The sequence below is a fragment of the Mesoplodon densirostris genome, chromosome X (assembly GCF_025265405.1).
Source record: "Mesoplodon densirostris isolate mMesDen1 chromosome X, mMesDen1 primary haplotype, whole genome shotgun sequence".
Lineage (NCBI taxonomy): Eukaryota > Metazoa > Chordata > Mammalia > Artiodactyla > Ziphiidae > Mesoplodon > Mesoplodon densirostris.
The window spans coordinates 135,944,610-136,088,788 of NC_082681.1; the positions used below are offsets into that span (position 1 = coordinate 135,944,610).

At 46.1% G+C, this 144,179-nt stretch overlaps 1 protein-coding gene across 1 annotated transcript; it reads left to right on the forward strand.

The window, feature by feature from the left end:
- Positions 1-20,688: 20,688 nt before the first annotated feature.
- Positions 20,689-104,527, forward strand: PRKX (protein kinase cAMP-dependent X-linked catalytic subunit). Its single transcript, XM_060087809.1, has 9 exons — positions 20,689-21,116; positions 53,465-53,633; positions 70,412-70,675; positions 82,383-82,502; positions 89,892-89,987; positions 95,994-96,051; positions 99,889-99,966; positions 101,752-101,899; positions 104,395-104,527. The coding sequence occupies exons 1-8, from the start codon at positions 20,951-20,953 to the stop codon at positions 101,875-101,877; spliced, it is 1,077 nt and encodes a 358-aa protein (XP_059943792.1). The 5' UTR covers positions 20,689-20,950; the 3' UTR covers positions 101,878-101,899; positions 104,395-104,527.
- The last annotated feature ends 39,652 nt before the right edge of the window (positions 104,528-144,179 follow it).

Consider the following 144,179-nt stretch of genomic DNA (forward strand, 5'->3'; position numbering starts at 1 on the left):
GAGCCTGCTCTCTGGAGCCCATGAGCCGCAACTACTGAGCCCGCGTGCCACAACTACTGAAGCCCGTGCGCCTAGAGCCCGTGCTCCACAAGAGAAGCCACCGCAATGAGAAGCCCGCACACCGCAACGAAGAGTAGCCCCCACTTGCTGCAACTAGAGAAAGCCGGCACGCAGCAACGAAGACCCAACACAGCCAAAAAAAAATTAATTAATTAAAAAAATAAAAGACAAAACTCAGCCCAGTTCAAGCCTGACACCATCATGAGACATTTGCCCAGCTGTATTAGATCTTCTGTTTTTTACTTATTTCAACGCTTCATACTCTAATAACAATTCCATCTGATCATTGGTTGACAAAATGTTTTCACATATGTTGTTTAAGCCTCAAAGCATTTCTGTGAAAGACGTCTCATTCCTAATGTTTCCAAGGAATAAACAATTTAAACCCTTGAACTTGGAAAATGTAATTATTTTCCAATTTAGTATTCTCATCATACAACTTGGCTGACAGGAAATAATATTCATTTAATCATAAAGAAAAAGTTCGGATGACTCTTCACTTCTCTTTGTGACAAACACACCTCAGACTTTATTTAATAAAGTGTACCTAGAGTAAAACAAAGCAAAACCAAAGCCACTTTTTTTTCACACCACTGCGACAGCACTATAATTACTAATGCAAATACACACACACACACACACACACACACACACACACTCCTTTCCTTGCAAAGAATGTGCTCCTATTAGCTGGAAAACTTCTGATTATATATAATTATCTAGTAATTAGGCTTGTAATGGCACTTTTATCATGCGTTGGATTAGATGGTTAGCATTATTATGGCAACCGTTTCGATCTGTGTTAAAACCATGTAATTATTTGGCGAGGCTGGGTGACACAGAACAGAGCTGATGCTCCCTGGAAAACATAGATGCTAAATAAATCCTCCCCCCGTCCACTGAAAGCTCACTTAAAACATGGTTGTTTCAGGAAAAGCAACTGTTTAAAAAGCACCGAAAGGTAGCTCAGAGGCGCCTTTCCTGGTAAAGCATAGAATGAGAAAGAACCAAATCGGCAGATGCAAAAGAGTTTTGCGTATTTTTAATGTTTGGTTGGTTGGAAAAAGGCAAACTGTCAATATTTCAGAGGTTCGACTTGACTGAAGGCTATTTGAAGAACGTATTCATGTATTTTATTCTTTAACAGAAAGGGAATGTTTCAGCTACACTTTTGTGCTTCCTTGTTAGGAAATATATTGAAAATCGTGAGTGTGGTGGGTAGAATTCTAAGATGGGCCCAGTTGTGGGTTCAGTGGGTCCAAAATGTATGTCTACCCAGAACCTGCAAATAGGAATTTGTTTGGAAATAGGGTCTGTCTGCAGACGTGATGAAGTAAAGGGTCTGAGATGAGGTCCTCCTGGATGAGGGTGACCCTACATCCAATGACAGGGTCCTTCTAAGACACAGAAGAGGAGAGACCCAGACACAGAGGAGAAGCCCCGGGAAGACAGAGGCAGAGACGGGAGGGATGCAGCCAGGAGCCCAGGGACGCCTGGAGCCCCCAGAAGCTGGAAGAGCCAGGAAAGACCCTCCCCTGGAGCCTCTGGAGGGAGCGCGGCCCTGAGACACCTTGACCTCTGACGTCTGGTCCCCAGGAATGACAGAGGATACATTTCTGTTGTTTTAAGCCATCTGGTTTTGGTCATGTGTGAAGGCAGCCCTAGGATATCTCATACAGTGGTACCCCTGGCCTCTAATCATAACAATCAAAAACACCTGCAGACATTGCCAGTGGTCCCCCCAGGAGGCAGGATCACCCCTGGTTGAGAAGCCCGACTCTAAGCCTACAACAGTCCAGGTCTGTGTCCAACAGAAATGAGCTCCACCTTTTCTGCCAAGAAGCAGAAGCCTCACTGAGTCTCACTGGCCTGGACAGCGTCCCCTGCCCTCACGTGAGCTGACCCGAAGAAGGAATGAGATTCTGCATGACCCCAGGACTTGGTGTCCAGCCCACAGCCAACACCGGGGAGGGGTGGGTGCGCTCCAGCGTCTTCCAGACTGTCAGGTGTTTTGCCCATCCTATATCCAACCCCAGGATGCTGCTCCAGAGGAAGGGCCCCATCCTCCCCAGGGATTCAGGTGGTGAAGCTTGGGGGTCTCTGTGAAGAAGCAGCCTTCTCCTCTTAGCTTGGCGCGTGCTTGGGAATCTCCCAGAAGCCTCGTTCAACACAGCCACACCCCCAGAGCTTTCTGTTCATCCCATCTGGGATGGACCCCAGATTCTGCATGTCCAAAAAATCCTCAGGTGATGCAGCGCTCCTGGTCCAGGCTGCCTTTGAGGACCCCTGATTATCGGAAGAGGGAAGTTCTGTGTGGGATTCATCCCTGAAAGGAATGTGCAGTCTTTCCGCAAGAAACCAAAGCTGAAGCCAGGATATGGAAGCAACCTAAGTGTCCATCGAGAGATGAATGGATAAAGAAGATGTGTCACATATATACAATGGAATACTACTCAGCCATAAAAAGAAACGAAATTGAGTTATTTGGAGTGAAGTGGATGGACCTAGAGACTGTCATACAGAGTGAAGTAAGTCAGAAAGGGAAAGACAAATACCGTATGCTAACACATATGTATGGAATCTAAAGAAAAAAATGTCATGAAGAACCTAGGGGCAGGATGGGAATAAAGATGCAGACCTACTAGAAAATGGACTTGAGGACACAGGGAGGGGGAAGGGTAAGCTGGGACGAAGTGAGAGAGAGTCATGGACATAGATACACTACCAAATGTAAAATAGATAGCTAGTGGGAAGCAGCCGCATAGCACAGGGAGATCAGCTTGGTGCTTTGTGACCACCTAGAGGGGTGGGATAGGGAGGGTGGGAGGGAGCCGCAAGAGGGAGGAGATATGGGGATGTATGTGTACATTTCGCTGATTCGCTTTGTTATACAGCAGAAACTAACACCATTGTAAAGCAATTATACTCCAATAAAGATGTGAAAAAAAAAGCCGAAGGCAGCTTCCTGTAATTTTAGCACTAGGCTGCCCAGATATTAACGAAGATGGTAAAAGTCAGAAACAAGAGACTCAGAGACTCAGGGACTTTGTAGGGTCTCCCACAAAAGTAGGTGTGATATTGTGATTTATAAGAGATATGTCTTTGGTCCTCACCCCCCTTTGTCGCATGGAGCTCCCCAAACCCTTGGAATTTCCTAAGTGAGGAGAGAGATCAAGGGGTCTTTTGTTATGCTAATGAGGCGACTTTTGTTAACTCGCCTAAGGATGGGGGCCGGGGGAACCAACCCTGCCATTAGAGGGTTGGAACTTTCCGTCCCAACACCCTGATTTCCAGGGAGGGGAGAGGAGAAGGGCTGCAGGTTGAATCAATCATCGTTAAGTAATGAAGCCTCCCTAAAGACCCAGAAGGATGGAATTCAGAGAGCTTCCCAGTTGGGGAGCAAGGTCAGTTGTACGTGACATGGTGCCAGACCCCAAACTCCACAGGATCCGAAGCTCCTTTGTTTGGGACCTCTCCATCTGGCTGTGAATTTGCACCTTTTAATATCCTTTGTCACCAACCGGTAATCTAGAGAATACACGGGTTTCCTGGATTCTGTGAACCACTCTAGCAAATTAATAGAATCCCAGAAGGAGGTGGTGGGAAACTTCCATTTATAGGTGGTCGCTCAGAAACACAGGTGACACCCTGGATTTGGGATTCGCATCTGAAGTGAAGGAAGTCTTGCGGGACTTGAGCCCTTCACCTGTGGGGTCCGACCTTCTCTCCAGGTAGATGTGTCAGAATTGAGTTGAATTGTAGGACACCCCATGGGTGTGCAAGAATTGTTGTGGGGAACCCTCCCCACACACACCCATACACCTTGGAATTGGTACTAGAATCATTTTTATAGCACAGGAACTATTCCTACACCATCGTATTGGGTTCACACATGTTACTGGCCAATGCATCAGTAACAGGTGACCAAAGCGTGGGCTGTAAATGCAGCAGCCTCGTTTGTTTAACCTTCTTAGCTCCCATTCTCGGCCAGAAGAGTAGGACACCCCAAGTATCCGCTGCCCCTTGGCCTGCACCCCAGCATGAAGACCCATATGGGGAAGATAGTCACCCAACCAGAAACTTGGGATCCAGCCGAGCAGAACCCAAGTCAGTCCCGCTATGATCAGTGTTCACGATTTCCAGATCGTTTGTGTATCGTCCTCATGTCTCTTGAGTTGTGATTCACAACCCGGGGGTTATTTTGCCTCCCCAGGGGACACCTGGCAACAACTGGAGACATTTTGGCTGTGACAGCTATAGGGGAGGGGATGCTCCTGGCACGTGGTGGGTGGAGACCAGGGACGCTGCTCCACAGCCCACAGTGCCCAGGACGCCCCTCATCACAGACTCACGCAGCCTCAAAAGTCAGTGACACTGAGGCTAGAAGACAGTGATCTCCCACACAGTAAAATGAGTGTCCTTTGTGGGGAAGTGAACCACGTGCAATTTCTCTGTGCTCACGTCTCCTCCCTTGAGTAACTGCTGTGTTTTAGATCTTCTTGTCCAGAGGTAAAATGTTTGTGCAATTTTCTCCATCGCTTGCAAGAGGACAAAGACAACATTTGAAGCATAAAACGCCTTTCAAATGGACCGTACCAAAAAATACTTTAAATTTTTATTCTTAAGGATGTACACTTTAGACTTTTTTTTTTTTTTGGCTTGATTCGTTTGAAGCATTTTATTCCACTCCAATATCCAAACCGTATTTTAGGAAATGCATTTGGGTTTGCAAATGTGTTTTTGTAATATGGATAAGTGCCTCTGGAATAGAGCTCACGATTGTATTTCTCTAGGTAAAAAAAAAAAAAAACAGAAGATGAGACCTCTTATTAGAATCAGAGGATATTTCAGAAGCGATTGAAGGAACACGGCAGTCCCAGAAATCTTGGGAAAATTGAGAGGATGAAAGCTAAACTCAGCATTAAAACTACAACATGTTTCAATTCCATTTTAAATCAAGGAAGGAGTATTCATTCTAGCTGCTAATTCTATGCTTAGGAAAACACCCACCTCCCCCGTGTCTTCATAAAAGTCTACTTAAATAGTACAGACATAAAGATAGATTGTTTTATATTTTTAAAATCCTTTATTACAATAATCAACATAACTTATGTCTGAGTCTTCTTCCTTTTAAAAACTATGTTTAAACAAAACGTTAAATGAATATAGGCGGCGACATCTCTTTGTTCATAGAAGTTGGGGGTGATTTTTCCATTTGGTTTTTTTTTTTTTTTTTGGTCCGGGTGTTAAAAGAACCTCCAGGTCAATAAAAGACAGATGAGTGAGATTCCTGACCCCAGATTTTCCCTTCTGAGGCACTGAGATAAGCAGTAACCTTTGGAAGAGTGAGGTCTGTTGACGTAAACCCTGTCAACCCCCAGGAACTGGACAGACTCTCCCAGTGACATCTGATTAGACAGACAAGATCAAAATTCCACGGGATGAACACAGTTATCCCCCTCTAAGCCCAGATTGCTCAATTTTAAACAAACACACACGAGCAAAAGAATATGGACGTGTCCACAGATGCCTTAGGGGAGGTCAGCTCAAACATTTAAAAATACCTAAAATTTCTGCATCAGCGTCTAAATACTTTCTCAAGAGTAATCATTACCTGGCTTCAACCTAATTCTAAGCTGTTCTTTTATACAAAGTAATTTCACCACTGAGGCAAGGTTTCTTTGGAAGGAGTTGTTATTTCGGAAAGAGGACTTTTTACATTTTGAAGCTGCAATTTCCAGAGAAAAGCTGCATTTGGTTATGCTTTCTCAAAGATGCGTTCCAGTTTTTGCACTAGCCCAGTGACATTTTAGGGAATTAATGAAATGAGCTTCAGAGAGCTTTAGAAGTGTCAAGCTAATGTTTCTTCAACTTCTCTGAGAAAGCTTTGCAAACGCGAGTAATTCCCACATATGCAATGTTGGGATTATGCTACCCTACCAAGTAGGTGCAAACAAAAATAGGTCTAAAAAAAAAAAAAGCTCCTGGGCTTCCCTGGTGGCGCAGTGGTTGAGAGTCCACCTGCCGATGCAGGGGACGTGGGTTCATGCCCCGGTCCGGGAAGATGCCACATGCCGCGGAGCGGCTGGGCCCGTGAGCCATGGCCGCTGAGCCTGCGGGTCTGGAGCCTGTGCTCCGCAACGGGAGAGGCCACAATAGTGAGACGCCCGCAAAACAAACAAACAAACAAAAAAACAAAACAAAAAACTCTTTATGCTTATAGAGCCTTTACAACTTAAAAAAATACAAACGCAACAATTTGTTTGTTTTGGTCACTGTGATTTCCACATTGGATTTCTTGCTGCACTGTTTTCTATACAAATATCATTTCAGCTTCCCTGAATGGAGTTTCTTTCAAACTGGAGAGTTTCACAAAGCACATGAAACTTGCTTCCGTCTACGCTGTCATGATAAATTGGTTGAGTATTATTGTCATGGAACAGATCCCAGGAAAGTAGCTAAGTTTGTAGAATTATTATTTAAGATTAAATGGAGACTGGGCTTCCCTGGTGGTGCAGTGGTTAAGAATCCACCTGCCAAGGCAGGGGACACGGGGTCAAGCCCTGGTCCGGGAAGATCCCACATGCCATGGAGCAACTAAGCCCGTGCAACGCAACTACTGAGCCTGCGCTCTAGAGCCCGCGAGCCAGAACTGCTGAGCCCACATGCCACAACTACTGAAGCCCGCACGCCTAGAGCCCGTGTTCCACAACAAGAGAAGCCACGGCAATGAGAAGCTGCACACCGCAACGAAGGCCCAACACAACCCAAAATAAGAACAAATTAATTAATTAATTTAAAAAAAGATTAAATGGAGACAAATCAATTTTAGGGGTGTTTTCTTTTTTCTTTTCTTTTTTTTTTTTTTTTGTGGCACGCAGGCCTCTCACTGTTGTGGCCTCTCCCGTTGCGGAGCACAGGCTCCGGACGCGCAGGCTCAGCGGCCATGGCTCACGAGCCTAGCCGCTCCGTGGCATGTGGGATCTTCCCGGACCGGGGCAAGGACCCGTGTCCCCTGCATCAGAAGGCTTACTCTCAACCACTGCGCCACCAGGGAAACCCCAGGGGTGTTTTCTTTAAATGAAAATTGTAGCCAAATTAAAAAAGACAAATTTGGGCCTGTCTATCTATCTATCTATCTATCTATCTATCTATCTATCTATCTATCTATCTAATTTGTCTATTATATAAGAAATGTTTGGTACATAATTTCTATCTATCTGTCCACCTATCCTTCTAGCATCTATCTACCTATCTATCTATCTAAACCTATATATACACACCCACATACAAAAATTATATCTATCATCTGTGTTGAATAGCAACTATACATTGTGCTAAGACAGTGATTCTCAACCACAGACAATGCCCTCCTTCTGCAGAGAGGCAATGTCTGCAGTTATTTTTGGTTGTCACCACTGGGGAGAAGGACATGCTCCTGGCATGGGGTGGGTGGAGACCAGGGATGCTGCTCCACAGCCCGCAGTGCCCAGGACAGCTCCACTACAGCAAAGAAGTATCTGGTCCAAATATCCACAGTGCCAGGGAAGAAAAACCCTGGGCTATAGATTAGGAAATATTCAGCGGGACCCGTTAAATGTGCCCACCAGGGAAGGTACCCACAGAGTGATAGACAGAACAACACAAACGCTGTAGAAGGATCTGATTAGTGTACGTCTCATCTGGCATCTCTGGTCCTTGTACCCAGTGGCATGCCCTTTACATGGAGTTGAACATAACTCCAGGTACCACCTATTCTAGAAGAGAAATAGAATAGAAAGTCCTTAAACAATTTTTAATGAATTTTCCAATAAAGTATGTATTTTCTTTTACAGTGTCTTTTTTTTTTTGTGGGGGGATGGATGAGCCAGGGCTTTATGGGGTTTGTTTTTAAATTGAAATAGAGTTGATACACATAAACAATATTATATGTCTCAGGGGTACAACATGGTGATTCACAATTTTTCCAGATTAAACTCCATTATAGGTTATTACAAGATAAAATGGCTCTATTCCCTGTGCTGTACGATATACCCTTGTATCTTATTTATTTTATACGTAATATTTGGTGTCTTTTAATCCCCTCCCCCATCTTGCCCCTCCCCCCTGGTAACCACTAGTTTCTTCTCTGTATCTGTGAGTTTGCTTCTTTTTTTGCTATATTCACTAGTTTGCTTTGTTTTCTAGATTCCACATATAAGTGAGATCCTACAGTATCTGTCTTTCTCTGCCTGGCTTTTTTCGCTGAGCGTAATATCTTCCAGGTCCATCCACGTTGTTGCAAATGGCAAAAGTTTGTTGTTTTTTTATGGCGGCATAAAAATGTTAAAGAACCTCTCCGGAACCCCTCCAACCTCAGAGCATGCATTGTTTACACACCAAGGTTTAGTAAAACACTCAGATGGCTTTTGACTGCAAACTGAAGCAGGAAGTGTTATGGGTGGGGCTGGGGCTTGGTGGCCAAAGTGGTTTGAGAAGTCAAGAAGATGGTATTAAGAAAAGGGTATAAAAAAAGGGGGGGTATCAGATGAAGATTCTTGCTTCAGTGCTCTGTGGCAGCTGATCCGGTGCATGTCAGAGTGCAGTCACAGTACTTCAAACGAATGACATCACCTTTTTCCCACTGTCCCCGCAAAACAAGCACCTTAAAGATGGCGCAACTGATTGCATTCTCCAGAGGTGACCTGACATCTCCCATCCACAGGTCCTTATCTTGCCCCTCCCCCAAGAAATGGAGCCTAAATTCCTTCCCCTTGCATCTGAGATAAACTTACTATGTCTCACACGTCTTAGTTCCCTAGAGCTGCCAAAACAATGCACCACTGATTGGGTGATGCACTGGGGCTTCACCCAATCGTCATGCGATTGGGGCTTAAATGTCAGACATGTATCTCTCCTAGTCCTGGAGGCTGGAATCTGAGATCCAGGTGTGGGCAGGGCTGGTCCCTCCCGAGGCCTCTCTCCTGGGCGTGTAGACGGCCCTCTCCTCCCTGTGTCCTCACAGGGTTGTCCCTCTGTGTGTGTCTGTGTCCTGATCTCCTCTTCTTATAAGGATACCAGTCCTATGGCATCAGGACTCACCCTAATGACTACATTGTACCTTCATCCTCTCTTTAAAGACCCCATCTCCAAATACAGCCACATTCTGAGGTCCTGGGGGTTGGGACTTCAACATATGGATTTTGAAGGCACGTAATGCAGTCCATGTCACCACAGAATGGGGGTGGAAGGGACACTTCGAAGACGAGGTTAGGAAAGCCATTGTAGCTTCCTCCCATTTCTCCAGGGATGCTCCCTGGTGGAAATCAGCCCCAGGGCTGGGAGGAAACCCAAGCCCCATGGACGTGGTCCTGCGGACAGCCCCAGCGGAACCCAGCTTCAAGTCACCCCTCTTCAGCTCTCGATTTGATGACCTCTGCGTGCTTATTCCAAAATAGCACCCCATCCACCTAAATATGCAACTGACCTCATCCCATTTATGAAAACCATGAAGTAAACCTGAAAATTGGGAAGAGAGAGAAAGAGGCCAGAAGTTGTACTTTTTCATTCATATTTGTTATGCAGGAGGGGGTCAGAAATCCAGTTTGTTTCTGAAATAACTGCATTCAGCTCTTTCCGAGATTCCACTTCCCGGCAGCCTTTCTTTTACTTTTGACAAGCTGGGGTTGCACCAGGTGTAGCCTTGACAGAGACGGCTCCCTCTGGCCCCACAAAGCTCTGAAGCGTAGGCTCTACCTGCAAGCATCCCGGCTCACACGGCAGGAACTCAGAAGAACAAACACCCAGCCTGCAACCACAAAAGCCTGCGGCCATTTCACACCCCCAACTCAGGAAATAATAACACGCCCCTCATATGAACGCTGGCAGCTAGTATGAGGGATGCTGCTTCTGCCCTCTGTGTCTTGCTTTCACTGCTCCTTGCAAAATTCTGGAAAGGTCTTTGAGAGCAAGAAAATCGGGAGCAGTAGTTCCAAGAGAAGGTCAGAGTTTTGAAGCGGTCGTTCTTTTTTTTTTAATTTAAATTTAAATTTTTTTTATTGAAGTAGAGTTGCTGAAGTTACAGGTGTACAATATAGTGGTTCACAATTTTTATAGGTTGTACTCCATTTACAGGAATTATAAAATATTGGCTATGTTCCCTGTGCTGTATAATGTATCCTTGTAGCTTTTTTTTTTTTTAAACATCTTTACTGGAGTATAATTGCTTTACAATGGTGTGTTAGGTTCTGCTGTATAACAAAGTCAATCAGCTATACATATACATATATCCCCATATCCCCTCCCTCTTGCGTCTCCCTCCCACCCTCCCTATCCCACCCCTCTTTGTGGACACAAAGCGCAGAGCTGATCTCCCTGTGCTATGCGGCTGCTTCCCACTGGCTATCTATTTTCTTGTAGCTTATTTTATACCTAATAGTTTGTACCTCTTACTCCCCTCCCCCTATACTGCCCCTCCCCACTTCCCTCTCCCCACCGGTAACCACCACTGCATTCTCTATATCTGAGAGTCTGCTTCTTTTCTGTTATATTCACTACTTTGTTATGTTTTTTACATTCCACATATAAGTGATAACATACAGTATTTCTCTTTCTTTGTCTGACTGACTTCACTTAGTATGATCATCTCTAGGTCCATCCGTGTTGTTACAAATAGCATTATTTTATTCTTTTTTATGGATGAGTAATATTCCACTGTATATATGTACCACATCTTCTTTATCCATTCCTCTGTTTGATGGACATTTAGGTTGCTTCCATGTCCTGGCTATTGTAGATAGTGCTGCTGTGAACATTGGGGTGCATGTATCTTTTCCAATTAGTTTTTGTCTTTTCTGGATATATGCCCAGGAGTGGGATTGCTGGATCACATGGTAGCTCTATTTTCAGTTTTTTAAGGAACCTCCATACTGTTCTCCATAGTGGCTGTATCAATTTACGATCCCACCAACAGTGCACGAGGGTTCCCTTTTCTCCACATCCTCACCAATTGAAGCCATCATTCTGTGGCAAGTGCACAGTTTATCTTGGGTGGGCTGGACTGTGGAACATTCCTGCACCATCAGTCTGGGATGGGACACATTGACAGATCCCCCGCCGGTACAACCTTGTCATTTTGCAAAGAGGAAGGCAACCTGCCAACTGGCTAAAGGTAGACAGCTATATACATATTTTTAGAGTTTTTCTGTAAAAGGTTTATCCCATGCCCTTGTGGCAACAAATGGGAGTGTCTACAGAAACAGACCCTCCACAGTACGACCTCCAGTTCATCAAATTCTCATGGGGATCTAAAATAAGACAAGCTGATGTGTTGGATTTCTGGGGTTGCTGTAACAAATTACCCCAAACTGGGGTGACTTAGGACAACAGAAATGTATCCTCTCACAGTTCTGGAGAGCAGAAGTGTGAGATGAGGTGTGGGCATGGCTGGTTCCTTCTGGAGGCTCTGAGAGAGAAGCGGTCCCATCCCCTCTCCCAGCTTCTGGTGGTCCTGGGCTTGTAGATGCATTACCCCAATCTCTACCTCCTTCTAAACAATGCTTTCTCCTCTTTGTGTTTCCTTTTCATGTAGGGACATGTGTCCATGCATCACTGGATTTAAGGCTCACCTGGTTCATCCAGGCTGATCTCATTTCAAGATCCTCAGTCACATCCACAAACACTCTTCTTCCAAATAACATCCCATTGATGGATTGTAAGAGGACATATCATTTTGCGGGGGGGAGAGGGAGGGGGGCCACCATGGAACCCAGTACCTGGTTCCTGAAAGACAACCTCTAAGCTTCTTGGCCATTGGCTTTTTAAAAATATGGTGGAATCTCAACATTTTGGCCCAAGATTGTGGAATCCCCTACCAGGAATTCACATTTATCCAGATACCTTCAGATTCCTTAATGATCACACGGTAGAAATATTAGACTAATTGACATTTTCAAATCCTAAAATTTAGACCCACAGACTCCAGCCTAAATGGCTTCACGGTCTGTATTAAAATGCCCCACAGAAGGCTGGGCCCATTGAGGGATCAATTTTCCCCCAAACTATACAGTTTCATCCATTGAACACTCTGTTGTGAATCTTTTGGACATTTTTTTAAATTTATTTTTTTATTGAACTAACTATAGTTGATTTACAGTGCTGTGTTAATTTCTGCTATACAGCAAAGCGACTCAGTTATACATATATATATATACATTCTTTTTAATAGTCTTTTCCATTATGGTTTATCCCAGGATATTGAATATCATTTCTTCTGGAAATTTGAAACTCTTTGTACTGTCTCTAGACAAGCCCACACCTACTCCCCCCCTTTTAAAAGCTAAAGCACTCTGTCTGATATTCAGTGAACGCCAGTTCTGTGTGTGTCCACATAGCAGATTAAATTTGTTTCTGAATTGTTCTTAGTTCTGTGTCCCTCAAAGATTTCACACCACAGAACATTCCTATCCCCTGAAGGTCTTTTTGTATTTAACCTCAAGCTTATCTGTCACACTTGTATCATCTTTCTTTTTGCCTGAGAGGGCAGCCACGAATTCAGCAAAATTCAAAACAAATGATACCAAACCCTTGTTTTCTTATAAAGTTCCACTGTTCATTATACAAGCACATGGTTGTGTGGTTGTTCTTGGTGGTGGTAATAACCCCAAATATATACCCTATGTATGCGAGATGGATACTACCTGTTGTGCCTTTTATCCTGTGGACAGGTGTTTGATGTTAAGTCCAGGCATGAGGTGTTGGTGGCATCCTTGCTTTCTGGAGATGGGTGGAATCTCTCTGCTCGTTCAAGGTTATGGGATGGGATGTTTTAGGGCTCCTTTTGCATATGTCCAGTATTGCCTGTTTCTATTCAAGTCTATCCACATTTTCTAAGACTGTTCTGAACAGCACTTCTTTTTTCCCCCTTTACTTACGTACTTTTAAATTGAAGTATTGTTGATTTACAATGTTTTAGTTTCAGGTGGACAGCAAAGCAATTCAGTTATATATACATGTATGTGTATATATATATATATATTCTTTTTCAGATTCTTTTCCATTATAGATTATTACAAGATACTGAGTATAAAGCCCTGTGTTGTACAGTAGGTCCTTGTTGTTTATCTATTTTATATATCTGTTAATCCCAAACTCCTAATTTATCCCTCCCACCCCCTTTTCCCTAATTCAAAAAGATACATGCAGCCATGTAAATAAAAATAAATTAATTAATTAAAAAAAAAGATCTTAGGGAAAACCCTGAACAAACTTTTTGGCCAACCCAATATAAATTATATATACACTATGTAAAACATATACATTATACAGATTATACAAATGTATTTATTATGACTATCGTATTATAAAATCCACACTCTCATCTAATGCTCCAGGGCTTTATTGTTGCACATGCCTTTTGACATGTGAAGGATTTATTTCCGCGTGAAGAGTAGACAAAGAGGCCTGCTTTATTTACATTTAAGTCACCCTGCAGTTTTCTGAATAACGTTTACTGGGTGACCCATGTTCTTTGCCCTGTTAAAACGGCATGTGCATTCTGGAGTCCTGTGAAATGCGTTTCTCAATCTCTTTCTTTCCTCTGCAACAGGAAACTATTTTTTTAAATTCTGGCTTTATCATGAGAAAAGCTAGTTGCCACCTCATTCCCAGTCTTATTTTTCTGGATTTTAGAGCCCCGCCACAACGCCTTGGAGGCGATGATGCTGTGATGCTTTGTGATGCTGGCCTGAATCCTCCATTAAGGAAGAATTCCAGCCACAAATGCCTTCCTCCAAGATCAGGGGGTGTGTTTCTACTTATAGTCACATCCTCCTTACGTCCCTCACGAGTTTTCAGCTTTCCTCTTCCTACTGATAAGTACTGATGACCAGCTACAGCAATCTGTTTCTCCGATAAGAATTAATCAATGTTTTCTTACGTCCCTCCTGGAAGTTAAGATAAACTACAGAACCACAGTTTCTAGGCAAGCCCTAAGATAACTCTCAATCTGTATCTTCTGTGAAATCTTGTGTTCTGAGGTCTCTGTCCTTATGAAAAAAAAATCGGCACACAACATTAGAAAAATCTGTGTAAAGATTCTCCTAATCCAGACACAACCTTTAGGGACATTTTCTTCCCTTTATGGGGTGGGGGAGGCATCATCTTGTTATATAATGAAGATCAGAGTGTGTTACAAAATGTGGATGACTGCCTATGATACTTAAAATTTGGTCATAACGCTCCCATTCTGAAGAGTTTGAAAATCCCCTTACATAAACAGACCAGTATACATTCCCATATTTCTGGGTGTTGAAAGTACGTCTATTTATTTCTCTATAATAAAAACTGCCTTGAATCATTGCTGTCATTGTCAGATCATGTCACTAAAACAGAATATTACTGACGGGGCGGCTTAAACAGCAGACATTTATGGTCTCCAGTCCCGGAGGCTGGAATCTGAGATCCAGGTGTGGGCAGGGCTGGTCCCTCCCGAGGTCTCTCTCCTGGGCGTGTAGACGGCCGTCTCCTCCCTGTGTCCTCCCGTGGTCGTCCCTCTGTGTGTGTCTGGGTCCTGATCTCCTCTTCTTATCAGGACCCCAGTCCTATGGGATCAAGACTCACCCTTGTGAGCTCATTGTACTCTCATCCCCTCTTTAAAGACACCAGCTCCAAATCCAGCCTCATTTTTCTGAGGTCCTGGGGATTGGGACTACAACATTTGAATTTGTGTGAGATTGCTGAGCACATTTCATCCCATAATCATGGGTAACTCTGATCATGAGGCTTTTGATATTCTCCAAAGTTGAATTCTGAAAAGTACATTTCTAGACATAGAATGACTGCACCAAAACATATGATCATTTCGTAACATTACAACCAAAAGTGTATAAGAATTCCCTCATTAGCATGGAACATTTCACCGGTACGATGTCAGGTGGATTTAAAAACAAAAAGAAAAAAGCCGTCACATTTGCTCTCAGTCCAGTTTCTTTGATTATTAGTTATTTTAAAGATTTTTTTTTTCCTCCCTGTGTGAATGACCTGTAGCTATGCCCTTTTTTGGGTTAATTGTCTGTTAATGCCCATTGAACATATATCAGTTTGGCTCATGTACTTTTCTTAGGCACTTTGCATTCTTGTTGTAAATGTGTTTTTATTTTGTTTATAATTCCATAATATTCTTACATTTTTAGGTTGTCAGATCTAATTATCTGTTTACCCCTGTGATTCTGTCTCTCTCAAGTTTAGGAGGTCCTCCTATGACCATCCAGGGATTGGAAAACTGACCCCACTCCACTCTCATCTTCTAGTCCTGTTGTGTTATTTTATTTGGCCATGCCACACGGCTTGGGGGATCTTAGTTCCCCGACCAGGGATTGAACCTGTGCCCCCTGCAGTGGAAGTGCAGACTCCTAACCACTGGACCACCAGGGAAGTCCCTAGTCTTGTTGTTTTAAGTTTGTTTTCCCACTTCTTTATTTAAAATTTATTTATTTATTTAATTAAAAAATTTTTAATGTTTATACAATTTTTAAAGGTTACTTTCCACTTGCAGTTATTATAAAATACTAGCTATATTCCCTGTGTTGTACAATACAGCCTTGAGCCTGTCTTATACTTTTCCCCCGTCTTTAAATCTAGTCCTTCTGAAATGGATTTTAGTTTTCTTTTGTGGTAATGTCTTTGTGGTACTTTTTAATAGCATACAAGGTGAGAATCTAAAGGCGCTTTTAACCCAAAGTAGATAACAGTTGGTACTAGAATATTATTTATAATGTCTAGAGACATATACGACTTGATTTGATATAATTTTTCTCATGTTACTTTGTGGTACTTGGAATTCATGGAAAGTTCCAGACACTAGCACATGAGCTAAAAGGACAGTGATCACCGCCTGACCCAAGTGACAAGGTCTGGTTGGTGGATTCTAGGATGCAGGTCACCGTGGCTCATGGGGTCCACCCCACTCATTAATTTTCACAACTTGAGATTTTAGGTAGGGAAAGGAAGCTGCATTAACATATGATGGAGCAGAATGATGGATGCCCTTGGTGAAATCGCTCTTAAGTCATCATATTTACTTCCTAATCATCCTTACTTTCTAATCATCACTATGATTCCTTGGGTAAAATATGACTTTTAAAGTTCAAGTTCAGAAATCCAGTTAAACAGCAGCCACAGGGGCATAGAACGTTAACTTCTCTTTCGGATGAAGGATGCTTCTATCCACCATATGTATTCACGTTTCGGGCAGCATGACCCACTTGTGTTCCTCCAGCATCACAGCTTAGATTTTCCATGAATCTCTTCAGCATCTGACAAGTAAAAACTTTCCTGCATATCTTTGGTGATGAGTAAATGCACCATCTTCTAATTACAGGCTGGTCTATCCCAGGCAATGTGTCTATTCTCAACACGTTCCTCTACAGTTTCCTTTGAAATCTCTCAAGAAAAGCCTCTGAGGAAATAGACATGGATAAAAACATTATTCATAGACATTGGAGCTGCATACATGAATAAGAGCAGTGTGACAGTCAAACGTCCTTGTACTTTTTCAGATTTTTAAACTTCAGTTTGTAGAGAGGGTGGCTTAGGGTTTTGTTTTATTTTAGTGATGGTGGATTGCGTGACTTTACCCAAATGTGCACATATTTAACCATCCAGGATTCTACCTTGGATGAGTTCATTGCTCTCAGCCCATTTGGAGTTCATGACCTCCCTCACCAGGGCAGTGTGTGTGACATCTCCATGGTGAAAACTTCATTTCCATCAGCAGGAAGGCCATTGCTAGATCAAAAGTTATCCGCGTATGTTGGGTCAAGTTACTTATTCAGATATTTATATGTGTATAACAGATATAATATTAGATACTATTTATACCCCATATATTCTAATCTATTCTGAGATATATATTCTAATGTTTTATTATATGTTCTAATATATTTAATATCTGTTATTTAATCTGTTATTTAATCTGTTATTTAACAGATATTTAATATCTGTTATACACATATAAATTGTAAAGTCCGTGAAGGCTGGTAAACACTTTAGAATACATATCAGAACACATTGGAATGTAATATATATAATAATATAGAGAGATTGTAAACTTTGTGAAGGCAACTGTACACTTGACCCAACTTATTCAACAAATGAAGTTGAAGCTGTTTGAAAAGGGGGTCCGCTTTGCATAAAATATCTCTAGAGAGCCAGGTGCCAAAATACAGCCCTTGGGGTGCGTGGAGACGCCTTGTGAGTGGGGGGAATTCAGCTGGGCTCCCACCAGGGCAGGCCTCTGATGCCTGTGGGTGTACTGATCATAATGATAAAATAAGTACCATCATCTGTGACTCGTCATGACAGCAGAGGTCCATCCTCTGCTGAGGAAGTGCAGAGGCAGAAGTGCCCAGGATTGTAATAGAACGTAGCCAACTAACTAGGTTATCATGAATTCCTAGCGTGTTAAACCAACGCAAACCCACCACGGGGCCGTCCGGACAAGGGAAAAAGAAGAAGCGGAGGATTGCAAACCTACTAAAAGTGAGCGCTTATAAATACTTGAATCACTCCTTGCCAGGAAAACATTCACTGGTGCCGAATGAAAGCACAACCCCCCCCACCCCACATGGCTATGCAGCAGCTCACCTGAGAAATAGGAACAAAATCACTGAGCATGAGAAATGACCTAGGCTATTCCTAGTAAACCACGGCTTCATCGGAATGACAGTAAAGTCTAACCTCAGAAATCGGAAACCGTATTCCTGTAACGGAACACTTCTCTGAATCAGAATATATAATAAAATATATTAGAATGTATATTCCAGAATATATTAGAACGTAGTAATATCACATAAGTAATACCTAATATTATATATAAATTGTAGCATCTAAAGGCAGCTGAAAACTTCTTTTGGAATATATATTAGAACATATAATAAAACATTAGAATATATATCTCAGAATAGATTAGAATATATGGGGTATAAATAGTATCTAATATTATATACATAAAAAATGTAAAGTCTGTGAGGGCAGCTGAAAACCTCTTTTGGAATATATATATTAGAACATATAGTAAAACATTAGAATATATATCCAGAATAGAATATATGTGATAGAATAATATCTAATATATATAAAAATATAAAGTCTGTGAGGGCAGCTGAACACTTCTTTTGGAATATATATATATTAGAACATAATCAAATAGAATATATACTGTAAAACATGTATCACAGAATAGATTAGAATATAATATGTGATATTTAATATCTGTTATACACATATAAATTGTAAAGTCCGTGAAGGCTGGTAAACACTTTAGAATACATATCAGAACACATTGGAATGTAATATATATAATAATATAGAGAGATTGTAAACTTTGTGAAGGCAACTGTACACTTTTTATTTTAACTCAGTGTACACACGCACACAGATCTACATATCTACTTATAGACGTACACATTTACAAATTGCATACAATTCCAAAAGAAGTGTCCAGCTGCCCTCAGGGACCACCCTTTTTATCTCTCCCTCATCCAACACCGCCTACACCTGTTTCGGCGTTGACTTCAGAGCTCATTCTGCGTACGGGGAGCATTTAGTCCGCTGGGTTAGAGTTCGGTATTTCCCTGTCCCATCACCACCGAATGCGCATCACAAAGGCGGTACAAATGATCCTGTAATGCCTCGCTTGCAGGACTCTTTTTCTTTTTTGCCTTTCAAGAAATATGCTGTGGTTTCTGAAGAATTTTTATGAGCCTTCCACATGAAAGCGGCTTTGTTCATCAAGGTGTTGTGAAACCCGCCGGGATATTTATAGGAGCAGGTAGGTATGCGGTCAAGCTCCGGGCGGGCGAGGAAGGATCAGATCCACGCCGCCACCCAGAGTTTGACTCTGCGAGCGTCTCTGTTACTTTTTCCTCCCCGGCTGCCATTAGAAGGGCAGGGCGTGCCTTTCACTGGGCGTGAAACCCTAGCCTTGACCATGGACCTTAATTAGCCAGCCCGACCGCAGTCACAAGGTCGCGTCCGCGGGGAGCGGGCGCGCGCTCCGCGTGGAGTCGCGCCCTTGCCCGGCGTGGACCGACCCGGTCGCCCCTCCGCGGGCCACGGCCTGGTGGCCTGAGCGCAGGGGACCAGTCCTTGTCTGTCTAAGCAGCCGCTGGGGCGCACGCGGCCCGCTCCTGGAGCGCATTTTTCGTATTCCAGGTGAAGATCTGGCCACCAGCAGAGAGCAGGCGTCTCGCCCGGGGAAAAAGCCACCCACAATGTGCAGAGCAGGGCTGGGGCGCGGCTGGCAGCCGGGGGCCAGAACACCACACCCAGAGCCGGTTCTGATTTCCTGTCACCCCCTTCCAGTTGGCCAAGCGAGGCAGGCCTGGCCTGGTCCCCCGTAAAACTCCTCCTTTCTGAAGCTCTGTCCTCTGCGACAGACCGTCCCCACGCCGACCCGAGGCTAGGGCAGGCACGGTGCCCTCTCGCTGCTCAAACTGTGGTCCGCGGACCTGCGGCCCGCATAGCCCTGGGGGCTGCTCTGAAAGACCGATTCCAGGCGTTCCTTGCCCGGCCCGCTGTGGTCCAAGGAGCACTTTCACCAGATCCTCGGAAAAACAGTGGCCGCATCCGTCTAGTTACATTTGCATTTCAGATACAGCCCCGACATTTAGGGGTATCACTATAACCAAAGATGGCCTGGGACACACTTCCCGTTAGGAAAAACCTAACGCTACCGTTGTGTAGTTGTCTGTGACCGTCCTGCGTTTGTGTTCCGAAATCGTCCCTGGTGTGTTTACACCAGCTGCCCGTCGAGTTGCGTGCGCCGCATTTGGCAGTTGTCTGATTGTTAGCTGCCTCTTAGTATTTTAAAAAATGGTTCTTTGAAATAATTAAAGATTTATCGGAAGCTGTCAAGAAACGCTCCGGGAGCGCAGCTCCGCGCCTCCCCCATGGTGCGTCTCTTACATGACTGCAGTCCAGCAAGCCGGGGCTGGGAGCGGCCTCGGTCCCGGTGGTTCTTCGCCAGACGTGGCGGCCACCCGCCGGGACTCGAGGGCACCGCGCGGTCGGCGGAGCGCGCCCCATCCGCATCCAACTCCAGCTTTATTTTTTAACTTTACTTTTCTTTAAGCCACGCCCTCCCGCTCCCCAGCCGGTCCCGCCTCCCCGCAGCCTTCCGGGCTGGGGCGCAGCGGGCGCGGGGACAGGCCCCTGCGTCTCCCGGGGGAGCTCGGCCGAGACCCCATCCCTGGGGCGCCCCGGGGCGCGAAGGCCGCGCAGGCACCCCCCTGCCCGCGCCCGCACGCGCCCGCCCCAGAATGGCGGGAGAGGCCTCTGGCGCCCGGGCCCTGAGGTCCCAGGGCTGGGGCGCGGAGGGGGCGGGGCGCGGCGGCGGCGGGGCGCGGCGGCGCGGGCCACACCCCCAGCCGGGCGGGCGGAGTCCGGGCCGGCGCCCGGGCGGGCTGAGGGAGCGCGCGGCCCCGCCCAGGCCGCTTCCGCCCGGCCCCCCAGCAGCTTGCAGGCAGCACCCGCTCGGCGGCGGCGGCGGCGGGCGCGGGACGAGAGGAATGAACAGGCAGCCGGGCGGCCGCGGCCAGGACCCCGCCTCGCGCCCGCCCGCCCGGGCCGCGCCCCCCGCCCAGGCCGCGCCGCGCCCGCCCCCAGAGGCCGCTGGCTACTCCCATCGGCTGCCGCCGCCGCTCCTGCCCTGATCGCCGCCCCGCGTCCCGCCATTGTCCCCGCCGCGCCGCCAGCTGCGCCCGGCCGCCGACCGGGAGGCGGGGGCCGCGCATGGGTGGGCGCCGCTGATGCCGCCGCCGCCGCCGCGCCGCCCTCCGAGGCTGCGTCCCGGGAAGCCCGGCCCCCCGCGCCCCCCGGCCCGGCCCGGCGACCCGGACCTGAGCGCGCCCCCATGGAGGCGCCCGGGGTGGCCAAGGCGGCCGCGGCGGACGCCGCCTCCCGAGAGAGCTCGGGGGAGACCCCCGACGGCGCGCCGGCGCACTTCCCCGGCCCCGGGGCGCCCTCGCCGGAGCCGCCCGCCTACCGCCCGCAGGACTTCGACACGCTGGCCACCGTGGGTGAGTGCGACGCGCGGGGGCCCGGCGCCGCCCGGGAAGCCGGCATCAGACAAAAGGCTTGTGTGCCGTCGCCCGGCCGCCGCCCGGGGAGGGCCCTGCCTGGTCCCGCCTGCTCGGGGTCTCCGCGCGGGTTCCGCGTGCGCCCTGGGTCCCCCGAACGCCCCGAGACTTGGAGGGCTTTCTTCCGGCCCCCGATAGCCTCCCCACCTGCGGGCGCTCTGCCCCGCACCTCCAAAGTCTCCTGATTTAGACCTTCTCGCCCGCCCCCCAACAACCTCCCCGGTGTCTGGGCCCCCCCGACGTCCCAGAACTTGCTGGGGTCACGTCTCATTGAGGACGTCGCGTGCCCTCGCGGGCAGGGGCTCCCGGGGACGGAGGCGGCGGCGGCCGCGGAGACCCTTGCAGACCTCACCTTGGCCAGGCTCCCCCTCTGCCCCGCCTCAGGAGGCTCCCGCCTGGACTTGAGAACTGGGAGGTCAGGTGTCCCGTGGCGTTTTAGGGGCGCGGGGCGGCTGAATTACGCATATCCTTACCCTGCCGCATTTTCCGTCCGTGTATCCGGAACTGGGCATTTCTTTTATCCAGCACTGATTTCCTTTTTGTCGTCCTCCTATGAACCTGACCGCTCCTAGGCAGCTGGAAACGTGAAGTCTGCAGTCCCCTGAGTGCCTGGATCCCAAAACGTGTGGGTGTGTGGAGCCCGCCCTGAGTGGGTCAGAATATCCCAACTCCTCAAGGGTGCTGCCTTCAGGCTGTGGGCTCAAGCCAGCCTGTGGCTTCTCAGCAACTCTTTGTTGCTAAGGAAGTTGTCCCAACCTGTCAGGAAAGAATCCGTGGGGAAGGGGGCACATACCGTAAATGACCCTGGAGCAGGGGTACCCAAGTACTTCTTGGGGCCCTTCCCCACCCTCTCTTGGAAGGGAGGAGGAAGCATTGGCCTCAAGGGCATGGCTTGGGGCTTCATATGACCAAGGGGCACAGCCAGAGTGGCATGAAAACCACTCAGAGTGACCTTGAAACCTTCCCTTTTCCGTCAGTAGCCTTTTGCCCGTGTGTAGTTGGCTGTGAGGAAGGAGTGCCCAGGAAGCCTGGTTTGGGACGGAGGGGAAAGAAAGCACCCTCCCTCTCTCCTGTTTCTCTCCTCCTCTCCCTCTGAGCCTTCTTGTCCATCTCCTCTTTCATCTCTCTCTCTCTCTCTCCCTCTCCCTTTCCTGTTTTTCTCTCTGTGTCTCTCTGTCTTCATCTTCTCCACCTTCTCTCTCTCTCCCTCCCTCCCTCCCTCCCTCCCCCTGGGGCGCTCTGCAGGGCTGCTTTAAAAGCTGGCTGTGTTTTGCAGGGTAGGAGACCAGGATAGAGACCCAGACCGGTGCAGTCACACTGGTAGGTGGAAACACACTTCAACAATGGAAAGTTGCTGGAGGACCCGGCGGCCCTTGGCACGCAGCGCTGGCAACAGGATCTGTTCTGGGCACTTAAGCAAGTCTATTGTGAAAGGTGCCAGGGCATCAGGCGGGGCATGGGCTGGCGGGTGGGCTGCGGACGTGACGTAGCCTGGTGTCTGCAGCTGCCTGGGGGGGCTTTGGGCGCTGCCTAGTGGGCATAGGGTGCCCAGTGGGTCGTCTTGTCCTTAAAAATAGACTGTCACTGCCTCTGGGGACCGAACAGGGCCGGGTGGGGGGCGGGAAATGAGCTCTCCAGTTTTCTTTCCCTTTCTTAATGCAGAAGATACTTGGTCTTCAAGGATAACTTCCTGTGGGTTCCAAGGGTGTGAAGGGAGAGCCAGGTCACACAGTTCAGGATGTTGGACCAGCAGGGGTCTGGGACCCACGGTGTGTGTGTGTGTGTGTGTGTGTGTGTGTGTGTGGCTTTGTAGTTTTGGTGGCTTTTTAAAATCACCTTTTGCCAGAACTTTCTTTAATATTCCAGATTTATCTGCGCATGATTCATCTAAGAAACTAAGAATAAGCTTTTAAAAAGTCCCAAACCCATCAGAGGTGTTAGAGTTTCCAGTAAGTTTAGACCGTGAGGTGTCATGGACAAAACTGAGGGGCTACGCTGGGCTCTTTTCCCACAGTTAGAACGCAGTTGGGGCCAGCATGTTGCCTCTTCCTCCTAAGCTTCGGGCCCAGGAAACCTAAGTTCCCTTTTGACTCCTCCTGGACCCATTCCTAACTGTCCCCCATTGCAAACAGGCACCCCCAGTGGATCTGAATCGTCTGAGGCCATCTGTATGCATTTCTCCAGCTGAGCAAGGCTGTTTTCCACAACTTGAAACGAACCCACACACAAAACAGAAAACCACAAAACACCCTGACAAACTTCTCAGCCTTTCTTAACATAACCACAATCCCCACGCCCTTGGAACCTTCCAGAATGAGTCAGGGTGGAAGGACCAGGCTGGCTGGGCTTGTCCTCCACCCTGAAGTTCTGAAGTTCTGGCCTCTCACAGTGGTGCATTTTCACCTGGTCTGATCTCCACGCCGGTGTGTGAGCTCTTCTTTTTCTCACCAACAGGCGTTTTATTCATCCTTTTCTTTTGCCTGTGAGCTGGGCCCCGGGGGGAGGCGCCCGTGGGACAGAATTGCTGACTCACAATCCCCCAAGGACGGTTGTGATGATCAGCGCAGGTGGAACGCAGCAGGTGGGCACAGATGTGCTTCTGCATGATTTAGCAAAACCGGCAGCGGCTATTCAGATGGCAGGACCCCCCAGGAGGGTTGGCACTGGGATACCAAGACCCAGCTGGAAGCAGATGGCCCAGTTCACCGGGCGACCATGACACCTTGGAGATAGAATAAGCAGGAAAGTCAGTGACCAGTAAGGGCTCAGATGTGCTTATTCTGTGCTCCTGGATAAACCGTCTTTGGGAAGTTGTCCGTGTTCTAGGCTGATTAGCTCTCCGCAAATTCAGACAGCTTGGAAGAAAGCTCAGCTTGTGTCGGTGAAAAATCACATGGGCATTTTTTAAAGAGCGTGGAAGGGACCTTGGGTCCTGTCTTGGCCAAACTGATTTCGTAGATTGAAAAACAGGCTCAGTTACGGAAGGAATGGTGTGCAGCCCCTGGTCCACATGCCTGGTCCCGGTAACCAAGCTTGATTTCTTGCTATGAGCACGAACACTGGTGCTATTAAAGATAAATGTTTTGAAATAACGATAGGCGCGCGGGAGATTCCAAAACCTGCACCCTTCAGGAAGTTTCCCCCTGTGACGTCTTCTGTAGGTGTCACACAATATCAAAACCAGGACGCGCGCCGGCGTGGGGTCCGTCCTGCTGAGAGACCACAGACCTTAATCAGTGCTCCCACTTTTCATGGGCACTCGTTTGAGTTTGTGAGGAGGGGGCATGCGTGTAGTTTTGTGCAGTTTTATCCTGTACATCCATCTGGGCAGCCACCAGCACTGAGATTGAGGCACAGAGCTCGTTCCCTGACCACAGAGACGCGCTCACGCCTGACACTTGTATTTTTTTATTATCACGTCGCGCTGTCAGAAAGTGGTATTTTCTTTAGACTGAGGAGACCTTCCGTAGTGATTAATTAAACCTGCACTGTTTGTCTCTTATGTTCATTTTCCTCCCTGCTGATATGAGTGTCTCATGCACTCTTGGTTCCCCAGAACCGGCCCTAAGTTTTCTCCCTCCCACCTGGACTCCCAAACCATCACAGGAGCAGCACGCCCTGGAGGCGGGTGGAATCCGCCCTGGGGAGATTTCCCACTGCATGTGAATGACTTCTCTTGGGGCGATGTTGACAGAAGCCTTTAGCAGGGAGTGAATGACTTCTCTCGGGGCGATGTTGACAGAAGCCTTTAGCAGGGAATGTTGCTTATTGTGTAACGATACCCAGAAAATCGTGTTCACCTTTTAATCTGATTTACCTTGAGTGGGTGTGAATGGTAGTTTCAACTTAAGAGCATGAGAGGAACTTCGAAAGTTAGGTAAAATACGAGAGAAGAATATTTCTTTTTATAAAATTACGGAAAATACTAGAAAAGAATATTTCGTCTTACAGAAGTCCTGCAGGCTGTTCCTCCTCATTAAAAAAAGTTTACTTGTTTTTTGGCCACTCCAAGTGGCATGTGGGATCTTAGGTCCCTTTTTTGTTTTTTTGTTTTTTTTGCAGTGCGCGGACCTCTCACCGTTGTGGCCTCTCCCGTTGCGGAGCACAGGCTCCGGACGCGCAGGCTCAGCGGCCATGGCTCACGGGCCCAGCCGCTCCGTGGCATGTGGGATCTTCCCGGACCGGGGCACGAACCCGTGTCCCCTGCCTCTGCAGGCGGACTCTCATCCACTGCGCCACCAGGGAAGCCCGGGATCTTAGTTCCCTGATCAGGGATCGAACCCGAGCCGCCTGCAGTGGAAGCGCGGAGTCTTAACCACTGGACCGCCAGGGAAGTCCCTGTTCCTTCTCATTTTTAAAAAATGGCAGTGAAATTCACATAACACAAAAGGAACCATTTCAAAGGGAACCATGCCGTGGCGCTTCACACATTCACAAAGTCGCACGACCCTCATCTCTGTGAGGTTCCAGAACATTTTCGTCTGCTGCTCCCGCAGGGTGACCCGAAATCTGTGAGCAGTCACCCCCTGTTTCCTCCGGCTGCTGGGAACCCCCGTCTGCTCTCTGTCTCTGTGGATCCGCCTGTTCCATGTCCTCTTCCTCTTACACACTCAGCCTTCTTACTTTCCATCTCCAAGGGGACGGCGGGGCGGGGGGAGGGGTGGGACTTTGGGAAGAGAAGCTTAGGAGATGCAGAGCCCATAGGTCCCTGCTCGGGAGGAGAAAAGGAAAATGGGCCAGAGGATAGAAAGTATGGGATGGGGGGGGGGCGGTGTCAGATGAGGACCAGCCAGGAGGAGAAATGTGCAGTCAGTGAGAGAGGCAGGGATGAGCAAACGGGTCACAGACACGTGCACACAGAACCTGCTGTCCTGGGTCGGATAGAGTCCCCCTTCTCCCCCCAAACTCATGTCCTCTCAGAACCTGGGAACCGGGACCTTGTTTGGAAACGGGGTCTTTGCAGATGTGATGCAGTGAAGGGTCTGAGATGAGGTCCTCCTGGAGGAGGGTGGCCCTACATCCAGTGACAGGGTCCTTCTAAGACACAAGAGGAGAAGAGAGACACAGACACAGAGGAGAAGCCCTGGGAAGATGAAGGCAGAGACACGAGGGATGGGGCCACAAGCCCAGGGACGCCTGGAAACCCCAGAAGCTGGAAGAGGCAGGGATCCTCCCCAAGGAGCCTCTGGAGGGAGCTCAGCCCTGGGACACCTTGACCTCAGATGTCTGGTTTCCAGGACTGGGGGAGGATGGATGCCTGTGGCTTTAAGCTCACAGTTTGCGGGAGCCCCAGGAAACGAATACACCTGCCAGAGAGGATTGCAGAGCTGATTTCTACGTGGCTTTACAGCTTGGTCCATGAAGCAGTTTCCCCAAATCCTTGGAGGTGGAGGACACCAGCTTACATGTATTTTCCGAGGGCGTCCTCATCCCTCACAACCTGTGGGTGTGGCTAAAGCAGAGCTTACTGTTTGACAGAGGTCATCCCCTGAGCTGGATGGGGCAGGGTGAGTTCCCATGTGGTCAGGCCAAGGGGCGCCATCTTGAATCCATCCCGACCTTGTTTTCTTGATGGGCACCAGCTGCCATAATAGAATACCGTCCACTGGGTGTCTTATCAACAGCTCAGATTGATTTCTCCCGGTTCTGGAGGCTGGAAGTTCGAGATCAAGGTGCCAGCGTGGTTGGCTTTTGGTGAGAGTTCTCTCCTGGGTTGCACTGGCTGTCTTCCTGCTGGGTGCTCAGATGGTGGCGAGTACAAAGCTCTTATAAGGACACTCATCCCATCCTGGGAACCCCACTCGTGACCTCATCTCATCCTGATTACTTTGCAAAGACCCACCTCCGGATACCGTCCCATTGGTGTGGGGGGATAGGGCTTCAACATGGGAATTTGGGGGGGCACAGACATCCAGTCCATAACACTGGGTTGACTTCTCCTTCCATGTCGCCCTGCCTTCTTCCTCCTGAGCTTCTGCCTTTGGGGTGCAGGTGGCTGCCTGAGCAGCAGCCTCACCTTGTCGCATCCTGGATTCCTTACCGGAGGACACCTCTCTCCCTGGATCTGGGGACAACCCTCCTTGTCCCGACTTGGCTCATCCATGGGGACGAGGACATGGCGCCATGATGCTGGTCTCAGACCTGTTTCCGGGATGGGTCTCTCCGCAGTCGGGGACCACCAAGGAGGCCGTGTCTGTCACTGGAAGAAAAGGGCGGAAGCACCACGTGACACGGACACACGCTTCCCCTTTCCGGGGTCACTTGAAGCTTGTCAGCACGATGTTCTTCCCGAGAAACACGTGTTCACGATTCTCAGTCCATCTCTTTCAGTCTCAGGAGCAACTTCTTGGGGCTTTCTTGGTATTTTCCTCCAAGTTTGTTTGTTTGTCTTCAAACACCCACATGTCACCATCTTCACACCATTTAAAATGTTTCCCTTTTTCCTCTTTGCTTTGCAAACTACAAATGCTCCTTCTTGCTGGGAAGAACAGTAAAGAACTGAGAAAGGAAGGTTCACTTTTTCAAGATCATTCTTAGCGTTCTGGTCAGAGCACAGTCATCTCCTTTGATTTTTCACAGGGACCCCCGGGAGGAGTGAGGTAGGATGGGGTATTTGGGGGTCTTCTCCCCACATGGTCAGGGTGCTGGCTGATGGGGTGTCTGGTGAGAGCACAGGGGTCCTGCTTGGCAGGTGGCTGACTCCTTGCCATGTTCTCACACGTCCTCTCCTGGGTGCCTGTGCAGGGAGAAGGAAGTGCCCTCTTGGATCAGGACTCCACCCCTATGACTTCATTCTACCTCCTTAGAGGTTCCATGTCCAAATACGGTCCCACCAGGAGTTAGGGCTTCACCGTATGAATTTGGGGGAGACACAGACATGCAGAGTCCTTAACAGTGGTTGAGACAAGAATCAGGGGTAGCTCCAAGGTGTGGGGGTTACATGATTGGAAAGCTGTGCCACCACTTGGAGACATGGAGGGGGTTAGGGATGGAGCAGTGTTTGGGGGGAAAGACCAGGAGTACCGTTCGGGACGTGGTTAGTTTGATCCGCCTGGGGGACGTCTGTGTCGTTATCTACATCATCACCATCGCCTTCCGCCACATCCTGCCACCCTCCACCAGCATCCTCTGCATCACTTCTGACACTTGGGAAACTTTCGTTTAATTGAAATGCACAGAAGGGTGTTTTAAAGTGGACAATTCAGTGGCACAGTGTTATGCAACCACCGCCTCTATCTGGTTCTAAAACATTTTCATCAGCCCCCAAAGGACACTCTCTACCCATTAAGCAGTCCACTCCCCAGCCCCCCTGGCAAACACTAACCCGTGTCTCTATGGCTTTGCGTGTTCTGGACATTTCACATCAGTGGAATCATACACTGTCTGGCCTTTTGTGTCTGGCTTCTCTCACTGAGCTTCACATTCTTGAATTTTATCCTGGTAGCCTGTGTGAGTGCTTCATTCCTTTTTATGGCTGAGTCATATTTCACTATGTTGGATGGACCCCATTTTGTTTCTCCTGTTACATTCATTTGCTTAGAGAAACAATGCACCACAGCCTGGGCGGCTTAAACCATAGAAATTTATTTTCACACAGCTCTGGAGGCCGGAATCTGAGATCCAGGTGTGGGCAGGGCTGGGTTCCTCCCGAGGCCTCTCTCCTGGGCGTGTAGATGGCCGTCTCCTCCCTGTGTCCTCATGTGGTTGTCCCTCTGTGTGTGTCTATGTCCCGATCTCCTCTTCTTATAAGGACATCAGTCCTATGGGATCAGGACCCACCCTAGTGACCTCATTTTACCTTCATCCCCTCTGTAAAGACCCCATGTCCAAATACAGCCCCATCCCGAGGTGCTGGGGGTCAGGACTTCTAGATGAAATTCTTTGGGTGGAGGGACGCAATTCAGCCCATCACACCATGAACCTTTTAATGCATCATATGGTACCTCAGCCTCTTTGGAGTTCCCATAATGCACTAGTTGAGCCTCACCCCAGGTGGACTTGGCTGATTGCAGCCAAGGTAAGCACCATAATATCATCACCTTCATCATCACCAGCATCATCTTTTCCAAACACAGGCTCGTCTCGTTTTCCAGGACATACGATAGTGTCTTTGCATGGATTTGGCGCTCGCTTCTCTCAGCACACCTGTCGTGCATCCACCTCTCCGGTGCTCAGAGCACCTCCTTCTTCTGACTCCGGAGTCAGGGAGCCGGCAGGTGCGGGGGGTAGGGGGAGGGCAGGGCCCGCACAGGAAGCCCAGTGCAAGCTTCTCTTCCCTTGGTCTTCTGTTGTGATCTCTCTCGTGGCCTTTCCCACCTTTTGGCTACTGTAACAAATTACCTCAAACTCAGTGGCTTGAAACAACATGCATTGATTAACCTGCAGTTCCAAGGGTTAGGAGTCTGGAAATGGTATTACTGGTTTTTTTTTTTTTTCTTTCTTTCTTTCTTTTTTGGCCGTGCTGTGCAGCTCGCAGGATCTCAGTTCTCCGACCAGGGACGGAACCGTGCTCTCGGCAGTGAAAGCTCCCAGCCCTAACCACTGGACCGCCAGGGAATTCCCAGTATGGCTGGGTTAAAAACCAAGGTGTGGGCAAGGCTGTGTGCCTTTGGGAGGCTCCAGGGGAGAATTCGTTTCCTGGCCTTTTGCAGCTTGTAGAAGCCACCCGCATTCCTTTGTTTATGATAATCTTCCTTCATCACTGAAGACGGCATTGCCGGGTCAAACCCTTCTCATGCTGTTTCTCTCCTGTTTCTCTCGGATACTTCTAAGAACCTTGGTGACTCCACTGGATTCACCCAACTAACCCAGGGGCATCTCGCTATTAAGGCTCTGCTGATTCAAGTCTGTGGTTAGCACCCCTTTGCCATGTAAACGAACATGTCCCCAGGTTCTGGGGATTAGGACGAGGACATCTTATTCTGTGTATCGTGCACTGATTCTTCTAATCTACTGTGTACACCTCACCTGAGACACGGCACCGCTTTGGGGAACGTGACGGGTGGATGGCTGCACCCTGCCTGGCCTCAGCCCTGGTCTGATGGCACCGACTTCCACAGATGCAGGGACCAGAGTAACAATCAGAAGCTCTTCCGTTACTACCTGGGAGGAGAAATGGGAGATCCACTGACCAACAGATGGGTCTGGAAGTTGTGTGTGTGTGCGCGCGTGGCTGTGCACGCTGGGGAAGGGATTACTGCGTTACCTGAGGGTGTCACATCTTTGCCCTCTTTTGAGGGGCTGGAATGGTGTCACCACTAACTTCCACCTCCCCGGGCAAGCAGCACCAGTTCTCGTGTTGCAAGAGAAACCCCAGTGACGGGACTGCTCCAAGAGGAGATGACAAAGCCTTATACCTTCGAGGAGCTTCTGGCCCCAGGATGGACCTTTAGACGCACGGCTGTGACCCATGCGGAGGCAGGTGTGGTTAGCCACGTGGAATCCCAGAAACCAAGCTTGTGCCCACCCGGAGGCGGGAGGTAAAGGTGGCGGCGGGCGGATTGTTCTCGAGGAGGCTTGAGCATGTTGATCGATTGGACAACAGGGATACGTTTATTAATCTTTTGTTTTGAGGAACTTGGCAGGCTCTCCCCCCACCACCCTGAGGTTACCCTTGGAAGAATAATAAAAGCAACACGACGAACGCATCTAAGCAGCTCCTAATTCCAGCAGCGTCATTGCACCCCTGCGTTTCACGGGGAGGAGGGATCTCCGATACTACGCTGGGTTGGGTGCACAGGATGCTGTTTCTCTTGCTACATCCTTAGGGCACTTCAGTAAACGTCCGCTTGGCATCTGGGTTGCGTCCAAATAGGAGCATATGTTACAAAGAGTTATTCAGTGCCTTTGGAGTTAGCCATCGAGAACTCCAGGCAAGCATCCTGAGTGTCCCCAAGGCTCCTCCCACTGGAACGCCCTGTATCAGCCAAGGCTGCTGGTGGAGTGAGGGCGTGTGTTCTGGGATGCAGATCCTTTCCTCCTCGGGCATGGGCGGGTCCTGCTCCCCTGGGGCATAGGAACATGAAGGGGACATTCTCCATGTGGGTGGCTGTCACCCGTCCTGTGAGTCACCTTGTCCCCATGTAGGGGCTCCCGTCGGACCCCTCTGGGCCATCCTTGCAGCCTTTATTTCATGCCAGGTGCTGCCTTGGCCTCCCCAACACCTGCTTGGCCCATTGCCGCCCGCTTAGTCGAGGAGGACTGTCAAGACTAGACCCTGGGCGTCCGAGGTCCCCTCCCACTGGGTGATTCCACGCTTGAAAAAAAGATCCACCTTTGGCACCTTGCACATCTGTTCACCCCACTTACCATTTGGAAATTCACGCTGGCTTTTCCTCCAGGTACAGGAAAAACAAACCGTCTCCCAGAGTCCCTGCTCAAACGCATGAGTTCCTGAAAATCATTGCACCCAGCGCTCCCATGTCGTGAGCTGCTGTCTATGTGCATCCTCTGGACGTGGCTTCTTTGGACACGGTTTTGATGAGGCAGCTTATCGAAGGCGTTCAGAGGGCAGCCTCCCCAGGGTTCCTGTAAAACAGTTGACAGTTTATTCGGTTGATGATGTCACCCTGCTGGATCATTATCTCGGGAGCCACTTCACTGAACAAAAGACCAGACCGGGCAGATCTGAGGGTTGGGTGTGGCGGGCAGGGCTCCGCTGCTCAGAGGACGGCCTTTGTAATGCTGAGGGCACCTGGGGTCTGAGGTTGGAGGGGCAGACAGAAGCTTGTGCCTGGGCGTGTGCAGTCGGGGGGCGGGGGGCTAGCAGGGAGCGAGGAGAGGTGGATAGTTACCCAGCGTATGTTTGGGGACAATTCCAAAAAAAATCATTCAGCACAGATTGAACACTCCAGCTTGGAGTGTTCCCCCCCCCACCCCCGCCCCCCCAAATCGAATGGGCATCCAGAAGGCCAACTATCTAGAGTTTCCTCTTTTGGAAATTCTGCCTGGGTGCTGGTTTCCATTTATCCTTACACCTCAAGGGAAAAAAACATCTACCCAGAAAAAACCAAAACACCAGTGAGTCAGAGTATTGGATTCTTGAATATAAATAGTCATTGTTGGCAGTGATTTTACTCACCAAGACCTTCATTTAGTTGATCCTCCAAAAGATTAATTAGCATGTTCTTTTGGTAACAGATTCTGAGGTATCTGTTGTATTGATTTGGGTCAAAGCAGCAGCTTCTTGTTGCCTTGATTATTTTTTCTCTATTGATTTCTTGTTTTCTTTTTAAATTATTATTATTATTATTTATTTCACTGCGCTGCGTCTTAGTCGCGGCATGGGAGATCTAGTTCCTTGACCAGGGATCAAATCCGTGCCCCCCGCAGTGGAAGCGTGGAGTCTGAGCCACTGGACCACCAGGGAAGTCTCTTTTGTTTTCAATTTCATTGTTTTCTGCTTGTAAAGTTAGTAAGGACCTAACACAAAGACCCGGGTTAGGTCTTTATTTCTGCTTGTTTTTGGTTTATGTTACTCTTCTTTGTGTAGGGTTTTTTTTTTTTTTTCCTGTCTTTCTTTTTTTGGTCTTTATTTACTTTTCCTGGTAGTAAAGTATTGTATTTTGATTGAGATTCTGGGCTGCTCCTCTGAGCATCCCAGAGGGCCGTGGAAGAAATGGAATCGTGACCCAGGAGGACTGCTAAGCCGGCATCATCTTTTCCCAGCACCCCAGGGCAGCCCAAAGGCTCACCGCCTCATCTTGGTCGTTGGGGGAGTCTTGTGTTCTATGCACTGTGGCTGGTTGACCCTCTCACAGGTTTGTTTCCCTCTCCCAGCTGCTGCTGCTTTCGTTACAGTTCTCCCTTCACGAATGAAAAGCCCCAGCTGCTTCCCTGGGGAGAACAAGCCATAGAAATAAGCATGGAGAAAAACGAGTCAGCGGCCACCTGCTCCAGAAGCCTGTTTCTAAGTGCAGTGCATTTCAGGACAGCTGCTTGGCTTCCTTAAAAGCAAAAGTAAAACAAGGGTGCCGTCAGCTTTAGACATCAGCTTTACAATCCCTGTCTAGATGCCACTGGCAAAACCATCCGTGGGAAGGGTGTGGGGTGGGTGTGTGGACTGGTCTCTTTACCTCCTGGGTTATCGGTGGGAGATCTTCTACCTTTGTACAAGGGGAAACCGACTTCTTTATTTAGTTGTCCAGTGGTTTCCTGTGTTTCTGTTTGTCCCTGCACTACTGCATACACAGGTGTGCACACACCCATGTACACTGGGAAAGTTTTTGGCTGAGGGGGTGAGAACCCTTCTGGCTGTTGAAAACATTCCAGTTCTTCGGACGTTGACAAATACTCTGATGAAACCTGAGACCGGCCAACCTCTTTGGATGGGAAAAGCCATCTCCCATTGCCAGGCCCGCTGCCTGGCCTTCCTGTTAAGTCAGCAGGGCAGGTAGTTCCTAGGTAGACAGTCCCGAGTCTGCCCCAGAAGGTGGTTTCTGAATTGTCCCTTCAGAACGTTTTTGTTCTGGAAACAGTGCAACCTCTGACGGTCCGGGTTCCAGGCTGCTTCATTTGTAGCCCAGAAAAGAGTAATGAATCGTGACAGACATCACAGAGTGAAAGGAAAGTAGAAGGCAGGCTTAGTATAAAATGAGGTCGCCAGTCCAGTCCAGGAATCACTCAGTAGCACAGACAGCAGGAGTCTTGCATGTGGATTCTTGAAAGACCGCAGATTTGCAGGAGGGCCTTCAAGACAGAGTGAGCAGCTTTTCTCAAGGCCCTTGAGGCATGGAGACCTTGTCTTTCTATCGATTTTATTTGTTGCCAGCATTAAACTTGACTTCCCAAGTGGCTGGCATGCCCTGTGAAACAGGTCTCTGGCTGTCCTGACTCTGCAGGGACTGGCCGTGCCCGGGCTTGTAGAGCAGTGTACTTTGGGTTATGAACACGTCCTCTGGCTCCAGCTGGGCAAGACTGAGGCACGGGCATTGGGAGACACGCGTTTTTCTCTTCTTAGTAGATGTTTGGATTCCATGGGATTTCCCAGGATGTGGTTTGCGTGTATCGCACAAAGATGAAGGGTGCATGCTTACCCCAACCTGCGGCCACGGGGGACTTTTAAGATGACTCCTGGGGACCCTTAGGTCGCTCCCTCCCAGACCCCCTGGTCTCTGTCCTTCGTCTTTGGGGAATGAGGGTTATGCTGTGGGAATTGGATATCCTTGACAGGTAGGAAATCCTGGAGGAAGATTGTTGAGGGCAAGTGGGTCTTTGTCACATTCTCCAATGACACCTTTGATCTTGGTGAGAAGGTTGTGGTTTGAAGTGGGAATCATCAGAAAGACTTTGAATGGGAGGCAGTTATATTTGATCAGGTGTCGTTTGTTCAGGTTTTCAGAACGCCCGTATTTAGTGCCGTGAGCTCTTAAATGATCACAAAATAGATACTAAATGAGAATGTAGAGGGTGGATTGTAATACCTAACAGGCTCATTCGAAATATGTCTCCTTTGCAGAGCCTAAACTAAAAAGACTGTAAAAATATTTCTTTATCCTGTTTGGAAAATGCTGGGTCTTGAGAAATAGTCTATTTAAGAGGCAGAACGAAATGCCTCTTGAAAGACCGCGTCGGTTACGCGATGGGTTGCTACGGTCCGTCCATAGCTGAGATGAAAGTGGTTCTCAAAGTGGGGCCCTGGGGCCCATGGGAGTTCCTCATGGGACTGTGAGGTCGCTATGACTTTTGTAAGAATACGAAAGCATAATCTGCTTTTTTTTCCTCTCTCCTTCTCGCATGAGTGTTGGGTGGAATTTCCAGTAGCCACCTGACGTGTGATGATGATTGTCTCTTTGACCACCAGTGAAATGCATCCTCGAGGGCTCTTGTGTTTTCTGTATTTTTGTTTTACTTGTTACTATGGCTGCTATCGAGAGGCACCCCCAAGCCCCACACCAACAAACGCTCCTCGGGGATCTTGATAGATTTCTAGCGCATCCAGAAATCCTGAGATCAGAGAGTTTGAGAGGTGCTGCTTTGAGCGTGGGGGGCTCTGAAGTGGACATTGAGGGGCTTGAAGGCGGCCTGGGTCTATGTCTACCACACTGTGTATCACTCTGTACCCTGGGGCACAGTAGGGACCCCAGAATATTTGTCCAGCCAGACACTGGAAGAATGGATGTGTTGCTGGCTGTCGGTGACCCTGGCGAGAGTTCAAAGCGTGAGGTCAGTTTGAAGAATTGAAGGGTCACCTCTCAGGGATGTGATCAGCAAGAGAGAGAAGAGACAAGGATCGGGGTCAGGGGCTTTAGAAGAAGAAAGGTTCTTGTGCTCCGAGAACCCAGCGGTTGGTCAGCTGGGGGATATTTCAGCAGGATCCATGCTTTCCATTAACCATCACGTGAATGGTCTAAACATTGTAAAGACTATTATGCAACTTTAGTCCTGTTTTCTGTTACCAAGGATAAGTTTAGGGCTGAGCCCTGATCCTCCCCTATCAGGAAATAAGGGTGATTCTCAGTTTGGGAGCAATATGGCGGCCTCAGCCCTATTATGCAAATGAGCCAGGCTTCCGAGTAGACTCAACAAGACTAGTTGAGCGTGACTAGTTGAACATGTTTGTATGCCTAGTTCTTGAGTCATTTGCCTCTCCTGGATTCTCTCATAGCAAACTTCTTCTCCTGTTCTTGGATTCTTTAGAGCAGCATGTGGTCCAACAGAACTTGGTGCCATGAGGACCATGTCCTATAATATGTGTTGCTGTGATGACCAGCTGATGTACCAGCTTCTTTTTTTAAAATTTATTTTATTGAAGTATAGTTAATGTACAATATTGTGTTAGTTTCAGGTGTACAGCAAAGCAAAGTGATTCAGTTATACATATATAACATTTTTTTCCATAATGGTTTGTCACAGGATATTGAATAGAGTTCCCTGTGCTGTACAGTAGGACCTTGTTGTTTATCCATCCTATATATACTAGTTTGCATCTGCTAACCCCAAACTCCCACTCCATTCCTCCCCCACCTCTCCTCCTCCTTGGAAACCACAAGTCTGTTTTCTATGTCTGTGAGCCTATTTCTGTTATGTAAATAAGTTCATCTGTGTTGTATTTTAGATTCCACATATAAGTGGTATCATATGATATTTGTCTTTCTCTGTCTGACTTAACTCAGTATGATCATCTCTAGGTCCATCCATGTTGCTGCAAATGGCATGATTTCATTCTTTTTTTATGGCTGAGTAATATTCCATTGTATATATGTACCACATCTTCTTTATCTATTCCTCTGTCGATGGACATTTAGGTTGCTTCTATGTCTTGGCTATTGTAAATAGAGCTGCTATGAACATAGGGGTGCATGTGTCTTTTTGGATTACAGTTTTATCTGGATAGATGCCCAGGAGTGGGATTGCTGGGTCATCATCAACTTCCTTATTTGATTCAACCTCACTTCATTGGACTTTAAATAAGCCACATGTGTCTGGTAACTACTGCGTTGGACAGCACAGCTTACACACTTAAGAATCCCAGCAGTCGTATAGGTAAACAAAATCAGACATCAGAATGCCTTCCTTCTGGGGTGCCACTACCTCAGGATCGGTTTTGAGTGATTTCTCAGACACTGTTAGTGATACCAATGGAAACAGCTCTTTAATAAAATTCTCGGCCGTCCCCTGATTCATTTTGACACCTGAGCTAAATTACATGTCAAAAAGACCTTTTTTCCCTAGTATAAGTAAACGTCCAGAGGCATACGTATATTTTCCAAAAGTGATTGAATATCAGCTGCTATTTTCTAAACATCTCTGGTTGCGTGTTCCACACGGACCCCTTATAGCATGTCTTCTGTTTCTGTATGAACCACATTCTTATGGTTACTTGAGGATTTCATAACAAAACACTTTCAAACGGGCAAAACATCTTCACTGATGGGAACATTGAGTTTGTCAGCAGAAGACAAACTACATCTTCCTTGAGAAGATGTAGTGAAAGTTACAGTTTTAAATATATATACACACAGGCATAGCTTGCTTTATTGCACTTTGCAGATGCCGCATTTTTTTTTACAAACTGATGGTTTGTGGCAGCCCCGCCTCGAGCAAGCCTGTGGGTGCCATTTTTCCAACAGCACTTGCTCCCTTTGTGTCTCTGGGTCACATTGTGGTCATTCTCGCCATATTTCAAACGTTTTCATTGTGATTATATGGGTCATGGTATCTGGGACCAGGGAACTTGGATGTTACTACGACAAGTCCCTGAAGGCTCAGAGGATGGTTTGCAGTTTTTAGCAAGAAGCTATTTTAAAATGAAGGTCTGTACATTGTTTTTTAGACAGAATGCTATTGCACACTTAATAGACTACAGGGGAGTCTATCAACTGGGAAAGATCACTTTTATACGCCCTGGAAAACCAAAAATTTCCTGTGACTCGATTTATTGCCATATTGGCTTTATTGTGTTGGTCTGGAACCCAAGCTATGTCTCTGAGGTGTGCGTGTGTGTGTGTGTGTGTGTGTGTGTGTGTAATTTCCAGCCTCTCCCCATTGTAAATATTGCCAGAGACTTTTTTTATTAATTAATTTTTATTGGAGTACAGTTGCTTTACAATGTTGTGTTGGTTTCTGCTGTACAGCAAAGTGAATCAGTTATACACCTATCCCCTCTTTTTTGGATTTCCTTCCCATTTAAGTCACCACAGAGCACTGAGTAGAGTTCCCTGTGCTCTATAGTAGCTTCGCATTAGTTGTTTATTGTATACCTAGTATCAATAGTGCAGAGACCTCTGATGTCATGTGGCCACCTGACTGCCCACAGATGCCACCTGCTTGCTGGTACGTGCACGCACACACACACACACCCCCCTCATAGTCTCCCTCTCCCAAGTTTCCATTAAACTGATAATACAGTTTATTTTCAGGAACACAGCAATAACGTAGATACAGACAGTCGTCACAAAGGAGCTGCAGGTGTCATGCACAGGTTAGAAGTTGCATCAGACTTCTGGACAGCCAAGAGCAGGCGGCAGTGTGTAGGACGGTGTGGACGAAGCAGCGTGGGGAGGGCTGGACACGCCAGACCCCACACGAGCTCTAACAAGAGTGAGGATTGAGTGGGACTTCCCCAGCGGTCCAGTGGTTAGGACTTGGCGTTTTCACTGCCGAGGGCCCCGGGTTCGATCCTTGGTCCGGGAACTGGGATCCCCGCGAGCCGCATGGCGCGGCCAAAAAAAAAAAAAGTTAGGATTGAGTAACAAAGCACAGGGATCCCTGGAGAACTCCACAGCTCCCGTGATGAGCACGGTGCCCAGAAAACCATCAGCACTGTTGGAACAGCTTATTTAGTAAAGAGACGGAAGGCAGTGGTTGCTGTCTAAGGGTGACCTTCTCCTAATTCCCTCACGCCGAGGGTCCCAGCCTCGCTCACACGTGGAAACTTGAGTGGTCCTCTGTAGACCCTTGTTCTTAACAGGAAACAGCCACCAAACTCGCCTTGTTCGAGAGCTTTACACAGTCTGAGACATCAGGATAGCAGAAGACTTGAGATCCCAGAGAAAGCCAATAATTCAGGGAACCTAAGAGAAGGTGAAAACAAACAAGGGAACATAAGAGGAATTTTTTTGAAAGTCTCACTTTGAGTCATATTTTCAGAGAAGTTTGACAAGATACTGTATCCATCAGCAATAATAGGAAGTTCCAATAAAAGAGAAACAAAAGAGTTTTCACCAGGATGGCTGGATATCACAAAGGAGGATTTTCTCAAGTCCAAAGGGTGATCTGATCCACGCTTGTGACTTTAGTTACCATCCTGGAGCTGGTGGCTGCCAAGGGCACAGCTGTCACCTGCACCTTTCTCTTGCGAGCTTGCAGGCTGGTCTCCAAGGCAGTGCCTGTTGGGTGGGTTTGTCTCTCTCCCCCCAACATCCAGGGGCCCCTTATATTAATTTCCAGAGGCTCTTGTTCCAAATCGTTACAAACCAGGTGACCTACAGAAACAGGCATCCATCCTCCCCCAGTCCTGGAGACCAGACGTCTGAGGTCGAGGTGTCCCAGGGCTGCGCTCCCTCCAGAGGCTCCTGGGGAGGGTCCTTCCCGCCTCTTCCAGCTTCTGGGGGCTCCAGGCGTCCCTGGGCTTGGGGCCGCCTCCCTCCCGTCTCTGCCTCTGTCTTCCCGGGGCTTCTCCTCTGTGTCTGGGTCTCTCCTCTTCTGTGTCTTAGAAGGACCCTGTCATTGGATGTAGGGTCACCCTCATCCAGGAGGACCTCATCTCACACCCTTCACTTCATCACTTCTGCAAAGACCCTGTTTCCAAGTAACGTCCCATGCTAAGGTTCTGGGTGGGCATGAATCTTTGGGGGCTCGATTGAACCCAGTACATCCCTGCTCCTCCAGGCATCCGCAGGGTCCAACATGGAACTTGTCACCACCTTCCCCAAAACAGAACAACTCAGTGGGCCCTTTGGACACCTGCCAGGGTTTCCTGTTTCCTGTCTTTTTTTTTTCTTTCTTAGACCATACACTGTATACTTTTAGAGTGAATTATGCATAAAAGTCTGTGCAAACAATAACATATATTACAATAACATTCTCAAAAAATCCTACTATATTTTAGCGTTGTTAAGTTATATAAAATACATCTTCATAAAAGTACAGGATCTTTTTTCAAGTTTTAAATCACGACCTTCTCAGATGCCTCAGCGCTACCCTGTGGGCTTCTCCTCCCTCCCTCTCCTAGCCCGTCCCCTCCAGCCTCATGCAGGATTTTTTCTTTCACTCCACACTCCTCTTTCGTCCTTCCTACTGGCTTCTGCAACCGCAGGGAAATCTCTGAAACAAAACGGAAAACACGCCGAGCTCAGATCAGCCAGGCACTTCCCCCCTGCCCGCCGCGTGATTTCCTGTAATCCGTTGCCTAAAGAACGCAATGAAAGGATTTCAGAATCCCTGCCTTCTCTTGCCCTGTTTCCTCCATCCTCATGAATCTCCATTCTCTCTGTGGCCTTTGCCATCCTTAATTTCTTTTTTTTAAATTTTAAATTATTTTATTTTATGTTTTTGGCTGCGTTGGGTCTTCGTTGCTGCACATGGGCTTTCTCTAGTTGCGGCGAGCAGGGGCTACTCTGTGTTGCGGTGCACGGGCTTTTCATTGCAGTGGCTTCTCTTGTTGAGGAGCACGGGCTCTAGGCACGTGGACTCAGTAGTTGTGGCGCGTGGGCTCAGTAGTTGTGGTGCATGGGCTTAGTGGCTCCGCGGCATGTGGGATCTTCCCGGACCAGGGCTGGAACCCGTGTCCCCTGCATTGGTAGGTGGATTCTTAACCACTGAGCCACCAGGGAAGTCCCACCCGTCCTTAATTTCAATGAGCGTCTACTCTCCAGTCCACCCCACCCTCCAATTTCCACTGGAAACTTCCCTTCCTCAAAAATGAACGTCTTTCCCGACCTTCACCCCAAGGTGAGGTCCATCCACATGTTCCTCAACACACCTGTGTTCTGAAGTCCTGCAGCCTTAGAGGCCCATGAAACACAGATGAGCGCATCAGAGTCAGGATGGCTGTTGTCGTTAAGGTTTACTGCCAGCCTTTCCCGCACGATGGTAACCAAACAAGATACGAGGGACCAGCCTGGTGTGGACTGTGGCTGTTTCTGAATCGTGCACAGCGTCCAGCACACAGCAGTATATCAGTAGTGGTGGGATGGATGCCTCGCTTCATTAGATTGACCCAGTTGTTTTTTTTTTTTAATACTTATTTATCTGGTTGCGCTGGGTCTTCTTTTTTTTTTTTTTTTTTGTTTTGTTTTTTGTTTTTTTTTGCAGTACGCGGGCCTCTCACTGTTGTGGCCTCTCCCGTTGCGGAGCACAGGCTCTAGACGCGCAGGCTCAGCGGCCATGGCTCACGGGCCCAGCCGCTCCGCGGCATGTGGGATCTTCCCGGACCGGGGCACGAACCCGTGTCCCCTGCATCGGCAGGCGGACTCTCAACCACTGCGCCACCAGGGAAGCCCTGCACTGGGTCTTAGTTGCGGCTCGCGGGCTACTTGGTTGCAGCCTGTGAACTCTTAGTTGCGGCATGCGTGTGGCATCTAGTTTCCTGACCAGATATCGAACCCGGGCCCCCTGCACTGGGAGTGTGGAGTCTTAAGCACTGCGCCACCAGGGAAGTCCCTGACCCCGTTTTTGCTTAGAGGGCTAAGTGGTCTTCACAGCGTGGGCCACATAAACTCTACTGTCAGAGTCTCAGCGTTCTCTGCGTTTCCAGAGGGGCAAATTGACACTTGACGCAAGAGTTGAGCATGAGCTGAGGTGCGGCACCAGCTGCTGGCCACATGAAAGACGATCAAAGCCGGTCGCCCAGTCTCAGGAGCCGCTGTGAGCTCGTGGCCAGGAGTTGGACGGCACGGACGTAGACTGTTTGTTTCTGTCACCACAGAAAGTTCGACGGGGCTGTCTTGCTCCAAGTTGGTGCTTCCGAACGGGACACTTGGCAGCATCTGGAGACGTTACTGCTTGTTACACCTGGTGGGTGGAGACCAGAGAAGCTGCTCCACAGCCCACAGGGCCCAGCGCGCCCCGCAGCCGAGACGCATCCAGCCCCACTGTCAGAAGTGCTGAGGCAGGGAAACTCTGCGTTGACATGAGAGACCCTGTCTGTCTGTCTGTCTGTCAGTCATCTATCCATCCACCTATCATTAATCTATTATATCTATGTACCGTCTATCAAATCTATAACTCTTTCATCTCTCCATATCTATCCATCTCTCATCTACCAGTCTACCTATTATCCATTTACCCATCTATTATCTGTCTGTATTTCTCTTATCATCTATCTACCATCTCTATAATTCTCTATTATGTATGTATGTATCCATCTATACTTATATCTATCCATCCATCCATTTATCATCTATCTTCTATATCTATCTATCCATGTATCCATCCATCCATCCATCCGTTAATCACCTTTTTCTATCTAGCTATCATCTGTCACCACTCTTACTATCTACCACCTACCTATTATCTATCTTCTATGTGTCGTCCATCCATCATCCATCTGTCTACACCAGTGGTCTTCAACCAAGGGGATTCTGCTCCTTGGGGGAACACTTGACAATGTCTGGAGGCATTTGGGGTGTCACAAATGCGGGGGGGTGGCTACTGACATGTGGTGGGTGGAGACCAGGGATCATGCTCCACACCCCACGGTGCCCAGCACACACCCTCCCCCCCGACCCCCAAATTATCTAATCCAGAGTGTCAATTACACCGAGGTCAAGAAACGTCGCAGTGCATTCATTGTTCGTAACTTTGGGGGTTGCTAGGACATCATCCCATCCCACCCTGGATGCAGTACCGGGCTGTGACTTTTAACCTGCCGGGCTTGTGTTGTCAGAGGACCAAGACCAACCATTGTGCTCCTGGGTGAAGTGTCACCAAGCGTGGTTCAGAGTCCCTCATATCTCCTCTTAGGGAGCCCAGTGCAGGGCCAGGAATTCCAGGCGTTTCCTTGTGTCACATTCGCTAGCCTTGGGGTTGGTGGGAGGGACTTCTGTGTTTCTTTTTTCTTTCGTGATTATACACTTTGTATCTTTCTTAAGAGAGACTGTAACTTAGTAATTAATCTGTAAATAGAAGAATTGTGGTTCTGAAATATCTGTTCTACCGTCGGGCACTGGGAAATGGAATGTGGCTTGACTCAGCAACATTTTGAGGGAATTGCTTGTTTTTTGTTTTTTTTTAAATCTGTCTAGACTAGTGAACTCACAACTCTAACCTCCCACCCAGGCTCAGATGAATTGGGTCCAGTTTAATCAGCTGATCTTTGAAGTTAAAGATTCCAAGTTAAAAAAAAATCCTCATAACTTTATCCAAAGCACACATTTTTTGGGGGTAAATTTTGCTTATTAAGAGATAATTCACAAACCATAAAATTCACCCTTTCAAAGTGTACAGTTCCACAATTCTAATTTTAACCAGAGTTAGCACACATTCTTTAAAAAACACCTTCTAAAGGTTTTTTTTTCCCCCTGTAAAACAGAAGTTTGTACTAGTTTGCAGCCATAATTTCCACAAGTCAACTTTGAAAAGGAGAACTGCAGGCTTGGGACACATGATGTCATGTATTGTAGTTTATAAGCTTTTCTGATGTTACCTTAAGGGGGGAAACCTCAAGGAAAAGAACTGGGTTTTACAACGATACATTCTTTCATTATGGCGTAGTAATTATCTTGCAATAATTATATAATGTATGTTTATTGAATTGATCAACTTAACATAGATTTAACTATCATGTACCTAAAACATTTCTATAGCTCACAGATTTAAAAAATGAAAATTATACATGGAAATGCATCCCTGTTTTTGGCCCCCATCTGCCTCCATCACTGCATCCCTGGCTGACTCCAGGTACCCAGCCTTAGTATCTTGTATCTGTCTGCAGAAGCCCCTTTCAGGGACTTCCCTGGTGGTGCAATGGTTGGGAGTCCACCTGCCAGTGCAGGGGGACGCGGTTCGAGCCCTGGTCCTGGAAGATCCCACATGCCGTGGAGCAACTAAGCCCGTGCACCGCAACTATTGAGCCTGTGCTCTACAGCCCGTGAGCTGCAACTACTGAGCCTGTGGGCCACAACTACTGAAGCCCGCGCGCCTAGAGCCCGTGCTCCGCAACAAGAGAAGCCCCCTCAGTAAGAAGCCCGCGCACCACAACAAAGTGTAGTCCCCGCTCACCGCAACTAGACAAAGCCCGTGCGCAGCAACGAAGACCCAACGCAGCCATAAATAAATAAATAAATAAATAAATTTATTGTTTTTTTTTAAAGTCTTTTCAACATAGAGAAGCACATATCACTATCAAGAGTGGGCTGACATTTTCTTCACGTACTGCCTTCTTTCAGCCTCCTTAGAAATTATAGATCCTTTTTTCAATTGGTTTAAACATCTCCAAACTAATTTCACTTGTCTGAACAGTTAAGGAGATAAAACCTTTGCTCCTGTTGGATGGAGGAGACCAGTGATTTCTGACACCTTGCAGGCGGGGTTCCAGGCAAAGGGGGTGCCTGCTGATGGCACTTGGGGTCCACTGGTGGTGGAAGGGTGTTGGGAGGGACCCCGGGATCCCCCTGGGTGGCCAGGTGACGCTGCTGATGCTGAGGCTGCCTGCCGTATCCCAGGCTCACCTACGGGTCTGCTGACTTCTTCCCACCTCTGGGAACGCTAGCGAATTGGGGGTATGTCACCCTCTGTCTGGCCCCCGTCTTGCAGAATTGCTGCATCAGAGGCCACGGCACGACGAGGCCGGGGGTGTGTGATCCTCAGGCAGCCTCCGCTCCGAAGCGTGGTCCAGACCCCTCTGTAGCCCCTTGAGGGTCACTGGGTCGCTCAGGAGTCTCCCAGTTGCAACCCTTAATATTATATACATCCTGTGTTAACCTCTGTACCTTAACCTACTTGGACCATATATACGTGTGAGGAAGAAGAGCGTTCCCTCGAAACCCAACGCAGAGTTCAACCCACTGGCCCAGCAGGTGATACACGGGGTGTGGGGATTCTGCTCCCGCTGAGGGGACCTGGGTTGAAGCACATTATCTGCCGCATCCTCTTTCCCAGCGTCACAGGGAAGAGATGCCGTCCTTTCTTGGAAGCTGTGCTCCTGTGGCAGTTTTCCACCCACCACTGGCCTGTAGGCTGTCTTTTATCCTGCATTTCAGGGCAGGTTGGGTCTCTTCCACCCACACTCTCTCTCCCCTTGGCCGCGCCTGGTTCTGTTTTGTTAGCATCTGGGATGCCCCAGTGCAAGGCACACTGAGCATCCATCGTAACTTCAAGAGAGATCGCAGGTTACAAAGAAGTGGAGGGTGCAGGGGATGGGATGGCCAGTAAGGCAGGTCTTTCTTTAGAGATGGTTGGGGCACCTCTTTCTGAGCTTTAGCTCAGCTCCCTTCCTACCAGTAGAAACAGGTATTGAAAAATTGTCGTTATCATTCGGGTATGATTATGCTCAGTATACAAGGGGCGGGTGCAGACTGTTTCGGGATGGGGTGGATACGTACTAAGAACTCTTGCAGTTGGTGTCTTTGTGATCATGAGATGCTCCCCTGAAAAAGCTTTACCTCTAACAAACTTCTGGTTACCAAAGTGGGTAGTGGGTCTTGGGAGGGAGAGATAAATTAGGAGTTTGGGATTAACAGGTACACACTGCTATATATAAAATAGATAAACAACAAGGACTTACTGTAGAGCACAGGGAACTGTACTCAATATCTTGTAATAACCTATAATGGAAAAGAATCTGAAAAAGAATATATATATATATATGTAAAGAACTGAATCACTTGCTGTAAACTGAAACTAACACAACATTGTAAATTACCTATAGTTCCATTAAAAAAAATAGTTTTCTCTGGACTTCCCTGGTGGTCCAGTGGTTAAGAATCCGTCTTCCAATGCAGGGGACGTGGGTTCGATCCTGGTTGGGGAACTAAGATCCTCCATGCCGCGGAGCAACTAAGCCCGTGTGCCACAACTACTGAGCCCTCGCGCCGCAACTAGAGAGAGGCCCGCACGCCGCCCACCGCATACCGCAACTAAGACCCGACGCAGCCAAAAATAAAATAAGTAAAATAAATATTAAACAAAAAATGGTTTCTTTCCATCAGACGGCTGTGGGAAGTGAGTTGAAATTAGTTGGCATCCGGATCCCGGGAGTCTTCAGGAGTGAGGTTTCTTGACGTCAGAAACCGGGTGACGGGTGTATTTAATCCTCTTCCCAGCTCTCTGTGCTTTAAGGTTTGACGGAGTGGTTTCGACTGTCCTAAAGTTGCGTCGGCTGTTACTAAATGAAGATGGAGATTACAGGTAATTGTCAGGTGGATTGTGATGAGGTTTTATCTCCTCTTTGGGAAACAGGCTTACAAAGCCCATATCTGTCTGTCATCTGTCTATCGTTCATCCATCTCTCCATTCTTTCTATCTGTCCACGTATCTGTGTATCCGTTCCTTCCTGTTTTTGACAGGGGTCGGGGGGATACAGTCAGGTTAAGAAAAAGAAGGCAGGTGAGCTGGTACAATCGGTCCTTCTCTACCGATGCCTTTAGCAAAGTGTCTCTGGTCGAATCTGGAATCTATGGATTTCGGACACAGGGCTTCTTGAAGATGGTCACGTGGGGCATAGGATCCTCTAGGGTGTACGACAGACGCGATTTTTTACAAGAACTTTTTATTATGACATAGTTTAAGACGATTAACTCAGTAGTTGAAGACGCAGGAGAAGTTGTAGAAGAGTCCACAGAGGGGAGTCCCCACGTGCCCTCCTCCGGGACCCCCAGTGATAACATCTTCCGTAAACAAAGGACGAAGTTAAAACCAAGAGCTGGCTTTATAGGATCTCCCGAGTGGGCCTTCTTTGGGTAACAGTGGAGGTCACTGAAAGGCTTTCTGCACGAAATCTGAGCTTGGATTCTGGGTCCAGAAGGTGCTTTTATCCCTTGTAAGAAGGTAACACCCGGGAGGCCACCCTGGGATCTTTGGGTAAAGAATGGACTAGAAGGATGAAGCTGATGTTTTTCATTGCTGGATTAGGCCCACAGATGTGAAAGACAGGTCTTGACACCTCAGACCCCCGAATCCATCCCCACAGCCGTGGCACCTCCTGTTCAGAATTGTTTCATCCCCAGCGTGGACCCAGAATGGAAAATGTGTGTGTGTGTGTGTGTTTAAGAATTGTTTGCATAATCAAATAACTGCCCCTCCCTTGCTGTGTGGACGAGACTTCATCCTATTTATTGATTTATTGTTTGAACTTTTTATGGGAGTATAGTTGATTTACAACGTTGTGTTAGTTTCAGGTGTACAGCAAAGTGATTCAGTAATACATATATCTTTTTTAGATTCTTTTCTAAAAGAATAGAATTCTTTTCTAAAATATAGAAAAATAGAATTCTTTTCTAAAATATGGGTCATTACAGAGTATTGAGTAGAGTTCCCTGTGCTCTACAGTAGGTCCTTATTAGTTATCTGTTTTATATTCAGTAGTGTGTATATGTCAATCCCAATCTCGCAATTCATCCCTCCCCCCCAGACTTCACCTTATTTAGAGCAGACCCTTCAAAGCACGAACTCAGTCATTTTTAGGGAACCAATACTATTTCTGAATCTCTGAAACAGGAAGAAAAGAAAAGGTGATTTCTCGTCAGGTTAAAAAATGGTTCAGTTCCCTAATTTTCAACAGAACACAGGAAATACGTTTTTTACGTACAGGACTCCCTTTGCACGTTTAACCAGTCTTTGCTAATTTCTACCTTGGTGGAATTTCTATCTTGATTCTGCTCCACGGGTTGTTATCATGATCCTGTTATTTCAAGTTGTCTTTTCCTGTATTTGTGAAATAAATGTTCTCCTTAAACATGTCCTCAAAGGGTTTGTTTCTCCCCCTTTCATCATCAAAGAGTGGATACGTCCTTTCTTGGGGAGTCTTTTTTCCTTAAAGCACAAGACAGAAGTGTGTAAGGTAACGTCACTGCCGATGGTCTCCACGATGTAAAGTAATAAAAAAGCAGTGTGTTTCTTCAAGGTTAAATTTTGTCAGAGGTATCTAGAAATAGGTAGAGGGGCATTGCATATTTCATTTGATTGCTGCAGTCTGAAGGATAAAAAAAAATAGTCATTGGGAAGCCAGACTTCTATGTCATAACAGTAAGCTTAATTAAGTCCATTTTTCGCAGGAGACATTATGCGTATACACTTTTACAAAAACCTTTGTAAGAGGAGGAATCTTCTCACTTCCCAGTAATTAAAACATGAAATGCAAATGCAATTCATAAAAGGGAATGTGGAATTTGGCTGTCTTTCTGGTGAAACTTCCTGTTTCAGAGTCTCCAAGAGAAATTCCCTTCTCTGGCGGGGGCGTGCTCCTGGTGAGGACAGGCCAGGGGCTTACCCCACCGGAGCAGAAACCCAGCAATGTTTCCTTTGCCCAGAAAATGTTGCTATTGTTAGCTATCATCCTGTTCTCTCTTGGAGCAGACTCATGGTTTGCATGCTTCTTTTGATAAGCTTTTGGAAAGTTCATCACTTTTCCAGAACAGAGCGGCTTTTCTTTTTATGAATTCTGATTGTTTTCCTTGACTATCTCCTCATCAACTATCTGGCCAAAGACAATGGAGTGTAGTGTCCTCCGTGTTGGCCTTTAAATTTCCCCGGATTTCCCAAACCACATCAGTGTATCAAAAGACTTGAGCAGATCCCTGCTGGGGTATTTGAAAAATGTAAATTTTCATTTCCAAACGTGTTCTAAAACAGGAGGAAGACAAGTAAAAATCCTGTTAGGTTCTGTATGCGAAAACATGAACACATAGTATTAGGTGATTAAATAAGAAGGGTGCTAGAAGAATCCTTGCATCGCGTGGTTGAATTTGTACCCCTGGAACTGCCATAACAGATTACCGCCAAACTGGGAAGCTTAAAACCATAGGCATTCATCCTCTCCGAATCCTGGGGACCACATGCCGGAGGTCAAGGTGCCCCAGGGCCATGCTCCCTCCAGAGGCTCCAGGGGAGGGTCCTTCCCTTCTCTTCCAGCTTCTGGGGTTCCACACGTCCCTGGGCTTGCAACCACATCCCTCCCATCTCTGCCTCTGTCTTCACGTGGCTTCTCCTCTGTGTCTGTGTCTCTCCTCTTCTGTCTCTTAGAAGGACCCTGTCATTGGATGTAGGGCCACCGTCCTCCAGGAGGACCTCATCTCAGACCTTTCACTTCATCACCTCTACAAAGACCTTTTTCCAAATAAGGTCCCGTTCCCAGGTTCCAGGGTTAGAAATTGAATCTATCTCTTGGGGGACACAATTCCACCCTCAACTGGTGGGAGGAGCGTTAGAAAAACTGTGTGTAGGTGACCCAGACAGGACCAGGCCCACCGTGGGTCCCCTCCCAGCACAGAGGTTGAGTAGGGTCCAGGTGGGCGATGTCGGTTTTCTGGCGTGTTGGTCCATTAGTGGATTTTTTCTATAGAACATGCTGCGGGAAAAGGTGGGGAGACCAGAGGGGGAAGAAGGGTGAAATCAGAGGGAGTGGCCTCCCTGTCATTTCTTTCATTACCCCTCTGATCCCCATACCCCCAAATAAAACCCAGAGTGGTTTCCATTTTCTCCTTTTGTAATTACCTGGCATTCCACGGTACTCTTCCCGTGCTCATTCTGTATGGATTTTCCCCAAGTGTTTTCAGGTCCAGCAAACTTAAAATGACCCCCACAGACTTAAATCCTAGTTTCTTTGATTTTCCATCTGCTTCATTTACATTATGGGCTTTCAAAGACAAAATAAGGCGGTCGCGTTTTTTACCTGGAGTCTCTGCAGGGCAAAGGCTTTCCCATGGTCCCTGTGTGACCTCCCTCCTCTCGGGACAGTTTGTGGGTTTGGGGCTGAGGAAGAGGGCCGGTCAGTCCCTTCTGACCATGCGAAATGCGTTTTCTGCACTTGCCCACACCTCACTCTGCAGTTCTTTTTCTTTTCTCCCCTCTGTTGTGACTTCACAGTAAAGAGATACCTTGTGTTCAAGGTGACCCCTTTCTTTATTTTTTAAATTTTTATTGGAGTGTAGTTGAGAAATAGTTTTTTTTTTCCCCCGTTGTTTCGAGATGTGTTTGACGTATAACACTGTATTCGTTCTGGGTGTGCAGCACAATGATTGGATATTCGTGTATATTGCAAAGTGATCACCACAGTCTATCTAGTTAACATCCATCACCTCACATAGTTACACATTTTTTTCTTGTGATGAGAACTTTTTTAACAGGAGCACAGGCTCCGGACGTGCAGGCTCAGCGGCCATGGCTCACGGGCCCAGCCACTCCGCGGCTGTGGGATCTTCCCGGACCGGGGCACGAACCCGTGTCCCCTGCATCGGCAGGCGGACTCTCAACCACTGCGCCACCAGGGAAGCCCTGTGATGAGAACTTTTAAGATCTACTCTCTTAGCGGCTTTCAAGTAAACAATACAGTGTTACCAGCTGTAGTCACCATGCCCTACTTGACATCCCCAGGACTTATTTATTTTGTAATTGTAACCTTCGACCTTTTAACCCCCATCATCCATTCCCCCCATCGCTCTCCCCTCACCTCTGGCGACCACCGTCGACTCTGTTTCTGTGAGTTTGCCTTTTTTTAGATTCCTCATATATGTGAGATCATACAGTGTGTGTTTCTCTGTTGGACTTATTTCACTTAGCATAATGCTCTCAGGGCTCCTCCGTGATGTCCCAAGTGGCAGGATTTCCTTCGTTGTTTCATTTTATTGGAGTATAGTTGATTGTCACGCTAAGTGAAGTAAGTTAGACAAAGATCACATGCTGTCACTCATCTGTGGCATCTAATTAAAAATGATATAAATGAACTTACTTACAAAACAGAAACAGACTCACAGATTTCGAAAACCAAACTTATGTTTACCAAAGGGGAAACATGACGGGGAGGGCTCAGTCAGGAGCCTGGGATTAACATACACATACTAGTGTATATAAAATAGATAATCAACAAGGCTTTCCTTCATTTTTACACTGAATAATATTCCATTTCGTCTCTTATTGGGCAGAGGTGGGTCACGTAACCATCCTTACCTGCAGCAAAGCTAAAAGGTGGGCTTCTCTACTTTCTAATGGGAGGTGTTGAGAGCTGGGGATGTATGTTGGAGAGCCTGCCAGCACCGAGCAGGAAAAGATATTTGTCCTTTTTCTTTCTACTGCAATAACAGCTTCATACCAGCACCACTGAATGTTGTTTTTGTCTTCAGTGCACTAAAGCCAGTCAGCTTAAAAATTACAGCATGCTGGTTTCATCTGCCTTCAACAAGATGGTTTCCCTATATCATCCTGTAATCTGATTGTGGTGCTGAGGGACTTCCCCCATGTCTGCACTGCAGGCACTCTGCTTTGAGTTCTCAGTGTTTACAGCACACACAGCTCAGAGCAAGCTTAAAAGATGTTGCAGGCAGAAAGGTAAAAAGAAAAAAGAAATCTGTTGAGTCATAGCTGTGCTGTCTTTCTTTTCATCATTAGAATTTAAGCGTGTGGCGAGACAATTGATAACGTTTATATAGTGATCTACCTGTTCTATCAGAGAGATTAAAACAGTATGAGTCCAAACCAGTTAATTTGTTTGCCTTGGGTGCATAGAACAAATCAAAGGCAAAACTTGCACTAGATGCTATGCCAGTGTCCTCGGTTCCCATTCATCCACCCTTTACCAAACGGAAACACCAGCGTTCTCATGAAAACACCTAAACTGTATCAATTCACTCTCCTCAGAGCCCTTTCCCTACGTGCCTCTCTGTGTTGATCTGATTCCACAGAACTTTGTCAACACTGCCTAACTGTGATACAATTCTATTTTTACTTCTGAATTATCTTTTGATGAGGATGTACTTTTAAAAAACGTATTGGGGCTCATCATTTGCTTCTTCTGGCACAACTTCTTTCCTTCACGTTTGTACATCACTTTCTACTTCCGCAATAATAAAATATTCACGATTGGGAACTTCCTTTAAAAGCCAAGGTGACGGGCTTCCCTGGTGGTGCAGTGGTTGAGAGTCCGCCTGCTGATGCAGGGGACACGGGTTTGTGCCCCGGTCCGGGAAGATCCCACGTGCTTTGGGGCAGCTGGGCCCGTGAGCCATGGCTGCTGAGCCTGCGTGTCCGGAGCCTGTGCTCCGCAACGGGAGAGGCCACAAGAGTGAGAGGCCCGCGTACCGCAAAAAAAAAAAAAAAAAAAGCCAAGGTGACTTATCAGTGTCCCTCACCCCAGCTGCGTTAAGCCAGTAGATGTACTGACTTATTTTGCAGCTTTAGAATTTTAATTTGTAGAAAATGCCCTCCCCCCAAACCTATGGCATAGGTATAACTTTCTTTTCCTCTCCATCTTACCATGTGCCGTAAATGGCATTCCCAACTCTATGAAAGAGGAGAAGGTGGCTGTATGGTCGTGTTGAAGGTCTTTTTCCTCTTCGAGCCATCCTTGAATTCCTTTTTTCCTGCTTTCTCATCATGTTGATTACCATTCTTCCAGCCAGGGAGCCCCAATTCGTTGGCTTTTTCCACACCTTCTTCCCCTGGAAGAGCCTGTCCTCTGCGTTATTTCTTCGATAGACAGGGGCAGGAAGGACAGCCGTCTTGGATAAGCTTCCAGAGGCTCACACATACAGATGGCATTTTTCTGCCCAACTTTACCTTTTCTCTGGACGTAGATAAAATTCCTTTGGATCTTTCATCTCAGAGGCGCCTTAAGTGATTGCTGGCTGGAGGGAGACCAAAGAGGAGGAGACATTGGGTTGACCGTGTCACAGCATGGTACACGAGAGGGTTTGATTTCCTTTTGCATGTATACTGTGGATTTCCTTTCATGTTTGCAGTGGTTGCACTTTTTAAATTCTTCTCTCTGTTAGTATCTGCATCACTTGATGCTAACCCTTGACAAGTTTTCACAGAAACACTGAGTGCGTTTAGCTGGCATTAATGGGTTCAAGGAAGAAGCTTGTGAGGAGGGCTGTGTTACACTTAGCCTTTTTTGGGTTGTTTTGTTTTGTTTTAACAGGACAGTGGCAATCACCAACACGTGTACTACAGTTTTGAGTTTATTAGCCTCTCGTACAGTGCTTCGTGGGATAAATAGGAACCTGGCAAGGATACTCACAAGTTTTTCATGGAAAGAGTTATCTTCTGATTTTTTTTTAATCCAATTTTTTAAACTGAAGTATTGTTAATTCACAATGTTGTGTTAGCTTCAGGTGCACAGCAAAGTGATTGGGTTATATATATGCATATCTATTCTTTTTCAGATTCTTTCCTATTATAGGTTATTATAAGATGTTGAGTCGAGTTCCCTGTGCTCTACAGTAGGTCCTTGTTGTTCACCTGTTTTATGTATACTAGTGTGTATCTGCTAATCCCAAACTCCTAATTTATCTCTCCCCACCCCCTGCTATCCCCCCTGGCAACCGTACGTTTATTTTCTCTTCTTGTCTTGATTTAGAAAACCTAAAGAAAAAGACACATTGAAGGAATGTATTTAGCATCCTTTTCCATTCTGCCTTTCCCTGTGTGTGTGTTTGTGTGTGTGTTTCCTCTGGGATGACTCATTTGCAGAAAGGATGGCCAGTCGCCCCTATTAAAGAACAATTCGGGGGCAAGTGATCCTGTGTGTGTATCAGTTCAACTGACCGTTCCAGACAGGTGCCTGGCACCCAGCCCTCGCACCAGGTGTATCGCCCGGTACTGAGTTGTCTGAGCCTCCAGGTTCTCTTGAGGTCGGGGCGCTGGTCTCCCGTCACGGGGACCGTGGCTGCTGACACCGCCTGTCCCCACTGCAGGTACAGGGACGTTCGGCCGCGTGCAGCTGGTCCGCGAGAAGCAGGGCACACACTTCTTCGCCCTGAAGGTGATGAGCATCCCAGACGTCATCCGCCTGAAGCAGGAACAGCACGTGCACAACGAGAAATCCGTGCTGAAGGAAGTCAGCCACCCGTTCCTGGTCAAGCTGTGAGTCTCCCTTCTCCGGGTCCCCACCCTGCCGGGCCCCAGGTGCATTTTCCCGCGGGAGGTGGAAGGGAGCCGCGGTCACAGCGGGTCACACTTCGCTGAGACATCTCAGCTCCCGGTCGCGCGGAGAAAGGCGCCGTTCCCACACGTGCCTGCCCAGGGTGGCCCGCCTGGTGCCGCGCCCCCTGCACGAGCTGCGTGTCCACAGGGGCACCTGGGGCCCCGCCAGAGGCTCTGTCCCCTACTGCCACCCCCAGCTCCCTGGACACCCCGTCCAGCCGCTCCTCCTGGGACCTCAGTCACCTGCTCACCTCTGCTCACTCACATCCTTTCTTGGGTTTCTAGTTGACCGTTCAGTATCCCCATGTCGATGCCTCATAGAACCTTCCAGTTGAAGGTGCCCAATAGGGACCAAACGGATCGCTCTTTCTGCCACGCTCTTTGCTGGCGGAGGGTAAGGCCATACCCCACTCAGGGGCCAGAGGTGTGGGCGTCCACAGAGGGCTCCCCGTCCCCATCCCCGGGGGCCTTCCACTGCTTCCCACCCGTTCCGCCGCCTTCCTCACGCCCCTTTCAGCCCCTGACCCCTCCCCGCCCAGCCTGGCGTGGGCCCCCCTCTCTGGCCCGAGTGCCCAGCTGTTCTTGGCCTCCCAGACGTGCCTCTTTCAAGGCGTTCTTTGCTTTAACTACAGCCGTAGTGATCCCTTCACCCGCACGGCCCTCCGATGATCTGCGACTCTGCTGACAAATCCGCAGGGAATGACCCCAGGGGCTCAGTGTCCTAGAAACAGCCCATCCCGGGCTCTGGCTTTGCCCCTGGCTCTGGCTTTGCCTCTGGCTCTGGCTCTTTTCAGATGCTCTTCCCCGCATCGTCCCAGGAAAGTGACCTGCAGTAGAAGGTGGGAGGTGCCATCCATGTTGTCACCCCAGGGCCACCCGCCCCCCTCTGGTGCCTCTCCCCACCCCCTGCCTCTCCCACCTCACCCTCACCTGCCTTTCTTCTGCGATACACCTGCCTGTACACAGAGACAGGCGCCTCCACCCTGCTCTTGGAGCATCTTGCATGTGCCCCCTGTGCAGGGAGATAACACCTGTCAACTCACAGCCACCAGAGCAACGTCCCCAGGGCCTGAAACAGTGTGTCACTCGGAGCAGGGACGGGTGGCATGTTGGGTGGGTGACAGAGGGAAGGAGCTGACTTCGTGTCTTACTTTCCTTTTATGAAGCCCAGTGGCCGTGTTGGGCCCGTGTGGACGGGTCAGTAGAGTCTCATGCTGGTGAGTCATTAAAATCAAAACAAACCAAAAAACTAGCCAATGCAGCAGAGTCACCACCCCTCCCTGTTCAGGTCTGAGTCTCCTCCTCGCTGGGAAGTGGTGGGAAGATGGGTAGAAAATCTCACGCGTGTAGATCTTCTTCTGGAAAGAAGAAAAGCTTCTACTTCTGGTGTCTCTTCTAGAAACTGAAAGAGTGGTTCTGGGTAAAGACTTCAGTGGGCTAGGGTTTTCAGGACACACGTTATAAAGGAGATGTGGACGCCTTTATCTGTTGCCATGTCATTCTCACGTGATTTCGGAGAACGGTCTTGGGCTTTTACCAGATACAGGAAGTCTCAAGCCAGAACCCCAGGGTGTGTCCCCGAGGGTGCTTTGTGGCTGAGTTTTCCCAGGAAGACGGGGCACCTGGCCGCTGGCTTCCGGTTTGCTCAGGAAACCAAGTGGCGTGATCTGTTATGTGTCTGCAGTGAAATTAGGAGAACACGGAAGAGAAGCAGGTGGAATTGATGGTGACAACGAAAAGTCTGAGACATTGGTGTTGAGAAGACACAAGTTTGGAGAAGGGGGAAGAAGCCAGTGGGAGGAGCGCTTTCCAGGGCTGTGCGTGGGCGGTGGGTATGCCGCCCAGCGGGGTTGCTGAGGTCACCTCAACGCATATTTTCTGGGATCAGGCACGTCCCCCTGGAAACATTAGGGTGATGCTCTAGGGAATCTTGGGGGATGGCTTCCATTCTGGGAACTCCACCTTGTTGTGTGTTGAATTGTGTGTCGTGTCCCCCCCCCCGCCACCGCAAAAGATACGTTGATGTCCTGACCCCCAGTACCCGTGAATGTGACTTATTTGGAAGTTGGGTCTTCTTTGTAGGTGTAAAATCAAGATGTAGGTCGAGGCCCTATAGGAGTAAGCTGGGTTCTCCATCCGATGTGATGGGTGTCCTTGTAACAAGCGGAGAAGACACACAAAGACACACAGAGAGGAGAAGGCCACGTGAAGACAGAGGTGGAGATTGGGGGTGATGTGGCCACAAGCTGAGGAACCCCAGGGATTGCTGGCAACCACCAGAAGCTATAGAAGAAGCTAGGATGGATCCTTCCCTGGAGATTCTAGAAGGAACCACGCCCACCAACACCCCGATCTTGGGCTTCTGGCCTCCAGAACTATGAGAGGATGCATTTCTGTTGTTTAAGCTACCCAGTTTGTGGTCTTTTGTTACAGCAGCCCCAGCAAAGTAACACACACCCCGTCGTCTCCTGGAGTGGGGACCAGCCTAGGTGATGGGCTCTGGAGATGCTTTCTAACTACGTCAGAGGAGTCCCCAGGATAGAATCCTTGAGCTTTGGGAAGTTAAAAGGGAATAGGGAAAAGGAGGACCATGATAAACAGAGCTGTAGTCAGATAACTCTGCGTCCTTTACTCCTGGACAGCTAATCAGGCGGTTTCCTCATCAGGTAGGGTAGACTGCTGGATCCAGAGGGACACGGATTCTGTATTCCGATGTTCCTTGCTTTTGGATAAGTACCTAAATTGTTTCCATCACAAAGGCTGTAAGCCCTAGTTTCAGTGGGATGGAATTTGACCCCAGGTTATCTAAATCGGGTTTTCTCTTTTAAAGAGTGTGATCGCTCTGCACTGTGGTAGCTCTATAATCTGGCAGTCTCTTTGCTACCTTGATATTCCTGTTGCCATACAGCTCACTGGGTGCAGGCACACCTCAATGTGGTCTTTTTCTATGTCAGGTCCAACTGTCCTATGGCCAACAGGCAGGAATTTTTCCTGGTCCTTTAGTCCACAAGGCTGTCCCTCTGCGTGTCTGTGTCCTGGCCTCATCTTCCTATAAGGACCCCAGTCCTACGGGATCAGGACCCACCCTAGTGACCTCATTTCACCTTCATCCCCTTTTTAAAGACCCCGTCTCTAAATCCAGCCACATGCTGAGGTCCTGGGGGTTAGGACTTCAGCATATAGATTTTGGGGTGGACACTACTACTTAGTGACTTGCTAAGTGCAGGTCTTTCAGTGCACGGGGGTCTTATTATAAAGTACTTGTAGCCTTTGGAAGTTTTCTGTGCATTATCACTTGAGGGACCCGGCGGTGTTTGAAAACTGGGATTAAATTGATCTAGGGTCAGCAGACTCCAGAGGTGCCCCACACGTAACAGGGGGAGAGCGCTGTATCTGACCAGCCCCGCGAACGGGGGGAGTAGGGTGCCCGGGGCCACTGGATGGAGCACCAGATTTAGTGGGAAGAGACTGCGAGGGAAGCAGGTATCGAATCCCCCCAGCGGTGCAGTTTCTCTTGGAAATCAGTTGCTTCTCCCAACATCTGCCTTTCATACTCTCCAGAAGTGTTGAGTGAGCCTTACTTGCATTCACATGAAGCCACAGGGAATACCAATGATTCCGGGTATCACACCGAACAAAGACTCAAGTTTCAACTTCCACTTGAACGATTTGGCAAGTTCGCCCACAGTGTTATTAGCGTCCGATATTTGAAGTGCTACTGTGGTTGCGTTGTTGAACGTCGGCCAGGACGTTCGTTACACACACATCAGAGAATGCATTCTGTTCTGGGATAAAGCCATCCTGAAGGCCAGTTCAGCCAGCGTAGACATAATTTTACAAGAGCTGACAAACTCAGTGTAGAAGGATTGTGACACAGTCAAGATGTCCCGGGGAGGAAGGCTTGTGTCCTGCCCCTAGACCATGACCCGGGGTCTGCTCCCCCCGCTTTGTGCGTATAGAAATCGCTGGCATCTTAGAGTTGCTGGGATCCAGGACAGGCGTTCTCACCTGGGCACCGCTGACCTTGGGGACAGGAAATTCTTTGTGGTGGCGGCGCTTCTGTGCAGTAGAGGTTTAACAGCACCACTGGTGTGTACCCACTCAATGCCAGGAGCACTCCCTCCCTGGTGTGATGACAAAACATGTCTTTAGACGTTGACAGAAAATGTCCCAGGGAGTGAAATAGTCCTGATTACAGACCACTGCCAGGATGGATGGATGGATGGATGGATGGATAGATAGATAGATAGAAAGAATGCATGGATGGATGGATGGAAGGAAGAAAGGAAGACAGGATGAATAGGCAGGTGATATAGAAATAGTGAGATAAATAGATTGATAGGTAGATATTTGGGTAGATGGGTGGGTGGCTGGCTGGCTGGCTGGATACACAGATGGTAGACAAATAGATTAGATAGGTTGACAGATGGATGGATGGTTGGTTGATAACGCCTGTGATAGGGGCACACACAGAGATGAGGTGGGTGTGGGTGCATTCTCACTTTCCTGGCCCAGCCCCTGCCCGTGGAGTTCCATCATTTCGTCTTGGTGATGAACCTGTGGACCCAGTGAGAGTCCCAGTGCCGTGTCACTCATCGTGCAGTAGAAGACGCAGCTAGCCAGCCATGTTGCACTGGCTTTCCCCTACAGATCTGGGTATGAAAGAACTCAGAGGTCCATCACCCGTGGGGCACATCCTTCTCATTATTGGCGAACTGACAGCTTGGATCTCCACGTAGAGGAACTTGGGTCTTAGTCTGGAGAGGACGAGCCCTAAAGGACCTAAAGGAAAGGTCTTTCTTCCTGCCCACAGACTTGAGTCTGGTCTGCATCTCCATTGGCACACGGACAGGGAGTTAGTAAACCTGTTCCTTGGCTTTTCTGATAGTTAAGGAGGAAAGAACACCCTGTTCTGACTTCCCTTGACCCCTCTGCACTTGAGTTTCAGAAGCCAAAGTCCAGAAATAGCTCTCCTTCCTCTTTCACCGTCGCCTGCAAGGGAAAGCTGCGACAGAAGGAACACAGCCACTTCCCAGTTCCTTGTTCTGTTCTTTGTCCAAACATCATGAAATGTCCATTTTGAATTTTGGGGGGTGTGGCCAGATGGATGCTTATACAAGGGAGGTTTGAATTCCCCTGATGGAGGGAAACTGTGAAGTTCCCGATGAGGCTCTGGTAGATCCCAGCGTGGTTGGTAAGGATGGAATCGTCAGCCCTTTGGGGCGGGAGATCCTAAGCCGCTGAGGATGCTGCAGCGGAATCGCGCAGAAGGAGAAGGCATTTGTTGGCTGACAGGTGCGGGGGAGTTCTTGGTGCAGGGGCCACGGGTCAGCCAAGAGGCTGGGACGTGGGGAGGAATCTGAGTCCACCTTGGATGCAAGACTGGGTTTGTGGGGGAGCTCCAGCGTTGATGCTGGTGTGTAACTCAGGAAGAAGGGGAGGAGATGGGAACAGGCCCCCAGGGCACCTCTGGGGAGGTTAGATGGACACACTTTGCGCCCGGGTACCTCGGAGGGTGCGCTTCCCTGTGCATTCAGCTGGGGACTGGGGTGCGAGGACAGAGCACGAGGTCACCCCGTCCCTGCCTTGCACAGCGGTGTACTGGCCTGGCACACTCCTGGGAAGTTGGATGGGAGAGAGAGGTTTCCAGGTGGGGCAATTTCCAGGGAGCCGTCTCGGAAGAGAGAGAGAGCGAGCGGTCGTCCTTGGGAAGACATCAGATGGAGCCACTGAGCGTTGGGACCCCTGGGGACCGCAACAGGGGGACCCTGGGTTTGGGGACGGCGAAACAAGTTCAGGTCACCTCGGCGGGGCGGGCAGGGGGCACTGGTTACCATGGAGCCGGTTCAGAAACTGGAAGGGATGTTCCAGAACCTCAGATCGCGCCGGGCGATGAGGCTCAAGAAAGGGTGACGTGAGTGACTTTCCATTTTCTCCTTTTAATGGCAGAAGTCCAGCTTTACGGCAGCATCTGGAGAAATTGTGACCAACTTAAAGTTAGGTGTCTCCAGCTAAATGAGGCTGACTTTTAAGTTAATTAAAATGCCATAGGGGAGGTGCTCACTGCAGACTTTGCAAATAAAAGACAATAATCAAAGGTGGAAAGTGCTTCTTTGAGCTCAGAGCTGACGTCTCTGCCGGTGTGTTCTGTAGTCACTGTCAACGACGGCCACTTTTTTTTTTTTTTTTGCTGTTTATGGAATAATTGATTAATACGTTCTCTCGAATGCATTTTTTCAATTTTAATTTTTTAATCGTGGTAAAATGTATATCACATAAAATTTACCATCTTCACCTTTTTTTTTAACATCTTTATTGGAATAGAATTGCTTTACAATGGTGTGTTAGTTTCTGCTGTATAACAAAGTGAATCAGCTATACATACACATATATCCCCATATCTCTTCCCTCTTGCGTCTCCCTCCCTCCCACCCTCCCTATCCCACCCCTCTAGGTGGTCATAAAGCACCGAGCTGATCTCCCTGTGCTATGTGGCTGCTTCCCACTAGCTGTCTGTTTTACGTTTGGTAGTGTATATATGTCCATGCCTCTCTCTCACTTCGTCCCAGCTTACCCTTCCCCCTCCCCGTGTCCTCAAGTCCATGCTCGATGTCTGCATCTTTATTCCTGTCCTGCCCCTAGGTTGTTCATAACCATTTTTTTTCATTTTAGATTCCATATATATGTGTCAGCATATGGTATTTGTTTTTGTCTTTCTGACTTACTTCACTCTGTATGACAGACTCTAGGTCCGTCCACCTCACTACAAGTAACTTAACTTCGTTTCTTCTTATGGCCGAGTAATATTCCATTGTATACACGTGCCACATCTTCTTTATCCATTCATCTGCCCTCTTGACCATTTTTAAGTGTATAATTGAGTGACATTAAGTCCATCCACATCGTGCAGCCATCCCAACCATCATCTCCAGAACCTTTTCATCTTGCAAAACTGGAACTCATGGTGTCTGTGGAACACTGCGTCCCCCTCCCCCAGCCCCACCATCTACTTTCTGATGAGTGTGACAACTCTAGGTACCTCCTCTGAGTGGAATCACACACCGTGTATCCTTTTAGGTCTGGCTTCTCTCACTGAGCATCATGTTCTCAGGGTGCATCCACATTGTAGCCTGTATCACAATTTCCTTCCTTTTTCATGGCTGAGTAATATTCCATCGTGTGACTGGAACACATTTGTTTATATCCATCATCCATCCATGGACACTTAGTTTGCTTCCACCTCTTGGCTGTTGTAATGCTGCTGTGAACACAGGTGTACAGACGTCTGAGTCCCTGCTTCAACTCCTTGAGTGCATTTTCGACATCTCATTCTCTTTCCTGCCCGTGGAGAGTGCTTAAGCATTTTCTCTTCTCTTCTCTGCTTTTCTTTTCTTTTTTTATTTTTTTTCTCAGCTTGCCTCATTCCCTTTTCTTTCTTCCTTTGTCCCTCCACCATCACCAGGTCACCACGTGGACAGTTTGGTATGATGCCTTGTGTCCTTCTCCCCGTACTTAAAGAGCTCTGTGCACACATGCATGCACACGCAGAGTGTGGCATCCTTACAGCATATTATACACATTTTTTTTTGCCTCTCCCTGTTTTTAACTCTGTTTCATAGAGGTCCCTCCTGGGCATTTTGGGTGGACGCGTTCCAGGAAGCAGGGCAGGGGTGAGGGCATACAGAGAGGGAGGGAGGGAGGTCTCTTAGCTTTTCCTTGGAGAGAAGCCGGGCCATGGGCCATGCAAGGTAGAGGTGGGAGGACCAGGGAGTGGACGTGGTCTAGGGGACGGACGTGCGTGAACGTGTGCGCGTGCTCCCAAAATCATGTGCTGTGGTTGCGCTTGCTGCACACTAGACACGCTAGACTCCTCAGCTCAGCTTCTCACTCACACCTGCTCCTTCCAAGCTAGACTCATCCGCCCACCTGGCACCTGGTCCCTTCTGCTCAGATGTCTCTGCAAGCAGTTCAGGGTCCTCATGTTGGAAAGGAATTCTTGACCTTCCTCTTTGCCCCACACCTCCAATCAGTTCCTCCTTTGGACTCCCCCCAAATGGCCCTTCCGGCTCCTGGGTCTCCCCGCCCCCCACCCCCGGGCACTGTTGTTGATTTCCTTTTCTTCTGTGTTCACTCTAACCAGGGCTTCTGACCTTTCCTCTTCCTTTTTTTTTTTTTAATTCTTTGAACTATAGTTGATTTACAATATTGTGCTCATTTCATGTGTACAGCAAAGTGATTCAGTTTTATCTATTTATATAAAACTTTTTTCCTATTCTTTTCCATTATAGATTATGATAAGATATTGAGTACAGTTCCCTGTGCTGTACAGTAGGTCCTTGTTGGTTATTGTATATATAGTGGTGTGTATATGTTAACCCCAAACCCCTAGTTTTTAACCCCTCCCCCCGCTTCCCCTTTGGTAACCATAAGTTTGTTTTCTGTGTCTGTGAGTCTATTTCTGTTGTGTAAGTAAGTTTGTTTGTGTCATATTTTAGATTCCGCATATAAGCGATATCACATGGTATTTGTCTTTCTCTTTCTGGCTTACTTCACTCAATATGATAATCTCTAGGTCCATCCATGCTTCTGTGTCTGTGAGTCTGTTTCTGTTTTGTATATAGATTCATTTCTATTACTTTTTAGATTTCACATATGAGTGATATTGTATAGCATTTGTCTTTCTCTGTCTGACTGACTTCACGTAGTATGATCATCTCCAGGTCCATCCATGCTGCTGCAAGTGGCATTATTTCATTCTTTTTCATGGCTGAGTAGTATTCCATTGTGTATATATGTACCACATCTTCTTTATCCATTCCTCTGTCGATGGACACTTCTGTTGCTTCCACGTCTTGGCTGTAGTGAATACTGCTGCTGTGCACACAGGGGTGCATGTATCTTTTCGAGTTAGAGTTTTCATCTTTTCCAGACCTGCCCTTTCCACTTCTAAATCACATCTCCAAAGTCCGTCCAACTTTGTTCATCTGGGTCCCCTCTTTCTTCTCAGTCATCTCTCCAGGGCTCATCCCCTCTTGATTGGAGACTGGGGCTTCGTTCTGACACGAAAACCCAGCTGTCCTCCTTTGCTTTCCAATCCCATCAGTGACTTTCCTTCCTGCCTTCGGCAACATGCAGACTCTCTACAGCACGTCCACAGCTCCAGGGTTTGACTGGTGCCTCCGTTTCCAACTTCCCCGTGTGTCTGTCCCCAGCCTCCTTCAACCACAGATACACCTGGCCAACCCTTCCCATCTTGCTGGGATACACCCCCCTTTTGTGTTTGGTGTTTAGAGGCAGTTCCCCTGCTTCCCACAAGGCTCATGACAGGCCAAACGGGAGATGCCCTTTCCAATGTGTCCAAGATAGGACATTGCCAGGTATGAAGTGGGTCCTTTGTTTTTTTTTTGTTTTTAACATTTTTTTTTTGATGTGGACCATTTTTTAAGTCTTTATTGAATTTGTGACAGTATTGCTTCTGCTTTATGTGTTTTGGTGTTTGGGCTGTGAGGCATGTGGGATCTTAGTTCCCCGACCAGAGCTCGAACCCGCACCCCCTGCACTGGAAGGCGAAGTCTCAACCACCGGACCGCCAGGGAAGTCCCCGAAGTGGGTCCTTGTCCAGATGTATCCACTAAACAAAGAGAAAACCAGTGGGTGGTGAGGTCAATAAAGACGGGTGATCGTGAGTTATTGGAGATGTTGCTCAGTGATGCTAACCATGGGTCCCACGCCTTTTAGATCCACTACGTGCGTGCTTTTCTCGCAGCGATGTGATAAACCTTGCTTTTTGCCCTCAAACTTTTATTTTTCTTATAGACTCAGTGCAAAAGACAGTGAGTGTCCTGCAGTTGATGAGAATGACTGGATGAACAGATTGGCTGATGCGGTTTATCCTGTTTCCGATTTTCTAAACTCAAGGGCTTAATTCCTCTGTGGTCACATGGACCGCCTCCTGTCAGCCACAAGCACCAAGTGATGACTGTAACTTTTTGGAATCGTGGTGTCAGGAACTGTTTGGATATTTGTTTAGCTCTGATCATTAATAATACCCAGCTCTTTACAAATTCTTTCCATATAAGCAACCTCTGAACTGGTGGAGCTTTGAAACAAAGATGTATCGGAGGAATTTTTTTCTTCCTTTCGATAATTTATTTGATTTTCGTGATTTGGAGAAGGAAAGTGGCATCAGGGCCCTCAGGGTTTTTGTTTGTTTTCTAGCCATAATTTCTATTTGTTATGGGTGCCTTTATTTGAAAACTGTTGCTTCTTAAGCAAGCTGATGACGGATCACTTCTGCATGTGATCTACATAGGTGAAAATGACTTATCCGCTTAATATACAGTGGCTTTCTTAGGTATGATGGTTGGTTGAAGTTTTGTTTGATTTCATTAGATATTTGTGGAACAAACATTTTCATCCGTCTTTATCGGTCGATATAGTTCTCACCACTCTATCCCTTGTTTGTGACATTTGAGATTGTGATACAGTGATTTATCGTAAGAAATATTGATTTGGTCGTCTTCTCAGTTCCTGGCACGGAGTTCCTAAAACCCTTGAAATTTCCTAAGTGTCCAGAGCCATAAAGGTGTCTTTTGTTAGGTTAAAGTGGTGGCTCTTGGAAAGCCCCCGGGTCACCTGTGGCTGGGGGCTGGTTACCAGGGGAACCAACCATTAGCGGGTTGGAACTGTCAGTCCCACCCTGACCTTGGGAAGTGGAGGGGGGCTGGAGGTTGAGTTCACTTCCCAATGGCCAGCGAGTTCATCAGACCTATGTAATGAAGACTCTATAAAACCCCAAAAAGGTAGCGTTCTGAGAGCTTCTGTGTTGGTGAACAGGTAGAGATTTGGGGAGAGTGCAGCCTGGAGAGGGTGTCGGGGTCCCCTGCCCCCTCCCCACATCTCACCGTCTGCATCGGTCCCATCTGGCTGTTCCTGAGTTAGTTCCTCTTAAAATAAACGGGTGATCTAGTGCGTAAATGTTCCTCCGACTTCTGTGAGCCGTTCTAGCAGATGAAACCCAAGGAGAGGTCGTGGCAACCTTCCACCTGCAGCCGGTCGGTCAGAAGCACAGGTGACCCCCTGGACTGGCCGTTGGGGTCTTGTGGGACGGAGCCCTTACCCTGTGGGGTCTGATGCTAACTCTGGGGGCATAGTACCAGAGCTGAGTTGAATTCTAGGACACCCAGCTGGTATCCGAGAACGGCTTGACCTGTGAGGAATTGAGCCGGATAATAGACACGTCACCCTCATTTGCTTCCTGTATCGGTCGACCTACCCGTGGATGAAGTTGCAATTCCCCTGGAGCCCAGGTGACGAAAAGAGAGACTGTGACCCCGGCCTCCGTCCCGAATCACCTGGTGTCCAGCCACGCTGTTTTTCGGGACTGACGCACTCCACTCACTTGCTCAGCCCTGACAGTTACCTCATTCCTCGCTGCTAACCCCACCTGGGTCCTGTGCTCACCTCCCCGCATTGTTCATTATCTGATGCTCCTGAGACTTGAGATGAGTTTGCCTTGGAACCTCGTGACGCATTGTTTTCCAGGTTGAGAATACGTCAGGGCAGTTTCTTATCCTGATGGTGGGTCTGTGGGAGCAGTTACAGAAGATACGCAAAGAATGAGTTGCCTAGCAGCTCACTGATGACTTCCAGGTGTGTGTGTGTGTGTGTGTGTGTGTGTGTGTGTGTGTGTACACGCACGTGTTTGTGCATTGGATCAGAGGAGAGATAGGCTTATATATATTTCTCCTACCTTTTCAACCCAATTCACAGCTGTAGAAGACAGTGCCCTTGCTTAGATATTATTGACTGTTTCACGTCTTCTTAAGGGCTCAGTTTGGCCTCGAAATCCCAGAATACCAGGGTTTTCCACATGGGTTCTAGCTAGATTGGCCACCCGCCTTGCCCCAGAGAAATTCAGCAAGTCACCAGTTTACGTAGAGGTTCAGTGTACAAGTTCACCGGTCAGGTATCAGGATCCTAGAGCAGCGGTCCCCAAGCTTTTGGGCCCTGGGGACCGGTTTTGTGGAAGACAGTTTTTCCGCGGAAGGTGTGTGTGTATGGTGGGCTTCAGGTGGTAATGCGAGCGATGGGGAGTGGTGGGGAGCGGCAGCTCATCTCCTGCTGTGCGGCCCGGTTCCTAACAGGACGCGGACCAGTACCGTGGCCTGGGGGCTGGGGACCCCTGCCCTAGAACACATTTCCCCATCAGAACCGCAAAGCCCTTGCTGGGTTCTAAGCTCGCCCACAAAACACAGCAAGGCTGTCGTGCGTTTGGGATACCGTGCGCTTCTATTCAAGCATCACGGCACGGAACGTCCGTGCCATACACGTTGGTATGTGGACCGGAGAAGGAGGGCGGGTGGCCCAAAGATAACGACTCATCTCGATTTTAAATGATGGAAGGAAGATGGGCGTCTGTTCAGACAATTTCTCCAGAAAGCCCTGTCGGGGAGGAAGACATTTTCCTTATCCTTCTAGGCTCTTCTGGCTGGTCTAAGAATGAAATGGACGTGAGACAGGTGAACAGGAGAAAGTTACACAAAAGTTGAATCCCCTGGACACACGGGAGAGACCCGAGAAAACAGAGTCACTCACAAAAATGGTCCAAACCCTCATCTGAAACGCTATCCTCTTCAGCTAAAGACGAAAGAGCCTGTTGGGGTAGTGGCTTGGGACTTCAAAGGGGAGGAGGGCCATTGACATGGAAACGGAAAAGAAAAAGGTTGGTAAACAAGTGTTTGCTGAGCCTGCAGAGACAATGGGACACAGGGTGGACCCTGATCTCCAGGCCCTGCTGTTTCCCCACCACGGGTGGCCCATACCACGGGCAGACATCTCTGGTGAGGATAGCGGTCCCAGGAACAGCTCCTCCGTCTAAATTCTTTTAGGCTATTAGCGAGAAGGTCAAAGTTTCTTTTTTGAGTCTTTGGGCCTTGATTGTTTTCAGCTCGAAATAATCCGCGTGCCAAAGAGATACTTTGGGGGGGCAAAGTTGTGTTTCACTCCAGTAGCAATAGCCACAGCCCACAACCCCAAAGCTCTCTTTCTGCGTCCTGTGTTCCCTCAAGTCTCAACACTGCAAATCTTGAGCCTTTGAGCTGTCAGATGTGAGAAGGGGAACAGGACAGAGATGCACGGCTCGCAGGAACTGGGGGAAAAGCAACGCCTAGACGTGGCTGCCACCGTGCTTCTTACAGACAGAATCCCGGGCCGTCTCTGACTCCGAGAGACAGATATCAACGAGCAACACCGAGAAAGAATGGCACGTATAGCAACCCTATCGGAGGGTAGCCGTCATCCCCCACCTGCACCTGTCGTGCAAAGAGTCTGCATGTGTAAACGCGCATGTAGAGAAACCCTTTTGTAACGCATGCCCCATATTGTGCGAAGACATATAAACCATACTGCTTAACAAAACAGCCATTCATTTGAACATCAGAAGAGTGTGTTGTCCTTTTTTGTTTTTAAAAGGCTTCCCTTGGGCATAGAAAAGTTCTTCACGTCTACCACGGGGGGCATTTTTCCTCTCTGCAGCCCATCGTTTTGTTTTTTTTTCAAATTTGACCCCAGGCACCGCAAGGCTTATGGGGATCTTAGTTCCCCAACCAGGAATTGAATCTGTGCCCTCGGCAGTGAAAGCACCAAGTCCTGACCACTGGACCGCCTGGGAAGTCCCCCATCTTTTTATTTATTGCATAAACTTACACCTTCCTGACCACTGCCACACTTGGTTATTGCTTTGTGGTTTTCCTTCCAGCTAGTTTTTGGGTCATTGCAAACTATCTCCTCCAATGCTTTGTGTATATATTGATACGGTTTATTACAGGCAGATCTCAGAGATAACGGTGGGTTCTGTTCCAGAGCACAACAGTAAAGCAAATATCTCCGTAAAGCGAGTCACACGAAGTTTTTGGTTTCCCAGCGCATCTAAAAGTTATGTTTACTCTGGACTGTAGTTTGTTAAGTGTGCAGTACCATTATGTCTAAAAAAAGCAATGTGGGTGCCATAGTGAAAAATACTTTATTGGTAAAAAATTGCTTACCATCCTCTGAGCCTTCCATGACTTGCTTTTTTGCAATAGAAACATCCAAAATCACAGATCGCCACAATAACGAAAAGGTTTGAAGTATCACGAGAATTACCAAAAAGGGGACCCAGACACCCAAAGTGAGCAAATGCTGTTGCAAAAATGGTGCCCATAGAGTTGCTCGTGGAACAGGGTTGTCACAGACCTTGCATTTGTTAAAAAGGCGGTGTGTGCAAAGCACACTGTAACGAGGTGTGCCTGTATTTTTCTTTATTTTATTGGAACAGCCTATCCCAGCAGGCAGACCATCTGGTGGCTGATGCCCTGAGCATCCTCCCCCAGGGATGCCGGGTGCTCCGAGCATCCTTTGTTTTCGTGGAAGCCCAGATGGACACAGCTCTTTGGGGTCAGCCTTGGAGGGGAGCACAGTGTCCTGAGCAGAGAAGACGCCCGGGCTGGGGGCTCGGGGATCAAGCACCGTTGGCACGTTGTTTCACATCATCCTCTGTGTGTCCCGATCCTGCAGGGGGACCTTTATATGCTTGTGCATCAGTCACGCTTCTGTGTCCGAAATCCGCTCAAAAACAGAGCCCTTACTTCCAAAGAGCGTTTCACTTTTTTTCTACATCTTTTTTTTTTTAAACATCTTTATTGGAGTATAATTGCTTTACAGTGGTGTGTGAGTTTCTGCTATATCACAAAGTGAATCAGCCATACATAGCTACGTCTCCTTTACAGGCAAACTTTCTTCTCCATCAGTGCTTATCTCCCCCGGATGTAGTTGTTGCTTTTCCTCTTTGCCATGACCTCTAAAATTCATTCAGGACTCTGTCTTCTTCTTGCATCCATATTCTTCTTTTCTCCTCAGTTTCTCGCTGCTGCCTTTTCTTCCATTAATAGAGCCGATCAGCGCCTTTCTAAGGATGATGCGTCTCTCCTGACTCTCTGGGGACATCTCCTACCCGTCGTTGCTTAGAAATCTCTTACTTTGGGGTTTTGTTCATGGCCACCTTTCCCAGCAGGTGTCTGGGAGGCCATCGTGAATGGACTGGAAATTTGCAGCCTTGATGACAACCCTGGGGGCACTGAACCAGGTGTGATCCCTGAGGTGTGCCCACCCCGTGTGAGTCTGCACGGGCTGTGAGACAAACGCCCCAGATGGCACGGCTGGAGCAGCAGATTTATTAGCGCATGTTTGGGGAGGTTGGAAGTCTGAGGTCAGGATGTTGGTCTTGTGGGTGCCCTTTGAGACCGTGTAGACGGCCGTCTCCTCCCTGTGTCCTCCGAGGGTCATCCCTTTCTGTGTGTCTGTGTCCTGATCTCCTCTTCTTATGGGGACACCTGTCCTATGGGATCAGGGCCCACCCTAGTGACCTCACTGTACCTTCATCCCCTCTTTAAAGACCATATTTCCTAATCGAATCACCTCCTGAGGTCCTGGGGTGAGGACCTAACATATGAATTTGGGGGTTGGGGACACATTTCAGCCCATAACAAGCTGTTCACCAGTTTATCATCAGAAGTTGGTATTTACTCTTGGCCCTTCTGAGACCTTTGCACATCGACAGGATAGCCATCCGTCAGCATTGTGTCTCCCTGTATCCTAACATCTGTGTGTACCTGAATCTTAACGTCTACCTATACGTGTCTAAGCGTGTGTCTGTACACGTAACATAACATCATCTGTGCCACATCTTAGCACATCGAATGAGTACCTGTACCCATAACATGGATCTCTGCCAAACCTTAACATGGGTCCACACACATATCTCGACATCTGTTCACCTATATGAGTATCTTAACGTGTATGTATACACATGACGTGACATGTCTATGCCATGTCTTAACATGTATCTGTACCAATAACATAGCTCTCTACCAAATCTTAGCATCGCCCCACACACAGATGTGGGCATCAGTCCATCTGTATGAGTATCTTAACATCTACCTAGGGATCTTTTCTGACAAAGTAATCTTTGTAAGATGACTTACAAAGTAATCATCTGTGTATGTGTTGGTTTTTCTGTTCTAATACCTATAGACATATCTTAACATCGATCTCTACCAAATCTTAATATGTGTCCACACATGTCTTGCATCTGTTCATGTATCTGAGTATCCTAACATGGACCTAGAGATATATCTTTTTTTTTTAGAGATTTAATTGAAGTATAGTTGATTTACAATGTCGTGTTAATTTCTGCTGCACAGCAAAGTGATTCCCTTATACGTATGAATGCATTCTTTATCATATTCTTTTCCATATGGTTTATCGCAGGAGAGTGAATAGAGTTCCCTGTGCTCTACAGTAGGACCTTGTTGTTTATCCATTCTCTATATACTAGTTTGCATCTGCTGACCCCAAACTCCCAATTCCTCCCTCCCCCACCCTCCTCCCCCTTGGCAACCACCAGTCTGTTCTCTGTGTCTGTGAGTCTGTTTCTGTTTCGTAGGTAGGTTCATTTGTGTCCTATTTTAGATTCCACATGTAAGTGATATCATATGGTATTTGTCTTTCTCTGTCTTACTTACTTCACTTAGTATGATCATGTCTTACCTAGAGATATATCTTAACATGACCCGTTCATGTAACACGACCTCCATCTAAGGGCCATCTCAGCATCCGTCCGTCCCCGTCCCTTTCTGTCCATCCGAGGCACAGCCCTCACTCCCCCTCTGGTCCCGCAGGTTCTGGACGGGGCACGATGACCGCTTCCTGTACATGCTGATGGAGTTTGTGCCGGGTGGTGAGCTCTTCAGCTACCTGCGCAACCAGGGCCGCTTCTCCAGCTCCACTGGGCTCTTCTATGCCGCGGAGATCGTCTGTGCCCTCGAGTACCTGCACTCCAAAGAGATCGTTTACAGGGACCTGAAGCCAGAGAACATCCTGCTGGATAGAGACGGTCACATCAAGCTCACTGATTTCGGGTTCGCCAAGAAACTGGTGGACAAGTAAGTGCACATTTCCCACGTTTTCCCATCTTCCCGCCCCCTGCCTCTGGCAGCATGCTCTGTGTCCTCTGCGCTGTGACTTCCTTTTACTTTAGATTCCACATAGAAGTGACATCGTATGGTATTTGTCTTTCTCTGTCTGACTCACTTCACTCAGTATGACAATCTCCAGGTCCATCCATGGTGCTGCAGATGGCATGATTTCATTCATGTTTATGGCTGAGTAATATTCCATTGTATATATGTGCCACGTCTTCTTTATCCATTCATCTGTCGATGGACACTGAGGTGGCTTCCATGTCCTGGCTATTGTAAACAGTGCTGCAGTGAACATTGAGGTGCTTGTACCTTTTCGAATTAGAATTTTCTCCAGATATATACCTAGGAGTGGGATTGCTGGATCACAGGGTAGCTCTATGTTTAGTTTTTTGAGGAACCTCCATCCTGTTCTCCATAGTGGCTGCACCTGTTCACATTCCTACCAGCAGCGCACGAGGGTTCCCTTCTCTCCACACCCTCACCAACTCATGTTACGGCTTGTCTTTCTGATAAGAGCCATTCGACAGGTGTGAGGGCATAGCTCTCAAGTTAGCTTTCCTTTTTATCGAATGTTCCATGCACATACGTGGAGTCCAGGAGCTTTCTCCCCGCACTCTCCCTTCCATTTTCCCCTCAGCTCTGCTCAGACAGAGCTTCATCTCCTGGGTACCTTCCAAGCTGCTGCTGCTCTTGTCACCTGGTTCCTTCTTAGTCCTGGTGGATCACGTGTTGTACAGTTTCCTCCCATCATTCTTCATTGTCTTTTCGGGAGAGCGCAGAGCTGAATTCCTTTAATCCACCACCTTTGAGCAGGAAGGATTATGCCTTTAAACATGTTGACATCGTCTTTATGTCGGATCTTTTTTTAAACATATCTTTTCAGTTCTTACAACAGCAAAACACCATAAGAGTCCTTTGGCTGAGCACATGCCTGATGAGTGTGACTGTTCTCCTGTGTCCATACAGGTGCACTCCATGCACTCTTTATAAATACGTGCTTGAGATGAATGCTATAGTATAGATTTCCAAAAGTGGGATTACTGGGGCAAATATTCTGAGAAACATTGTTAGCACCGAAAAGTTGATGTCATGAAGAAGAATAAAATAAAATAAAATCTTAAATAATTCAATATAAAATACCTTTTGGATGAATTCGCCCCAAGGATCCTGAATGCTCGGTTTACCTGGGGAGAAGTGTTGATAATGAATGTGTATCGTCCTATAATTTAGAGCTTAGGAAAGGACAGCATGCAGGATAAGTAAGGCTGATGTACTTGCAAAGCCGTATGTGTTGCGTTTTCACGACTCTTTTAGTATATAAACAGCACGCTCTTTCTACGGGGAACAATGCTGCCTATGATGTAGAGAATAAAAGCGTTAACCGTTAGTATTTTAAATCCCATGCAATTAAGTGAGGAGCACCCCTTACATGAAGCACTGGGGGCTTCTCTCGGGGTCTAAAGGTATGGTTTTGAGTTCAATTCTAGATTTTTATTCCAAAGAAAGGAGTAAGACCCCAAGTGGCTAAAGCTGGGGCCAGGGGCAGGGTTACGGGGGAAATAGAACTTTCTTATTGTCTATGTTGGCAGTCTCTCATCCTTTACATCACACATTTGTTTTCTAGGTTTTTGGTTTGTTTTGGTTTTGGGTGATTTTGCTGTGGTTTTTGTTCTATTGTTGTTTTGTAATCCTCTAATAAAACGTAAGCTTTTTTCCCTGTGTCCCCAGCTGCCCACCCCATCAGCTGATACAATTAGGCATTGAGTAGAGACACCCAGACAGAGGGGGAGATACAATGGACTCTACTTTTTCTTTCTTTTATCAAAAATTTGTTTTATGGAAGTATAGTTGATGTACAATGTTGTGTTTATTTCTGCTGTGCAGCAAAGTGATTCCAGTTCTACATATATATGCATTCTTTTTCATATTCTTTTCCATGATGGTTTATCACAGGAGATTGAATAGAGTTCCCTGTGCTCTGCAGTAGGACCTTGTTGTCTATCCATCCTATATATACGAGGCTGCATCTGCTAATCCCAACCTCCCAATCCATCCCTCCCCCACCCCCCTCCCGCTTGGCAACCACCAGTCTGTTCTTTATGCCTGTGTGGACTCTACTTTTTCTGATACCGTCACAGCTGCTGATAATACCTGCTGTCATTACAGCACTTCATTTCCAGGGACAAAGACGTATGTTTTGTTCCTCCGGACAATTTTAGTAATTTAAGTTCCTAAAATTTCTGTCTAGAGCAGTGCTATCCAATACAAGTCCAACGCAGACCTCGTGTATTATTTCACATTTTTAAGTAGCCATGTTTTTAAAGGTAAAACAGGTATAGATTATTTTGTTCATAAAGTCGATTTAATTCAGTATCTCCCAAATAGGATCGCTTCAACGTATCATAAGTATCAGCACTGAGAGACTTTACGATGAATTTTTGCTACTGAGGTTTTGAAATTCCACGTGCCTTTTGTCGTTTGGTGCGTGCATCTCAAGAAGGGTGCTAAATGTTCATCAGAAACACTTGATTTGTATTTAGCATCCGTAACACTTAACAGCTGGAAAGGAAGTAGATTCACGTGACCAAGCTCTCCAGAAATAGTTAAAAAGTTTTTCAGTCGCTGCCTCGAGTATGGGTTGTTAAATTGAATGTTCCAGTTAATTAAAATTAGATTAGGATTTCAGTTCCTCTGTACTTTTAAAAGTGCTCAGATGCCACATGCAGCCAGTAACTCCCATCTTGGGAAGCAGACCTGGAAAATACACCCATAGCGTCCTGTTCCATGATGAGATAGGGTTGGTTCACATGATACCTGTGTCCCTCACATCGTAGAAACAGCCCCATTTGTGGGAAACGATTTGGAAGCTGTTTTACACTAAATGATTAGTCTCTGATGGTTTTTAGAGAGGGGCTATCCTAGGATCGCTTTTATCATGCAGTTATTTTTTAAATTAATTTTTATTGCAGTATGGTTGCTGCTTTAAAGTGTTGTGTTAGCTTCTGCTGTACAGCAAAATGTATCAGCTATACATACACCTATATCCCCTCATTTTTGGATTTCCTCCCCATTTAGGTCACCACAGTGCTGAGTAGAGCTCCCTGTGCTATACAGCAGGTTCTCATTAGTTATCTATTTTATACATGGTATCAATAGTGTATATATGTCAATCCCAATCTCCCAATTCATCCCACCCACCCCCTTTTCCCGCCTTGGTATCCATACATTTGTTCTCTACGTCTGTGTCTCTATTTCTGCTTTGCGGGTAAGTTCATCTGTACCAGTTTTCTAGGTTCCACATACATGCATTAATATACGATATTTGTTTTTCTGACTTCCTTCACCCTGTATGACAGTCTCTAGGTCCATCCATGTCTCTACAAATGACCCAATTTCGTTCTAGGATGCTGTTAAATGCAATCTGATTTTCCCCTATAGAATTTCATTTATTGCATGACTAAGAATAAAACGGGATGGTTTTACGTAGAAGAGTGTGAAGACTTTATATAGTTTTAAAAATTGGTTTTATGGCATTGATGCTGCCCCCTACTGGTAACATGTGGTATATAGTCCACCTGGTAGTTTTTTTTGGTTTTTTTAATCATTTTATTTGGAAGCCCTGATGCAAACAAACCACCACTAAAATGTTTCACAGATTAACTCGGTGATAAGTTTCACCAACCGTCATCATTTTACAGCTGAGAAATCTGAGGCCCTGAGAGGTAAGGTGGTTTGTGTGCATCCCCACAATAGCCAAGCGGTAGTACCTTAGGGCTTCCAGGTTAAATTTATTTCCCTTACCAAGAGCCTCTGTTAACGGAAGCACCTCAGAGGGACAGTTAGGAATGAAGAGTGGATATGGGGACCACTTGCCTCTGCTGGACCCCTGTGTCTGCCACTCTCCAGCTGGCAAGATTGAGTACGTTGTATGTTGTTACCACCCGTGTGCCTTGGGTTTGCTCCTCTGTGGAGTGAGAATTGTTCGTACCCTGTAGGGTGATTGGTCACGATGGATGGGTCTGCTCACTGGAAAGTATTGGAAAGAACGGAAAGAACGGTTCCTCTCATGTAGTAATCATTGAGTAGACAAGAGGTGGTTCTGACTTTATCATGCCCACCCTCACCTCATCATCGTCACCAACATCGCTACCACTGTCATCACCATCCTCATCTCCATAGTTATCACCTTCATCACCACCACCATCCTCATCACCGTCATCACCATCATCATCACCATCATTATCACCATTATCACAATCGCCATCGTCAACATCAACGTTGTAATGACCATCATCATCATCTCCATAATTATCACCTTCATCACCACCATCACCATCATCACCATCACCTTCATGATCACCACCATTGCTCTGGACTGAACTTGTGTTCCTCCAAAATTCATGTCTTGAAGCTCCAACCCCCACTGTGGCTGTATTTGGAGATCACGTTGTTAAGAAGTAATTAAGGTCAAATGATGTCATGACAGTGGGGTCCTAATCCCATAGGATTGGTGACCTTATAAGAAATGTATTTCTCCCAGTTCTGGAAGTCCATGACCAGGATGCTGGCTGATTTGGTTCCTGGTGAGGCTGTCTTCCTGGCTTGTAGATGGCCTCCTTCTAATACAGTAGAGAGATCTCTCTCTCTTCCTCTTCTTTTAAGGACACGAGTCATTGGATTAGTCCCAGTCTTAACCGGATTACATCTGCAAGACCCTATTTCCAAATACATTCACAGGTACCGGAGTCTAGGACTTTTGGGAGGGGAACACAATTCAACTCAGTGGGGATGCCATGGAAGGCAGTGGGGGAGTCGGAACACATGAGCAATTGGACGTGTATTTTACAGAGCATACTTGGATAACGGTCTTCCACCCCCAATTGTGGTGAACCTGATAACAGTGAGAAAACTGAGAGTGGCGGGTGTCACTTTGCCCTCTCTTCAAGAGCCAAGTGAGCAGAAATGATAAGACCAGGGGCATCGATAATTCACAGCCTGGACCAGCACTCTCCCAATAACATCCCCCACTGTCTGTCTTGTCTTAGCATATTTACTGCAGTATGAAGTTCTTTCTAGTAGTTTATGACTCTCTACATCCAAGAAGCATGGGAGCTTTTTGCAGGAAGCTTTTTTAAATATAAAGAGAATTCTCTTAAAAGGAGAAGACTGCTTCCTTCTTGCAGTAATCGTCTGCTATGAACCTGGGTGTATAAATGTTTGTTAGAGCTCCTGCTTTCAATTCTTTGGGGGCATTAACCAAGGACTGAAGTTTCTGGGACTTAGGGAAATTCTCTTTAACTTTTTAGGGAACTGCAGTACTGTTTGAAACTAAGGCTTTAAGAATGTTTACTGCAGTCTGAAGCTCTTTCTAGCAGTTTTTGCCTCTCTACATCCAAGAAGCCTGGGGGCTTTTTGGAGAAAGCTTTTACTTGAATGAGGGGGTCAGGCTACCTGAGTTTACTGAGAAACTGGAAAGTCATACGGCCTTCGATCTGTGCCCCATACCCCCAGGATGAAGCCAGGAAGAGACTCACCTTTCCACATGTAAGCGGAGACACCACACCTAACACAGATACAATTATCTGCACCCACCTCCACCTGGTGAGGACATCAGCTAAGCGCCAGGCTTCCAGCTAGATTCAGGCAACCGTGGATGTGCCCCACCTGGGAATGCAGCATTAACGGGCCAGTACCTAGATCGTTCAGCAGAATTAAAGAATTTCATGAGCCAAAGCAACGAGGGTTGACTTTGAGTTGACTCAGCTGGCTGTGGCGGGAAGGAAGATGCTCCTAAGCTTAAGGCTTGGGGACAAGAAACTCCTAGCTGGACCGCCAGGTGGTTCTGGGCACCCTGACGGGACGTCACTTGAAAAAGCCCAGCAGGGAGTGTGAGCCCCTTCCCGCTCGACTCCGTGTGGGAAGAACCCACGTCTCCCATCTCCTTTCCTTCCTTGAACTTACGGCCACCTGTTGCACCCGAATTCCTGGCTGGTTACCAGACCATACAGTCTCTGTCTGCGCCAGTGTAATGTGACCCTCCGTTCCTTCCATAGGATTTGAAATTGGAATGGTACTTTGTATCACCAGGGGTTCTAGGGAAATGGGAAAGAGTCTGTCGTGTGAAAAAAGAATCAGAGATCGGGAATGGAGAGGTGTCATGGAGGAGGGAAGCAGGGACCCAAGAGCACCTTTGGGTGGGTTCCTGTAGAGAGCCCAAGACCCCCAACACTCCAGCGGACCTGGGGAGGGCTCGGACCAGATGCACTGCTTACACAGCAGGGTCAGCGTGAGCTCGATGATGGGCAGAGAAACAGAGAGAGTGGACATACATATCAGTGAGCAGATACTGTTACTTTCTTTACATTAAACGTGCAAGATAGGGGTTTCTTCTGTCGATGCTTCATCATTGCATCTCTTGTTGGAGGAGTTCTTTGCAAAGGATATTTTCTCCCTCCTAAGATGCCGTTCCTTTCTACCCGTCTACGGACAGGTGCCAGACACAACGGCAGCACTAGGCAACCCGGGCACACGTGGTCTGGACCTGGGCTGCAGCCCGGAGTTTTTAAGTGGCTGCCCCAGCGACATGCTCCTTGGCGGAAGCGTGCCAGCTGGACGTGGCTCCCACACGGCTCTGTCTGGACTTACTGGTCCCGGATCCTTTCCAAACCCGCCCTTGGTCCAGCTTCTGCCGAGGTCCTGGCTACCTTACCTTGACTCTGGGTATCAGACACCTGTTCCTGGATCTCCTGCCCACGGGGACACCCTCCTTTCTTAACCTTCGGTCTTTGCACTTTATAAAATTTTAATTGGGGCAAAATATAGATAGCATCCAAGATACCATCTTAACCCATTTTAAGCATAAAATTCAGTGTATTAATTACATTCAGTACGTGGTACAGCCGTCCCCGCCATCCATCTCCAGAACTCTTTTCTTCTTGCAGAACTGAAACTCTGTCCCCGTTAAAATGGGCCAGTTCCCCTGCTTCCTCACCCTCAGCCCCTGGACCCACCATCTACCTTCTGTCTCTATGAGTATGACTCCTCTGGGGCCTCATGTAAGTGGCATCATTAGGTGTTTTTCCTTTTCACTGAGCATAACGTCTTCAGGGTTCTTCCATGTTGTAGCAGGTGTCAGGGTTCCCTTATCAAGGCTGAATAATATTCCACAGTCTGGATATATTACATTTTGTTTATTCATCCATGAGGGACACTTGGGTTGCTTCTCCCTTGTGGCTGTTGTGAACAGTGCTGTTACGAACCCACGTGTACAAATATCTCTTCAAGACCCTGCTTTCATGTCTCGTGGGTGTATGCCCAGGAGTGGGATTGCTGGGTCATAACAGTGATTCTATTTTTAGCTTTTTGAGGACCCTCCATCCTGTTCTTCGTAGTGGCTGCAGCATTTTACATTCCCACCTACAGTGCAGGAGTGTTCCCTTCTCTCCACATCCCCGTCACCACTTGTTTTCTGGTTTTTTGATAGTAGCCATCTGCACGGGGTGAAGTGGTCACCTCTGCACTTTTGACTCTTTCCTCTCGCCGATCCCAGGGCAAAGTCACAAGGAGAACCTGAAGTTCTTCCTCACGGAAACCCCATCGCACCCCCTTTCTGAGCTGTAGCTGCTTGTCTACGTGACATGATGTCATCTCTCCAAGCCTGAGGGGGCAACTGGGTGGTCAGCCTGTTTAAAGAGATAAACATGGACATCATTATGACAATGTTCTGGACCTCCAAAGCTGTGTTTCCAAATGTTGTGTTTCCCTGGCCATCATTTAGCTTGTAGCCCGTCACATAGCACAAGTTATAAAACCCGGTGTGCAGTGTGAAAACCCCAGGTGCTTTAGAAGCGGAGGTGAACTGGGTGAGGGCTGATGTGATATGGCCCACATGGGGTGGGTGTTTGGCTTCTGGGACCACCATAACAAAGTACCACAAACTAAGGGGTTTAACCCAACAGAATGTTACAGCCTCACAGTTCTGGGGGCCAGCGTAGGAAATCAAGGTGTTGCCAGGGCAATGTTCCTTGTAAAGGCTCTAGAAAACCATCTGTTCTGTGCCCCTCTCCTAGCTTTTGGTAGCCTCACGTGTTTCTTGGCTTGTAGATAAAGAAGATAGGAGATGTGTATAAAATGGAATATTATTCAGCCATAAAAAAGAAGGAAATCTTGCCATTTGGGACAACATGGTTGGACCTTGGGGGCATGAAAGTGAGATAAGTCAGTCACCGAAGGACGCATACTGTAGCATCTCACTTACGTGTGGAATCTAAAAAAGCTGAATTCGAGATCCCACTCCTGGGCATATATCCAGAAAAGACGAAAACTCTAATTTGAGAAGATACATGCGCCCCTGTGTTAATAGCAGCACTGTTTACAATAGCCAAGACATGGAAGCAACCTAAGTGTCCATTGACAGATGAATGGATAAAGAAGATGTGGTACATATATACAATGGAATATTACTCAGCCATGAAAAAGAATGAAATAATGCCATTAGCAGCAACATGGGTGGACCTAGAGATGATCATACTGGGTGAAGTAAGTTGGACAGAGAAAGACAAATAACATATCATATCACTTATATGTAGAATCTAAATAAATAATACAAATGATCTTATTTACAAAACAGAAATGGACTCACAGACTTAGAAAACAAACTTATGATTACCAAAGGGGAAAGGGCTGGGGAGGGATAAATTAGGAGTTTGGGATTAACAGATACATACTACTATATATAAAACAAATAACCAACAAGGACCTACTGTATAGCACAGGGAACTATATCCAATATCCTATGATAAACCATAATGGAAAAGAATCTGAAAAAAAATATGTGTTTAATTGAATCACTTTGCTGTACACCTGAAAGTAACACAACATTGTGAATCAACTATACTTTAATTGTTTTAAAAAACAGCTGAACTCATAGAACCAGAGGTAGAATGGTGGTTGCCAGGAGCAGGGGATGAGCAGAAGGGGAAATGGGTGAAGGTACCAACTTCCAGTTATATGATAAATATGTTCTGGGGATTTAGTGTATATCATGATGACACACACACACCAAAACCACAAAACAGGCCGATGACATTGATTGCCATGGACTTTTACCCAATGTAAGAACATGGGATGGAACCAAGCGGTTTCCAGATCTTCTTTGTGGTTTAACAGCCCAGCTGTCTAAATTGCACTTTTGGGACGAGAAAGTCACCATTCAGACTTTGGCTAAAGGCTCTGATGGAGCTCATAGCTCATCTGTCACAGCAGCATGTTCCCTGGCATCTCCTTTGGTTGCCCACCCCCCCTTTTTTTTTAAGATTTTCTTGATGTGGACCTTTTTGAAGTCTTCATTGAATTTGTTACAATATTGTTTGTTTTATGTTTTGGTTTTTTTTGGCCACCAGGCATGTGGGATCTTAGCTCCCTGACCGGGGATGGAACCTGCACCCCCTGCCTTGGAAGGCAAAGCCTTAACCACTGGACCGCCAGGGAAGTCTATGGTTGCCCTTTTGGTTGTTAATCACTGTTACTGATCTGTCATATAAAATGTGAACATGACCTTAGTGTGTTATTTTCCTATGCTTTGGACACAGGTTTTTTTTTTTTTTTTTGCAGTACACGGGCCTCTCACTGTTGTGGCCTCTCCCGTTGCGGAGCACAGGCTCCGGATGCACAGGCTCAGTGGCCATGGCTCACGGGTCCAGCCGCTCTGCGGCATGTGGGATCTTCCCAGACCGGGACATGAACCCGCGTCCCCTGCATCAGCAGGCGGACTCTCAACCACTGCACCACCAGGGAAGCTCTGGACACAGGGTTTTTAAAAGTTTAATTTTCCCTCTTCTAGCCGACGGGCTGGAGCACACAGGGACCTGAGAGGTTGCAGACCTCAAGCAGAGTCTGTTGAACGGGACCCTGAGGTGATCAGAGCTGCCTTAAATGCAACAGGAGGTGTAAGGGACCGGGTTACCCAATATGTGATCCTTGGGGTGTGGCAGAGAGAAACTATGTGGCTTTAAAAAATTCCGTTAAGATTCGTATAACACAAAATCCACTGTGTTAGCCATTTTAAAGTGAAGAATGCAGTGGCATTTAGCACATTCACAGGGTTGTACAACCATCACACCTGTTTAGTTCCACAACATTCTCATCCCCCCCCCCAAAGGAAGCCCCCTATGCATTACCAGTCACTACCCCGCCCCTGACAACTGCTAATCTCCTTTCTTTCTCAGTGGATTTGCCGATTCTGGATATGTCATATAAATAGAATAATAAAATACACGTCCTCCTGGGTCTGGCTTCTCTCACTGAGCATCCTGTGTTCAAGGTCCATCCACGTGGTAGCCTGTGTCAGAGTTTCACTCCTTTTCATGGCTGAGTCATATTCCACTGTGTGCATGGACCCCATGCTGTGTATCCATCATCCACTGATGGCTCTTTATCTTTTTTTTTCTAAATTGAGGTATAATTGGCGTATAACATTGTATTAGTTTCAGGTGTACAACATAGTGATTGGATATATGTATCTAGTATAAAATGATTTTCCCCCGTAACTCTATAATTAACATCCAACACCACACCACACAGCTACCATTTTTTACTCTTGATGAGAACTTTAAACATCTATTCTCTTAGCAACTTTCAAATGTACAATACAGTATTATTAACTATATAGTCACCACGCCATATGTTACAACCCCAGGACTTAATCTTTCAACTGGAAGTCTGTACCTTTTTTATCTTTTCACGGGTGAATTTTTGTTAGCAAAATCCTCCATACTGAGATATACAAATAAAGAGAAAATTAGGAAAATCGGTATTTTCCATAGGGCATAAAAATTTAGATATTTCAGCAGAAATGTTACAAATTATAAGTTTTAATTAAACGTTGGGGCTTTTTAAAGTACAAATAGAATTCTCTTAAAAGGAGAAGACTGCTTCTCCTATCTGTTGTGAAAAAGACAGGTCTAAGGCAGCACAGGGAAGGGATGACCCAAATAAAAAACAACCACCCAGACGATCCGGCTTGGCTGGTTGGAATCTCTTGCTTTCAGCCAGCTGTCCTCTAGGTGGGGCTAAAAGCTAATTTTTTTTACAAGTCTCAACTCCTGGGGAGAAAATCCTTTCCAAAGCTGTCCACCCCGTTTAAACCCCAAACATCCCCAGAGCCCCTTAACCTGAGGATTTCCAAAAGCCACCACGGATACTAAAATGACCACGAACCCACAAAAACACTTCAGACCTTTTGCAGAGCAGGTGGAAAAGACACTTAGCTGTCGCTTTGTGTTTCCTCTGGGGGAAGAGAACCAGCTCATTTATTCATAAAGCAGACGTGTGGGTTCCTGAGGGTCGTTCCCTTGAGTCAATCCTTGAATCCTTTTTCCCATTGTTTTATGGGAAAACAGGGACTGGGGGGTTTTGCTTCTGAGCAGCAAAGGTAAGCACCACGAACAAGACACAGCCGTGATAACAGGGCCGTTACTCAGATTCTTTTTCGGTTACAGAGTGTTTATAAAGGCCAGAAGTCAGGGGAGACAAGGTTACTGTCTTTATCCACCGGGCGAGGGTTTAAGGCATCTTGTTGATCCATTCAGTGACTAACCTTCAGTGCTTCTGAGACGCATGCACTGGCCAAGCATAGCTGAGTTTTGTGGACCCCCTTCTCTGCCCACAGGACGTGGACCCTTTGCGGGACGCCCGAGTACCTGGCCCCCGAAGTCATCCAGAGCAAGGGCCACGGGAGAGCCGTGGACTGGTGGGCGCTCGGCATCCTGATATTTGAGATGCTCTCGGGGTGAGTTGGCTTTCCATGGAGAAGTCTGCAGCGAGTCCCTGCCCCACTCGCTGGCCCTGGGGTGCTCAGCCCGCCCCTAGGATGGGGCACTGGGGGTCGGGGGCAGATTCTCGGGGTCGGGTCGCACGGCAGTTTCCCGCTGCTGGTGATGGTGATATATGAACTGACCATTCAGCTTGATTTCCTAAGAGTAAAAGCGCAGGCTTGAAGGACCCACAGGGCACAGCTGTCGAGGTCTTCTATCCTGTCTCTAAGTGTCCCTGTCTCCCAAGAAAATGCTGTTCATCTCCTGCACGGACACTCTGGGGTGATTTCCAGAGCTGGGTAACGTACATGTTGGATAACGCAACTGAGTACGTTATGCACGGATAGTGTGCCAGAACGGAAAAGGGGTGTTCTTCCCTGAAATGCGAAATGTGCCTCGGGGGAGGTTAGGAATCACGTTGCCCCTGGTCCAGATAGCCGAGAGTCGGACTGTTTCTCAAGGGGTTGGCATGATTAAATATTGAAGTGTGGCTTCTGCATGAGACGTGCAGGATGGACACACAAAGCAGGCATCCCCCTCGTAGAAACTGGGGACCTGGGGATTCCTCCTCGTCCTGTGAGCGCGAGGCTCTTCTGTCTGACGTGCAGACAGAAGTATTCCGTCCACACTCCCGCCCCTTCCCTTTCTCCTGCCTTCTTTGGCGGCTGTGCTTTTTGCTGGTAAGTTTTGCAGACACTGAGTTTACTCTGGTTTTAGTAAAAGCCGGAGCCTGTTCCATGCCTGTCTGGTTCCCTGCAGGGCTGGTCCACAGCTTTCAGTTGGAGAGAAAGATGGAAAGCGGCCTTCTCCTGCCTTGAGTGTGGGAGCAGCCGGCGGGGAATCTGTGCAAACCTGTCCGTATTCGTCTATCAGTCATCCCATCTCTTCATCACCTATCTATGGTCTATCTGGCGTTTGTATCTAGTTATCGTCTGTTTATCTATCATCTGTATCTGTCGTCTTTGTATATCTTCTCTATTGTATCTGTTGTCAACTCTGTCATCTATTTACATAATATACCTATCTCCCCACTCTTGTCACCTGTTTGTCATATTTACCTGTCATCTAGTTTGTCATTTATATCCATCATCTATCTACCTATTTGTCTGTCTTACTATCTGTACCTATTTACCTCTGACTGTATATCTGCTATCTATCATCTATATGTCATCTATTCTATGTATCTATCATCTGTCATCTATCTATTCTATCATCGACCTGTATCAATCTCTCTCTATATATTTATTTTTATCTACCTATCACCTATTTATATCTATCTCTAACTGTATATCTATTAATTTTTAGCTGTCTGCCTTTCTATCAATCATAGATCAATATCTATCAATCATAGATCAATATCTGTCTATCATAGATCAATATCTACCAATCATAGATCAATATCTATCATAGATCAATATCTATCATAGATCAATATCTATCAATCAGATCAATATCTATCAATCAGATCAATATCTATCATAGATCAATATCAATCATAGATCAATATCTATCAATCTATCTAATCTTTTCCATTTTCCATTGCTCTTTAGTCAAACACCTCTAGCAAATCACATAGACCCAAATTTCTTCATAGGCACCCTAGCCCAGGAAGTCCTAATCAAAGCAGAACGCTGAAATAAATAGCATGTATGGTCAATCCACCAAGAAGGTAGAGAAATTGTACATCTCTCTGCACCTGTACTTGATCAGCTTCCACACTCGGGCCAGCAGCATACCTTCCTTCCTGTACATTGCCGACCACGAGAGGGCAGCCTTGCCCGAGGAGAATTAAATCCCGGCACCTAGTCAACGTTTAGCAGAATGGGGTCCATGTGTCCTCTGTTTTGTCTTTATTGTTAGGATGGAGTATAATAGTACAGAATATAATAATGCGGAATAGCATTAGGAAAGGCAACGTTGGAATGTAATATACTATTAGAACACAGTATTGATAGACTATAACAGAAAATTATTAAAATAGAGTAGAATAAAGTAAGTTAGGGTAGAATTAGAATATAATATTAGGATATACTAGAATTATTATAAGGGTTATTATATAAACATAAATATTAGAATTCTAATAATATGCTATTTTAACAGTAACTAAGATACTCTTAAGATATATTAAAATAATATTCTAATTACTATTGGGATGTAGTATATTAAAATATTAGAATATTAGAAAATAGAAAATATTCTATTCCAGTAGAATGTTAGCCATACAGTTCTAGTATTCTCAGAGAATATTGGGAATTCAGTAGAAAATAATGTAATTAGAATCTATTACTAGGTCCTATTATTAGAATATTTGGAGATTAATAATTAAAACCCTCTCCTAACCTAGAACACCGTAAGCTGAACTTTGCATTTCATAAAAGGGAACTGTTTGTTCACATTCAGCATATTTTTGTTTTCCACATCTCCAGTTAGTCAGGCTTGTCTGGGTGGTATTCTCAGAGACATCCGTCCCTGCCCACACTGCACGCCTGGCTGACCCTGGGCTGTCCCTGAAGTCTGGCCAGCCTCTGCTCTCGCCTGGACCAGCCCCGAGTGTCCTCATGTCTCCTCCAGCTGCCCCCTGCCCATGACACCTCCCCCTGGCAGCCACTGGAGGGGTCCCTCACCGACACCCGCCAGGCCACGTCCTTCTCCCTAGCAGCCCTCGAGGGGAAGGACCCAGAGCTCCTCATTATACGAGGCTCTGAGTCGGTCTGTACAAGACCTGCCCACCTTAGACGGAGGCCTGGTCCCTCTCCTGGGATCGCAGGCCTTCCTGCTGTGCCTCCAGCACCCCATGAGGCATTGCTGTCCCTCTCTCTGCCAGCCTCCTGAGGGCATCCCCCCGGCTGGTCCCTTCTCTTCTGGTCCTCACGATTCAGGCTCACCTGTAACCTGCCCTCAGAGCCCTCCTCCGCTGCTCCCAGCCACGCTCCGCCCTAGCACTCCTTTCTGTTCTCTCTGGAGCACTCAGTGGATCTGAAACTATCTGGTTCTGTGTGTTGATTGCCCACGAGATCACTGGATGGTGCAAGCTGCTCTTCTCACCCCCTTGAACCCAGACGTCTTTGGTGGCCAGTGGGAGGGAGTTATCATATAGATGGTGGAGATGGCCTTTTCTTCCAAGTCCCCATCTCCCGCGTGCTTGTTGGATTTCCATTTCCTGTTTTGGCACCTTTAGCAAGATCAGGCTAGACTCTGTCTTGTCTCTTTGCTTATTGCTTTCATTGGCGGGCGAAATGTTTCATGAAGTACAAGAAGTACATTTGTTGGGTACAACCAGCTACATGATTAGGTATGAGAGCATGTCGTAACTGGGATTTTATTTTCATCGAGTAAGAAATGTTTCGGTTGGATTGAAAATAGGTGGCCCATTCATGGGCTTTCCCAGGAGCACCCAGCTCAGCCCTGATGTCTTTCATCATCGGCTCCTTTCATATCCACCCATGTGGAGCGTTTCAGTCACACGCCTGTTTTTCAGGAAGATGGAACTAGTCTGCATTTGGAGCTGCATCCATGTGGAACATTAGCTGCAGTGCAGTGGTTCTCAAAACATTTCAGCCTCAGGGCCCTAAAAATTTCCAGTAACCATCTGCCCTAAAAGTTACTCCCTTCCTAAAAGTTATGAAAATGCCCCTAAATATTAGTATCGACCCCAAAGAGCTCTCATGGATGCAGGTTATATCTGTCAACGTTCACCACATTTGAAAATTAAACTGAGATTATATATATAAGTATATAAGTTTATATGTAAAAGCATATCTTATACATAAGGTGATAAAATAATGGTTAACATAAATCAAATTTTTAATGAAAAAATAACTATGTCCTAGTATTAAAAATATTTAGAGAAAAGAGTGACGTTGTTTCCCATGTGCATTAGTTTCTTTTATGTCCAGCTTAACTGCGGGCCACTGCGTTCTTCCCTTCTCTCATACTCTGTCTGGTGTGATTCGTTGTTTTGGTTGAGGTATATGACGAAAATGCAGCCATATTCAGATTTATAGTCAGAGAAAGGGAGTCACAAGTCTCCTGAAAAGGCCTCGAGGAACCCGACTCTTGGTTGTGGTGCGCGGGCTTCTCATTGCGGTGGCTTCTCTTGGGAGCACGGGCTCTAGGCGCACAGGCTCAGTAGTTGTGGCTCACGGGCTCTAGAGCGCAGGCTCAGTAGTTGTGGTGCATGGGCTTAGTGGCTCCGCGGCATGAGGGATCTTCCCGGACCAGGGCTCGAACCCGTGTCCCCTACATTGGCAGGTGAATTCTTAACTACTGCGCCACCAGGGAAGTCCAAAGCATGGAGTCTTAAGCACTGGACCACGGGGGACGTCCCAGGACCAGCATTTTGTAACAGGGGTCTCTGGGTGTCTGATGAAGAACACGAGGTCACAACAACGATGGTGCCTGTTTCTGGACAATCCATTTTTTTTTACTGGAAGATTTAGGTAGGTTGAAGGTATCTATAAAAAGAATCCAGAAAGATGATGGAGAAAATGGCAAATTGGCATGAATTTTTCAGACGAAAGTCTTGAGCCTGCCTTCATGGGGCTGAGCAGGTTGTCCTTCTGACTACATCTCACCACGGACAGTGCAAGGTGCATATAATGCCGACTTCTGTATGGTGAGCACCCGTTTATTAAGAATTGGAAGGATTCGGGCTTCCCTGGTGGCGCTGTGGTTGAGAATCTGCCTGCCAATACAGGGGACACGGGTTCGAGCCCTGGTCGGGGAGGATCGCACATGCCGCGGAGCACCTGGGCCCGTGAGCCACAACTACTGAGCCTGCGCGTCTGGAGCCTGTGCTCCGCAACAAGAGAGGCCGCGATAGTGAGAGGCCCGTGCACTGGGATGAAGAGTGGCTCCCGCTTGCCACAACTAGAGAAAGCCCTCGCACAGAAACGAAGACCCAACACAGCCAAAAAATAATGAAAGAAAGAAAGAAAGAAATAATTTTTTAAAAAAGCCAAGCATTTGAAGCCCTTAAAAAAAATAATTGGAAGAATTCTGTTGGATTAAAGGCAGAGATTTGAGGGCACTTTCTCTGGCTACTTTCCACATGCCGAGTTCTCTGATAACGCCTTCTGCGTGCTTTTTCCTTCAGGCAGGATCTGTTCGTGCTCACTTAGTATTGTTTTTCCCGCTTGTTCAACTTCTGCTAACGTACCTTTCCCACGATAGTGTCTTGTAATGCCAGCTCCCCCAGAGCACTGTGTGCCACATTCTCCATGCACGTGGGTAGGTATGTGTGACACATTTTCTCGTGGCCCCATTTCTGAATGTGTATCTGTTTCCCCCAGTGAAATCATACAGCTGCCTGTACTCAGACAGGGCCGCCCCCCAAGATAGGAATATGACTCCCCCAACCACTGTTAGAGGAAATGCCTGACACACGCAAAGGGCTAGCTTGGGATTGATGAGCTTCAAGGCGTTCACGGTTGGCGAGGGTTGGGTGTCTCCCGGCCTGGCTAGTTTCTCAATCCGTGGAAGCTGGTAACTCTGGAAGCACAACTGGCCAGAGTAGTTGTAGTTATGAGACCGTAACAGCCAGTGACCCCAAGAGGTACAGCTGTGGTCTTACGGACCCTGTGCTCCTATTCACGCCCAAGTGTAAAGCTGAGGGACGAAAGTATCACATAAGGAAAGAAGGCTATTTTATGCTACACGCAGCTGCATTTCTACATTTATTTAGAATCTTCCATTTTTCTGAGGAACCTACCTATTTTCCTTCCACTTTCCCATTCATTTCTGTTTTTGTACTTCATATTTCTGTTCTTTATTTTTTAAATATTTTTCGACTCTCTTCTCTGTAATATATTTGTGTATTGGTTTCCTGGGGCAGCTGTAACAAATTTCCACAAACTGGGGGGTTTAAAACAGGAATTCATCCATCCTCCCAGTCCTGGAGACCAGACGTTTGAGGTTGAGGTGTCCCAGGGCTGAGCTTCCCCCGGAGGCTCCAGGGAAGGCTCCTTCCCGCCTCTTCCAGCTTCTGGGGGCTCCAGGCGTCCCTGGGCTTGTGACCACATCCCTCCCGTCTCTGCCTCCGTCTTCACAGGGCTTCTCCTCTGTGTCTGGGTCTCTCCTCTTCTGTGTCTTATAAGGACCCTGTCATTGGATGTAGGGTCACCCTCATCCAGGAGGACCTCATCTCAGACCCTTCACTTCATCACATCTGCAAAAACTCTGTTTCCGTATAAGGTCCCATTTAAGGTAGTCGGGGTGAGGACATGGATGTAACTTTCGAGGCCACCATTCCACCCATGATACCCTGTTTCTCTTTAAAAAAAAAAAACACGAGTTGATTTGGAATCAACACAAGAATTATTTTTGATCATTGAGATCTGCCATCATCAGTCAGACCATCATTTGAAAACTCCCCTTTATATTTCAGTTGCTTATTCTACTGAATTAGAAGACCTCCTTCTAAAGAAAGTAAATAGAGGTTATGCTTTCGAGTTGAAGGTCTTTGCCTTGAGCACTCTGAGGAAGTAACAAAAGTATACTTTGTGCCCAGGGACATGTGGCTATCTAGTATATATTTAGTGGTTTACTTCTAGAGTTTCTTGGATTTTTCTTGGTCTTCGCAGTTGTTAGTATATTTCTTCTTTAGCTTATGTCATGTTTTTTTGTTTTTCCATTTCCAGATTTTAGAAAGGCTAGGTCTGTTAGTTTCTATAACTGGACTATAGTCTTTAATTGTGGTAACAGTGCTGCAGATGATACATAAGTGTATGGCATGGCCCTGTGCCAGTACAACTTTATTGACCAAAAGAGGCTGTGGGCCATCATTGGCCAACCCCTAGTGTAGATTTTTGTGCCTAAAATCATAAACTGGAAACCAGCCTTGCTGTCACTCACCTCTCAAAGTAGGATGGAGGTGAATTCATCGACTGTGGAGATTCACATACTGGCTTCTATAAAGTTAGGAAGTACCTGAGCCAAAGAAATATGATACAGTGTAACCTATCCTCTTACATTTGGCCTGTGTACACTTAATTGAGCACCTACTGTGTGCTACACACTCCCGTATGCAGCAAGGATACAAAGAGGTCCACTCATGGTCTAGTTGGGGAAACATTTTTAATGGCACCCTAGTGACCTCATAGTTGGTCAGATGGCCTCATGGTCATTGCCTTTTCTTTGCTGGCCCATCCTCTGTACTTGGGCTGCAGTGCTTCACGCTTGGCCTCTTGGAACCATCTCTTCGAAGCTGGTCTGGAGCCATCCATGGACTCCAGGATGCGAGGAGAGAGCTGCCGTGAAATAAATTCTGTTCTGCCTGGGTCAGGCGGAAAGAGTCATCCTTAACAAAGCAGGGATGTTTTCCACACTTGCTCGCCACTAAAAATAGATGTTTATGTTTCTAACAGGTTTCCTCCGTTTTTTGATGACAACGCATTTGGCATTTACCAAAAAATTCTTGCAGGCAAGATAGATTTCCCCAGGCATTTAGACTTCAGTGTCAAGTAAGTAAACCGTTTCCCTCCTCATTGGGTGTGTTTATTTTGAAAGCATCTAAGAAACCCCAGTTATGGCATCTGCCGAGCAGGGTACCATCCTGTGTTATTCCCTATGCTGGGCTGAAGCTGTTTTGACCGGTAATTTTTTCCACCAAAAGGGAAAAGGTTTTCATGACTCTGCTGGGATGAGACTTCACCTTTTAACGACTCTCAGCCCTATTTTATACCGTTTAAAATAAAGGACACTTACAATTAGCAAATAAAGGCATTTGTTATCGTATTTAATAAGAGAGCTGTTTTGTTATTTGACAAGAAGGGTGTCCTTCCTCCTAGCTAGAGTTGCGGTTGGCCCAAGTGTTGATGGCTTTAGCAGAGTTTATCTTTTCTCTCCTGCTTAAATTATTTTCATTCTTAAAGTCCTTTTCTCCTGCTAGAATTTTGAGTTACGCCCTCGTTGTTTCAAGAACTTTTGCATTGCTTCTGTGTTAAACTTTGGGTGTGCATTTTTGTGGCAATGGGGGGGGGGAAGCCAAATTTTTTAAAAGATAAGAATGCTTTAGGTTTTCCAACGATTTTTCCAACGACCTCACTCTGTGTGTCAGCTTTTAGCCATTTACACTGTTGTGAGTCCTAATTTATAGCTGTTTTACTGTATTTCCCAGATATGTTGATAGGTGCTTCAAACTTCTGCTGATCCCCAAATGGGGTTAATTGTGTTTAGTTGAGACCTAAATTTTTCTCTCTTTTTTGCTACATATTTTTAAAGTAACCTGTGGAAATTAAGTTCAGAGAAAACTTATTTCATGACAGTGATCAGCTGTGATCCTGGGGCCACTGGCTACATCTAGTTTTCTGGATGCATCTAGTTTTCTAGATCCTGGGGCCACTGGCTGCATCTAGTTTCTTAGTGATCAATGTACTTACCTTAAATAGAGATTCTCAGTATGAGTCAAGGATGGTGTTCTTCTTGGTTCGTGTGGGCTGGAGCTTGTGTCGTGTTTGACCCACCAGGTAGGTTTTAAAAGATTTTAGCCAGAAAAGGAGGCTCCAGTTAGACATAAATTATCCGGAAGGGAGACTTCTGTGTCATGAATGGTCCGACAGTAAGGTGACAAGGGGAATACAGCACTCAAAAGTCTATTGCTCTAGAAAGAAATGAAGAAATGTGGTCTAGGATTTCTCTCCCAGGCTTCAAATCCCATCATTGTTGAGTGACATTGTTTCGAATGGATGGCAAAACACTTTAAAAATTGAGTTATTGGTGGGGGTGAGGAAGGGCAGGGGGAGGGTATTAAGAGAAGACAAAATAAAGAGAAAAAAATAAAGTTGAGTTATAAATGTATCAACGATTGACCAATGATTTGATCCGATTAGCGCCTACTCACACCCATGGGCACTGCTAGGTGATGGCCCCTGTAGACTCCCTGGAATTCTCCTGGGTACACCTGGGGCTTGTAAATACCCGCTGCATGTTGGCGGGACCTGCCCGCGATGGGTATGACTTCGCTGTTGCCGTGGGTGCACGTGCTCCAAGCAAGATAAATATGAACTACCTCCTGTGTCCTCATAGTCTGCTTCTTTCTTTTGTAAACGTGTGATGGTCTTAGGCAACACAGAAGATCATCAGACTGCATCCCCTTGCTCTTTCAAGGAAGGACTTAAATTCTTCCAGGAGATGTTTCCCCAAGAGAAGGGAAGGTCCATAAATCTTAGGTCAGGGCTTCCCTGGTGGCGCAGTGGTTGAGAGTCCGCCTGCCGATACAGGTGACGCGGGTTCACGCCCCAGTCCGGGAAGATCCCACATGCCGTGGAGTGGCTGGGCCCGTGAGCCATGGCCATTGAGCCTGCGCGTCCGGAGCCTGTGCTCCGCAACGGGAGAGGCCACAACAGTGAGAGGCCCACATACCGCAAAAAAAAAAAAAAAACTTAGGTCATTTATTTGCTTATGTTACTATATGTATTTTTTTTTTTTTTTTTTGCGGTATGCGGGCCTCTCACTGTTGTGGCCTCTCCCGTAGTGGAGCACAGGCTCCGGACGCGCAGGCTCAGCAGCCATGGCTCACGGGCCTGGCCGCTCCACGGCATGTGGGATCTTCCCAGACCGGGGCACGAACCCGTATCCCCAGCATCAGCAGGCGGACTCTCAACCACTGCGCCACCAGGGAAGCCCCTATATGTATTTTTAATGGTTAAAATAGTAAATTTTATTTCTATTTTACCACAATTTTTAAAATCCATTTTGTTTTATTGAAGTATAGTTGATTCACAATATTGTGTTAGTTTCAAGTGTACAGCAAAGTGATTTGGTTATACATATACACATATATGTATATACATATGAATTCTTCTTCAGATTCTTTTCCATTATAGGTTATTACAAGATATTGAATATAATTCCCTGTGCTATATAGTAGGTCCCTGTTTATCTATTTAATATATAGTAGTGTGTATCTGTTAATCCCAAACTCCTAATTTATCTCCCCCCACCCCCTTTCCCAATAAGTCTGTTTTCTATGTCTGTGAGTCTGTTTCTGTTTCATAGATAAGTTCACTTGTATCTTTTTTTTTTTTTCCTGGCCATGAGTGCAGCATGTAGGATCTTAGTTCCCTGACCAGGGATTGAACCCATGCCCCCTGCATTGGAAGTGCAGAGCCCTCACCACTGGAAGGGAAGTCCCTGTATCATTTTTTAGATGCCACATACAAATGACATCATATGATATTTGTCTTTCTCTTCTGACTGACTTCACTTAGTATGATCACCTCTAGGTCCATCCACATTACTGCAAATGGCACAATTTCATTCTTTTTTATGCTCATGTTCATATATTGAGTACGTTTCCAACGTTTTGTGAACAAGAAGATGTCATAGAAAGAGAACACACCTAAGCATAATCTCCGTCTGGTCTCCTGCCAACTCCCCGTCTTTTTCTCATAGTTTACTTTCAAGAGAGAAGCAGCAGAGACTGTTCTGGAATCCTTAGGGTTAGGGTTAGGGTTAGGAAATGGGTACAGTTTAGGGTACAGGATAGGGTATGACAACGGGTTAGGGTTAGGGTATGTGTTAGGGTACGGGTTAGTGTTAGTGTACGGGTTAGGGTACGGGTTAGGGTTAGGGAACGGGTACGGTTTAGGGTACAGGTTAGGGTATGACAACGGGTTAGGGTTAGGGTACGTGTTAGGGTACAGGTTAGTGTTAGTGCATGGGTTAGGATTTAGGGTATAGGTTAGGGTAAGGGTTAGGGTTAGGGGACAGGTATGGTTTAGGGTACTGGATAGGGTACAACAATGGGTTAGGGTTAGGGTATGTGTTAGGGTATGTGTTAGTGTTAGGGTAAGGGTTAGGGTTAGGATTAGGGTACAGGTTAGGGTTAGGGTTAGGGACGGGTACGGTTTAGGGTACAGGATAGGGTACGACTATGGGTTAGGCTTAGGGTACGTGTTAGGGTACGGGTTAGTGTTAGTGTACGGGTTAGGATTAGGGTACGGGTTAAGGTAAGGGTTAGGGCTCATGTACGCAGCTCCAGGCACTTCCTCTCACATCCCCAATGAGGGGACTCAGCAAGGGCAGGAACCTGGGACCCTTTGCTGCCCTTGATGATGACAGATCGTAGTTGAGTAAAATTTTGCTTCTTCACGTTTTTGCCTGGATCTTCATGAGCTGGCTGAGAAGCAGAGCCCGAAGGAGTGATTTCTTACCAAAATGATTGTCACCAGGTAACCCTGAGGGTAGAATTTTGACTGAAGTTTTTCAGGTCCTTTGTGGGTTCCTACAACCTCGGCATTGGACCGTGTCAGCGTGTTGGCCTGGGCAAATGTCTCTTTGGATGAAGCTTAAGATTCCTTGCAGGAATATATATAATTGAAAAGGAAGTAAAAGCTTTGGGGCTTGGTGCCAACTTGGTAGAACTCATATTTATTTACAAGTGTTTCTCTGTGTCTGAAAGTGGCCGAGGAGAAGCCAGCTGGCACCCGGGGAGTCAGTAGGATTCAGAATTTCAGCCACGGTGAATCAAGGGCTTGCCAGTGGACTCACGGCCATTCCAGGATGGAGGTGCCCACCTGTCACATCTTGGATGCTTGCAGAGTTCCTGTGTGGCTTTGCCATATCGGGTGGCCCCTTTTCCTTTGCACCTTTTGCCTTCAGGATGGAGCTGTTTCGCAAGCATCTAATTTTATATATTAAATAAATCTTTGATTTTCTTGTGATCCTGGGACAGGCAGCTTTAAGGATATGTACTCCTAGGGCTGAGGGTGCTGTACATAATAGGGAAAAAGAAGAAAAAACACATGGATTTGGGGGATGTTTTGGGAGTGTGGTGTTTGGATGTTTTGGGAGTGTGGTGTTTGGTGACCTTGTTTTTTTTTTTTTGGTATGTCAAAATAATGAAGGGGTGACTCACTAAGTATGGGAAAGTTACCTTCATTTCTCAGCGCTCTTGTATCCCTCTGCCTTGCACAGGAGTAAATTTCCTCTGTTTTCGATGGACACATCAAAATCCTAGCCTTAAGGCTAAATCCTAGCCTTAGGTGAGCCAGTGTTCTTGGGTTTTCTCTTTGAGATGGATTTGGGAAAACGTCTAGAAGGACTCCAGTTCTACTTAAGGATACACAGTGTTGGGAAACTCTGTGTTACAGTGATGCCTTGACAGAGTTGGACATCAGTAGGAACCTGGGAGATTTCACAGTCCACATGTGAGGAACCCTGGGTCCCTGGTCCCTCATATTTATCACCTGACGCATCTGAGCCTCCTTAGCTGGTCCCACAGTGCCCAGGGCGTAGCTGGAGCCTGGGTTTGTGCTGTTCACCCCAGGGCATCGTTGGATTCAGGAAAGCTGAGATGCTTAAAGCTGAGTCGGGAGTTTTTGATTGTCCTGGAAAACATCCTTATATGCTTGAAGTCCCTGGATATTATTATACACAACGTACTCAGCGTATTAGATACTTAAACACACAGAATATACTTTTTACTTCCTTAACTGTTACTCTGAGAAGGTAGCCCATCTTCTGGAAGTCTTGAAAACCATTTCCAGTTTCCCATCATAATTGACCGTCCTGCTGTATTCGGATACTGCCTGCTATTTATTTATTTATTTTTAAACAAGATTATTTATTTAGTTAGTTAGTTATTTAATTTATTTTTGGTTGTGTTGGGTCTTAGTTGCGTCACGCAGGATCTTTGTCGAGGCATGAGGGACCTTTTGTTGCAGTGCACGGGCTCTTCGTTGCAGCGTGCAGGCTTCTCTCTAGTTGTGGTGTGTGGATTTTCTCTTCTCTAGTTGTGGTGTGCAGGCTCCAGGGCACGTGGGCTCTGTAGTTGTAGCGCGCGCGGGTTCCAAAGTGCGTAGGCTCTCTAGTTGAGGCGTGCGAGCTCAGTAGTTGTGGCATGCAAGCTTAGTTGCTCTGCGGCATGTGGGATCTTAGTTCCCTGATCAGGGATCAAACCCATGTCCCCTGCACTGGAAGGGGGATTCTTTACCACTGGACCACCAGGGAAGTCCCCCGTCTGCTCTTTAGAGGGAGGATCTAAGTGAACCAGCACACACGAAAGGGATCCAATGAGTTTACATGCTTACGGGAAGGCAAGGATGGCCAGACAAGAATCCCACAAATAAGCAGACCCACAGGGCAAAGCGAGACCATCGATTTTGGTAAAAGCACATGTCGTGTAGTCGGCGGCGGTAGCCTGACTCGTATGTTTGAAATGAAGCCTCACCATCCCCAGGGCAGGCGCATTTTCTCTTGCTCCAGCTCTGGTTCAAAGGCTATTCTTCTCTATGATGATTTAATCAACCTCTTCCCCTTAGCTAGGTCCCTCTCGCACCTCTGCGCCGCAGAAATTCTTTAGAAACAGATAATCGTTAGAAAGAAGCGTCAGAAAGCGTTCAGCCAGTGTGAACCATCGCGCCAGTGTCCACGTTGCACGGTGTGGATTTTACTGCTGTTGACCTGCTGTGTTTGCATGGGTCCGTATCAACATGGCTGTGTTTTTGTCTCCGTCTCCCACACAGAGACCTCATTAAGAAATTGCTTGTTGTCGACAGAACAAGGAGACTGGGAAACATGAAGGTGAGCGTTTCCGTCCGTATGTGTTAAGTGGTGTTCGTTATAAGTGCCTGTCATCTGACGTCACACACTTCAACAAAGGCAGACCATTCATGTTCAGTCCTTGGTCCAATTCCACATCTGGGTTTCTGGGGCATGCAGAATCAACGTGGGTCTACACCCCATCTCCTTGTCTTTCCAAAGGAGCCAGTGACTCAACAGTGATCTGTAGGTTACGAATCATGACTTTACTTACTTTTATATATATATATATATTTTTTTTTTTCTGTACGCGGGCCTCTCACTGCTGTGGCCTCTCCCGTTGCGGAGCACAGGCTCCGGACACACAGGCTCCGCGGCCATGGCTCGCGGGCCCAGCCGCTCCGCGGCATGTGGGATCTTCCGGGATCGGGGCACGAACCCGTGTCCCCTGCATCGGCAGGCGGACTCTCAACCACTGCGCCACCAGGGAAGCCCCCTATATTTTTAAACAACATTGTTGAGGTATAATTCACATACCATCCGGTTTACCCGTTTAAAGTGGACAGTCCAATGGCTTGTAATGTCTTTGCAAAATTGTGCAACCATCACCACAGTTTTAAAGAACAGGCTTACCCCTTCCAAAAGAAACCCATACCCTGTATCCTGTAGCTATCACCTCTCTATCCTTCTATCCGTCCTGGTGGTAGGCAACCACTAGGCTACTTTCTGTGTCTGTAGATTGCCCTATTCTGAACTTTCATGGAAATGGAATCATACAAAACATGACCTTTTGTGTCTGGCTTCTCTCACTGAGCATCCTGTGTTCAGGGTCCATCCACGTGGTAGCCTGTGTCAGAGCTTCACTCCTTTTCATGGCTGAGTCATATTCCACTGTGTGGTTGGCCCCCATGCTGTTTGTCCATCCATCCATCCATCCATGGGCACGTGGGCTGTTTCCACTTTTTGGCTGTTACGAATAGTGCTGCTATAAACATGCATGTGCGGGTTTTTGTGTGAATTCATCATCATTTGAGAAGTTGTACACCGTGTGTGATTTTGTCAGACTTTTCATCTGGAGGGAAATACATGTAAGGAGCTGACTTGTATAAACTATGATATTATATATGCCTGTCTTGGTTCTGTTATGGCACTGCTGAATTTGAGACAAACCAGGGACATCTTCTTAGCTCTTTCTAGCTCTAGATGTCTGTGGATAAACTTAGACGTGGACCAGTGCATTGACCCTGTCAGTTGCAGTCTTGAGGGACAAAGTAGACCTGTGTGAGATTTGAACCCTGCAGATCTCTTGGGGCCCTCTGTTTATGTGGGTGTGTCCATTTCCTGGGGCGGCTGTACCAAAGGAACGCAAACCGTGAGCTTAAAACCACAGGCATCCATCCTACCCCCAGTCCTGGAGACCAGACGTCTGAGGTCGAGGTGTCCCAGGGCTGCGCTCCCTCCAGAGGCTCCTGGGGAGGGTCCTTCTCACCTCTTCCAGCTTCTGGGGGCTCCAGGCGTCCCTGGGCTTGTGGCCGCATCCCTCCCGTCTCTGCCTCTGTCTTCCCGGGGCTTCTCCTCTGTGTCTGGGTCTCTCCTCTTCTGTCTCTTGTAAGGACCCTGTCATTGCATTTAGGGTACACCCCAGTGACTTCATCTTGACTTGTTTACAGCTACAGAAGCCTTGTTTCCAAATAAAGGTACATTCACAGGTGCTGAGGGTTAGGACCTCAATGTGTCCTTTCGTGGGGAGCACAGTTCAGTACCTAACTAGTTAAATTGAGTGGCTGGTTCAGGCTGCTCATGCGGATGGGCTCATGTGTTCAGCTCCTTAAGGAGGGAAGTGAACGCTAAGTGGTTGGATGTCACTGGTGAAAGGAAGAAATCTGAGAAACAGGATGGTTGTCTGTCCAGTAACGGGCTGCTTTTCTCCTCCTGGCGCTCCTTCATTTGGAGTGTTTCTCTTTTTATTTCCAAACCAGACCGTTGTGTTTAACTCCTTCTTCCTCTATGGGCACTGCTGTGTCCTCCACACTTGGAAAGTTTCTAGCACTTACTTTCTCTCTTCACTTCTTTGTCTATTTGTCGTATCTGTCTATCTATCATCTGTGTCTATCTATATGTCTGTCATATTCCATCATCTGTCTACCTATATATCCATCATCTATCTAGATATCTCATCTATCTCTCCATTATCTATCAATTTATCTATCATCTGTGTCTATCTATATGTCTGTCATATTCCATCATCTGTCTACCTATATATCCATCATCTATCTAGATATCTCATCTATCTCTCCATTATCTATCGATTTATCTATCATCTATCTGCCTGTGTATCTATCACCTATCATCTGTTATCTTCCATCATCTGTCTATCATCTATCTGTCTGTTATCTATTGAACACCCATCTACCTAACTTGCATCTGTCATCTATCTAGATGTCATAATACCTTAGTATCCATACTGAGCTTGAACTTTTAGGGAGTGAACCTTCAGTCTTATGTACCTTCTCTCAGCATCCCTCAAGGTAACACTCATACCAGATGTCATTGTTTGACGTACATATGGATGGAAAGAAACAGGAAAAGAAAGAGAGTTTTCAAAATAATAGGACTGGAAAAAAGTAGAGAACATTGACGTCCCCATCTCCTTCCTTTTGGAGATACAGTTACAGAGAATTTTCTTTTTTGTGGATACATCATTTAAAACTTTAAAAAATATGAACTGATACACGTTTTAAAAAGTTAACTTCAGATGCACTGGCTCCTGTGTCACAGACTTCACATGTTTCTGTCTTATAACTTCACACATTTGATCGATTAAAGAGTTGCTACAGGGGCTTCCCTGGTGGCGCAGTGGTTGAGAGTCCGCCTGCCGATGCAGGGGACATGGGTTCGTGCCCCGGTCCGGGAAGATCCCACATGACGCGGAGCGGCTGGGCCCGTGAGCCATGGCCGCTGAGCCTGCGCGTCCGGAGCCTGTGCTCCACAACGGGAGAGGCCACAACAGTGAGAGGCCCGCGTACCACAAAAAAAAAAAAAAAAGAGTTGCTACAAGTATCTTAAAAAAGGAGAAGGGTGCAGCTGAAGGCTGAGAACTTGGAAGGGATTTTCAGAGGTCCTGGTGTTGGGGATGTCTCCCGTCCAGCTATTGGCACCACAGCTGAGGATGAACTAGACAGACCTTAGTACACATTGGTTTTTGTGTCTTGTTTTTTAAAAGAATTTTTTGGAATAGAGTTGATTTACAGTATTGCGTTAGTTTCAGTTGTACGGCAAAGTGAATACATATGCACGTATACACTCTTTTTTAGATTGTATTCCCATATAGGTTATCACGGAGTATAGAGTAGCGTTCCCTGTGCTGTACACATTGTTAATTAAGAGGCAACGTTGGGTCGTTGTTCAGATCTCTGAAGTTTGACATCCTCAGTTTGAGTTATAGACGTACTCGCTGGGCAGTACAGAGCAAATGACATCATTTAATGAATCTCAGTTTATACGTTTCTAAAATGAGCGTCATTTCACCTGAGGAAACTGTCAAGATGAAAACAGGTGTCAAACTCAGACCTGACCGTGTGTCAGTCTAATTTTATGTCAAGAGGCTGAACCATAATTAGACTTCGGTCTTTGTGGTCCAGAGCAGTATACACGTGAACCTCGTGACTGGATTTCTTTCTACGCTGAAGGAAAGCAAATGAAACTCAAATGCCTTCATCTGTAGTTTGCCCTAATAGCTCACACTCTGGGGACAGTGATTCAAAACATAGCAAACTCTTGTGTTTTCTCTGTAGGGGAGCATGTAGAGATTCTTTGGGAATATTTTCTTGCCTAGCCTGTCAACCTTCTGTTCACTGATGATGCATGTTTCTTTTGAAGAACGGAGCGGAAGATGTGAAACGGCATCGGTGGTTCCGGACCATGGACTGGGAGGCTGTCCCAGGAAGGAAACTGAAGGTACAACATATTTAAATGGGCAGTTCGTACCTGGGCAGCCTGGAGCTCTCCTGAGCGCGCATTTACTTAGCATGGACACATAATGAATTGATCCTATACGAGCGACCATCCCAAATCGTTAATAAGCCAAGTTCCCGATTCAGGGGAGAGCTCAGCTAAAGAGTCACCTCATGGGGGGTTAAGACCCCAGCGTTTTTTTGTTTTTGTTTTTTTTTTTCTCTGTATGCGGGCTTCTCTCTGTTGTGGCCTCTCCCACTGCAGAGCACAGGCTCCGGATGCTCAGGCTCAGCGGCCATGGCTCACGGGCCCAGCCGCTCCGCGGCATGTGGGATCCTCCCGGACCGGGGCACGAACCCGCGTCCCCTGCATCGGCAGGCAGACTCTCAACCAGTGCGCCACCAGGGAAGCCCTCATCTTTCTTTGAACTGAATATGTTATTGATGGGTATCCTCAACAGCAGTGTTTCCAACGTTGCACTTGGGCGCCAGTGGAGAGACGTAAAAAATGCTAATGCCTGGCCCCCAGCCCAGACTCTAGGGGTGGAGCTGGTATTCCTTTTGTTCAAGGTTTTAACTTTTATGTATTTTATTCTATTACACTGACTTACAAAATTGCTTAGGTAATATATTCGCATTGTTCAAAACCCAAATCAATATTAATATGTAGACATGGCCAGGTTGTCCCCTCCCAGCTGGCTATAGGTAACCACTTTTATTAGATTCTTCTGTGTATCCTTTAAAAGTTTCTTTACGTTAATGTAAACCCAGGTGGATACACATATTCTTATTTTCTCCCTTTTTAAAAAAAAGTATTTGTTTTTATTTATTTATTTATTTGGCTGTGTCGGGTCTTCAGTTGTGGCACGCAGGCTCTCTAGTTGTGGTGCAAGGGCTCCAGAGCGCTCGGGCTCAGTAGTTGTGGCGTGCAGTCTCTAGAGCACGCGGGCTTAGTTGCCCCGCGGCACGTGGGACCTTAGTTCCCTGACCAGGGCTCGAACCCATGTCCCCTGCATTGGAAGGTGGATAGTCACTTGCAATACCTTAATTCCAAGCTTTTCCTGTTCGTAAACAAAGAAAAGCAGCTCTGTTGTTTTCCAGTTCTTTTTACATTTTCACATAAAGCTGTAGACATAGAGGGATGTATGGGTAGACCTCAGAGATACTGTAAGCTTGGTTCCAGAGCAGCACAATAAAGCAAGTCACACTAATTTTTTGGTTTCGCAGCACATATAAAAGTTATGTATAGGGAATTCCCTCATAGTCCAGTGGTTCGGACTCTGCTTTCACTACCAAGGGTGAGGGTTCGATCCCTGGTCCGGGAGCTAAGATTCCTGCAAACCAAGGCGTGGCCAAAAATTAAAAAAAAAGAAGAAGAAAAAATTAAGTTATGTACAATATATACTATCCTGTAGTCTATTAAGCATACAGTCACACTATGTCTAAAAAAAGTGTCCGTACCTTAACTCAAAAGCACAAAACAAAACAAAAAAAACCACAATTTCAGTAGTAACATCAAAGATCACTGGTCACAGATGAACATAACAAATATAATCATAGTGGAAAAGTTTGATCTGTGAGAATTGTCAAAATGTGACACAGACACGAAGTGAGCCAGTGTGGTGGGAAAAAGGATCCCAATAGACTTGCTCAGGGTAAGGTTGCTGCAAAGCTTCCATTTGTAAAAAACACAGTCTGTGCAAAGCGCAATAATGTGCACTGAGCGTAGTAACATCCTGGCGTGCGCTGTTCGTCTGTAACACGGTGTTGTGTCTTGTTTATCCCCCAGCCTCCCATCGTGCCCAAAGTGGGCAGCGAGGGTGACACCTCCAACTTCGAAGCTTATCCTGAGAACGACTGGAACATGGCCCCTCCGGTGTCACAGAAAGATCTGGAAGTCTTCAAGAATTTCTGAGCATGGGCTCCCCACCTGGAAGGTATATCTTTTTTTTTTTTAATATCAAGGCATCTCTTATTTCATTCATTAATTTTATCAGTTGAATTCTGTTTCTTTCTTTCTTTCTTTCTTTTAACATATACATGTATCTATTCTCTTTTCAAATTCTTTACCCATTTAGGCTGTTACATAATATTGTGCCCAGTTCCCTGTGCTGTACATTCGGTCCTTGTTGGTTGAACTTATTTACAAAACAGAAACAGACTCGCAGACTCAGAGAACAAACTTATGGTTACGAGGCGGGGAGGGTCGGGGGGAGGGGGGAGGGATATATTGGGAGTTCGGATTGATATGTACACACTGCTGTATTTAAAATGGGTAACCGACAAGGTGTATCTTTATTTTTAGTAGTTAAAAATCAGCGAGGGGGCTTCCCTGGTGGTGCAGTGGTTGAGAGCCCGCCTGCCGAGGCAGGGGACACAGGTTTGTGCCCCAGTCCGGGAAGATCCCACATGCCGCGGAGCGGCTGGGCCGGTGAGCCATGGCCGCTGAGCCTGCGCGTCTGGAGCCTGTGCTTCGCAATGGGAGAGGCCACAGCAGTGAGAGGCCTGCGTACCGCAAAAAAAGAAAAAAAAAATCAGCGAGGTTGACAGAACGTCACGTGCAGGAGGTCTTGCATAGACCGAATGGGGCTTCTCTCCCCACTTCGGGCACGAGCGTTGGAGCAGAACCAGCCAGAGCCCTTTCCAGGGCAGCAGAAGAAACAGCCGGTGTGTGTGGGCCACACCAGCAGGATCTCACTCCCCGGACCAACCTGCCGGGGCAGGGTCTGCACCAATAAATACGCCTCCTAGGAGACCGGTGCGCCTACACATTTAAGAAGCATAGCTCCTGTGGCTCCTTCCTGGAATCCCTGAGGTCCAGACCACAATACTTCCCAAGTATTTTCAGAAGGGCTCTTGGGTCTCTTTTTGTTAGAAAGGAATCATCTGAGAACACCTCGTAGGAAATTTGCTCAAGTTAATTTGAGATTTAAAAGAAATGATTTTTGAGTCTCTTATTTCTACGAACCTTTGAAGGTCTATGACTCTCTGACTTTGAAGGTCTAGTTTATTTAGTTAGTTTTTGAGTTAGTTTCATTGCCTTTTATTTTTCTCCCCGGTATCTAGGGGTTGGTTTTTATTTTTTTAATTTTTATTTTTTATTGAAGTATAGTTGATTTGCAATATTGTGTTAGTTTCAGGTGTAGTGAAGTGATTCCGTTGTATATATGTATATATATTTTTCAGATTGTTTTCCATTGTAGGTTTTTGCAATACATTGAGTATAGTTCCCTGTGCTGTACAGTAGGTCCTTGTTGTTTATCTATTTTATACATTAGTAATGTGAATCTGTTCATCCCGAACTCCTAACATATTCCCTCCCCGTTTTTCCCCTTTGGTAACCATAAGTTTGTTTTCTGTGTCTGTGAGTCTGTTTCCATTTTGTAAATAAGTTCATTTGTATCATTTTTTTTCTAGCTTTATAGTGGAATTATTTTTAATAATTTGGCCAATGGCAGGGGCAGTATTTGATGACATTCTTGATGAACCTTTGGAAGTCAGGAGATCATTTCATGATCACATTGCTTTCTGTTTATTCAACCAGCTTGCATTTTGCTTCTTCTAAAAGCCAGACACATTCATATTTGAATCTATCTCAGTATAATTTTACTGGCTGGTATTTTCCGCTGAGCGATTAGGTGTGATGATTCTATGCGAAAAGATATTCTTTAATGAAGCAAAATCTAATACCATAGGTGAGACCCAAGTTCAGCTTCATTACAGGATTCCGGAGCTATGTGACTGAATCGTGCATCTTTGTGTGGATTCCTGCTTTTCAGCAGGTGGAGATGGATGTTAAAACAGCTGGCAGGGGACCTCTCACCTCTCTGTGCCTTGTAGTTTTCTTCATCATAAAATGTTTTTTCTGGTTGTATAATCCTACAGCAAAGCACGTTGAAACTAGGATCTGTTTTTTGTTGTTGTTGTTGTTTTTGTTTTTGTTTTTTGCGGTACACGGGCCTCTCATTGCTGTGGCCTCTCCCGTTGTGGAGCACAGGCTCCGGACGCGCAGGCTTAGCGGCCATGGCTCACGGGCCCAGCCACTCCGCGGCATGTGGGATCCTCCCGGACCGGGGCACGAACCCGCGTCCCCTGCACTGGCAGGCTGACTCTCAACTGCTGTGCCACCAGGGAAGCCCTAGGATCTGTTTTCCTGAGTGATGAATCTCCCTTCTCATCGTGTGTGAGGAGGGGCTAGTTCTGTGGATGTCAACACCATAGAACATTAAAAACACACCTTTCAAATACTGTTCCATTTCTCTTACTAGGCATCTTCTCTCCTTAGAATTCAGGCTTGTGGGTCTTTGCAGTAAGAATTCCAAAGGAAGGTTTGGTTTCTTTCCTGCTATTATCGTTGTTGTTGTTCTTAGGATGACAAACTTTACCCAGGTGTTTAAAAACTAACAAAATCCTTTGTCTAATTTCATGCCAGAAACAGGGTGATTTGAGCCTGCCTAGGACAGATGGCTGCCCCCAGGCAGACCTGAAGAAACATCTTCTTAATGGGATAAGGACTTTTCCACATATATATACACCCGGATGTATATAAAGAGATTGCAGAGCCATTGACATTCGTGGACCTAGAATTATTTAAGCAACTGGAAATCGACTGCACAGTAGGACATTTTGAAAAATTGTTTGGTTGTAGATTTTATCTTCTTTTTAGGCTTGTGTTCCTACTGGGATATCCTGGGGGTTTTTTTCTCGTAGACTTTATAAGTGTGAGCTGAACTTGTTCAGATACAACCACAAATTGTGTGTGTGTGTGCCTGTGCGTGTGTGTGTGTGTGTGTATAAAAAGGACGGTGTGCCTGGAGCAGGGAAATTGTGCAGTGAAGTAAATGTTCCTACTTTCCAGAGCCTATGGTGTTTATGTTTCAGATTTTTTTTCAAGAATCTATCCTCTTGGGGACAAATTTTAAAAGTATGATATGTGCATTTTTATCATCTTATATGCATTTTATGGTTATATGTGAAGAAAATATCATATGACGGTCTATATCCAATATCTTCAATGCTTTGTGTCTGGTAGCCTTGGGTCATGAATCCAGGACGACAGGGAGGGAGATGTGGGTTTGAACTTTAGTGCAAGACTAGCCATTGACCATGAACGTTATTCAAGGAATTTTCTCTATTGCATTAAAAAATTTCATACTCTGTAGGGGGATGGCTATCTATTAATATTCCAGGTTAAATCCGTGGACCATAATGCATCTCCCAAAGCAAACTAGTAGCTTTCTATATTGGCTCAGTGAACTTATGCAAATGTTTTCTTTTCCCTTTGGTTTTAGGAAAAGTAAGAAACAAAATGGGTACGATGGAAGTGTTTGAACCTCCCTCATTTCTGCTTAGTTTTACTTCTTGTCAATGTTCAGTCCATCTGGTTTCATAGACCTGGTTGGCTTGTGCAGAATAACCATTGGATGAGATTCGTTTCTCTTTGGACTTGATGGTGAGGGTCCCCTGAGGAGTGCTGTGCTGTGCCTTCCCCTTAGCACTGATCATGAAAACCAAGTGTTGAGTGGGTCGCCATGAGTGTGTTGCTGTTTAAATATGGGTCTTCGCAGAAGCAGTGCCTGGGCAGAGGTCCCTGGTGTCTGTCTGGTCCCTCATGCATTTCCTTCTCTACTCTCTGCTTCTGCTTTCTGATTCTAAATTTTGCTGTGAAAATCTAAAGGTGCCGCCCATATTCTGTTGGCTGTGAGTCAGCTGGAAACACAGCATTGCTCAAACCTGTTATGTATCCCATCATACAGCTCAACCACGGCCTTCTCCATGGAGGTCTGGGCATTTAAGATGTAGGTTCCAGAGCCTTCAGTGGCTGCAGGGATGCACCCAATAGATCTCCGAGATCTCCTCTCCTCCATCCTCCCTTTTCCTGCCAAGAAAGGTCCAGCTCCTTGGGCAGCCGGCATGGGGCAGCATATGCCCCATAGGTGTGTTGGTGTCAAGTGTTGGGTGCCCCCTGAGCTCTCAGCCCCCTGCCAGCCCTCTGCAGCTCATGTGTTCTTGGGTTACCTGGCAGGTTCTTTGCCATCAACACTGTTTTTCCTGTGCTGGGCCAGGAAAGCTTTTCTTCCTATAGCCCTTGCCTACCTCTCTCTTCTGCAGGCACATCTGGGGGTGTGGAGAGCTGCCATTTGCAAAATATCATACATTTTTTTTACCATAGCAAAAATGTCAAAGGAGATGCAGTCACCTCTCAGATTTGGCCAGTTTTCACTCACAAATCCAAAGACAAAGGCTGTGTGTATTTGAAGGTGATATGAAGGCAACTTAAACCTATAAAAGCTTTAAACTGAAGGCACTAAATCACCCCCTTCTCATAAATGACCTCGTCTTCGAATAGAAACCAACTCCATAGGTGAGAGTGAGTCCAATATTTAGTAAAATAAACCCTTTACAATGAGTAGCTCAGTAAAAATTTATTTTCCAAGGGTGCGCTTGGATAAATGTTCCCACAGAACTGTATTTTCAGTCTGTACTTTTCAGGCACCGTGCTCTTTGGATGAAGCCATGGGCCAACAGGGGCTAACATTTTACCATGTAATTTCTGCACTGTTTCATCGTTGAATGTCAGAAGGTCAAATCAGCAAAGCAGACCTGCACGGAGATGTAGACCCACGAGGAAAAACATGTCTTGTGTCTTCTGACTATAAAAATAAACAATTAGGGCTTCCCTGGTGGCGCAGTGGTTGAGAGTCCGCCTGCCGATGCAGGGGACACGGGTTCGTGCCCTGGTCCGGGAAGATCCCACGTGCCATTGGGCGGCTGGGCCCGTGAGCCACGGCCGCTGAGCCTGCGTGTCCGGAGCCTGTGCTCCGCAACGGGAGAGGCCACAACAGTGAGAGGCCCGCGTACCAGAAAAAAAAAAATTATTATTTGGAACCTTATGCTTAAAAAAATACAAAATATATGAAACACCTTTCTTGAACACAATGCAAAATTGTACATACACACGATCCCTATGCATAGTGTTTTGGGTTCGCTCTACCTGTCCAGGATTTAATTTATGAGATGGAAATCGTACAAGAATGCATGAAAACACACTGCCTTAATTTTGAACAAATATGCAGGGAAAACAAAAGTTCAAATACATTGATGACTTGATTCTTTAAAAACATTGTCATTGACCATCAGCCATGCAAAACATTGAAAATGAAGAGGAATTCCAAGAGTACCAGATGGTGTTTGTTTCACCTTCCAGATCCTCATGCCCATTTAATTATACAGAGCATTCCCTGCCGGTGGCCAGGGCATACATTAAATGGTCTGACATAATACAAAGATGGGTGTGATCAAAATGAGTCTTAAGCACATGGCACGCTCCCGATGTATGACTGAAAAATAGTTCACTCCCTGGAGGCCTTCTGCGGTGTTCACAGATCGGATCAAAGATAATCAGGGTGCAAAGTTTTGAAGAAAATTCATATCCATCAGTACAACATTCAGAGCCGGAAAAGGACATATTTATTTTTGTTTTCTGCAGTTTGACAAGTTGGTAAATGACAATGCTAGTTCAGAAGTCTTTAGGAAACACATTTATTGCAAGAGGTGGATTGAGGCGGGTCTCGTTTTCCTAAGGGGATTGTCGCCAGCCTGCTTTCATAGGCATCTGTAAAGCTGAGGAGGAGATAAAATCACAGCTGATCATACGGCCTAATGTTCATGGTCACAGAAGTTGGAATCGCACTCAGCAGACATGTATCGTTTGCCGGCAATGGAAAAATCGTGATTTATGGTCTCCACATGTCAAAATAGGCAAAAGAAACTCCAGTAATCAGGTAACAGGTGACCATGTCACACCATCACGATGCTTGAAAACACCACCTCCTGTTCTGCTCCTGGGGCGGCTGCACCATCAGCTGTTTATAAATGTCTTGTGCACTGTTTTGTTTCCTTCTGTCCGTCTGTATGTCGGGACTGACCTGCCAGCCACAGCGTCACCCGTACCGCTGAGCAGTTGAGTGATGTAACACACATCTGCCCTTTCTACGTACAACCTAAGTTGCCTCTCAATTTGGAACCACTTTAACTGTGAAATACAGCTCCATCCTGTTCACGCGAGACCCCGACGCACCGCCCTGTAGGCACCGAGGGCCACCCACCCAGGTGAACTCTGCAGGCTGCACCAAATCCCATCAGGACATCAAAATCCTCACGTTAGCTGCAGGAGCAGGAAAGATTGGATTTTTTTTTTCCAGCCCTTTGATTTTGCATCACGACATTTACACCATTACAGAAGCCCTTGATGGCTCTCAATTGAGATTTGAAGGGACATGCCTGCGTTATTCTTTTTCCAGGGGTCCGTCTCCCTGGCGTGTATTTTACACCTGTTGGGCACATCCTACCTACTGTACGTACCCTCTATCCCTGTTTCTGACTAATTAGTTCAACTTCCGTGGATGTTGTTGAGTTACCAAAAACAGAGAAAAGCACATGCACAGTTGTCTTAATATATTTGAGTAGTTGTGTGTGTGTGTGTGTGTGTGTGTCTGTCTGTCTGTCTTGTTGCAGGTGGAATGGGGGGGGATGCTTTCACCAAGCATAATGTGTTCATATCAAGCTTGTTTTTGCACACCCTTTGGGGTTGCATCCAAGGAGCAGTGCTTCATAATCAAAAGGAAATACTCTGTAACGGTTTCCTCTAAATTATTGTGTCTTAAGACGTTCTGTTGATCTTCCATGGTGGACTCCTCTGTTATTTAAGTACAAGTCATTACATGTTTGTTTTTGCAACTGGGATTTGAAGCCTTCCTGCTCGCAGGCCGTCTTTCCTGGTTCCCTGAGACGCTTTTCCAGCTCTGCAGGGCGGTCAGAGCTTCCTTTCTTCTTGCGGGATGAAGCTCCTGGACCAGTGTGGCACGTCCCCAGTGAGTCACACTGGGAGCCCCGCCGGGTCATCCCAGCTTCTCGTGTGGATTAAAAAACCCTGTCAATTCCTTGCACCATGAAAATCACTGTGATTTGTATATATACCCTAGGAAAATTTTAGTGCTGTCTAATTTATGGAATAATACTATTGATTCCAGGTTTGTTTAATAAAACTTTGTATCTTTTAAGATAAAGTCTGTCTCTGGTCTGCTTCTTCGGTCACAGGGAAAGCTGTAGCTTTTCTGCTTTCATCTAGCCTAGGTGTCGGAAGTCTTTGTTTTTCTTTTTAATTTTTTATATTTTACTGAGATATAATTGACCAAAAAATTATGTTTGTTTCAGGTTTACAGCATAATGATTCTATATATGTGTATGTAGCAGAAAAACACCCCAGTATATCTATTTAACATCCGTCCCCTTACATAGTTACAAAATGTTTTTCTTGCGTTGAGAACTTTCAAATTCTCCCTTAAAACAAGTTTCAAATACATGATACAGTATTGTATTTTCTTCTGAAGAGGACCAGATGGTTAATGTTTTTGGCATTGCAGGACAAGCAGTGTGCAAAAGCAGCCCTAGACAGTATGTCAGTGAAGGGGCGTGGCTGTGTTCCAATAAAGTTTTCTTTATAACAAGAGGCTGGGGGGCTGGATTTGGCCATGCTTTGCCAACCTCTCATCTAGTACCCGAGGGTGCCTTTGCCAGTCGCCTTTGCAGTTTGTTCAAAATGTTCCTCCATCATTGTCATCAAAGACGAAAATATTTTAAAATTGCATTCCCATTTCTCACTGTAAGTCAACCCGTGTGTGATTTGTAACATTCATAGCACACTGGCACAGCCAGGTTACCAAGCATCACAGCAAAATGAGGGTCACATAAGAGCCTGTTTACTACTTGGTGACCTTGTCCACCTCTGCTCGTGGAATTCCTTTGGGAACGTCTCCACAGACAGGCACGGCAACTTACGGTCTGGCTGCAAACCTTCTGGGAGTGACTGTCTAGAATTTCTATAGAGTAGGTGCTTAGGGGGTGACATTCTGGTTTGGGAGAGAGAGAGAGAGAGAGTGTGTGTGTGTGTGTGTGTGTGTGTACGTGCACGTGCACATCCATGCATATTTTGGGAGAAAATGAGAAAGAGCGTTTTTGAGGGACTGATGGAGATTGTCCACGGAGTCTGTGTTGTGAAGGAGCTAAGTTCTCCTGTCTTCTCCGCCATTTTGGATGCCCTCATTGGTTTCTTTTCTTTTCTTTCTCCTTTTTTTTTTTTTTTCCTTAACCATACTCTGTTCATGGACGTTTGGAAGCCAATCTCATTTTGCGTTCTTGTTAAAGAATCCAACAACCTTGTCTCAAGACATGAAGGAAAAACAGGTGTGGTCTCAGTCCGAGGCTGCCTCAGGTATCGCCTGAAGAAAAAAAAAGTTTTCTTCTGTTTTTGGAGCTCCTCTCCATACAGGACAGTAAGATACCTGGTTTACAGGGTTTTTTTTGTTTTTTTTTTTGTAATATAGTTGGCATATAACATTCTGATAGGTGTTCCACGTGTTGGTTGGTACATTTATATATTGCAGTATGATTGCCCTTGTAGCGATAGCTGTCATCTCTATCAGGTTACCTAATTATCATTTGTGTGTGTGTGTATGTGGTGGGGATAATTAAGAACTAGTCTCTTAGTAAGGGTGCCGTTTATTATACAATATTATTGTCTGTAATCACTGTGCTCTGCATTAAATCTCTAGGACTTATTTACCTACTAGTTGCAACTTTATACTCTGATCGACATCTCTCCTATTACCCCTCCACCCCGCAGCCCCAGTAACCACCTTTTAAGTCTGTTTCTATGAATGTGACTTTCTTAGATTCTGCAAATAAGTGATATCATTCCCTATTTGTCTCTCTCTGGCTGTCTTATTTCACTTAGCATACTACCCTCTCGGTCCATCTATGTTATCCAGAATGGCAGGATTTCCTCTTTTATGGCCAAGTAATATTCCGTTGTATGTATCTGTACGCCACATCTCCTTTATGCATTCCTCTGTTGACAGAGACTGAGGTTGTTTCCACGTCTTGACTGTTGTGAATAACGCTGCTGTCAATCTGGGGGTGCAGATACCTCTTCAAAATGCAAATCAAAACCACAGTGAGGGCTTCCCTGGTGGCGCAGTGGTTGAGAGTCCGCCTGCCGATGCAGGGGACGCGGGTTCATGCCCCGGTCCGGGAAGATCCCACATGCCGCGGAGCGGCTGGGCCCGTGAGCCATGGCCGCTGAGCCTGCACGTCCGGAGCCTGTGCTCCGCAACGGGAGAGGCCACAACAGTGGGAGGCCCGTGTACCGCAAAAAAAAAACCCAAAGTCGTGGGCCTCCCTGGTGGCGCAGTGGTTGAGAGTCCGCCTGCCGATGCAGGGGATACGGGTTCGTGCCCCGGTCTGGGAGGATCCCATATGCCGCGGAGCGGCTGGGCCCGTGAGCCATGGCCGCTGGGCCTGCGCGTCCGGAGCCTGTGCTCCGCAACAGGAGAGGCCACAACAGTGAGAGGCCCGCATACCGCAAAAAGAAAAAAAAAAAAAAAAAAAAAAAACCAAAGTCGTGAGATACGACTTCACACCTTCATACCGGTCAGAATGGCTATTATCAAAAAGATAACAAACAAATGCTGGAGAGAGTGTGGAGAAGAGAGAACCCTCCTGCGCTGTCGGTGGGAATGTAAATTGGTGCAGCCACTATGGAGAACAACATGGAGGTGAGGTTCCTCCGAAATTAAAAGTAGAATTACCAAATGATCCAGCAAACCCACTCCTGGGCCTGCGCTACCATTTAACATTTAAAAATAGGATATATCCGCCCCCTCCTTTATAGGTAACAAAATTGAGGCCAAGAAAGACTAAGTTATTCACACAGAGTCTCCTAGTTAATAAACCATGGAGCTGAGATTCAAACTCCATCTGATTCTTGCTCATTCCAATGCACCACATGACATTTCGATAATAAAAATATTAGGACCGTCATTGAAGAAACAAAGAACCAGATTCTCTATATTTGGAGGAAAACACTGGATGCCGGGCAAACTGTCAAATGCTGAAGACCTCCGGTCAGTGGATGGATAAGAGCATGGACAATTGGATGCTTTGCTTTGTCTTAAGGCAGGAAACCATGATCTACTTGAACCCTTTTGAAAGTCAAAGTTATTAACAGGCAAATTACCTTCCAGAAATGCAGGCGAGAGACCCTTTTATAAACCTGTGAAGCTACGAGCACAGATAAACTTTTATTTTTAAATTGTGGTTAAAAAGTGCATCACAGGAGATCTACCCTCAATCAAATTTTAAGTGCAAAGTACAGTATTGTCAAGTATAGATGTTACTGAACGCAAGTTCGTGTGCCCGACGTACAGCGAGGCCAAGCACACCGAAACGTCGGAGCTTGGAGCAGAGAAAGGTTTATTGCAGGGCTTGCCAGGAGACGGGTGGCTCGTGCTCAGAAAATCCCATACTCCCTGAAGGGTTTCAGCAAAGCCTTTTTAAAGGCAAGGGGAGGGAGGGGTGGGGGTGTGGCACCTTCTTGGAGCTGGAATCCTCTGTTCTTGCATCTGTCCATGTAGGTCAGGCCACCATGTTCCTGTAAAACCTCCAACAAGACACATGTTACTCTCTGTTCTGCAACCTTTTATCTCTTTATGAACCAAAAAGTGTTTTACTGGTAAAGGTCAGAGCCGGGAGACTGTGCCATTCTGTATGTTTCAGGCCACAGGCAACATTCTTTTACAAAAGGTGCACAGCCAGCATCACTGAGCACAGGCAACAGAGCACAAAGGTCCCAGGAACAGGTAACTGGTTTTCCCTGTTACACAGGCACCGTCCAGTACAGCAGCTCCCTAGGACGTATTGCTCTCACATAACCGAACTGTATACCCGTTGAACAGTGAGTGACTGCCTCCCACTGCTCCCCTGTCCCCACTGCCCCTGGCCCCTGGCCCCCACCTTTGGGGCTGGGTCTCGAATTTCACCCGAAATGTTTCCAGTTTTCAAGAACATCATGGAGAATAGGCTGAGGCTTTGGTATCTGGTGAGAAAGGTCTGGCTTGGAGCCCGCTGCACGGTCAGCTTTTATAGTCCCCCGGGGAGGGCGATGTCTCGGGAAGCCACTGGCTGAACAATGGCTCTTTCTCATGAATCAGAATTTGTGTGCAGGCTGTTTAAAACCAGTGCCTTAGAGAAAGTGAAAAAAAAAAAAATCCACAAAAGGCAAAGTTTTTTAAAGCGATGTCCTTTCAGTAAGTGGGAAAAAACAAAGGTTAATTTGGCCTACGGAGATCGGAATTTTGGCAGTTCTTATCCACTGTGCTTATTTTTGTCAAGCTGGAGAATCACGACCCAATGCCTAAAAGGCAAAGGGGGAGGATTGGCCTTGTGCAGAGTACATTCTAATACCCGAGAACTCTCCATTTCCCGGGGGCCAGATGCTTATTTATTTATTTTCTTAAACTGATATCCTTTTATTTAAAAAATTTTTTATTTATTATTTATTTTTGTCTGTGTTGGGACTTTGTTGCTGTGCGCAGGCTTTCTCTAGTTGCGGCGAGCGGGGGCTGCTCTTCGTTGCGGTGTGCAGGCTTCTCATCGCGGTGGCTTCTCTTGTTGCGGAGCACGGGCTTCAGTAGTTGTGGCTCGCGGGCTCAGTAGTTGTGGCTCCCGGGCTCTAGAGCGCAGGCTCAGTAGTTGCGGTGCACGGGCTCAGTTGCTCTGCGGCATGTAGGATCTTCCCGGACCAGGGCTCACACCCGTGTCCCCTGCATTGGCAGGCGGATGCTTAACCACTGCACCACCAGGGAACTCCCTGGCCAGATGTTTAGATCCTTGGCTTTTTCTTGGGAATCTGTTGTCTTTTCCTTCCTAAGGGAAGGAGCCCCCGTGACCTATTTGGGGGAATTTATGCCACTTTCAGAATGTCATCTTAAAGAATTGGGGCTTTAGCAGAGATCCCCTAATTCGTGCTTTTCAAGCCTTTACGGTGGCCATGGTGGGAAACCTATTTGGCATATTTAGCAGAACCATCCAGAATTGAAACCAGATTTCAGGCTTGGGTCTCTTGTGGGAAACCCATAGGTGACTGCTCTGAATCCCCCTTTTTTTTTCTCACATTACTCCAAGCTCTGTGTTGCTGATTTCACAAGGGACCGAATACTAGGGAGGGGTTAGAAGAAAGCTGTAGCTCTCTTTCCCATCACATCTGTGAATTTAAAACTTGACCCTCTTTTCTACCCTTTCATTTCCATTGTTCACCATGGCCCACACCAGCTTTCAGGCTCATCTGTGCATTTTACAGTATGCTTGTCAAGGCTCTGTCTTTCTGGACTCATATTTTCTTTTCTAATGGGTTATGTACACTTTTCTTACTTATCTTTATTGTCCGTCTCTCCCCATTATAATGCAAGCTCCATGGAGGCAGGGACATTGGTCTCTGGTTTTGTTCAGTGTTGTATGTCTGGTGCCTGGAACAGTTCTCAGTACATGCAAGGACATCCTCACGTAAAACTCTGTTATGTGTCATTTCTCTGCCACTATGTGTAGAGAAACTTACTGCACTTTCCTTTGCAGTGAGGAGATGGTCTCCTACCGTGGGCAAGGTGCCCTTATGTAACTTATGTATTTAATTGCTGAAAAGAAGAGAATTTTTTTGCATTTTGTACAATGCAAACCATGCTTTATATAAAAGAGTGTGCATGTATATACACATGTGGTTGCATCTTTGTGTGTGTGTGTGGTGTGGGGCAGGGGTCCCCATCCCCCGGGCCATGGACCGGTACTGGTCCGTGGCCTGTTAGGAACCGGGCCGTACAGCAGGAGGTGAGCAGCAGGCAAGTGAGTGAAGCTTCATCTGTATTTACAGCCGCTCCGCATCGCTCGCATTACCACCTGAGCTCCTCCTCCTGTCAGATCAGCGGCGGCATTAGATTCTCACAGGAGCGCGAACCCCACTGTGAACTGCGCGTGCGAGGGATCTAGGTTGTACGCTCGTTATGAGAATCTAATGCCTGATGGTCTGAGGTGGAGCTGAGACGGTGATGCTGGTGCTGGGGAGCGGCTGCAAATACACATCATTAGCAGAGAGGGTTGACTGCACAGAGACCATCATAAATCAGTGGCTTGCAGACTCATCTCAAAACCCAATCAGTGAGGGGCAAGTGACAATGAAGCTGCCTCTTACGGAGTAGACGGGACCTAAGCCACTCACGTCGGGTGTCAACTGTCTCCCATCACCCCCCAGATGGGACCATCTAGTTGCAGGAAAACAAGCTCAGCACTCCCACTGATTCTGCATTATGGTGAGTTGTATCATTATTTCATTATATATTACAACGTAGTAATAAAAGAAGTAAAGTGCACAATAAACGTAATGTACTGGAATCATCTTGAAACCATTGCGCCCCCCGCCCCGCCGCTGACCCCTGGTCTGTGGAGAAATTGTCTTCCACGAAACCGGTCCCTGGTGCCAAAAAGGTTAGGGACTTCTGGTGTATCTGGTGTGTGTATGTGTGTATATCTGGGGTCCGTGTGTGTGTGTGTATCTGGTGTGTGTGTGTGTGTGTGTGTGTGTGTGTGTGTGTAGCAGTCGTTTCTAGAAAAGGATCTAGAAACAAAATGCTGGATCCAAAGGATTTGCTCAATTAAATTATGATCAGATACTGCCCGTTGCAACCCAGAAACACTTTTATCAATTTACACCCATCAACAGAGAATAGAAAAGTTTCTCATAGCCTTGTCCACAGCAAGTGGACAGGCCAGTTTTATAGTTCTTGGTAACTGGATTGGTTTAAAGAAGTGATATCTCAATGTTTTCAATCCACGTTTATGAGTGAGATTTTGCACATAGTCACATGTTTTGGACTTTCACATTTCTTTTTTTTTGAATGGCCTGTCCTTTGCTTAATTTTTAGCAAATCATTATATATCACCCTTCACGGTTTCTTCAACTTCTGAACTTAGCAAATAATCCCGTGGAAAGGGGTTTTCTTATTATTTTAGGTTAGTAAGACCACATAAAACTTGTATTAATTTTATTTTTTTATTAGTGCCCACTGTATACTTTGTTTTACCATCCGTGTGCAGTGTTTGCATATGTAGATCTACAGTGTTTCTCTAACATCTGAAAGTAAACTAACAGGGGTTTTGAAGTGTGTTATTGTTCTTCTGGCCAGTTGTTCTGAACATTAGGAGGGTTGCAGCGTATTCTGTTTCTGCATGGAGAATATTCCTATTCTCAAGTTTATTCTTCTGCTTTCTGTTTAAACGAAAGCTGCCAGTGGAAGGCAGTTGTCTCCTAAATTTGCACATAGGCTCCTGGGTCTTTTAGTTTGCTTTAAGAACCATTTAGTAGCTCAGAATATGTCTTTCTGGATTTTCACTCCACATTTATTTTCCCATCAATCCCCACCATCTGTATCCTGATCATACTTAGAAAACCGTTTAGTGGCTTGACAGGCGTAATGAATCCCATAAATAGCCTGCTGCTCTAATCCCTTGAGAGCAAGAATACAGAACTCAGCTGTAGTGGTGTTACCAAACTCAGGTCTCGCTGCTTTCCACTCTAAAGCCAGTACTAGAGAGGTAGGCATTGGTAGAAAGGAAAGTTTGCTTTATTCCGGATGGTGGCAACTGGGGGAGAAGGTGGACTCATGTCTAAAAGCCACCTCTCCCCTGCTGATCAGTGGACAGGAGCTTTCAAAAGGGAGTTTCAAGGTGGAAGGACAGGGCTACATGCAGAAACAGCACAGTCAGCTCTGATAGTCATCTTGAAATTGGTCATGTGGTGGTCTGATCAGTATCCTCTTGATTGTTTTCAGTACAGTTGGTCTTCAGTTCCGAGGTCAGCTTGTTCCCATTTCCTTGAGACCAGTTCTCGGAATGGTGGCAGCTTATGTCATGGCTACAGCCTGGTCATCGTGCAGTTCACTTCTTCCACCCGGCGGGGGGGGTTTCAGTATCTGCCAAACAGCTCACAGGACGTGGCTCAGAATACGATCTGTAGTCCCTGAGGAGGGACTGAACGTCCTTGACTTTGTTTAATGGCTCAACTGTTATTTTCTGGTTTTGTTTGACTGCTTTCCTTTGCTTCTACATTTTCTCACTTCTCTGATTAAAGTCACTCTTTGGCTAAAGTTTTTCTACAGAAAAGAGGCAGGTGGAGGACATTGGGTGGGGGAGTGTCTGTCCTGAGAAGGCCGCTTAGGGTCTAGCCTCTGTTTCAGTGCTACAGAGGCTTAGAAGGTCTTAGGTGGTGGTGTGCTTCGTAAACCAGTTCTACGGGGGGAAATAAGGCCCTGACGCGTAGCTTCTGCCAATGTTCGTGATGTCAGTACTTAACCCACCGTGACTGATTTCAAGCTGCCGACAGTTGAAGAGCTGGCTCACAGAGTTCTTCAGAATTTAAGTCCCTTTCCCAGAGCTGGAAGAAGCCAGCTCTTACTGTCCAGATGGTGGCAACTGGGGGAGAAGGTGGACTTCCCAGAGCTGGAAGAAGCCAGCTCTTACTGTCTCCAGCACAAGTGCTCCAAGAAGGAGGCGTCCTGGATGGACTTAGAGTCTCTGGAGGGATGAGGAACCTCCATCCACACTTGTCTTCCTCTGCTTGTCCTTCTCCTGGTGCGTCTAGGAGCTCCTGAGGCTTCACATAGGGTCTGCCTGCTCCCCCCATAGAAGAGATATCCCACCTGCTGGTAGGCAGAGCCAGTCTGCACCTTTCCCCCCAGTGCAGGAGCCCCAGGGCTGGGGCACAAATGTGCCTTTCCCACCCTTTCCTTCTCTCTCTCCCTCTAGGATTTTAACTTGAACCATGAACACATGAATGGGAATTAGAAAAACGCCTCACTCTTCATCTCTCCTCCTCCAAACTTCCTGCTCACCTACATGTTAAATTCTGATACAGCTTGGCAAATTGGCCTTCAGAAAATATTCTTCCTGTTTCTACTCATTCAGTCATTACAAAAAAAATACTTCTCTTCAGATCTTTACTGCCGTGTACTTTAAAGTTCCTTTTAAGGGTTTTTTGGCTAACTACATAGGTAAAACCTATTTCACCTTCATACACATCTAAAACTGTTTTTTGTTGGGTGACCTCTTTGGCTTTCTTTTTTCCATATCTATTTTTTATACCATTTTTAATGGTTACACCCCATTCACAGTTATTACAAAATATAGGCTGTATTCCCTGGGCCGTACCGTACATCCTTGTGGCTTATTTATTTTATACCTACTAGTTTGTACCTCTTAATCCCCTCCTTCTATCTTGCCCCTCCCCACTTCCCTCTCCCTACTGGGAACCACTAGTTTGTTCTCTATATCTGCAAGTCTGTTTCTTTTTTGTCATATTCACTAGTTTCTTGTATTTTTTTAGATTCCACGTATAAGGGGTGTCGTACAGAATTTGCCTTTGTCTCACTTATCTCACCAAGCACGGTGCCCTCCAAGTCATTGATGTGCATTTTTAAAGGAACCAAGTTGACCATCTGTTATATGTTATGTTCTTCATGTTGCTTTGAAATGGGTGAGATAACTTATACCATCTGCCTCTTTTTTGGTTATCTTTTCCTAATAATTTATATATGCAAAACATACGATAAAGTGGGAATTCCATATGGTTTGAGTTTTCTTGCCATGGGCGTACATAACTTATTATAGAGAATGGCAACACACATTTCTGTGTGCTGGAATTACCAGATACTTTGGGTTCTTTGAGTCTTTTGTATTAAACGTACTAAGGAATAAACTAACAACCAAAACAAGAAAAAAGGGGCCTGGGAAAGAATCATAAAATTAGGGCGAGATTTGAAAATAAAGCAGAGTACAGCCATATACAGAATAAGCTTCAGGGGGTTTAAAAAAAAAAAAAGCTGTGGAAGGCCTGTATTTTGGGTCAAGGGAAGATTTCTAAGATATATTGGTATGTGGAAAAGTGAATTTAGAATTTACTCAGGCGAATCCGTTGTGTTTCGTTTTGGGGGTGAAAATGATGCACCTTGGGAAACGACACATTTTTCAGCACGTTCCTATATTTATGGACCCCAATCCATAGAAAAGGTCTAGAAAGATACGCATCAAACAGATAACAGCTGAGGGAAATTGAGGGAGATTGTAAAGAAAAACTTTGGATTTATTCCCTTTTATTCCTCCATGGTTTGAGTTTTGAAACCAAACCCCAAATTAAATATGACTGCCAGAATTGAAACGACCATAGCATTCGAAGTGCCTGAGATTTCACATCTCTGATTTTATCTGGTGGCTTCCTTTGTCTTGGTGTGTAGGATTCCAACGTGCAGCCCTGCCCATGCGTGGCCATCTGGGTAGACTGCTTTCTTAGTAGCATTTTTCGATGAAGCCTCTCTTTGCCTTGAAACACCTCCCCTGCTTTCTGCCCCTCCCTTATCACCATCATGCCAGGCTGTCTCAAGTTGGGTCGAGGGATCTTTGTCTTGGATTGCAAACTTTTTACAGGAAGATATCACACATGCTCTTTAGCTGTGTGGCCCCGGCCTGGTGCTGTGGACCCCTTGTGCGTTCTAAAAATATCCTGTGCATTCACTTGGATGATTTGTTTGTTTGATGTCAGCAGAGTTAGATGGAATACCTACTTTTTTACAGCCCTGTCTTCATCACTGGGTGAGAGGCACACGTGTTAAGCATTATAATCATGCACGCGCAAGGAAATTATTGAGGAAAAGGATAAATTACAATCCTTAAAAATAGGCATAGGACTCCTCTTAAATCGGAATAATTGGAAAATGACTATTATTAAACATTTCAGTCCAAATAATTACAGATTCCGAGCAAGAGTATAAAGTTTGTAACATTTTGCTCTATAACCAGCTAATTACAGATTATCAGGGGTGATTCCATTCTGATTTTGGCTCATGAAAGGGAGAATGATTATTATTATTATAGGTTTTTATGATTTCTTTTTTTTAATAGGGCTATCAGATCTAAGGTCTGTTCATTATTTCATAAATGCCTCGTGCCAGATCGCTGTAGGATCTATTTTGGGGTTATAATGTGGTGTCTGTGGCATCTGACAAACTCATGTTTTAATTTATTTCAGAAACTTCTGGGACTTGAAGGCAATGTGCATTTCTAAAACACATTTTGATTCCATCATAAGTCTTCACTCATGTGTTTAAAAGATGTGTTCTTTTCACAGTGGTTGGGCCAACCAACAGAGAGATTTGAGTTAAAAATTGACATGGGTTTGGGCTTGAGCGGATCCTAAATTCCATTCTTCCTGCAAATAATGAGAACGCACTGTTCAGGTGTAAAAAACTGAAAAATGTGAGATCACACTCTGAGCTACTATTTCTGGAGAAATGGACTGAAATGTAAGACTCTCAGTATTTAATTGGGCCACAGTGTCTCTCGTTAGGGAAGTAGATAGTAAAGCCTTTATTTTTAAGCCAAACCCAGCTGAGCAATTTAACAGTTAATAGACAATGAACACAACTTCAAAAGAGTATTTACCAGCGAAAGGAATATGCAAAACCTTCCACCATTGCATTTCTCATCTTTCATTAGGTAAAAGACCTTCCTACCTGAAATTCTCTTCTGCGCTATTCATTGAAAAACAATGGATAGCAAAGAATAAAGACCAAACATCAATCACAGAGACCAGAACCATAATTATTAAAACAACAGAACACTGTACTATATGTGTAGTTCACAGACAGGGCTGGTCCAAAGAGGTCTCTGTAGTTAATTTTAAAAGTATTAGCTATGACCAGGAATGGACTCCCAGGCTGCTAGGACGACTTGTAAATAAGTAATTTCAATGTCACCAATACATCCTATAATTATTTATAATGGCGGCGGAATGTTGGTATTTCCGGTGCTTTGGGGATCCATAAAAGGCGAGAGTCACATTTCTTCCATTAGACATTGTATGGTCACTAATGTCACGCAGGGCACGTGCGTACCCACCGCCTTGCCCGTGTTATTATCCAAGAATGTAAAGCAGGAACTGAAGCCTCATTTCTCCTGTTTTATTCGAAAACGTGCTCTTTCTCATCGGATCCAGTTCTAGAAAGCTTGCCTTCGAATGCCAAAACCAATTTTCACCGTGTTGGGGTGAGAACCTTATTAGAAGTTATCGCTTCCATTTCATGGATCTGCCACAGAAGCAAACAAAGTAATTTAACGTGTCCGGACCCAAGAAGAGAAGTCAGAACCAATAAAGTAACTCTGTTTTCTCTTGTCCCATGTCAAGCTGGCTTTGGGCCACTTTTACTCCTCAAATACTCCTCCGCTGTGAATGGGTAGCCATGGCATCCAAGCTCGGGGGCTAGGGGGGCAAGGCATTTTCTAAGTTCTTTATTCTTGCATCACAACCCCCTGCCCCAACCAGGCACCTCTCGGGTAGGGACTGTTATCCGACTGGCGTTTATGTCTAGCTTAGGTCACCAGGCTCGCTGGAATCCACAGCCTCAGCAATGCCCACATTCCCCACAAGGTTCTTTTCGCCTGTTTGCAGCATCCCCGGTAACCAGCGCCCGCTCTGGAAAGGGCACAAACCTTTATCCAGTCGCAGAGAATGAAGGTGATGCCCCCAAAGGGTGAGGATGGGACCCAGTCGGCTGTTAACCTTGGGTCTGAGGCCAGCACCCGTTTTTCTTTCCGCGGTAGAACAACTGGATGTTCTGAGCCTGCTCTTGTCTGGAACCCGTGTAGACAAGCTTGCGAAGAGGTTGCTGGTAGATTGTGGGGGTGGGGGGCGGAGCGGTGGATGTCTCGGGAAGGAAGGTATCAGGAATGCCGGGCAGAATTTCCGTACGCATCGGCACAGCCCGTGGACGGCCTCGAAAGATTTATTGTTGCCCATCGTCTCCTGTCTCAGGGAGTTTAAACGGCTGCAGGTTGTACTCCACAGTCAGATGGTCGTTGGTTTAGTGACAGGTGATTGGCGTGGACGTTCAAAGCTGCGGGTGACCCCCCCACCCCCATCCACGCCCCGAGCAAATTATCGCTGCTAGAAAGTAAAAGATAGTTAACGCAGCATCCTGGCTGGCTTTCAAAAGTAGCTTCAGAAGGACCAGGCTTAACTATTTCCTCAAGACCAAAATGGTTATTATTATAGTACCATCTGCTCTGCACATCCGCCCCCTCCCAGAAAGGGCCCCTAAAGGCAGGGTAGCCAAATGAAATACAGGAAGCCCAGTTACATTTGAAGTTGGGGTAAATGGTGAATAATTTTTTCAAGCATAAGCCTGTCCCCAATTAACGTATGTACTTAAAAAAAAAAACTATTCATTATTTGCCCGAGCTTCAAATGTCGCTGGTCAATAGACTAGTGGTAACTGTTAAGCGTGTCCAAGGCACTATCTGGGACATCCTTATACTTGCGGACATCCTGTCCCTTGTTTTTTTGCTAAAGCAGCAGCCATCCATAAAGGGCACTGTTGCAAATTGTTTGTGACAGAGGGATAATCATCTAGCGATCCCCAGATGCTTTTACTCAGAAAGAAGTCTAAATAGGGTCGACTTAAAGATAACAAACATTAACAAATAAGAGGACAAGCCTCTCCTTCTCGAAAGAGAGAGGACTGGCAGAAAAAGAAACGACTCTCTAAAATAGCTTGAAGAATGACACCGTCCGTCAGTCCGCCCAGGATGTCATCGTGGTTCTTTGCTAACAGTGTCCTCCTCTTCTTTGGGTTGGCATTCATCCCGGTTGGCAGCTCTGTGAACCTTGGAGAGAAAAAATAGATTGGGCTTCAGTTTGTGTCTGAGCTGACCATTCACCGACAGTCCTACCCCATGAGAAACCCTAAGTGAGGTCAGCATTATGCAAAGTAGCTACCAGATGATACATCTGGGCAGTTGTAACAGTTTTATAACTATTCCTATCGACTTAGATTCTCCCATCTCCTCTTGTCACTGCAGTGGCTTTAAATATTATTTCGTGTTGAAAAATAAACACGACATTCTTCTTCCTGCTGCCTTTAAGGCTTTATAATAATAAGTAAACGGTTCTTTCCTGGCCACCTAATATTTATACAGATGGAGCTTGTTTCTCTGGGCAAAGGCAAACATTTTGAAAGAATGCAGGCTGTGGCTTTCTGTCTTCTGTGACATTTTATTTTCATGAAACAATGACCTAGAAAGCAAAAGTCTACATTTAATCCAAGTGCTTTAACGTTGTTTTTCCTTGAAACCAGCAGCTAGCACAGTGGCTGCCAACACAGTGGACATGCACTAGGCACTGGCTCCTCATTCATGTAGGGCACCTGGTGAAGTGTGTTTTGCAGACAAAATCGTTACAACAGATTGAAATGTATGTATCCACGGGACTTTGGGGACAACCAAATTTTCGTCGAGATTCTAGAAAAGAGAGAAGGCAAGCCACAGTACTTGTCTTCCCACTGTCTGTTGCCTGCTTTCCTGCCCTTAAAAAAAGATGGAAAGGAGATGAATATTGGTGTGACGTATTCAGGGTCCAGTTGACGGGATGATGGTGGTTCACAGACTTCCAAAATCCATCGGATGGATGGACGAAGCGTCAGGTGAATGGGCTAAGGGGGCGTTTGTGTCACCACTTAGGGAACTTGCCTTTATGGGTTTGGGACGTCGGAACCTTGCGTCCAGGGTGTGGCTCCGTGTTCATATAAAGTCCTACCAGCTGAGCATCACCTGTGGCAGTTTTCTGTAGACACATAGGCGCTGAAATACCACGTCGGGGACTATAGCGGATTGCGTGGCTCTTACAGAGATCCCCTACCGCACGGACATCTGGATCTCATGGCTGTAATACACACACGTGGTTTTAATTGATGGAAAGGAAGCTTGAACCAGAGGTAACGGGATCAATCCTCCTTTTGGTTACCTTAGAGTCTTGCTATTTTGGGACCAGAGGACACCGGGTTTTCGAGGATTTATGTTACGGTACTTTATTTGCAGGGGGAGCCGTGAGCCCCAGAAAAGAAGCAAGTTTTTAGGAAGCCAAGGAGGAAGGACAGAGAAAGATGGACAGAAGCCATGAACCCCACAGAGGAGGAGGTGGGGAGGTTACCCCTGCCCTGGTTTAGCGAACTGCACCTTCTTTTCCTTTTCGTTCTTTTTCTGGTCTGAGACGATGCCATCGTGACCATTGGTACCCAACATATATGCCACCGAAAACCTCTATTGTGGGAGGAAGGTAATAATAATATTACGTCTCTACCCTTTTTGGAAATACGTTGTGTAAGAGAGATGGCACAACATAGGTTCATATATGGCTGGAAGAGATGGTATAGTTTCAAAATGATTGAAAAAACGAATGAAAGGTTTAATTACAGTTTTAGCAACCATGCATATATTGTGTATTTCATCGTGTGTGTGTGATTCCACAGTACAGAATAGTATGAAACGCTCATCTGTGTGAGACCACAACCACTGGGGTCCAGCAGGATACTGCATTTCTTGTAGCTGACCTTGTGAAGAGCGTCTGGCCAGACTTTAGATGTTCAATAAATACGTGGACATCTCATGACCCAGCCCTATCCATTGTAGGTATAAATCCCAGAGGAGTTCTTACAGAAGTGTGTAAGGTGACGTATCTCAGGTGTTTCATGTGGTTTAGGGCATTCCAGGCTGTCCTAGGTGGTCATCACCCCATGAAGCTCGTAAAACACGGTAGACACATGCTACAGACAGATATATCTTACCACAGTTGGAGTTTCAGCTACAGGATGAGGTCTTAAAAGCATTTTTTTAACATCTTTATTGTAGTATAATTGCTTTACAATGGTGTGTTAGTTTCTGCTTTATAACAAAGTGAATCAGCTACACATATACACATTTCCCCGTATCTCCTCCCTCTTGCGTCTCCCTCCCACCATCCCTATCTCACCCCTCTAGGTCGTCACAGAGCACCGAGCTGATCTCCCTGTGCTATACACCTGCTTCCCACTAGCTATCTGTTTTACATTTGGTAGTGTATATATGTCCATGCCACTCTCTCACTTCGTCCCAGCTTACCCTTCCCCCTCCCCGTGTCCTCAAGTCCTTTCTCTACGTCTGCATTTTTATTCCTGTCCTGCCCCTAGGTTCTTCAGAACCTTTTCTTTTTAGATTCCATATATATGTGTTAGCCTACGGTATTTGTTTTTTCTCTTTCTGACTTCATTCTGCTATTGTTAAGTTTATTCCACACTGTGCCCAAGATAAGGCAAGGCTTAATCATTGTTCGTCTCTTGAACTTATCTACAAAACAGAAATAGAGTCACAGACATAGAAAACAAACTTATGGTTACCCGGGGTAAGGGCGGGGGAGGGATAAATTGGGAGATTGGGATTGACATACACACACGACTATATATAACACAGATAACTAATAAGGACCTACTGTGTAGCACAGGGAACTCTACTCAATACTCTGTAATGGCCTATATGGGAAAAGAATCTAAAAAAGAGTGGATATATATGTATATGTATAACTGATTCACTGTGCTGTACAGCAGAAACTAACACAGCATTGTAAATCAACTGTACTGCAATAAAAAATTTCTTAGAAAGAGAAAAAAATAATTATTTGTCTGTTACTTTGGCTTAGAAAAGGCTCATTTTCTTGTTAACAGCAGACAAAAAACCCCAGCAAGATATTCCACTTCATCCTTGCACTCGAGAAAATGCAGCATGTTCTTGATGAGATCCTTCTGGGTGAAAAGTTGCTGATGTGAACAAAAGCAAGGGGGGGCAGGGGAGGGTGGATTACCTCAACTAAGACCAATTTGCTGAAGAAAGAGTAAAATCAAAAGTCTTTCTTTTCTTTTCTCAAAATTGATCCAATGTAAATGTAATTTTTCGTGTCCGACGGGGCGACCTTGGTGGGCTGAGACCTGAAACATAAAGGCTGGGTCCCTAAACTTGAGAAAACGAGCTGCAGGGATGGAGCCCGAGGAAAAGGATGACACCCGTGGGAAGGCCATTGCTGCCTTTAACCGCAAACAGCTGTCCTTTGCAGACCACTGGGCGATGGTCATCAGTTTGCAAATGTTAGGTGTGGTTGGTCCAGAAAAAGGCATCGTGCTGACTTTATTATAAACGATTCTTGGGAAAAGTCAAAGGCCATATGGAACTAGAAAGACCCAGTATCTGACACGGATTGCAAACATCTCTCCGACTTCGCTTTGTGGTGTTTGCAGCGATTTTACTGATATTTTCCAAAGGACGGCTTGAGCCCCACCATCTGTTTCCCCATCAGCTGCAACATCCGGGCGTGAATCCCACAGGCGTCTTCATCTGATGCTCAAGGGGGCTCCAAATTGCACAGAAAACCCGAGTTGATCCTCCTCTCTGGAAAACGTGGATTCCCTTCTGCAGAGAGAAACACGCGTGGCTAGACAGCATCCCCTAAAAGATTTCAAGGGGCAGATTGGACAAGGATCCGATAAACCCCTTTTCGGTCATGCTGGAGATATTCACAGCACATTTCTCGCTGCTTTCGAGAAGGTAACATTTGCTGAAGACTTTGACATATTAAAAATGTACTTAAGAAGCTGATATGAATTGTGCTTTGGCTCATCTCTAGAGTATGTGCGTTTGGGACTGATTGTCACACGATCCGTCTGCACCAACAAATGTGTAGGGTGTGGGTTTCAAAAAGGAGAACAGACTCGAACAGGGTTGTATGTGGGCATCAGAAGATTTCTTTGGAATATTATTGTTTTCCTTCCATATCATCTCTCGCAGTATGTTAACATCTGGAGTGGAATTAAAATACTTTTTTTTTAAACATCTTTATTGGAGTATAATTGCTTTACAATGATGTGTTAGTTTCTGCTTTATAACAAAGTGAATCAGCTATGCATATACATACATCCCCACATATTCAGTGTGAGAAACACTGGAAAGAGTTTCATCTCTCAGAAGTTCACATGATCAAGACAAGGTTTCTGTCCAGATGCGTCAATGGCTTCTGGTTTCAACAGAATCGAGTATGTTGTCACTTAGTTTCAGTGACAAAGCCTTCGAAAATGGGTTCCTTCCTATACGTATTATTAGTATTGTCATTATTATTGACTTATTTTTTCTTTTTAAATTCTTTTTAAATTTTTTTATTATTTTTCAGTGGAAGTATAGTTGGTGTACAATATAGTGATTCACAACTTTTAAAGGTTATACTTCACTTGTAGTCATTAGAAAACATTGGCTATATCCCCTGTGCTGTTCAATGTATCCTTGTGGCTTACGTATTTTATACATAGTAGTTTGTATCTCTTAATCCCTTTCCCCTATCTTGCCCCTCTCCCCTTCCCTCTCCCCACTGGGAACCACTAATTTGTTCTCTGTATCTGTGAGTTTGCTTCTTTTTTGTTATATTCACTAGTTTGTTTTATTTTTTAGATTCTGTCTGACTTATTTCACTTAGCATAATGCCCTCCAAATCCATGCATGTTGCTGTAAATGTCATTATCTCATTCTTTGTTTATGGTTGAGTAGTATTCCATTGTATATATACACCACATCTTTATCCGTTCATCATTATTATTGACTTATTACTCCAGTAACCTGCCCTCGATGACACCTGAATTCGATGTTTTTGCTTTTCTGTAAACATGCTTCATGCCTTGCTTTGTTCCCATGAGTTTCCTCAAGAGTGATGATTCTCCGTGTCTTGTGTGCAAATAAAATCCATTTTTCAACACCGGGTATGCATGGGTCTTCCTCCATAGACCCATCTTGGGTTCCTAGGAAGCTCTCTCCTTTTCCCGTCATGCGTGGTTTATATAGCTTGTACCCAGGTATCACCTGCCAGCTTCTAGTACCTTATTTCCCCAGTGGACTGTGAATCCCAAAGGTACATGAGTATCGGGACAAACATTCCACCAGCTGAAGCCATTGAAGACATAACTCATGTCTAAGAACAGTCATTCTTCTGGACACGTGGTGTCCAGATGCAGCAGCTTGAACTTCCATTTTAAAAACTTGCTTTCGTGGCGGAAATGAACGTTCAGACGGTTGACACGTAGGGGGAGCCTGTTTGTCACCAGCAGTGTGGGTTCAACCCTGTAGAGAGGTGACTTGATCCATTACATGTCCCGCCCAAGCCATGAGAATGGCAGAGCAGCCGCTGGATTCCTCCCTGGTGAGCTTTCCTCTGCCCTGTTGGAGCCCTTTCCTTGACAGCCCCAGACAAGCCTCCTGTCGAGAAGAATCACCCTCTGTATGGACAAAACACACAATACTCCTTCTCCTTTCTCTTTCAAGAGCTCTCTTGCTTTTGTGTTAGATTTAGTTGTGGGATTTTTCTCCCTTCTTGTGGCATCATGCATCTCAGGGTCAAGAAAAAGTGGACTAAAATCTAGACCAGCCTCTGTGTGCATCTTCTATATCTTGAGCAAAATGGAAGTCTTCACGGGCAACCACACTGCCTGCGTGCTCAGGACCATCGTGAATTGAATAGAGCTGGCGTGATGAGCTGTCATATCTTAATGGAAAAACCACAAGACGTAATCGACTACTTTCGGTTTTTCATGCCTCCTGTTTGCAAGACATTTGATCTACAATGTTGTATCAATGAGTTCTTAAAATACATGCGTTCAGGTCACCGTGACGAAAACGCGTACTTCCTGCTCATTCATCCCAGACTCCTAAAGAGGGCGACTATACCTGTTCCCCCTCTGTTCCCCGTTTACCAGCCACTTCTGTAAATCTATGAACCATGTTTCCAGATGTGCAGTGTTCGCATCTCCTGTCTGGACGAACCCCTCCACCTGTCTCACCCCTTCCCCTCCTTCCACTCTTGACTGCTTCCACCAAGCCTTCCAATGCATGGCTGGGAGCCTCCCTTGGGTTTCTTTAGCAAGTCTCAGCTTTTGGATAAAACCTTCCCCCAGAACACTACCCTGCTCTCCTGTTCTGTGTCACACCCAGTGATGTGCGGATATATCCTAGGAACTGTTCTCAGCCGGTACTGGGGAACTGGGGTTGAGAGCTCGTGCCAATTTCCCTGCACCATGGCCAACTCCAGGATACCCACGTAACATCATGGAACAGGGAGCTGGGGAGAGATGGGCACCCTTGGTTCTCCCAGCTCTAACCCAAATCCCTGCCCCTGCCCCTGCCCTGCCTGGCACTCGTAACACAGCTCACGGTCTGGTGGTGTGTTCCATTCCTTTGCTTTTATAGTGGGTGTGGTGATGGTTTTCCCCACCGAATATGTCTACCTCCTTGTCCCCAAAACCTGTGAATATATCTGGTTAGGTGACCAAATAAAGGCTGCTGATGGGATGAAGGTTGTTCATTAACTGGCCCTTAAAATAGGAGGATGATCATGGATTATCCCATGGGCTCGGTGGTATCACTTCCTAAAAGGGGAGGAGGGAGACAGGAGACCAGAGTGAGTCTAGGTGAGAAGGACTCAACCCACCACTGCTGGCTTTGAAGACAGCGGAAGGGGCCCCAGAGCAAGCGGCCAGCAGCCTCGAGGAGCTGGAAAAGACAAAGGAACACATTGATCCCTGGATCCTCCAGAAGGAATGCAACCCTGCCCGCGCCTTGATTTTAGCTCTGTGACATCGGTCCCGGACCTCTGACCTCTACAATTGCAGAATAATAACTCTGTGTTGCTTAAACTCACAAAGTTTGGCGTCATTTCTCACAGCAGCTCTAAGAAACTAATATCACTTTTGGTCTTGGTGAGTGTGGGCAAGGCAACCCAGTTGAGCCCAGTCTAAACGGCCAACCCATAGAAACGTGAGCAAGTAAAATGGTGGCCATCTTTGGTGACTAAGTATCGGGGTTGGTTGTTACCCGGTGATCTCATAAGGATCCTTAACGAACAAGCAGCTAATTTCATGGAAACTTGGGCGCTCTCATGCCTTCTGTTTATAATTAATTCTAAGATGGAGGAGAAGTCACCCTTGGATCTCGTGGGGTTGGAAGTGCCATGAGGGTCAAGGGGAGATTTGGGGCAGGTAGAAGCTCGTTTTGGTTGCTGTACCTTCATGGGTGGGCATATCCCTCCAGAGTGGCTCAGTTGTAGAGCTGGACCAAGGTCAGCTTGGGTTTCTGAAGGGAATTCCCTTAGAATAGGGGAAGTTGGACAGAGGGAAAAGAAAGTATTTGTTTTAGACAAGATTTTGTTTATTACTTGACTTGGATTTTGTAAAATGACTTTGCTGCCTAATCCAAGGTGGTGACCCAGCCAATTTCCCCTGACTTAGGTTTTCCAGCCAAGCACTGAAAATGTACCTGGTTAAGATTCCACCTTGTTTAAAGAACAAAGACACCGACGTTTTGGCTTTTGTTGGGAGTTGGGTGTCTGAACCGTAATTAAAGCTTTTAAAATGGTTCTCTTGGGTAATCGATATTTTTTCATTGAGCTTCTCATTTTCATCCTTCATCTTCTTAACACTGAAATGCTTGTGTAATCTCGGGGAGAATCAGTCTGTTTCTAATTTATTTTATATTAACTCACTGAATATCTTTTCTATGTACAGAAAGTCTTCTGAGAGCATTTAATATACTATTTTGATCTTTCTTCACTAAAAGCATGAAGCCATATTTTTTTTCCCTAAGGGTACAAATCTGGAAGAAATTTAAATTATGATCAAAACAGCAAACTCATGAAGTTTTAGAATGGTTTCTAAACTTGGAGAAAAGAATTTCTGGAGTCTCTTTTATTTTAGGAGAAAGCCGGATTTGGACTCCCTGGCGTTGCACGAAATGTACACTCTTTTTTTTTCAAAAATCTGCATATGATTCCCTGTTACGAGAGGCATTGATTTTTCCTACTAATCCTGTGTAACCTCATTAAAACATTCAAAAATATGTAAATAATCTCAATGATAATTTTAAGTTTTTTTTCCCCCTGGACATAAGGAGATACTTAAAAGATATATAGGCTTTAAATCTCGTGATGATTTTTCAGGAAAATTGGATCGTGTTTCTTCCAGTGAGAAAGTAGGAATTGAACAAAATAAGGAAAAACAGAGATATGAAAATGAAATTTACATCCAGTTCTTTACACATAAGTCAATGGGGGAGACCTGCGGAATCAGGGACACAAATTGTCCCACCCCCTCCACTAGCAAATATCAGAAAAGTCCCCCAAAGCACCCTGATACGTGCACATGTGTGCCGTGAAGCCTTCTAACAAAGCACACTTAAATTCCTTCACCCTGAAATAGAACCAGATGCACTGGATTCATGGTGGGGGAAGGTCTGGCTGAAAAGCCACTGCAGGACTTCTATTTTATTGCACATTATGCTCAAGGGACTTTTAGGAATGGGCTGCCTAAAAGCCATTTTCTGGAACTGGAAGTATACTCCCTGTGTATTGTGGATTGGATCATAGGAGTTAGAAATGAGCACCGTCATTTATGACTCCTTCAGTGGCAGCTGTAGAAAGAACTAAGTAGTGAGAGCATTTACTTGGACGTTTATGGCGTGGTCATTGTGGACAACGTTGGGCCCGGTATGGGGGAAAACAAGTTGAGGAAAACCCGTGTGCCTCTGGGGTGCTTTCCAGAGGTTTCCGGCGGGGGGGGGGGCTTGGGAGGGATGGACAGACGACCGCCAACCAGAGTGGACAGGATAAAGAATGGAGCCAGAGGTGTTGGGGGGACAGGGAGGGAGCAGGGGCTCTGCAAAGCCAGGCTGGCCAGGGTGCAGGGATGGGAGGCTGAGGTGGGCAGAGTGAATGGGGGAGGTGTCCCAGGCATGCCCCCAGCAGGGTTGGGTGCAGGAGTGAATCAAAAGGGAATCAGACCCATCACTAAGTCCTCCAAGAGCCATTTCGGCAATTACCAAGTCACCCATTTCACCCCCCAAAAATGTTGCATTTTAAGTACTTCTACGTTTTACAAATTATCTATCTACCTACCTATCTATCTATCTATAAGTACCTACCTATCTATGAGTATATATAATTTAATAATAAATAAGGATAAATAGAATAGATAGATCATAATATATAATATGAAAGAGAGTAGCTAGGTTAGATAAATTGTAGATAGGTAGATAGACATAGATATATAGCAGATTGGTGACAGATATTAGCTAGGTAGCCAGCTATCTAGTTACCTAGATAATAGAAACAAGTAGATAGGTAGATAGATGCATAATAAGATAGATAGATAGATGATAGATTAGATGGTTAGATAGGTAGATGATAGAAATAGACAATAGGTAGACAGGTAGAGAGATAGATTATAGATAGAAACATGTAGGTGATAGATGATAGAAACAGATGATGGATAGAAAGATGATAGAAATAGATCAGTGATAAAAAGAAAAAGATAGGTGATAAGATAATACATACATAGATACATATGTACATAGATGATAGAAATACATCTACCTACATAGAGAATAGGTAGAGAGATAATAGAAACAGGTGATAGATGATAGAAACTGATGATAGAAAGATGATAGAGATAGATACATGATAGATAGATAGATAGATAGATGATTTTAACAGCTCTCAGAGATTTTGGTGAATGTTTGACCATTTTTACCGTTCATGAAGTGTATGGCAATTCCTGTCACATCGGATGATTTAAGATGAAGAAGCCTAGTAGCTGTTCCTTGACCGGTTTTATTTTATTTTCCTAAAAGCTCTCTAAGGGATGTCTGATTATCTGTGTCCCAGCTCTCAGCTGCTACCAAGGAGTGAGCTGGGGCAGACCGTCCCACTGCCCCGGGAGAGACAGACAGACAGTCAGGTGAATGAGCACCCAGCCCAGCCTGCAGCTCGGCCTCCCGGGGGTGAGGGCTACCCTAGGACCATGTTTTTGGTAAGTCAGTAAAACAGATCGTTTCTAGGAATCGACCCTCTGATGAACTGGCTTTTGGAGCCTTGACCTGAGGCCAGGAAGGAGGGGACGTGAAGATGCGGCAGGTCCGAGGCAGCCATTCTGAGGACTGTGATCAGTGGTGGGGCTGTGGCCTGCGGGAACAGACGGGGTCTGGATGAGAACCCCAGCTTCCTTCTGGAAATGATGGGGACCTGGATGGGTCCGAGGGACCCTCCCTGCACCATCAGATGTGTCTGTTATAACTTTCTCCGTTTTCTCTAAGAAGGAGCGAGCTGCCTGCTGTGTACCATGCCTCAAATTCCCTAATTTTCCAGGTTGGTGACCAGGACGCTTTCATTCCCGCCTTTCAACTCACACTTTTTAAGTTGAAATATATTTGACATGTCACATTGTGTGAATTTCAGGTGTGTAACATGTTGACCTGACACATGTATCGCACATTCTGCCCTTGGAGGCACAGTTAGTGACTTTAGCACATCATCATATAATGATGGTTTCTCTTTTGTGATGGAAATATTAAGATCTAGTCTCTTAGCAAGTTTGATGTTTGTAACACCGTATTGTCTGTCATCGCTACGTTTTGCATTCGATCTCCAGGAGTTATTGACCTCCTGGTCAGACATTTGTACTCTTAACCAAGGGCTTCCCTGGTGGTGCAGTGGTTGAGAGTCTGCCTGCCGATGCAGGGGACATGGGTTCGTGCCCCGGTCCGGGAAGATCCCACATGCCGCGGAGCGGCTGCGCCCGTGAGCCATGGCCGCTGAGCCTGCGCATCCGGAGCCTGTGCTCCGCAACGGGAGAGGCCACCACAGTGAGAGGCCCGCGTACCACAAAAGAAAAAAAAAAACAAATATACTCTTAACCATCTCCCCAACTCACCCACCCTCCCAGCTCTTCATGACCGCCGTTGTACTCTGTATGTTTACAAGGTCAGCTGTTTTTGAGATTCCATACGTAGCTGAGATCAGATAGTATTTGTCCTTCTCTCCCTAACTTACCTTACTTAGCATAATGCCTTCGAGGTCCATCCGTGGTGTCACCAGTGGTAGAATTTCCTTCTTGCTAATGGCTCAAGTGTTATTCCATTGTATATAGACCACATCTTCTTTATCCATTCATTCGAGACCGACACTTAGGTGGTTTCCATATCTTGGCTACTGTGAATAAATAAGGCCACCGTGAACATCGGGGTGCAGCTATCTCTTCAAGATCCTGTTTTCATTTCCTTTGAGTAGTTCACTTCTGCTTTGAACTCTCCAGAGTTGAGATACGTTTGCAGAGAAATCTGAGATGCCTTTCTGAGAATAACATTCACTTCAAAAAATAAAGGAAGTTTTAAAGCTGGCTCTTTGGTTAACATCCTTTGCATAAATGTCACGCTCCAGTTATTTCTAAATATATTCTTTAGGTCACGGTTTCTCAGTCTCAGTGCTGTTGACATGTTGGGCCAGGGAACTCCTTGTTGTGAGGCGTGCTGTGCCCTGGGGGGGGCGGAGCAGCGTCCCTGGTCTCCACCCACCAGGTGCCAGGGGCACCCCCTCCCCACTGTGGGACAACCAAAAACGTCTGCAGACGTTGCCCGAGTGTCCGCTGGTGAAGACAATCACCCCTCTTTGGAGACCACTCCTTGATTAACCCTTTAGGTCATAAAACAGTGTTTTCTCCCCGACATATGTAGCTGAGGAATGTTGTGACGACTAATGCAGAATTAATACAGTCGGGTGGATATCATCTGAGTTTTTGTTAGGTTATTCACTGACACAGAAAGCATGGTGGATGCCACCTGAAGACAATGGTCTTTAGTGACCTTTTTCTAAATTTTTTTTTAATTGAAGTATAGTTGGTTTATAATGTTGTGGTAGTTTCTGGTGCACGGCAAAGGGATTCAGTCATGTATATATATTCTTTTTTAGATTCTTTCCATCATAGTCTATTACAAGATATTGAATATATTTCCCTGTGCTATACAGTAGGTCCTTATCGATTATCTATTTTATACATAGTAGTGTGTGTCTGTTAATCCCAAACTCCTAATTTGTCCCTCCCCCGCTTTCCACTTTGGTAACCATAAGTTTGTTTTCTATGTCTGTGAGTCTGTTTCTGTTTTGTAAATAAGTTCATATGTATCATTTTTTAAAATTCCACACATGAGTGATATCATACGATATTTGTCTTTGTCTGACTTACTTCACTTAGTATGACCACCCCTAGGTCCATCCATGTTGCTGCAAATAGCATTATCTCATTCTTCTTTTATGGCTGAGTGGTATTCCATTGTGTATATATTTTGGTGACCTATTAATTAGGTTTCCAAACTGCTGACTTTGGGGAAAATTAGGAAGATGACTGGATTCTACAGCTCTGCTATACAACACCCTGCCTATGCTCAATACTGATGAATCGTATGCTTAAAAGTGTGTTAAAGAGGGTGAGTCTCAAGCGGTGTTCTTACCACAGTGAAGTAAAAGTAAAAAAAAAAAAAGAGAAATTCTCTTAAACTCAGGAAGGAAGACGCAGTGTGTGCTTGTCTCGTGCAGGTGCCTTGGGGTGTGTTATTAACAAATGGAAGTTATCCCTGTAACAATGTGCTCATGTTACCGTCAGGTTCTATACTGAGGAAAAAAATAAGCAGGCTGATACCTCTGCCATTGCCACAGCGGATAAAGTGTTAGCTATACATGTAAATATCTCTCTGTTTATCTATCATCTCTGTCACCTACATATCTATATATGTATGTATCTATCTACCTATTCATCTGTCACCTATCTATCTATATCTATCTATCTATCTATCATCTAATCTATCACCTATCTGTCTATCATCTATCTATATCTATATCTATCTATCATCTATCTACATCTGTCATCTATCTATTATCTATCACCTATCGATCTATCATCTATCTATCTACCTACCTATCATCTATCTATCTACGTACCCATCTATCAATCTATCATCTCTACCATCTATCTATCTCTTCATCGATTACCTATCTATCTATATCTATTTTCTATCTATCTAAAACGTCTCCTTTCCAATACAGGGCAAACAACAATAAAACAGGGGGTAGATGAGTTTTGACCGTAGCTTTGACAATCCAGAAATCTGCCTTGGCTACTTTGTCCTTGGCAGTTGTTTCCATAACATCCTCCACCGTCCTCACCCCTGGAAGCGTTGCCGCTTATCTTCAGTGCAGCGCTGAAGGCACAGATAGCCATTTGTAGCCCCTATTTTTGGAAATATTTTTTTTCCCTAAAACGTGGTTAACTTCCTCCAAAGTAGGATAACGAAATCCGAGTGAAAACATGGCATTTTCCTCAATGCTTTTTTGTGTAGACGCAGAATCCTAATATTATGACAACTCCAGACACCTGCCTTGACATCCCTATAGAAATGCCTCACGTTTTTGAGCTTCTCTTTATATGTTCTTATAAACCCTTCGGCAATCAGATCGTCACTGGGGGAAGATATTGCATGTATTTTCCCACTTTTCCCTTAACCTCGGAAGACTGCAAGTCTGTTGGTTCGGTTGGTTTCCAACATCTCCCTTCCCAGAAATATGTAATGCAAAATCAGGTTTCACACAGAGGTTTCTAACATGTGTGCTTCCCTCTGTTTCCTAAGTTTTCAAGAGTCATATAATTTATTATGTGGCAGGTTAAGGGAAAATATGCAGAGAACAGATGGGTGTGTGTAAGGGAAACATGTAACGATGTGCTGAAACCAATTCAAACCTCCAGATATACTTAGGGGAAGGGAGCAGAATGTTCTAGGATCTGACGAGAGCTTCCTCCTTTCTGTTAATTGTCATAAGTGGGTGGAGAAGTGGATCCATGGCTCCAGAGTGGAGATGAGAGTCTTTTCACCATCCACGTTAAGTCAAGCCATGTGGGGATGATCGGTCCCCAGAGGGATCCAGAGACACTCCCCTGGAAGGCTCAGAGCAGCCAGCAGCCGTTTCCCTACCAAGCCTCTTAAAAAGAAAGAATGAAACTCGGATCTCTGTTCCCATGTGGGTGAGCCTCAAATCCATGATGCTTAGTGAGAGAAGCCAGACCCAGAAGGACACACAGTGTGTGATTCCATTGACAGGAAACGTCCAGAACAGGCCAGTCCACAGACACAGAAAGTGGGTTTGTGGTGCCAGGGGCTGGGGGCAGGGGAATGGGGAGTGACGGCTCATGGGGATGGGGTCTCCTTTGGGGGAATGAGAACATTCTGGAACCAGAAAGAGGTGGTGGCTGAACAATATTGTGAATGTGCTAAATGCCCTTGAATACTTCACTTTTTTTAAAAATAATTTTTTAAAATTTTATGTAATTTTTGAAGGTTACTTTCTACTTCCAGTTATTACAAATTATTGGCTCTATTCCCTGTGCTGTACAATAGATCCATGTAGCTTATTTATTTTCTACATAATAGTTTGTACCTCTTACTCCCTTCCCCCTATCCTGCCCCCCCTTCCCTCTCCCCACTGGGAACCACTGGTTTGTTCTCTATATGTGTGAGTCTGCTTCTGTTTTGTTATATTCATTAGTTTGTTGTATTTTTTAGATTCCATGTATAAGTGAGATCATACAGTATTTGTCTTTGTCTTTGACTTGTTTGACTGAACATAATGCTCTCCAAGTCCATCCACATGGCTGCAAATGGCATGATTTCCTTCTTTTTTATGGCTGAGTAATATTACATTGTGTATATATGTACCACATCTTCTTTAACCAATCACTTGTTGAGGGACACTTAGGTGGCTTCCATGTCTTGGCTATTGTAAATCGTGCTGCCATGAACATGGGGGTGCGTGGATCTTTTTGAATTAGAGTTTCATCTGGATATATGCCCAGGAGTGGGATTGCTGGATCATATGACAACTCTATTTTTAGTTTCCAAATATAGGATATGTTTGAATTGTTTTTTCAAAGGACCACTGTGAACAAAGAATACCACCTGCCATTCTGATAAACAATGAATGTTTCCTGCCATCAAGCCATCAGCCACTGCAGCTAGCCCCAGTGGTGCACTCTTGGATGGGGAAAAACAGTATCCTGGCCCTAGATTGCTAAGGTGCATATCCAAGGAATAATTTCAGTGAGCCCAGACTCTTGCATCTTCCCGTACATAGAAAAGTGCAAAACTCATTAACCTGAGATGTCTGGTTTTTTGTGATTAGATGTAATTATGATGTTCAACTGCATGTGTTTTGGGGTGTTTTTTTTTTTCAGCAACATCTCCTATATACCCAGGCTCTTCCCTGAGCTCTTTGGAGCCTACTGTCCGAGCTCTGAGAGTCTGTCTCCTGGGCTATAGTTGTCAGTAAGGTCCCCGAATAAAACATAACTCACAGCTTTTAGGCTGTGCATTTTTTCTGTCGATAGCCCCCAAACTCTGTAAGCTTCAGCCCGCACAAAACCTGGATCATCTCCTAAATGTAGAGTCCGTTCCTTGTTGGGATGATGGTAGCTGTGATGATGGTGGTTTTCAACTTCTCAGGGAAGGAGGCCCTGGGATTATCTGAGAATTTAATTCATGAACAGGTTTCAATGCAGAGTGAACCCATGTATCTGTAGAATGTGTGTGAGCCTTTCCTCTTCCCAGAGCTGACTCCCCCATGAAGGCAATTCACATCTTGTATGCCTTCACCATCCCCCAGTGCCCATCGTGCCTTGCAGATGCTTTATTTTGTTGTCTCAGTGGAAAGAATTAGGTTGAAGTTCTTGGGCTACGCTCCGTGCAAAGATGGCAGATCTCCACAGATCTTGGAAATATGGTTTCAGTCGCAGGCTAATTGTGTCCTATACTCAGAAGGGTGACAAACGCAAGACAGGAAGCCCATGAGTATACCTAAGTTTGGGATTTTAAGCACATTCTCCTTATTTTTATCTTTGGAAGGCCTAATATCTATTGGGATTTAAATTTGAAATGTCAGATAATGATCCCTTATTTCCTAAAATACTATAGAATTAAGTTTTGTTCATATTTTCTGTTTTACAAATTCAGTTGCTTTCCAGTGAAGTCCTCTGAAGCTACCCTGGAGAATAAGTGGGTCTATTTAAAGGAAACTTTTAACTTTGGGGGGAAATGTTAATAGAATCATATTTGAGAAATACACATAGCCTGATCCATCTTTTTACATCTGGTGTGCCTTGACAGCCCTCCTTTTTTCAAGCCCCTGCCTGTCCCCTACCCCAGGCAATGGTGTTTCCCTGAGCAAGTTATGACTTAGACAAATTTTGCTTCTCACAGCTCTTTACTTATTTGATTATTCCCCTATCCCAGGAATTAGGGTGACCAGGTCGTCCCAGCTTACCTGAAAAGTTCATGGTTTTAAAACTAAAGTCTCCACGTCCCTGGAAAATGCTCAGTCCCAGGAAAATCTACAAAGATCCTCAGTGTAGCAGGAAGCTGTTCTTTATCCTGTTCTGAGAATCCTTGACTCAAATTGTGGTGGTCTGATGGAGTATTTATTAGGTGATAAAGGGAAGTTGATTGGTCTGAATCCAACACTTATGGACTGGGGAACTTGGGACCAGGGTTTATATGACCCAGTAGGTGGGGGGCCCTTTCAAAACTCCATGGGGCTGCTCTCTGGGCTCCACTCTGCTTGCCCACACACCCCAGTCTTGCGTACTGTCCCACTCTTCTTGTTTTCATGAATAGAGACATTGGCTTTCCTCCCTCAATACCATGTGTATTAGTCTGAGTTCTTGAGAGAAACAGGACACCATTAGCAGTTAGATAGATAGGTGGATAGATAGATAGATGATAGGCAGATAAGGTTGGATGGGTGGCTGGATGGATGGACGGACGGATGGATGGATGGACGGACATATAGATGGAGTGATGGACATATGGATGGATAGATTGGATGGATGGAAGAATGGATGGATGGATGGATGGATGCAAATATGGATGGATATGTAGATGAATGGGTAGACAGATAGACAGACAGAATCTCCCATGCTAACATGGGGTTTCTTGGCATCAGCAACCCTGACATTTGGGTCTGTACCATTCTGGGGGGGGGTGTCCTCTGTACTTGTACGATGTTGAGCAGCGTCCCTGGTCTCCACCCACCAGATGCCAATTGCACCCCTACCCTCAATTTATGACAACCATAATATCTCCAGATATAGCCAAGTGTCCCCTGGGGGTACAGTGGTCCCTGTCAAGGACTGTGGGATCTTATGAACACACCGAGGACCCTTTAGAATCTGGTGCCTTTGGTCTCTTCCCTGTCACCCACCGGGACCAGAAAGGATGACACACAGCAGGAACATCTTTCACTTACTCTCCATGCTTCTGAGCACCTCCTCCCAACACTGTGGAAAGTCCCTGGCTCTCTAAGTGGGCTCAGATCCTCCTGGCTTCACGGATCGAGCAATGAAGTATTGCCACATACTTGTTCAGTTCTGAAAAGTGCTTGTGGAACCAGGAATAAAAAAAGAAAGTGTAACCAAGCAGAAGAAGGTACGGAAAACCCTGCCCCTCCTACCTGTTGCCCTCAGGGGCCTTTGCGCCAACGATTGTAAAACTGTGTAGAAATACCAGGCGTGATTCTGCAGTTGCTGATGGATTATGTTACATGATGACGCTAGTGGACCTTGCAAAACTCTCCAAAGATAAGCACACCCAACAGATTTAAACATGGCCAATTTGAACATTAAAAAAAAAAAATCACTGCCTAATCTTCGCAAAAAGGAAGAAATAGTTTACCTTATGGTCATTTAAACTGCAAACCTACCAGCCATCTGTATATAGACTATCTGCTGACATTGCTGAGTGTGGTTTTGTAGATGATTAAACAACTGTATAAATTAACAAGAAACATTTGCACATTTCTCTTCTTCCTTTACTCCGGAAACAACCCGTCCACAATTGAGAAAATATTTTGTGTCACAGGTCCACGGGATCTTTTTTGTTCAAACTGTGTCCACGAGAGGGCAGTTGATGCCACTTCAAGAGTCCTTCCCCTGGGATTTGAGAGGTATTTTTATTTGTCCAGTAGATTTCTGTCACTCTGCTTTAAAAGTCACTTCCTTCCGGTGAGCTAGGACCCTCATACACAGCTGGGGGACTGGGAAAGAGAAGATCGGTCTCAACCAACCTCATCTTCCGAGAGAAGACAGTTCACACCGAAGTCTATACCCTCTACATTGATCATCTGTACTCATCAAATCATTCATGCTAGGACGGCTGGCGCATGGTAGGGAGTTCTGCATTTTAAACCCCAATAGACATTGGAAACACATCAGCCACTCCTGTTACAGTGGCCGATGCAAAGCAGCTTTGCTTTGAGGCCCCCTGGCGGGCACCAGCCCCGCAGTCCGCAAGCCTGGCTCAGCCTCTAAGACCACATTCTGCAAGGCTACACCTGGGCTCAGGTCCCCGTGGAGACAGTCACCTACTGAGCGGTGCTGTCCCACCCTGCCAGGCACGTAGGTGGCACCAGAATCTTCCTTCACATGCCACTCTTACCTGTGAGCCCCGTAAACGTTTCCAAACATGTCTCATCCCACCATTTTCTCTCTCAGAAGACAGACTTGCCATCTGTGTCTTGATGCACATTTCAGGCTGTCGGGACCATGCACTGCTTCCCCATGTATCCCTGAGAGACACACGTATCCGCATCTTTCATCCCCATGCCCCGTCTCCCTTGGGATCTTACTGCATCTGTTAATTCCCTCTGGTCCAAATCTCTACAGGATTCCTTGAATGATTGTAAAACTGTAAACGTGTGTGTATCATTCTCTTGAGTAAAATCCTTTCCAATCACTCCAACGTCATTTAGAGCAGGGATTGGCATATTTTAATCTTTTTCTTTCTTTTTTTTTTTTTTTTGGTAACTGGTCAGGGAGTAATTGTATCACAGGCTTTGCAGGGTATCTGGCTTCCATGGCAGCTACTCGACTGCCACTTTATTGCAAAAGCAGCCATAGAAAATATGTCAAGGAACTGGCGTAGCTTTGTGCCAATAAAAGTTTTTTTACAAGAAACAGATGGTGGCCCAGATTTGGCCCATGAGCTGTCGTTGGTCAGCCTCTGATCTAGAGGATAAATCAGAATGGTCAAGCGTCGCATGGAACGTTCTTCATGACCTGAGCTTGCTGACCTCAACTGTCCCCTTTCCTGCCATGTTGTCTAAAGCCAGTGGATGGTGCCTGCATTCCCGTGCTCCATAAAAAGATGCTGAGCAGAAACCAGTGACATATGTAGACTGTTTCAGCACAAAGCACACTTTGTCGGGACACTGGTATGGGCTGATTGTGTCCCATCAAAATCCATATGTTGAAGTTTTCACCCCCAGGACCTTGGAAGGGGGCTGTATTTGGAAACAGGGTCTTTAAAGAAGTGATGAAGGTAAAATGAGGTCATTAGGGTGTGGCCTGATCCCACAGGACGGGTGTCCTTATAAGAAGAGGAGATCAGGACACAGACATGCACAGGGGGACGACCCTGTGAGGACACAGGGAGGAGACGGCCGTCTACACGCCCAGGAGAGAGGCCTCGGGAGGGACCAGCCCTGCCCACACCGGGATCTCAGATTCCAACCTCCAGGACTGGGAGAAATAAATGTTTATTATTTAAGCCTCCTTGTCTGTGCTACTTTATTATAGAAGCTCTAGCAATGTATCTAGGCACCATCTCAGTGCCCCAGAAATGATACTGCTTTGTGGCTTCTCAGCTTATTTGGCTGTAAAGCCATGCTTGAAATAATGTCTTTCAGGGATTTGGTGCTGTTGAGTTGGAAAGGCCCAACCTGTGAGAGATTCAAGGTAGTCAGTCACCTCACTGCAGCTCAGATGAGGACCAGAAGTTGACACTTCTTGGAAATTTGTACTCCCATCTCCAACCCCCGGCCTGTTTCCTTTGCATTTGGGCATCACCTTAGGAGCATGGCTTGGTTCTGATTTTTCCATTCTGCCTTAGTTCATGAGATGCTACAACGGATGGATGTATTTTTCTTGGTGCAAAAACCTTCATGGTTTTTTTTTTTTTCTTTTAAATATTTAATGCAGTTTCTAGTCTGGCTGAGGAAAGCGGAAAATTTTAGGCAGTGGTCCCAGGATTTCAGACCGTTTCCAAACTCTTGCTATTGAAGACAAATATTGTAAGTTCCTCTTTTCTGTGATCCACCCAGACAGGCTTTCTCTTTTCCTCACCTTCTCTGGGTTCTTTCTTTAATCTGTGCTGCGTTTTGCTACCTTTAAAACATATTCTCAGTGTTTTTAGGTTAAATGGCATTTTACAGGCCTTTTGAGGAATCGCCGTGTCTGCATTTGCACTTTACACATTCTCGGAAGGGTAAAGGTGTTTGCACCTGCCTGGTTCTTCTTACACCTGAGGTGTGCTTGTGTCGGCTGAGATGCACAGACCTTACCAGGACAGGACAGTACAGTTTTGCCCACTTCTTTAAAATTCACTTGTGCATAGATTGAAGAGGAGCAGCTTGAGATGCCTCATGCAATCTCATTAAATACGAGGGAGGCGGAGAGAGCCATCCAGAGTGTGTAAGAGCATTGCTGTGTTACCTCAAAAACACAAAAATGGGATACTCTTAAATCAGAATGAGTGTGCTCAGTTTGTTTTTCTTTAGCACCAGTCTTACAGTATTTTCCTTCCTAGTACTTCATAACATCGGGTGCAATAAACACATCTTACTTTATTTGGTGCTCAGATGTGGCTATTCATACCCACAGGCCATGTTCGTCAAAGATACACACAGTCCAATGGAAATTCCACTGATAATTTAAACGCTGGACAATGGAAGTCGTTAGTAACAAACGGAAAAATCCCTGTTCCCTGCCATCTGTGAGACTGTTAATAAGGAACTGGTGTGTCCCACTGTCTTTGCCATGTTACAGACCCAGTTCTTCTAAGGATGTCTCCACTTACTGCTTGTGGAAACTTGGCGGCGTTCCCCAATTTGTCTGGGCTTCTGTTGCCTTAGGCATGAGTTGGAGATGAAAACGGTGCCCATCCCAGGATGCTGGTGACTTCATGGGCTACCCTGTCTCTCAAGAGCTCAGGGACGTGTCTTTAAGTATTAGGAAGAGCCAGTGCCCGCTGTCTGTCTTTCTCTCTCATCATTCTGCGTTTCAATGCCGTTATCTGGTTCGTGTAAGAAAGCGAGATTTGGTCAAAATCCATACTAAAGTCATTTTATTTTTAAAAATTTTATTGGAGTACACTTGATTTACAATGTTGTTTTAGTTTCAGATGTACAGCAAAGTGATTCAGTTATACATATATTCATTCTTTTTCAGACTGTTTTCCCATATAGGTTATTACAGAGTATTGAGTAGAGTTCCCTGTGCTATACAGTAGGTCCTTGTTGTTTACCTATTTTATATATAGTAGTGTGTATATGTTAAGCCCAAGCTCCTAATTTATCCCTGCCCCCTGCTTCCCCCTTTGGTAACCATAAGTTTGTTTTCAAAATCTGTGAGTCTGTTTCTGTTTTGTAAATAAGTTCATTTATATCATTTTAAAAAAATTAGATTCCACATATAAGCCATATCATACGATATTTGTCTTTCTTTGTCTGACTTACTTCACTTGGTATGATCA

Excerpts from the sequence above, each read along its gene's own strand:
- PRKX (XM_060087809.1), top strand. The coding sequence starts at position 20,951 with ATGGAGGCGCCCGGGGTGGCCAAGGCGGCCGCGGCGGACGCCGCCTCC. Across the intron at positions 21,117-53,464 it reads CGACACGCTGGCCACCGTGG|GTACAGGGACGTTCGGCCGC; the intron begins GTGAGTGCGACG and ends TCCCCACTGCAG. Across the intron at positions 99,967-101,751 it reads TCCCAGGAAGGAAACTGAAG|CCTCCCATCGTGCCCAAAGT; the intron begins GTACAACATATT and ends TTTATCCCCCAG.